This window comes from Camellia sinensis, chromosome 11 (genome assembly GCF_055761805.1).
Source record: "Camellia sinensis isolate YWXY chromosome 11, ASM5576180v1, whole genome shotgun sequence".
NCBI classification, from domain to species: domain Eukaryota; kingdom Viridiplantae; phylum Streptophyta; class Magnoliopsida; order Ericales; family Theaceae; genus Camellia; species Camellia sinensis.
In genome coordinates this window covers 106763320-106895909 of record NC_138971.1, presented here as the reverse complement: position 1 = coordinate 106895909, position 132590 = coordinate 106763320, and the positions used below count along the sequence as shown (strand labels likewise).

The following is a 132590-nucleotide window of genomic DNA, read 5'->3' as shown; positions in this document are numbered from 1 at the left end:
ATCAACATCATCTCCACTCAAATTGGTCACCAAAACTTGCGATTTTTCAAATTTCTCAACTTCTTTCGAGGGATCTTCTTCTGAAACTACAAGTTCGTCCGAATCGGTGACCTGCATTTGCTTAAAACACTATAAATAATAGATAAATAATTTGAGAAATTTGAAAGGAATTTGGAGATTTGGGTTAGGGTTTAGAAGTAGAGAAGATTGAGTGGAAGATCAATGGAGAAAAGAGAGACGACGAGAGAAAGAGAAGAATCGCAGCTGCAATGATGACACATACAAATACATATGAGTATATGTCTATGTATACATCCTAGAGAGCGAAAATCGAAAGGGACTATGAGGAGCGCAAGGGAGAAGAAGACATCAAAATAAATATCAAATTATCATGTTAAAATTTAATGGGACTTGAATGCTCAAAAAATCTTAGTTAGGACTTAATGGAGTATAAGTTCATACATTAGAACTTGTGTGTAAATGTCCCTTAAACAAATAGTGCATATACACAAAAATGTAATACTAAACATCTACATTATGACCTACTATTTAATTATAAATAATTAACCTCTCATTGTTACTTGTATTATATTGTTACAAAATATATCACATATTACTTTTGTTATATCTTATGTATGTCAATGTCTATATATATATATATATATAAATGTAAATTTATATATGTTACTGTATTCATACATTGTTAATCTATAATACTATATTACCATCGGATACTTTAATTTTGTCACCCCGATTTTTATTATTCGAATTCATTACCAAATCCATTTTAATAATTCCATTTAGTTGAGAATGTGAACAAGAATAAATAACAACATTCTCCTACAGCAACAATGATGGCATAAATAAAACATGGTACAATGTCCTTAAGCTTACATTGGATAACAATAAATAAAATAAAGGGATTCACCCTTATACAATACATGGCACACGACCAACAATTAAAAGGGCCTCGTGACCAACAATTTAAAAGACTTTAAGTCACACGATTCCTTTATCCTTGTACCTGAAAAAGGTTATCAACACTTGGGATGAGTACTAAGCCCAATAGAGACCCCAAAGATACTAACAAATCACAACATATAGATAAAAATGATCATGAATGCATCAAGACATACCATATAAGTAGTGTGACATTTAATATCCAAAATATATACATATAACTGTATTTTTCTCAAAAGTTCCTCTTGACACAATTCGGTATAAAAATCATTTCTTCTCTTTCACATTCCCATCATTACTTCCAAAAGAAAATGTTTTCAAATTTCATTCTTTCTTTGATAAAACTTCTTACATTAACATAAAAAAAATCTCACTTGAATCACCGTTCTAAAAATATAACCTCACATGCAAATCATAATCCCCATCCTACCTTTCAATACACCATAAGTATTTATATCCCAATATATATATCTACTACCTTTCCTGACCATAGGCCCACGGGTTTAAAAAGGAGATTGGTATGTAACCATTAACATATATATACATTCAAATGAGATAACAAAAGCAATACATACTACCAATCTCATCTCTACAATATGAAAACCGACAACACGTATATAAATCCAAAACGAGATAACTGAAGTAATACATACTATCAATCTCATCTCCACCAACCTATAGCACAGATGACAGATCCAACGATACCAATGACACATAACACTTTACTGGCCTCACCTGGAATGAGGTGCTCCTCAGGTCATACTTTACCGGGCACAAATCGGAAGGGAACGAAGTACCTATCACAATGTGCCACGCTTTGCCGGTTAAGATACAACGGGAAACAGAGCCCTTTTTCACACTTTACAGGGTGCAAACCGGAAGGGACGAGGAAACCTTTGTCAAAGCGCCACGTTTTGCCGACTCAACACGGCAGGTAACAAACCCCCAAACATCATCACAATACAATACAATCACGCTAACCAACATCAATAACATACGGTGTAATACACACACCTAATCTGATCACTACCATAACAATCACTATCAATTAATTACATTAATTCATTTCTTTTAAAAATATACTCTGCGAACCACCGTTCCACACGGGTTTTCCTTTATTTCAAACATTCCCAAAACACATCATGGGGTACTACACCTCAAAAGTCATAACTATTCAACAACAGTCTCATAATAGAAACAACATTTATAAACATTCCAATTACTTTTTTAACAACATAATTCATAACTCAACAATGGAGTTGTCTATTAACAATGTTCACTTATAACCAACAATATATCATCTCATCTCACATAGTCCATCATACAATAGTACACATGGAATATATCTAACAACAATCAATACCATTCTCCACCGATGCCTAATGACAAAATTCTAGACGCCAACTACATAATCCGAGATAATAGATACGCCCTTAAGTAATTCCACATTTATGTTAATCGCAAACTCTCAAGTTTTATAAAAAGGGTAATTAGTTCCATTTTGTTTTGAAAACAAAACCTTACTACTCCAAATCCTAACAAACACCACAGTGGCCACGTCCACCACGTTAAACCAAAACCCTGATTATTCATAAACAACCACATTATAATCCCATTTCTATTCAACATTAAACTTCTCTTTTATATTCCAAATTGATAAACGAAACACCCAATCTTTCCAATTTATATTCTAAACATGATTTATAACTCACAACCAATTATACACAGCCAACGAACTCACCAAATAAACCCAAAGCCACCCATATGCTTTTTAACAAAAACCAATAATAAACTATGTTTTTAAATGTCATAAAAGTTACCACAAGTCTATCTATAGTGAGGTATTAAAAAGAAGCTCAAGAATCCTTACCTCTTGGAGCGAAGGGGTAGAGAAGCCGAAAATCCACCGGCGACGAAAACACAATTCGCTCAGATTAAATCGAAGCCCTTGTGACCCTCTACGTTTTGATCTATAGGACTAAGGGGTAAAAAATGGGTGCAACTAGATGAAACCTAAGCTTTTAGGTCCAAGAAACCCTAAAATGGCGAAAATGAGAGAGAGAGAAGAGAGAGAAAAGCAAAAAATGACTTTTTCAGCGCACTACAGCCTTATATAAACGTGCAGTCCGCTCGGGCGCAAGAAGTGACACTCAAGTATCAAAACACAAAAAGTGTGACCGCTCGAGCACAAGAAATGCCGCTCGAGCATAAAATACAAACTCTTAAAAGTTTTGCAAACAAGTGACCACCGCTCGAACACAAGAAGTACTGTTCAAGCGAACACCGCTCGTGCACAAGAATGGCCACTCAAGCAAAGAATGACAACTCCCAGTATCTCTGCAGACCTGCAAAAGTGCTGGAAGTTCACAATGACCGCTCGAGTGCAGGAAGTGCCACTCGAGCGCAGAAGAAAAATTCTGGGCAACAACAGCTTGAGAAACAAGTCACCAACTTGTTTCCAACGCAACTAAGACACTCCGAAAACCAAACCTAATGAAAAAAAGTAGAAGCAAGACATGAGCAACCTAAGAAAGCAATGAAACCCAGATCCAAAACATCCACAAGTCAGATTTAAACCAGGGTCGCTAACCTCCCCCCTTAAGGAATTTTGTCCTCGAAATTAGAGAGGATAATAAAACACAAGGTACCCAATGGTGAAAAGAAAAACCCCCTAAAACCAAAGTTAGATCCATAGACAGGGATACTTTTATCGGATCTCGATCCAACGCCTTGGTGCCCCAAAGACCCTCAAGCAATACCCAACAAGAAAGAAGCTACAACTGACTCTCTAACCCACATACCCGATGGGATCCAAGAGACTAAACCAAATAACCATGCGACTCGCACCCCAAATGCCAACTACGTTCCAACCGCACCCAATCACACCTATCACACCCATAGTGATTCCACAATTCAATATACATATTTCTGTAATAACAATGAATAGAAATAAATACAGTACCAAGAGAGATAATACAACGCAAATAGCTTCCTAAATCCTGGAGGTTTCAAACCAACACAACACCAGTAATATCAATCAACATAATTCAATGGCGTAAAAGTGCTTGCAAAATTACACATTAACACGTTACCTCAACTCAATATGTTCTACACACCCACACAAACCAAACAACACCCATAAGTGAGGCTCCACGCCCCCAAGTACAACCAGAAATACTCCTTAACCTTGCAACCATTAGCTCAAACCGAAAACTATTTCTGAGGTGACTATGTGTCAACCAACTTCGAATACCATACAACCAAACCACCAATCCTCTATTCCCACAATTCAAAGTCCAAAACAAAACATTATTACTATACCAAGCACAATACAAAAGACACCTCTACCACTCAACAAGGCATACGAGACCAACCTAAGACATCACAAGCCAACATGCTTCCCCAAGACATCAATGTGGCATAATAAAACTAGGATTTCCAATTCTTACAACATCTTTCAACTCATTACAAATGAATACAAAGTTAATTACATAGCCACACCATTTGGGTTTACAATCACATACACATACGCATAAACAACATCCGTAGGCATACAACCTTACATAAGATAACACCATACGACATTACAAAGCATCAAAACTCCCTCACACTTTCAACCTCACTACTGTCACCGCTTGGACTATTAAAACTGGCTCTGCTCCCGCAGTGGGCAATGACGCCAAACATGGCTTGTCTAACCACATCTAGAACACTAAGGTGGTCCCCTATTCTGAGACTAACTCGAGGACACCTGAGTCTAATTAGACCCTCCATAGGACGAGTCTGAAGAAACAAAAGTAGTTTGAGGCGTCAACTACGCAAGTGCCTGAGATCTTGCCTGTCTCCAATTCTTACTAGGTCTACTACCTCTCCAAACAGTCGGACTTGTCAATATGGACTCCTCTTCCTCATCCTGACCAACACTATCGATAACAGTTTCCACATGAGTCGCTGCCTCTACCAAACCATGATAATCTCTATGCATTGCCCCGACAACCTTCCTTCAAGTATCCTCACACAACTTCCCTTCGAACTCAAGACAACGTCGCTCTTCTGTTGTAACCAACTCTTGAGCAAATCTCAACAAACTAGCGAATCTCGCCTCAAACTATGCCAAAGAAGTATCCTCTTGGCGCAACTCAATAAACTGGTTCCTCAATATTACCTAAGCAGAAAGAGGAAAATACTTAGCCAAAATGGCTTCAGTGAAAGCACCCCAAGTAGTGCCCACAGAAACTCGCTCAGACTTCCACCAATAACCGGCGTCTCCCTTCAGTTGGAAACTAGCCAACACAACCCCCAACTTCTCATCTTCGACTCTGAGCATATCAAGATTCTTAGTAATCTGTTCTAACCAATCATCAGTCTCCAACAACTTAGGCTCCCCTAAAACACAGGTGGATTGGAGCGAAAAAACTCCTTAGTCAACTTAAGGTTATGCCCATGGCTCCCCTCCTTGCGAGCTACAACATCTCTCACCGATCTCACAATCTCGCGTGCAACTTCCTCACCCACTATCAACGTTGCAGGGAAAGGTATTAGCAGAACAGCTGTGCCTCTACCAACACTCCTCCTTTTCCCATGACCTCTACTCCCTCGAGAAGACATCCTATAAAATCAAAACCGAAACAAACTTAGTAACCAACACAATAGCCTTGCCCGAGGCACACACTAACCTTTGCTAAGTTACAAGACACACTTAGCCCCGAAACACATAATTCTATCACATAGAGACAATTAAACACCTAATCACATAATCGTATCAAGTCCACAAATTACTCGCCTCTGAACTCTCAAGGAATTCCCATCAGAAACCACGAACCTCAAAGTAAGTTCACCGGTGACAAGCATTATCTAGGAAACTTAACCCCATGCTCACACAAATGCAACGCATAAAGTCCTAACACATAAATCATCTATATGCAACGTCCTCGCCAAGCATAGCAAACCTACTATGGTAAAATCACTTCCCACAAGCCCAAAGTATTCGACCCAGCTCGCACTGATACCAAGTTGTCACACCCCGACTTTTATTATTCGAATCCATTACCAAATCCATTTTAATAATTCCATTTAGTTGAAAACATGAACAAGATTAAATAATAAAATTCTCTCACGACAACAATGATGACATAAACAAAACCTAGTACAATGCCCTTAGGCTTACATTGGATAACAATAAATAAAACAAATGGATTCACTCTTATACAATACATACACACGGCCAACAAGTAAAAGGCCCCGTGGACAACAATTAAAAGACTTCAAGTCAAACATGATTCCTCCAGCCTTGTAACTGAAAAAGGTTATCAACACCTGGGATGAGCACTAAGCCCAGTAGAGACCCCAAAGATCCTAACCAATCACAATATATAGATAAAAATGATCATGAATGCATCAAGACATACCATATAAGTAGTGTGACATTTAATATCCAAAATATATACATATAACTGTATTTTTCTCAAAAGTTCCTCTTGACACAATTTGGTATAAAAATCATTCTTTCTCTTTTGCATTCCCATCATTACTTCCAAAAGAAAATGTTTCCAAACCTCATTCTTTTTTCGATAAAACTTCTTACATTAACATAAAAGAATCTCACTTGAACCACCGTTATGAAAATATAACCCCACATGCAAATCATAATCCACATCCTCCCTCTCAATACACCAAAAGCATTTACATCCCAACATATATATTTACTACCTTCCTTGACCATAGGCCCAAGGGTTTAAAAAGGTGACCGGTATGAACTCGTTAACACATGCATACATTCAAACAAGATAATAGAAGTAATACATACTACTAATCTCATCTCCACAATATGAAAATCGACAACACGTATATATATATCCAAAACGAGATAACTGAAGTAATGCATACTACCAATCTCATCTCCACCGGCTTATAGCATGGATAATAGATCCAACAATACCAATAACACATAACTCTTTACCGACCTCACTAGGAAGGCGGTGCTCCTCAGGTCATACTTCACCGGACGCAAACCAAAAGGGAACGAAGAACCTATCACAATGTGCCACGCTTTGTCGGCTAAGATATGGCGGGAAACAGACCGCCTTTTCACACTTTACCGAGCGCAAATCGGAAGGGACAAAGAAACCTCTGTCAAGGCGGCAAGATTTGCCAGCTCAACATGGCGGGTAACAGACCCCCAAACATCATCACAATAAAATACAATCATGCTAGCCAACATCAATAACACACGGTGAAATACATACACCTAGTCTGATCACCACCATAACAATCACTATCAATTAATTATGATGTGTATAAGCCCATAAAGGCCATGAACCACCCATGGCCCATCACTTGAAGCACAGTGCATAACCCAGCTAACGAGGTCCAGGACAGCTGAAGTGTAACATGACATAAAGAGCCAATGACATTCAGACACACGGCAACAGAAGGATGAACCACATTAGCAAACAAAGATCTACAAAGTTATTGACACTGCACATCACCATTAATGCAGCCCGTCACAGCATTTATTACGACAACACCTCTCCGTCGGAACAGGCCCCCCTTACCTTGAGCAAGGCGAGCTACAGCATAGGCTTTCGGCAAGGAGAGCAGGTCGGAAGGGACAACGAAATGATTGCCAAAGGATATAAGCGAACGTTGCAGACAAGGAAAAAGGTTAAGTTCTCTATCTCAAATCCTCTCCCATATACTCTGCTTCTCTTCCTAACTTGTTCGTCGGAGAGTTCGCTGGGGGACTATCCCGTTCCCCGTTGAACCTGTCTGCAGGATATTCGGTGGGCTCGATCTTCTGGACTTGGCCTTGGGGAGCTTGGACCAGTCTGATCCATCCACCGGGACGAACGGTATCAACAGTTGGCGCCGTCTGTGGGAACGCTTTGCTCTGCACGCCGGTTGTGATCACTGTCGCCGGAGGCCCTGTTCCAACAAACTCTCTCTCCTACCCGTCAAAGTGTATGGTCACGACTAGATCCATGGCTTCTCACAATAATGATACCGACTATCAAAACGATCCCCCCAATCCAAACAACCCACCACAGTACTTTATCGAGCTTACCAACAGCATCAACCGCATGGCCGAACAAAACCAGGCCTTGATAAATGCCTCACTCCAAAGGAACCTTCTGATTCCTCCTCCACTACCTCCAGATATTCCCTCAAACCGAGAAAGAACCCCAAGCCATACTGCCCCCCAACCCCATCCACCCAACCTGGAAGGTTTGTAACCTCCCCACCCACACATAAATTCACCACCGCCACCCCCACACCCGTCGGTCGTAGCACCAGCCCCTGAAGGGGAGGCCAGCAGCGTCCAACCTCTACTGACTGACCAGGGAGACCACGTTCCACTCTGGGACGCCGAGCTCCGAGCAATGAAGCTCCAACTCCAAGGAGTCATCCAGAACATTCAGAATAAACCCTCTACCATGGCAAATTCACCATTTGTTGCCTCCATTCGGGACAAACCTTTGCCCGCCAAATTCAAGATGCCCACCATTGACTCCTTTGATGGTACGATAGATCCAGTCGACCATCTGGAGACCTATCGTACACTCATGATCCTTCATGCCTTCCCCGACGAGATCATGTGTCGGGCTTTCCCTGTGACACTGAAGGGGTTAGCCCGACTGTGGTTCAGTCAGTTACCGGCGGACTTTGTCTCCACTTTCCAGCATCTTACCGACTTCTTCCTCAGCCATTTCATCGGAGCCCAACGCCAACGCCGTCCTGTAACCCAACTCCTCAACATCCGTCAAACCGAGGGGGAGTCACTACGTAGCTTCATTACCCGCTTCAACACCGAAGCCCTACAAGTAGCGGAGAATGACGATAAGGTCATCCTTACGGCTTTCATGGCCGGGCTGCGATCGTCTGATTTCCTCTTCTCCCTCTCCAAAAACCCCCCGACCTCTATGGCAGCCCTATTATCCAAAGCTCAGAAATATATGAATGCCGAAGATTCACTGGCCGCTCGCCAAGATCCAATATCCAAAAACCCGCCCCCTAGAGAAAAAAGAAAAGACTCGGAACCAAGAAACACCCAGTCTAACAGCCAAATGCCCCAATATCCCGACCGACCTCCTCGCACTGACCGGCCAGCACCAGCCCGACCCCCCGGTCGGTTTGAGCGGTACACACCCCTCAATTCTCTTATGGAACAAGTTCTCCACCAAATCCAACGGGATTACCCCCTCAAATGGCCCCTGCCTTCACGAACCCCTTCCAACCGGAAAGACCAGTCCAAATACTGTCGTTTTCACCAGGACCACGGCCACAACACTGATGATTGCATCAACCTCAAGAATCAAGTCGAGACCCTCATTCGTCAAGGGCGTCTCAGCCGATTCACGGACACCCGCCCGCAACAGAGGCAACGAACCGAGCCCCTCAGAAACAACCGCCGACGTATCCCACCTCGGCAGCCAGCCCAACCTGCCCAAGGCCATGACCGCCTCCCACAACAGCCTCGGCCCCCAGGTAACCCCCCTCTACCATTTGGTGACATCTGAGTCATTTCTAATGGCCTTGCTTGCGGCGGACCGTCCCGCTCCGCTCAAAAAGCAGAGCTCAGGAAAATAAGGCAAGGTTCGGACAAATCAGTGGACACGGTAGACCGACCTTCCAAGCAGCCCAAGAAGTGGACAGAGCCCATCACCTTCACGGACGCCGATTGTACAGGCATCCGTTATCCTCATGATGACCCCCTCGTCATTTCTGCCCTTCTCTCCAACTATAAGGTCAGGCGGGTTCTCATCGACAACGGTAGTTCGTCTGACATCATATTCCTCAGTTGCTTCCGCCAGCTAAAAATTAGGAAGGAAAGCCTGTCCCCTCTCCAAACCCCCTTGGTCGGTTTCACTGGCGACCGAGTGACCTCCATCGGCTCCGTTGACCTCCCCATCACTATTGGCAAATACCCACGGCAGACTACCAAGTTACTCACCTTCCTTGTGGTCGACTATCCCTCTGCCTACAACATCATCCTCGGTCGTACCGCCCTCAACGCTTTCCAAGCTATCACTTCAACCTATCACCTCACCATAAAGTTCCCCACCGACCAGGGGGTCGGGACAGTACGGGGAGAGCAGACCATCGCCAGGGAATGTTATGTCGCCTCACTCAAAGAAGTCAAGTTGAAGGAGGCCATGATCATTGAAGGACTTGACGCCCGAGATGAAGATGAACTGGTCAGGGGCGAACCGGTGGAGGAGCTCGTTGAGATTCCCATCGATCCCACCAACCCAATGAAAACTACTAAGATCGGCAGCCAGCTATCCCCCAAGCCAAGGCCGACCTTATTGCACTTCTGACCGAGCACAATGATGTATTCGCTTGGACTCATTCAGATATGCCAGGCATCGACCCTTCTTTTATAACTCATCGCCTCAGCGTTGAACCTCATTTCTGACCGTACCGCCAAAAGCAGCGCATCTTTCATTCGGAGCGCAATACTCTTATAGCCGCAGAGGTCGACAAACTCCTTGAGGCCCAATTCATCAAAAATGTCGACTACCCTAAATGGCTGTCAAACGTGGTCCTCGTCCGCAAGAACAATGGCAAATGGTGACTTTGTGTCGATTTGCCCCAAAGACAGCTATCCTCTGCCCCGCATAGATCTGCTGGTCGATGCCACGGCCGGTCATCAAATGCTCAGCTTCATGGATGCTTTCTCCGGCTACAACCAAATTCTCATGCACCCGTCCGACCGGGAACATACATCCTTCATCACCGACCGAGGTACCTACCATTACCAAGTAATGCCATTCGGATTGAAAAACGCTGGGGCCACCTACCAACGGTTGGTTAATGCCGTCTTCCATCACCAAATAGGTCGGAATATGGAAGTATACGTCGACGACATGCTAGTCAAGAGCAAACTCTCCACCGATCACCTGATAGACCCGCGGGAGACCTTCGCCACGCTACGCAAGTACCAAATAAAGCTCAACCCAGAGAAGTGCGCCTTCGGCGTCGGATCTGGGAAGTTTCTGGGTTTTATGGTCAGCCAGCGGGGCATTGAAGCTAACCCTGAAAAAATCAAGGCCCTGGTTGAGATGCAGTCTCCTAGGACGGTCAAGGAGGTTCAAAGACTCACTAGCCGAGTTGCCGCCCTCAACCATTTCATTTCCCACGCAACAGATAAGTGCCTACCATTCTTCAAAGTTCTTCGGCAAACTTTTGAATGGACAACTGAATCTGAAGAGGCTTTTCAGCAGTTAAAGCAGTGCATGGCCAATCCACCTCTCCTTTCACAAGCAATTACGGGCGAGTCCCTCTTCCTCTACTTAGCCGTCTCAAGCACCGCAGTCAGTGCAGCTCTTATCAGGGAAGACGACTCTGTCCAACGACCGGTCTACTACATCAGTCGGGCTCTCAGGGGAGCAGAGCAGAATTACCCCCTGTTAGAAAAATTATCCTTGGCCTTGGCCACCGCCTCTAGACGACTCTGTCCTTACTTCTAAGCCCATTCCATAGTGGTCCTTACCGACCAACCCTTGAAGAAGGTCATGCAGCAACCAGAACTTTCCGGCAGACTTATGCAGTGGTCAGTGGAACTCATCCAGTTTGACATCTCTTACCGACCTCGAACAGCAATTAAGGGACAGACTATCGCCGACTTCATCTTGGAATTCACTAATCCTACCCCAACCACTACCCCTCCACCCCTCCATCGAGCCAGAAGACCCTTACTCTTGGACTCTCAACGTCGACGGATCATCCCGTAGGCAAGGTAGTGAGGCTAGCCTCATTCTCACCAGCCCTAAGGGTGGGTATTTCAAATGTGCGCTCCGCTTCTTGTTTGAAGCCAGTAACAATGAGGCCGAATATGAGGCACTAATAGCAGGCCTTCGCCTAGCCAGGGACATTGGTGTCAGCCACATCCGAGTGCTCAGCGATTCTCAGCTCATCGTCGGACAGATCACGGGCAAATTCGACGCCAAGGAGGGCACGATGCGAACTTACAGGGATCTCGCACTCCCCCTTGTTCGCCTCTTCAATACCTTTCACATCAAGCACATTCCTAGGGCAGAGAACTTTAAGGCAGATAAGATGGCCCAGCTGGCTTCCGCAGACCAGTCTGCCCTCAGCAGGGGTGTCTGTCTCGAATACCTGTCCCACCCCGCCATTTCCCCCGACCAGCATGAAGTACAATTCTTCCAAATTGAGCCCATCCCTTGGGCATCGGATATCTTTCGATTTCTGATAGCAGGGGAACTCCCAGATGACCACCAGCAAGCTGCCAAAATCAGGGTATGATCCTCCAATTACATCCTTGTCGATGGCATCTTGTACAAACGTGGTTTCTCATGCCCCTATCTGCGGTGCCTCAATCCGACTCAAGCAACTTATGTGATGCAAGAAATTCATGAGGGTATCTACGGCAATCACTCGGGCGGCAGGTCCCTGGCCCACAAGATACTTCGCACAGGATATTTCTGGCCTACTCTCAACCAAGACACGGCTGATTTCGTGCTCAAATGTGACAAATGTCAGCGCTTTGCCAACATCCCCCATGCTCCTCCTACAGAGTTGATCACGCTTTGCAGCCCCTACCCATTCGCCAAATGGGGAATCGACCTGGTCGGTCCACTTCCCACCGGCCGAGGTCAGACCAAGTTCGCAATCGTCGCCATTGATTACTTCACCAAGTGGGTAGAGGCAGAACCCCTCGCCACCATTACCGAACAGAACACGACCAAGTTTATCTGGCAATCAATCGTTTGCAGGTTTGGCATCCCCCAGGCCATCGTCTCCGACAACGGTAAACAATTCGACAACGCCAAATACAGAAAGTTCTGTTCGAACCTGTAGATTCAGCCCTGTTTCTCTTCCCCCGATCATCCCCAAGCCAATGGCCAAGTTGAGGTCACCAACTGTTCCCTTTTGAAGATCATCAAAACCAAGCTAGAAGCTGCTAAGGGACTTTGGGCTAAGGAGCTTCCAAATGTACTATGGGCTTATCGAACTACAGCTCGGACTCCCACTGGGGAAACCCCTTTCCGCTTAACATACGGCGCTGAGGCGGTTATCCCAGTCGAAGTCGGTCTGCCTACCCCCAGGGTTTTACATTCGGATCCAGCACTAACTGAAGAACTCCGTCGGGCAGACCTGGACCTAATTGAAGAACTCAGAGACACCACTGCTGTCCGACTGGCCTCATACCAACAGAAAATGAGAACACACTACATCTGCAAGGTCCGACCAAGGGAGTTCACTGTAGGGGATCTTGTCCTGAGAGAAACAACCCTTGCTACCAGAAATCCGACCGAGAGTAAATTAGCAGCCAAATGGGAGGGACCTTACATTGTGAAAGCTCGACCCCGACCAGGCATCTACCAACTTCAGGACATGGAAGGCCGAGACCTCCCCCACCCATGGAACGCCGAACATCTTAAACGTTATTTTCAATAAAGCTCCTATTTTTGTATTGCTCAGTCACTATATTTTCTTTTCGGGAAATTCACATATTCTTGATATTCCCCCACGCAATGTAACTTCTTGATTATATATCTCAGCTATCTATATGTTGTCTCAGTAACATTCTTATTTGCAGCATTAAAAGCCTCCGTATTAAAAGCCTCAGCCAGACTGAGCACTAAAAGCCTCAGCCAGACTGAGCACTCAAAGCCTCAGCCAGACTGAGCACTCAAAGCCTCAGCCAGACTGAGCACTCAAAGCCTCAACCAGACTGAGCACTAAGAGCTTCAGCCAGACTGAGCACTAAAAGCCTCAGCCAAACTGAACACTAAGAGCTTTAGCCAGACTGAGCACTCAAAGCCTCAGCCAGACTGAGCATTAAAAGTCTCAGCCAGACTGAGCACTAAAAGCCTCAGCCGGACTGAGCACTACAAGCCTCAGCCAGACTGAGCACTTAACGCCTCAGCCAGACCGAGCACTAAACGCCTCAGCCAGACTGAGCAAGAGCCGCCTCGGACAGTCCGACCGTTAACACACTCAACCAAACCGAGCGCTTAAGACCCCATCCGGACTGAGCGTGAAGCACTCGGCCAGGCCTAACATATTGGGCTCGGTCAAAACCACCCCTGCAAAACTTCACACGTGTGGAATTAATAGTCACACTTAGTCATAATTCCAGGTCCAAGTCTTCACAACACTCTTTACTTAGTCAAATTCCAAAGACGTTCTTATCACATTTTCTAAATTCCAGGTCCAAGTTCACAGGCTTATCATTTTAAGTCTCACTTTGCTTTGTGGCATTCTCAACTTTAGTCTGCATTCAGTCTTTATTACAAGTTTAAATTTCACAGGCTTATCATTTTAAGTCTCACTTTGCTTTGTGGCATTCTCAACTTTAGTCTGCACTCAGTCTTTATTACAAGTTTAAATTTCACTCTTATTAACCAGGAGTTCTATGCACACTATGCCCACGCTCCATTCATCTCAGACACACAAACAGAAACAATCAAATGACAATCCAACGAAATTTTATTCATTCACAACTTTGTGTAAAAGTTCATTACAGCAGTTCATATACAAATATTCATTACAAAAAAAAAATAAAAACAAACAAAAACAACAAACCAATAAACTATCTTTTTCTCCTGCCGCCCCAGTTACTCCTCCTCACTAGAGAGGAGGTATTCTTCTTCAATGCCTTCATCCAGGGGGGTTTGTGCCACATCGTCTTCGCCGATTGTTACACTACTAAGGTCCAAGTCTGGGAACAGATCTTCAGCTCTACGTTTGAACATCTTCCAGCCACTGTCCCAATACTCAGCCATTTTGTGCTTATAAAAGTCTGACTGCTGGAAGCTCTTAATAACTTCTGCTTTAGTTCTGCCTCCAGCAGTCGTCCTCGATGGGCCCACCCCCCCAGATTCCTGCCTAGCCAGGCTACTCGCAACCACGACATCAACTGCCGTCTGAAATTCGGCCGACCCTTTGAATTGCTCCACCGCTGCGACGCATAGATTGGGATAAGCCGCCGTTTCAGAGGCTGCCTTTACCCTTTCTTCGTCCAGCTCTTTCTGCAGGGCCGACCTCTCTGACGCAGCCTTTGCCCATTCTGCCTCCAACTCCTTCCGCAGGCTCTCCTTCTTTGTCGTCGCCTGCACTCTCTCTACTTCTAACTCCTTCTGAAGCCTCTCCTTCTCCTCCACTGCCTTGGCGTGCTCTCCCTCCAGCTCCTTCTGGAGATCGCCCACCTTGCCATCGGCCTCATCTTTTTACCTGACCAGCTCTTCGTTACTACTCATGGCCTCTTTATGTCGCTCGACCGCGACGGCGCAAGCTCTTTGGGCCTCCTCCACCTTCTTCTGCTCTCTAGCAAGCTGGAACTCGAGCGACACAACCTAGCAGCGTGTGTCCTCCAGCTCCGCCTTAATCGTTTGCAGCTCAGTGTAGGCACTCTCCCAACTTGTACTCTTCTCCTTTAACTTTGCAAGCTGGGCCTTGGCCTCATCTGCCTTGAGTTTGGCAGCCCCCGCCTTCCTCAGCAGGGCCCCTGCTAAGGTGGTTACCTCCATTTGAGCGGAGTATAACCCCTTAGCAGCTCAGCCTCGTTGAATCTGGAGGCCGAGCGCAGGGCTGCCTCTTCTACAATCCTTATAAGGCGATCTGCCCCTGCTCTGGCTGGGCCTTCCTCTCCCTCCAGCCGCCCCGCCACCGCACGAGCATGGTAGATGCCCGTGGTCCCACCGATTCCTCCTTTTTGAGGTACAAGACCCCCCTGGGGCTGTCCCTCCCTCCTTGGCCCAAGGCCAACAGCCTCACCCTCCACTTGCCTTTCGGGGACGACCTTTATGACCTCTGAGGCAACATCCACCACTTCTGGGCCACCTACCCTTCCTGGGGCCCCCTCCACTTCTCCCCCTTCAGACCCCATGGCCGCACTGGTTTCTTTCACACTCTTCTCCCTCCTTCTCTTCTGGGCAGGCACTTCCTCACTCTGACTCACTCTCTTCTTCTTCTTTCCCACGCCCAATGCCTCCATCTCCTTCAACGACCTCTCCTTCAAAGGGTCTACTGGGGGCGGCAGCGGCACAAAATCGCCCAAGTTTTTCTCTCCCAAGGGTTTGGGGCGAGGTCGAATCCGCTCCCTCGCAACAAGTTTGGGTGGCCGGTCGGCCTGGGACTCTTTGAATTGTTAGGCCTTGGCAAGAATGGCCTGATCCTCTGCCTCTTGCACCCTTCTCCTCGCCTCCAACTCCGCTCGGTCGAGATCCCCACTACTTGGCTTTGGCCCCAACCCCGCCTCAAACAATGCCAACGGTTGAACGAGCTCGTCCCATTTGGCCTTTTCTCTCTCCCTCCACTCCTTCACCCTCCTCACCCTCCCCTCCACTGCTGCCCCCAGTTTCAACTCCACGGACCTGATGGGCACTTTTCACACGGTGCGCGCTCTAAGCCCCCCATTGGCAGACACATAAAACCATCGCGGCCGCCATTCCTTGATTGACGACGGTAGACCCGCCACCAATCCCTTCCCCACTGCAGCCTGCAGGGTGACCCTCGTCTCCTGCTGCCCCGACGCCTTATAACACGCAAAGAATTTGTCGACTGTCATGGCCTCCCCTCCATTTGCCTTCGGCCATGCACTGGCACAGGCCAGCAGGATCTTCCATGCGTTAGGCATTAGCTGCCCCGATGCTACCTCCAGACGGTTAAGCACATCCACCACCGCTTGCGGCAGTGGTAACCTCAGTCCACCCTTCAAAGCTTCCTCATAAAGGGAAAACTCCCCTGGCCTGATGTCAGACGGCCTTTCCGTTGCTGTCGGTAGCAACAACTCCACATCCCCGGGGATTTGGTATTTTTCGCGGATAGCCTCCAACTCTGCCTCAGCAATCGTGGATTTGTCAGCCTTCGTGTGCCAATGATCTGGTTCCGCCTGGCTGATTGGTTTTGGAGCCGCTATCATGGTGGAACCGTGGGATCGTACCACCGGCTCCCCCACCCTCTCTGTCTTATACTACGCCGCTAGCTCCACAGCATCGTCATCTCCAAGCGGGTCCACCCTGACAATCGCACTCCCTTCTCCGGCCATTTCTGTGGTATGTTTGCGAATCGCTTCGGCAGCAGGAACAAGGAAGTTGAAAAAGTGTTGCAAAGGTGTATTGTGAGCAACAAAGGAATTCACACTTGGAATATTTTGATTTTTCGTACACAGGTAGGTGAACCGAATAATGCCAAAAGTCCACGGTTTGCCCGTATTCCAAGGGTTCCAATTAATTTTCGCCAGTTTGAAAACTTTTCAAGATCATCCGCCAAAACTGTCTCTTCAACAACCATAATGACTTACCGTTTCATTTATGATCCAACACCTAATCTTCCCCCCTACGGGATGTGGCCACGTGTACGTCCACGATCCACTGTCCCCCCCTTTACCTTGGCTTTTCCACTTCAACTCACCACGTGGCCCGCCGCGTCTCGAGCCCCACGCCCCTCCACCTCACCCTCCCCACGGTCGGCCTTCCCCGCGGTCAGCCTTCCCGCTCGGCCAACACCGCGGTCGGCCCTCCCCTCGGTCAGCCCTCCCCTCGGTCAGCCCTCGCGGTCGGCCCTCTTCGCGGTCGGCCCTCCCGGCGGTCAGCCTTCCCGCTCGGCCAAAACCGCGGTCGGCCCTCCCCTCGGTCAGCCCTCCTCGTGGTCGGCCCTGGAAAGATCATATGTTGACAAGCCAAATTGACAGCAATGGAAAGATCAGGACGGGTAAGAGTAAGGTATTGAAGAGCGCCCACAATACTTCGATAGAGAGAAGGGTTATGAAAAGTCAAGGAGGCATCAGATGAAGAAAAGGGAGGTTTGAGAGACAAATGAGAGGAGGAAGGCTTGCATTCAGCAAGACCGGCTTTGACTAAAATATCAGAGGCATATTTTTGTTGAGACAAAAACAAACCAGTAGAAGTGTGATGAACTGCAATACCCAGAAAGTAATTAACCAGACCAAGATCCTTGAGAGCAAAAACTGAATGCATATGAGAAATGAGAGATTGAATATGAGAGGAGGAGTTGCCAGTGATTAAAATGTCATCAACATAGACAAGAAGATAGGCAATGGAGAAAGAAGTTTTTTGAATGAACAAAGAATGATCACATTGACTACGCACAAAACCTGTGGAAAGAAGATAGGAAGAAAAAGCTGTATACCAGGCCCTAGGAGCCTGTTTAAGCCCATAGAGGGACTTGTTGAGTTTACAAACAAAAGAGGGTTGATTAGGACAAACAAAACCAGGTGGCTGATGCATAAAAACATCTTCATCAAGAGTACCATGCAAGAAGGCATTTGAAATGTCTAACTGCCTAATAGACCAGTTAAAGTGAAGTACTAAACAAAATAGAATCCGGACAGTAGGCTGTTTAGCAACAGGAGAAAAAGTGTCATGAAAATCCACACCTTCTTCTTGTAAGTAACCTTTAGCAACCAACCTGGCTTTGTACCTAGCAATGGTACCATCAGAATGTTTCTTAATGCGAAACACCCATTTACAACCAATAATATGCTGGGCAGTAGAGGGTGGAACAAGAGTCCAGGTATGCTGATTTTGGAGAGCTTGAAATTCAGTTTGCATAGCTGCCAACCAATGTGAAGATTGAAGAGCTTCTTTGTAGGAGGTAGGTTCAGCAAGAGAGGGAGAAAGAGAAGCTGATAAACATAGTGAAGAAGCAGCTTTGGACCTAGTAATCATAGGATGAGTATTAGAAGAAGAAGGAGGAGGATGAGGAAGGATATGTATGGTTAAGTGAATACCAGGATGAGCAGCCAAGGAAGGATATGAAGATGAGGAAGAAGTTGAGGGAGAAGAAGACTGTGCAGAGGAGATAGGTAAAGTAGAAAGAGAAGAAGAATCAGAAGAAGAAATAGAAGCAACAGTTGGAGAAGGCCAAAAGAAGGACTGAAGAGTAGACAAAGAAGGAGAAGATAAGGAAGAAGAGACTGTAGCAAAGGGAAACTTAGTCTCATCAAAAATGACATGCCGAGAGACATAAACTCTACCAGTAGCAGGATCCAAACATCTATACCCCTTCATGGAGGAATGATAACCAATAAAGACACAGGGAAGAGAACGAGGCTCAATTTTGTGGGAAGTATATGGACGAAGCCAGGGATAACAACAACAGCCAAACACTCTAAGAAAAGCATAATCAGGTTGGGTACCAAACAAAACCTGAAAAGGACTAAGACAAGGAGATTGAGACCTAGGCAATCTATTAATGAGATATGCAGCAGTAGAGACTGCCTCAAACCGGAACTTGAGAGGCAAAGAGGAATGATGCAAGAGAGTTATAGCTGTCTCAATAATATGACGATGTTTTCGTTCTGCCAATCCATTTTGAGATGGAGTATGAGGGCAAGAGAACTGATGAACAAGACCATTCTCAGTAAAAAAAATTTGAAATTTATGAGTAGAATATTCACCACCAGTTTTTTCTTCCATATTGCATCTGCAGCATAGTCGTGAAGTGTGGCGGGCTTTAGAAAAGAGGTTTACTGCTTTATCACGTTCGCATATTCATCAACTCAAGAACAAACTTCAATCACTTTCAAAGAAATCTCAACCTATGGAGGCCTATCTGCAACAATTCAAGGACATTTCAGATCAAATTGCATTGGTCACTACACCTATTGATGATGAAGATCTTATTCTTCTTGTTTTGAATGGTCTTCCTGATGAGTGTAACTCATTCAAAACAGCTATTCGAGCCAGATCTGGTGCTGTAACCATGGAAGAGGTGTCCTCTTTGTTGTGTTCTGAGGAAATTCATATTGAGAAGATCAATCTACACTCTTCTCCCAATGTTGCTTTTTCTGCAGTTCAAGGAACGTCTTCTGCCCCTCAAACTCTATCTTCACCATATCCTTCTACTCAAGGTTTACAACATTTTCAATCAGGCCCAAACCGATACAATTTTTCTACTTATAGAGGAAATCATTCCAATTCTCGGGGCAGAGGTCGCTATACAAATTTTTCTCACTATAGAGGTTGTCGTGGTTCAGGTCTTGTTTGCCAAATCTGTGGCAAAAATAATCACACAGCTCTTGAATGTCGTAACCGTATGAATCCAACTTATACACCAGCCATGAATCCAGTTTATATACCAGCTTATCCACCTTCATATGGTTCTGTTTCTGGTTCACCAACTCAAGGAAACAACTCTATGTCTTCTTTCTATCCTGGTGTTTCTTCTCCATCTACTACAGCTCCTCGAGCCTTTTCTGCTGCAGGTCCTAGTTCTTCTGCTTCGTCTGATGCTTCTCCTTGGTATCTTGATTCAGCTGCTACCACTCACATTACTAATGACTTGCAACATATGCAGCTGTATCAACCTTATCAAGGTCCTGATCAGGTTGTGGTAGGAAATGGAGACTCTCTTTTTATTCACCATAGTGGAGCTGGTATTCTTCTTTCTCCTACTTTTCGTTTTCAGTTGAATAACTTACTTCATGTTCCACAAATTTCTTCCAATCTTACTTCTGTTCATCAACTCACTCAGGATAATAACTGTACCATCACTTTTGATCAAAATTCCTTTGTTGTTCAGGACAAAACTTCGAAGGTAGTGCTTTCTCGAGGTTTTCACTCTAATGGTCTTTATCAGTTTTCCTCTCCTCCACAGGCTTATGTTACTCAAAGCATCCCTTCTACTTTGTGGCATAAGAGATTAGGTCATCCATCAACTGCTAAGTTCAATACTATAGCTACGTCTGTTCCTATTGTTTGTAATAAGGATAATAATGGACTTTGTTCTCACTGTTGTGTAGCTAAAAGTCATCGTTTACCTTTTACCTTTTCTTCTTCTGTTGTTAATCAACCTCTTGCCCTCATTCATAGTGATGTTTGGGGCCCTTTTACTCAAGATCAATCTCAATATAGATATTATGTTCTTTTTGTTGATGATTTGACAAGGTTGCAGTTAAACAGCTCAGAAGATGTGCATCAACAATCTTCCATTTGCTGAATTCTGGATTGGCTACTGAAATGTTCTGTGCATCCAGAATTGTAGAAGAAGGACAATCAACTGATCCATCAAGATAGCCAAAGAATTCTGTAGCTCTAAACAGATTCTGAACTTGGCTTTTCCAAATTAGATAATTGGATGAGTCAAGTTTGACAGTGACTAATGAATTGAGATTGGAAAGAAGAAGAGAAAGATTTGGCATTGAAGATGATGCCATTGTTGAATGCTCGTTAGAGCTCTAGATGCTCTGATACCATGAAAGAAGACTGAATTCTTATTATTTTACTCAACTTACTATTACATTATATACAATTCACTTCAGTTATAAGTTGTAACAAACTAACTACAAAACTAACTAATAACAAACTAACTAATATAATAACAAACTAACTAATAACAAACTAACCAATCTTGTAACAAACTAACTGCATACAATTTGATATAACTAACTAATTGTGGACTGCTGCGTGTACTTTGTGATGAGTTGAACTCTGCTTTTGGACTGCTTGGACTGCTGTAAGGTGCATTGAACTCTTCATCAAAGAGAACCGTGGCTGCCACGAGTGCGAGAATGAGAGGAAGAACCATGTTGAACAAGGTTAGCAATGGGAATAGTGGAAACAGTGGCAACAACAAGTCGAGAAGGGGCAGTCACCGCCAGAATGAGGGAATTGTTGTTAATGAACTCATGGCTAAGAAGAAGACTATGAAGTTTAGCAAAGAGAACGGGGTATGGCCGAGCAGCAATGGTGGTAACAAGATCTTTGAATTTAGGACGTAATCCTTTGAATACATAGATGTTAAAATCTGCAAGGGCAAGAGGACGACTCACATCAGTAAGTTCATCAGAAATAGCCTTTGCACGATGAAGATAAGAGGAAACTGATGCATCCTCTTGGCACAGTTGTTAGAGAGTCATATGGAGGGAAAGGATACGGGTATTAGAGGACAAAGCTAATGAAGCTTGAAGGGTGGACCACATAGCATGAGAGGAAGACAAACCCACAACCAGGAGGAGAATATCTTCTGATAACGAGGCAATAAGAAGACTCATTAACATGTGATCTTGATGAAACCAAGAATGGTGAGCAGGATTTGATTGAGGAGAGGAGGATCCATTAGTAGATATGGTGGATGGAGGACAAGGAAAAGTTCCATCAACATACCCAATAAGCTCGTGACCAAGCAAAAATGGAGTGAGCTGTGTTTTCCAGTACAAGTAATTGGTGGAGGTGAGCTTTAGAGATAGAAAATGATGGGCACTGGATAAGGGCATAAGAGAGGGTGAGGAACATGATGCAAAGGATGAAGCAGAGGATGAGGTGGGGTTAGAAACAGTAGTGGCCATGGTAAGCTCAGATACCATATCAGAAACGTAATTGATCAAATATAATTTACTAACATTAACCTTGTTGAGCTTATGTTTATTCATATATATATATAGCATCAATTTACATGATTATAAATAAGTACAGAAAGGTAATAACCACTACCAAGATTGTAACAAAATGTAACAAATATAAAATACATCTTTATCAGATTATGGAAGTATATCCAATAACGAGGTACAAGGTTGACTTTATTCTTTTAGCTAGATTCTTGAAATTTATACCAGTTGAATTAGTCCAAATCTTAAATATTCATTATTCACTTCTTCCAGCTTTTGGAGGCAAAGGTTATTATGGTATGAAGGTGCATCAAGCAATCATTGCTTGAAGAGCAAGGTATGTTCAATTTTGTTTCCTCTTTTTAGCTTTCTTGACTTTTATTAAGTTGGTTACTCTAGAAAAAACCTGTAATGTTGACATATTCATCTTAGTGCTTTCGATACCATTAGCTTATTAGTTCATTGTGTTAGATTGGCAACATCTTTTCTTCATCATTACTACAATTTTAAGCTTTGCTAAACCAGGCTAGTAAGCATTTCTAAGCAATACATTGTTACTGGTGTCATAGAGATGCAAAGCAGCGTAAGCCTCTTAATAATTAGCATTTAGTAGAGAAGCAATCTGGATATGAAAAGTCAAGCTGAAGATCAAGGTTTCTAGCAAGCTTAGCTTGGTCAAAAATACGTTGAACTTGTTGAATTTGATGTGTACGCTTGGTTGAGCTTGTACACCAGCCCAATGCAAATTCATTATTGCAAAAATGTCAAAATTCACTCAGTTCATCATAGCTCATTAGCTTTATTAATTAAGAAATTGTCTTAATGGAACATGTTTGATCTTTCCCCATCCTACTCAAACTGGTGTGCACAACAAGTGCCCAACAAAATCTATCTTTTCAAATGTATCGTTTTAAACAATTGAGGTCATACTTGAACTTCAGCTTGACATCTTTGAGTAGGTGAAAATTCCCAAGAAGCTTCTTAACAAGTCTGCACCAAAATTGCCTAAGGAAAGATCGGTTGATTTGCAGTTCTAGTTTTAATTGTGATTGGCTGTTCTTTTGAGGTTGTGAGTTTTCTTACAATGAATGGGGGCAATGCAATGATGGATGAGAGCTTTGATAACTTGATAATAAAAATTTTCCTTGAAATTTGGGGTCATGAAAGCATAAGGGATCAAATTTTGTCGGTTTGTTCCATGTGCTTCAAATTATTTGATCATCTTGAAGACCCCTTTAGGTCTGTTTTAAAATAAACTTGTGGATTTTAGAAACATGATCTCATTTACCTTGTTTTTTTGCCTCTTTTATCTTCTTTACTTTTGCCTTCATCCAACTACTAAATTCATCTTTCTTTTAGCCGTCTGCTTATGTTTCCATTCTGATTACAGCTTGTGTGCAATTTCTCACATCATTTAATTTTGGGTCTCTCAGATACTCGGGTCCTACAATTCATTTTGTTGATGAGAATTACGACACATGACGTATCCTTGCTCAAAGAGTTAGTTGCAAGGGTTCTTGAGAAGGTCTTGAGTTGTTATTTCTCATGTTTCCTCTTTAGTTTTCCTATACATGGCCATTGTCTGCAATTATTGTTGAAAAATAATGGTTTTTTAATGACTTTAATGCAATATGAAAGTGGGTGCCAATCCTCAATTAAGGTGGATTAAAGTGGGTTAATTAGATTCTTTGTAGTGACATCTTTACACCACAAAAAGTTGAAAAATAATGGGTTTTTGGTGATTTTAATGCAATATTAAAGTGGATGCCAATCCTCAATTGAGGTGGATTAAAGTGAGTTTAGATTCTTTATATTGAAATCTTTACACAACAAAAAGAATGACCAAAAACCATTAAGATTTGAATAAGAAATTGACTCATTAAGTTGGCCTCATGAAAAAGATATTGGGAAATGTGTAAAATCTTCTATCCCATATTGATTATAGAGGAAAGCATTAATGGGTATTTAAATTCCATTTTTTGCCTTAGGGTGTGAGCTATTTAGGGCAATCAAATTTTCCGAATGAAGGAAGTTATGGATGCTTAGAAAATGGGCTTGGGCCAAAACTATGGTCCAAGTTGATTATGCAAAAATTACTACACGCACGCGCGAAGCCTGCCCGCCCGAACGGGACCGGGCTTGGTCCATGGTCCGTGATCCGTAGGTCATGGATTGTGGGTCGTAGATCTTAGGCTTGAGGCTTATTGGATTGAGTGTGGGGGTTGGGCTTGGACAAACCAAATCTGTGGGCTGTAGGAATATATACACAAAACACATGTGTATAATAGAGCTAGTAACTCCTCTATTCATGATGGACTTTAATCCATCAGTTTTGCAGGTTAATACATAATTGATTTCTACATTTGTGATGGGCCATGATGGCAGGAGCCTTTTCCTCTCTCCCTCCATGTGTATAAAAGACCCTTCTCCTTCATTCTTACACACCAGAAAATTTGTGTTCTAGAATTTTTTTTGTTTCCTCTAGCTTTTCTATTTTTCTAAGTGAGAGAGTGCTACCTAAGTTCTGTTCGCTGAAGCTACACCGTAGGTGCATAGCTATAGCTGGTCTAACCATCATATCTTGGGAGACAGACGTCGAAGAACCTCCAGTACCCAACCTGTGAGGCAACAAATCTGTTTTAAGGACACTATTTAGTGCAGGCTTCAGTTTGGTTTATTTTCTTGTGTATCTTTGCAATTTCCAACATGTTTATTAATTTGAAATCAAAATTGTTAATCATGGATTTTTTTTTGTCACATATGAATCCATTTGTCCAATCGAAATGGCAATTGTCATCGATGCTATTGTCATTGTTACTACTAATGTTGGTGAGGATCAAAATCCCGGGACAACTGGCTTGCCAACCCTTACTATTGTGACCTCTATGGTTAACCCTGTTACTGCTCCTACTGTTTTGGGAGGCCTGCTCTACCATCATGAGTTCCCCGGAGAAGTTTACAGGAGTGAATTTCAAGAGGTGGCAGCAAAAGATGCTGTTCTACCTGACTACTCTAAGCCTTGAGAGGTTTTTAAGTGAAGATCCACCAGCCGTGGAAGAGAATGAGCAAGACAAGCATAAGCTCATGTCTCTAGATGCTTGGAAGCAGTCAGACTTCCTTTGTTAGAACTATGTTCTGAATAGCTTGGCAGACCCACTATTCAACATGTTTTATACCAAGAAGTCGACAAAGAAGATGCGGGATGCTTTGGACAAGAAGTACAAAACTGAAGATGCTGGGGTAAAGAAATTTGTCATTGGCCAGTTTCTGGACTTCAAAATGGTGGACTCAAAAACCATTATTAGTTAAGTCCAAGACTTCCAAGTGATTCTGCATGAGATACATGCAGAGGGAATGTTTCTAAGTGAATCATTCCAAGCAGCTGCTTTGATTGAGAAGCTGCCTAGTGGCTGGAAAGACTTCAAAAACTACTTGAAGCACAGGCGAAAGGCAATGACAGTCGAAGAGCTAGTTGTTAGGCTCCGTATTGAGGAAGACAACATGAAGAAATGAGGAAGTACCTCCACCATGGCAAGTCCTCAGGGGTGAAGAAAATGCCATCAACATACAAAAGCTCAAAGTTAGGGGCTAGAGACGGAGTCTCCAAGAGGCCGATCTATAAGTTGAAGGAACCTACTTTTAGGTTTAATGGAAAGTGCTTCAATTGTGGAAATGATGGGCATCGGGTAGCTGATTGCCGAAAGAAGAATAAGCCCTACAAGAAATACCCTCCACAGAACAAGAGTCGTGCCCACATGGCTGAAATGAAGGATCTGTCACATGATGTGGACGACATGAATCCGTCAGCTATCATCTCGGAAGTGAACATGATGGGGTCTAACCCAAAGGACTGGTGGGTGGACACTAAGGCCACTCGCCACATCTGTGCTGAAAAGAAGATGTTCATAACTTTTGAACTAGTTTCAAAAGGTGAGAAGTTGTTCATGGGAAATTCTGCAACCTCAACTATTGAAGATAAAGGCAAGGTGGTCTTGAAGATGACTTTAGGGAAAAAGCTGACTTTGAACGATGTCCTATTTGTGTCGGACATTCGTAAGAACCTTGTCTTGGGGTCGATCTTAAGTAAGCATGGCTTCCGTATGGTATTTGAGGCTGATAAGGTCATGTTAACCAGGCGGTATGTTTAAGCTCAATATAATGACTCTTCTCCCTAAAATTAATGAGAAAGATTCTTCTTTTGCTTATATTCTTGAGTCCCCTAATTTATGGCATAGTAGACTGGGTTATGTAAATTTTGACTCTTTGCGTAAATTAATCAAATTAGATCATACCATCTTTCAAGATTAATCCAAATCATAAGTGTGAAACTTGTGTAGAAACAAAATTGACAAGGACTTTGTTTTATTCTATTGAAAGAAGTACCAAGCCTTTAGATTTAGTGCATAGTGATGTATGTAACTTCAGAGTTGTACAATCACGTGGTGACAACAAGTACTTCATCACTTTTGTTGATGATTATACTAAATACTGTTATGTATATTTGCTTTTATTATTTTCAAGAATGAAATTGAGAACCAATTAAGCCATAAGATCAAGGCTTTAAGAAGTAATTGTAGTAGTGAGTATGAATTTTCGTTTGTCGAGATTTGTGCTCAATTTAGGATTATTCACCAAACCACAGCGCCTTAATCCCCTCAGTCAAATGATGTTGCTGAGCAAAAAAATAGGACGCTAAAAAAAATGATGAATGCAATGTTAATAAGTTTTGGGTTGCCACAGAACTTGTGGAGGGAAGCAATTCTCTCCGCAAATTACATTCTTAATAGAATACCTCGAGAGAAAGTAGACAAGACACCATATAAGTTATGGAAAGGCCACAAGCCCTTATATAAATACGTACGAATGCGGGGGTGTCTTGCAAAAGTGGCGGTGCCTACACCCAAGCGGGTTCGGATAGGTCCGAAGTTAGTGAATTGTATATTCATTGGTTATGCACAAAATAAAAGTGCGTATCGATTTCTTGTGTATAAGTCTGCTATTCCAGACATACACAAGAATACTATCATAGAATCAAGAAATGCATCTTTCTTTGAAGATTTATTTCCTTGTCGTCCCAAGAAGGGATTCCGAGTTTCATGAAAGAAGTGGAAAATATTGAAAATGATAATGATCACGTAGATGATCACATAGATGATCAAGTTGATGATCAAGCTAAAGAAATAGATGAGCCAAGAAGGAGTAAAAGGGGTAGGACATCAAAGTCCTTTAGTCCAGACTTCTTGACTTATTTGTTAAAGGGAGAATCTCGAACTTTCCATGAAGCCGTGACTTCACCTGAAAGTCCTTTGTGGAAAGAAGCAATTAAAAGTGAGATTGACTCCATCTTACAGAACCATACTTGAGAGTTGATTGATCTACCCCCAGGCAGTAAGGCCTTAAGGAGGAAGTGGATCTTTAGAAAGAAAATGAAAACAGATGGATCAATTGATAAGTATAAAGCTAGACTAGTTATCAAAGGATATAAGCAGTGTACGTATTCACCTGTGACAAGGATTACATCCATTCGCATAGTGATTGCGATAACAACTTTACATGGTCTGGAGATACATGAGATAGATCTAAAGATAGCTTTCTTAAATGGAGATTTATATGAAAAAATCTGCATGGAGCAACCCAAGGGGTTTTCAACTCCAGGACAAAATAAGAAAGTCTATAAGCTTATTAAATCATTGTATGGTTTGAAGCAAGCTTCTAAAAAATGGCATGAGAAGTTTGACAACGCTTTGTTGTCAAATGGGTTCAAAATCAATAAGTGTGACAAATGCATATATGTCAAAGACACTAACAGAGGCTATGTTTTTTTGTGTCTACACATTGATGACATACTCATTGTTGGTAGTAACAGTGAGATGATTAGAACTACCAAGAGATTATTAAACTCTAAGTTTGACATGAAAGATATGGGCCTTACAGATGTAATTCTAGGTGTTAAGATTACCAGAACATCTGATGGTATTGTACTTTCTCAATCTCATTATGTTGAGAAAATACTTAAGAAATTTGGTAAATCGGATACAAGTGTGTCTAGAACACCGATAGACTTAAGTCTACACTTGACCAAGAATAATGGTAAAAGTGTCTCTTAGCTAGAATATTCTCGGGTCATTGGGAGTTTGATGTATTTGATGAGTTGTACAAGGCCGGATATAGCCTACTCTGTTAGTAGGCTTAGTAGATACACGAGCAATTCTGATGTCACTCACTGGAAGGGTATCATTCGGGTGTTAAGGTATCTCCCTTTCACCCAGGATTATGGGCTGCATTACACCAGATATCCAGCAGTAATAGAAGGCTATAGCAATGCAAATTGGATATCTGATGTTAGGGATTCGAAATCCACTAGTGGTTATATGTTCACCCTTGAAGGTGCAACCTTGTCTTGGAAATCTTCTAAGCAAATGTGTATCTCACGATCAACGATGGAATCAAAATTTATAGTGTTAGATAAAGCAACAGAAGAGATGGAATGGCTTCGCCAATTCTTTGAAGATATTCCATGTTGGTCGAAACCTATGCCAGCCATTTGTATTCATTATGATAGCCAATCGGCGATTGGACGGGCACAAAGTAATATGTATAATGGAAAGTGTAGACATATCCGTCGTAGACATAATTCCATACGACAACTACTCTCGAGCGGAGTTGTAACTTTATACTATGTAAAGTCTAAGGACAATATTGCGGATATGCTAACGAAAGGGTAAAATCGAGTATTAGTAGAGAAGTCGTCAGAAGGAATGGGTTAAAGGCCTTTAGTGTAAAGTGTTATCGAAAAGGAAACCCAATCTAGTTGATTGGAGATCCCAAGATCTAGGTTCAATGGGGCAACCTAATTTCATGTAACGGTGATATGTCACTGAGAAGGTTAAGCCTCCAACCATTCCTTTTATCAGTGACACCTGCAAGTGTAGAGGTTAAACTAAGCTTTTAATGACTCTAGTGTGTTGAGCTGTTGAGCTGAGTATAGCAGGATACTCAAGTAGAACCACCTATGTGAGCGTGAAGTGGAGCCATTTCTATAAGAATTTACAGGGCCTAATTCTTTAAACCACTCATTGAACCAGGCTAGTGTTCCAAAGCCAAATCGGACACAACAATGAGAACAAAACGATGGTTGGAGTAATACCTATGTGAGGTCTGTTCTCTTGGTTTTCAAAAACAGTAACACAGCTCAAGACTTTGTGTTCACTGGGCAGCCAGTAAATCCGATAGACTTCACTAGGAAGGGTTCAAAGCCAAAATTTACATTTTCCAATGCAGGAGTTGTTCCGTTGCACTCTCTCTTTAAGTCTTTGTTGTTGAGCGTTGTTTGTTTGCTGTTATTTAATCAATTTTTATTCATGTGGGGAATTGTTAGAAAATAATGATTTTTTGGTGACTTTAATGCAATATTAAAGTAGGTGCCAATCCTTAATTAAGGTGGATTAAAGTGAGTTTAGATTCTTTGAGCGAAATCTTTTCACCTAAAAAAGAATGACAAAAGTTATTAAGATTTGAATGAGAAATTGACTCATCAAGTTGGCCTCATGAAAGAGCTGTTGGGAAAAGTATAAAACCTTCTATCTCACATTGATTGTAGAGGAGAGCATTAATGGGTATTTAAATCCCATATTTTGTCTTAGGGTGTGAGTTGTTTGGGGCATCCAAATTTTCCGAAGAAAGGGAGTTAAGGATGCTTCAAGGATGGGTTTGGGCCAAAACTATGGTCCAAGTTGGTTATGCAAAAATTGTCACACGTGCACGCCCGCCTGGACAGGACCAAACCGGGCTAGGTCCGGGTCTGTAGATCGTGGATCTTGGGCTTGGGCTTGAGGCTTGCTGGATTGAGTGTGGGAATTGGGCTTAGTCCACTCATCTTAATCTTTTTGGGCCAAGGCAGATTTGTGGGCTGCAAGAATATATACACAAAACACATGTGTATAATAGAGCTAGTAACTCCTCTATTCATGATAGACTTTAATCCATCAATTTTGCAGGTAAATACAGAATCGATTTTTGCATTTGTGATGGGCCTTGATGGCAGGAGCCTTTTTCTCTCTCATTCCATGTGTATAAAAAGAGACCCTTTTCCTTCATTCTTAAAGACCAGAAAATTTGTGTTCCTGAGTTGTTTTTGTTTCCTCCAACTTTTCTATTCTTCTGAGTGAGAGTGTTGTCTGAGTTCTGTTTGCCGAAACTACACCGTAGGTGCTTGGCTACAGCTGGTCTAACCGTCGCATCCTGAGACACATATGTCAAAGAACCTCCAACACCCAACCGGTAAGGCGATGAATTTGTTTTAAGAATACTGTTTAGTGCAGGTTTCGGTTTGCTTTATTTTCTTGTGTATCTTTGCAATTTCCAACATGTTTATTAATTCTAAAATCAAAATTGTTAATCATTGATTATTTTTTTATGTGTCACATATGAATCTATTTGTGTTATTTAGTTACACAATTTTTATTACAATTATACTGAACTTGTTTCAATCCTTGTTACGTTTTTAAAAGAAAAGCATTGGTAGTTGAGACAACACTTGCTATCCAGTTTAACTTCATTGTAATGACAAAACCAATATCTGGCTACAGTGACAAATGGTTGTATATTAACCCTAAATATTTGGTCCCCTCCCATTAGGGGTGTTCGTAGTTCGGTTGTGGTCAGGCAACCTCCAATCTGTCATTTGTCTGCCAGATTGGTAGATAAGAAAAAAATCAATCCTCATCCGTCCGCTGAATTGGTAGATGCGGATTGAGCGAATTGGCGGGTGGATGTGAATCGATTTGGTTGTTTAAACTTTTACAAATTTTGAACATAATACAACTTGTCAACATTTTTTTTTTTGGGATAATAATCAAACTCAACATAATCAAAAGATTATCAAATAAATTGTCAAATACTAATAATAAATACATATAAGAAAACAATGCATTATCAAAACTATTTTATTACTGTTTTTTTATTCAAAAACTATTTAATTTGATTTTTTAAGAAAATGACAAAACGAAGCCTTATATTTTCCACACAAAAATATCAAATATCAACACTAGCCATTTGATAAAAAGATTTCTAAATTGAAAACAAATTGAAAACATAACAGAATATCTAAACTCTTTTTCAATTGAAAACACAAATATAATATCTAAGCAAATTAAAAACACAAAGTCTTATGAATTATTAGGGGTGCTCGCAATTTGGCGGTTCGGTTGCAGCCAAAGGAACCTCAAATCCGCAATCTGTCCAAAATTAGGCGGATTGAAAAAAATCAATCCGCAACTATCCGTTCGTTGTCATGCATCTGTCCAAAATGCAGCGAATCGGTTCGGTTCGATCGGTTTGGATGGATCGAAATATCCACTGAACACTCCTACCTCCTACCAATTCCCAATCTGTTTTTTTTTTTTTGATCGAAGAAAAAGGATGCTTTGAAATGTCATCACGACATCCGTGGGCCCAGGCCCCTGGATAGTCGGTTGTCAGCCTGATTTAACCCAACCCATAGGAAATGACCCACTACTAAGGCACCAGAAGAGCTCAACCATACGGCACAGACGAGCTCTGATTTTGATCGGAGTACAGAGCGAGGTCACCGAAGTGGCCACTGGAAGGACCAGCATACTTGTGAAAAAGGATGGTTTCTCCACTAGGCCACCACCCCGGGTGGTCACCAATACCCAATCCAAAACACTCTCTTTTGGTTGAATGTTGCATTTTAAATACTCTCACTCTTTCATGTTATAATGTACTATAGTTGTTGATGAGCCTTTTATGGTTTTTTGAAAAATAATTAGATCATCTATAATGTTAAAATAGTATAATTTAATCATGTTGCTAAAATGATGCAAACGCAATTTAATTTAATTTAATTTTTTAAAGATACTATATGTGGACTCCATCATTAGAGTGAATTTGCCGATTTGATTTCCCAAAATGCTTTCATCAATGTGCTCTGGTATAATGTTAGGCTTGCAATGCAAGATCAATTTATCATTATTTGGACAGTGTAGGGCGAAGTAAGAAAATAAAAAAAACCGTAAACTGGTCCGATGTAGACTAACTTGCATGGTTTGATTTAGCTTCTCAATGTACAATTTGGTCTTGATCTTGAAATACACAAACCATACTCAGGGCCGGCCTTGAGTTATTAGGGGTCTAAGGCGAATTTTTTAAATTTGGTCCTTCTTGTATCATTACCTTAAAAAAAAAATTGTTTGGATAAAACAAAAAGGATAAAAATTTATTTCTATTGCATTACAATTTAACAAAATTTAGATAACAAATATACATATATATATATATATATATAAAATAGTTGAACTTCAATTAGTTGAATCAAATCTTTATTTTTTAGCTAATCAATGCTATAAGAAATAAAATTAATTGGGGGTAAGGATGAGAATTTTCGACACAACTCAAGCAATATATAAAATTAGTAAGTTAGGGTTGACTATTTTTCAATATGAATCTAAGTATGGCACGACTCAATAATATGAATTATTAGTTATATATTTTAATGTTCACTAAGAGATGCCATTATATTTTTTAAATCTTTTATTTAACTCTATGTAACTGAATAAAAAAGTATGTAAAATAATAATTAAGGCTAATATCTTTTTTTCATTTAAGATATGTATTTTTTTGTTACCTATTTTAGAGTCAATCTAATAAAAAATATATAGTAATAAGGTACAATTTTTTTAATTAGAAAAATGCAATTGAATTAAAATCAAACATTCTATGAATAATTTCATTTAATAGAAATAAATTTTATAAAATTCAACTTATGGGAAAAATTTTAATTTCTTCATACACTTGCTAAATTATTTTTAACTAAAAGTAAAAGTTTTCACATTAAATATCAATTGGACACGAATGAAAATAACACCACACAACATGAAAATAAATGAATTGAACTAATATTAAAATAATTATGAAATAACATGACATGATACACTCCCCTAATTGGGAGCCCTAAATTTTGTTCAAAATTGAGGGCCCGAGGCAACTGCCTTAATAGCCTCACCTCAGGGCCGGCCCTAACCATACTTAATGGGTTGATCCGTGATTTTATAGTTATAGAATCCTATAAAATTGAACCTGACCGTTTAGATATACATATATATATATATATATATATATAAAATTTATTACTTGCTGTAACCACTCAAGTATCTAATTGGTATCCCATTTTTATACATAAATTGTCAATTCCCAATTATTGCAAGCTTGTTCTTGTATAGTAATAGAATTAACTCCAAACTATTATTGTTGATAAAATAATGACATTGCTTGATAATTGAGCAGGTGGTGAAAAATATTTTTTAATCATGTTAAATGACAATGTTCCACAATATCATGATTCCAAATCGAACCGAACCGCGTTTTACTAGTTCAGTTTGGTTTTATTCCAATATTTTCACGATTTGGTTTGGTTTCAAATTTTTTGGAATTGTAGGTGATAATTTGGTCTTGGTTTGGTCATTTTTCTTTTTCTTTTATTCTTTTTTTTTTAATAAAAAATATTAGTAAATCCATATTCAGGGTAACATTAGGCATCAGGTCTACGGATAATTTTATTTGGTAAAAATGACATGCGTTAAAAATTCGCCAAAAAAGCCATAGGAAAATTGGTCAAAAAAGTCAACAAAAGTCACCGGCGACCAATGGCAAAGAGTTGAACATACAAGGTATATTGAACAGATGGCAAAGAGTTGAACATACAAGGTATATTGAACAGATAGGTAAATAAATAAATGACACGTATATAGATAGTGCGCCATTTGAACAAGTAGTTGTATAGATAGGTGACACGTATACACATTTGAATAGATAATTGGATAAATAGATAACACGTGTACATATAAGTGAATTTATGCAGATATGTAATATTTGAATGGATAGACAAATAATTAAATTTTTGAACGGATAGTTAAGCTTTCTTGGCCTAAAAAGAATTAAGCTTAGACCTATTGATCCAACAGTTTCATAAATGAACCTCCAACCCAAGTGCTTTATTTTTTTTTCACCTTAGCTGAAACATTAAAAAATAAATAATAAAAATAAAATTTACTAAAATTATTTCAACAAGTTTTACACACAAAATATTATAAATCATCCTTGCAGTGGTCAACCACCTCACAATATGAGAAATGCTCTCACAATCGTTCTAAATAACTCTTCATCGTAAAAATGAACCCTAAATTGCAGTTAATACATCACAAAGAAGAAATAGAGAAATAAAATATATTAGCTTTATTTTAATTTGTATTTTTGTTATACACTTACCTTTCAATTCATTTTTTCAACAATTTTCTTGTAAAAAAGCTTGAAAACTAAACACAATTCTAGAGAGGAGATGAATCCTTACCCCCAACCATTTGAGCTTTCGTTTAAGCATTATGCGTAGAGTAAACAAGTCAATCCAATCCTCGATTTAATTTTTTAATTTTTTTTAAATTTCATTTACTTTGTACAGATTGAAAATCAGTTTCATATATTTGATATCTGGAAACCAGATTATTTTGCAGTCATATAATGCCTGCCATTCAAAACCATAAATTAGTAGCCAGCTAAAGAAAATTCGGATCATGTTCTCTTCTCTATGACCAAAAACTACAAAACTGGCCTTGCTTCATTGAGTATACTTTCCTCGGCCAGGAAATTTTTTTAAAAAGAATGTTGCACTGGCTGGCTGTCTTATTATTTTGACTGAGATTGTAGCCAGAGTTCTTCACAAGCTCTAACATTACTTTAAAACTGAGAGTTGAAGACGTGACCTGTAGGCAAAAATAAATGACCTTAAAAATGGCCAGCCTAATCCACGCATGGATCAACAACACAATCTTCGATTTAAGAATTGTGTTTTCCTATGCACCAAAAGTACTCGGAACCACTTTTTCTTCTTTCTAATGCTTCTTTCCGCTCAAATATCTATTTCTTCGGGAACCCTGGCCTTCCCTGAGTAGACACACTGCATCTCCTCTTTCCATGTCTGCAAAACCTCAATATTATTAGTCTGAAAAGTATTCACAAATATACAAGTCCCCACAAACAAGATTAGAACCACAATAAAATTTCTTTGGAGATGGACTAGTTAAGCTATTGCCCATCCTTAGACCCGGGACCTTGTGCTTGGTGATTCACCCCTTCAGTTTGATTGTTTGGATTTGATATATGGGATTGAGCAGGATATGCAATATTTAGGGATATAGAATGAGATATAATATCTTTAGGATATTACATGAATTATATATACTGTGGGATCTTTTTTAATATATTTGGTTAGGGTAGGATATTAGCATGGAACAAGAGAGGAGAGATTATTTTTTACTGTTACATGAAGAATAAACCAATATCTGGAGGTGGAGGATATGCAATATCATTGGGGGGCAGGGGTGGTATTTGTTAAAATCCACCTACTCTCCACCTACTTCACCCACTTAAACCTACTCCACTAAACCTAGCCCACTACTTCACCCACTCTCCACCTACTTCACCTACTTAAACCTACTCCACTAAACCTAACCCACTACACCACTACCACCTCACCTACTCCACTAAACCTAACCCACTACACCACTACCACCTCCACTTCACCTACTCCTTACCTACTACACACTCACCCTCTTCTATATATAGGAATCATGAATCATTGTAATAGATATCAATATAAATCAATCAATAATACAATTCTCTATTTCTCTTTATACATTAAATTTCTACATGGTATCAGAGCAAGGTTAAGCACTTAGTATTTTTCGTTTCACCGGCGGGCGGCAACCTCGCCTTGGCCGCCCGCCGGACCTCAACCTATTCCGCTTATTTTCTACACATACCTTCCCATCACTGCCTAAATCCTCTCTCTTGAGGCCAATGTGAATTCCTCTTCTTCATAATCTGCACTAACTGTGGCATCTTTTCCTGGGGCAAACTCTGCAACCCAACACTCAATCTATGCTTCTCCTCCATGCTCATTTGCCTCTTGTTAGGATCCTTCGCCTTCGGCTTTGGTTTGGGCTTCGCCACAGCCTTGAGCTTCACTGCAGCTTTCAACTTCACGGCAGTCTTCGGTTTCACAGCAGCTTTTGGCTTCGCAGCTGGCTTGGCCTTTGCCGCTGGCTTGGGCTTCACAGCGGCTTTAGCTTTTGGCGCAGCAGCTTTTGTCTTAGCCGGAGCCTTCTTTTCCTTTTTCGCTTTTACAGCCTTCGGCTTTGCTTCCCTCTGGTGGCTCCCCAGGTTCCACCTGAGCTGCATGATTCATTTATAGCTGCAATTGATAAGGGAAGTATTAGAACAATGCCCAATAGAAGTATGCCAGCTGCTCCTTACCCTACTCCTGGAGCACTATTAATAGGTGATGCTTTCAACATGCGTCATCCTTTAACTGGTGGAGGAATGACTGGAGCCCTGTATAAGGTGTTTTGTGCATCTCCTGATCAAGCAAGGAAGGAAATGCGTGAAGCATGTTTTGATTATTTGAGCCTTGGAGGTGTGTGTTCAACAGGACAAGTGGCTTTACTCTCTGGTCTAAATCCTAGCCCATTGAGCTTGATACTCCATTTCTTTGCTATAGCCATATATAGTGTTGGCCGTCTCTTGCTACCATTTCCTTCCCCTAAGCGCCTGTGGATAGCAGCTAGATTATTTTTGGGTGCATCGGCTATCATTTTTCCCCTCTTTCTCTCACATGGGCTTGTCCCCTCTCTCTCCTCCGTTTGATTTCAAAATCCATTATTTTTATTTATTTTCTCCAAACCACTTTCCTTATTTCCCCCATCTTTCATTTTGATTTCAAATATATTTTTATTATTTCTTTCTTTATTTTTCTTTCACATTATTTTTTAATCTTTTTTCAAATTCCATTCATACCATATAGCTTTGCACACCAAACCATCTTTTATTCATCTCAGGGATCAACCCCGATCACAATTTTAACAAAAAAAAAAAAAAAAAAAAAACCACAACAACACAAACCACAACACCACAAGATTTGTTTTCTTTTCTGCAGACGGCCACCCACCGACCTCACTTTTTCGCCTATTCCGCCGGTCTTTTCTTCTTGCCTCCGTCCTGGGCGGCCCTTGACGGTGTTGCCGTATTTCCCACTCCACTGGGCACGATCACTCCACCCTGCTCCTCCACTACAGCATATGGCGGACCTCCAAATCGGAACATAACGGTGGCCTTCCGCTTCAGCTCCTTATTTTCCGCCTTTAGCACACTTATCTCTGCTCGCGCATCCTTATACATGCGTTGGAGCAGAGCCAGTTAGGCGTTTAACTGCTGCACCTCATTTGTCCTACTCTGCAGCCGGTGCGACAAGTTTGTGACCGCAGTCATAGTTTCAACACAGGACTTCAATGTATACTGATTAGCTTCAATATCCGTTTGCACTGCCATTTTTTACTCCACCGACCGCATCGGAAAGTTCAACGGAGCAAAACCAGAGGTGTTTGGTTGAGGTTCACAGGCCACCGCACCAGTTATCTCTCTTGTTGACTCGTTGAGGTCGGGAAAGAGAGTGAGCAGACCACGGGAAGAAGAGGCTATGTTCTGGGTAGCTGAACGGGAAGAAGAAGCCATGTTTTTGGGTTGCTGAGTGTTTCAGAGAAGGGTTGGTTACAGAATGTTACAGAGAACGAAGAGGTTTCAACTGGTTTGTTATGCTTCCAAGCCTCAGACTTCGCTTTGGTTTATAAAGACAGAGACGACGAGGCCGACACGCGCTCTGTCAATCACGTGCATCGCCGCGTGTCAGGCGCCCCTTTTGATGGCTCGACGCTTTCTGTCGGGCACGTCTTTTGATGAAGTGGGCGCGCCTTTTGATGGCACGCCTTTTTATGGATTGGGCACGCCTTTTGATGGCACGCCTTTTGATAGATTGGGCACACCTTTTGAGGGTGCGACTCTTTAAGGGTCCAACAAGACTCTGTAAACTGTCCCGACATTGATTCCGGTTAGCTCCTTTATGGGTCCGACAAGACTCTGTAAACTGTCCCGACATTAATTTCGGTTAGCTCCTTTATGGGTCCGACAAGACTCTGTAAACTGTCCCGACATTGATTCCGGTTAGCTCCTTCATGGGTCCGACAAGACTCTGTAAACTGTCCCGACACTGATTCCGGTTAGTTTCTACAAGGGTCCAGCAAGACTCCGTAAACTGTCACAACAACTGTCACAACATTGTCTGCTACAACGGTCCGACATGACCCCATAAACTGTCTTCTACATTGGTCTGACACAATCATCCAGTGTCTTCTACACCGTTATGACACCACCATACAGTGTCCTCTACATGGTTATGACAGTGTCCTCTACAACGTTATGACACCACCATCCAGTGTCTTCACCAATGGTCTAACATGACCATACAGTGTCTCTTATCCTCTTTTATTTTTATGTATTTTCTTGTTTTGTTACTCTCTCCAAACTCAAGTTGGTTAGTTCCTATCCCCCTTGAGTTTGCGGGGGGCTGTTAAAATCCACCTACTCTCCACCTACTTCACCCACTTAAACCTACTCCACTAAACCTAACCCACTACTTCACCCACTCTCCACCTACTTCACCCACTTAAACCTAACCCACTACACCAGTACCACCTCACCTACTCCACTAAACCTAACCCACTACACCACTACCACCTCCACTTCACCTACTCCTTACCTACTACACACTCACCCTCTTCTATATATAGGAATCATGAATCATTGTAATAGATATCAATATAAATCAATCAATAATACAATTCTCTATTTCTCTTTATACATTAAATTTCTACAGTATTGTATATCCCAACCTTTTGGGGATATGATATTGGAACCCCTTATATTCAAAGCAACCAAACATGGGATATAAGGAGACAAAAAAAAAACATGTAGACGCTGCTAGATTTTATATCCAGTCAAAACCCATATCCCCCCTCTATATACCCCAAACAAACAGGGGTCCCAGCATAAATTAGATGAAGTTATTACCTCATGTCGGAAGTAAATCCTCATATCTGGTACATTTGTCTTGTGAATATCGTTTCCTTCAGGACCTCTCTTGAAATATTTGCTACCGTGCCAATGCGACTAAAGAAGAAAATATTAACAAATAAAATTACTTGATAAGATGATGTCAATGCTTGGTATAGTCTGAATACTGAATTAATTCAAACTGGACATCAAATGTTTGACAAGCTGCAACAAGCATGGGAAATGAGCTTCTTAAAGATACAAATATATATTCAGGAGAACATTGTATAAACGTTAACTTCATAACCGCTTAAGAAAACTACCCTCCATTCATGCAAAGAGAAATACCTCAAAAGAAAAAATCAATAATGGAACTTGATAATGCATGACAGGTTAAAGATACTTGCGTCTCTGGTGTGTCAAACTATAACGAATGCTGAATTTGTTACTTCAGAAAAGTAAATCAGAAAATGGGTTGCAACAATCTCTTCCTACTTGTTTTGTTTTTATCATTTTAGGAATTGAAGAATTTGTTGCAAGGCTTCATTTTGTCTGGTGGATAACAAAATCAGAAAGACAACCAGATATAATTGAAGAAAATGGTGAGAAATGAAATACATACACCGGTACTAAAACTTTGATAAAACCATATATCTACCATCCTATCTTATTCTCCAATATCATGAAACATAACTATTAAAACGCTATCGATAGCATACGTTGAATATAAAAATTGCTCTCCTTGAGGCTGTGGGTTTCAAACACATATTTGAAACCAGAGGTCAAGGGTTCAAGCCTAGTGGGGGGAGAGAGACAGAGAATGGAAAGTTTAAAAATAAATAAAAGACAGTGCTTTGGTCATGGTTAAGAAAATTTAAATATGTATACCTAATTAAGTTTATTACTTCAATTGAATCAGAACAATTCAAATAGAAGGACTGATTGTGAGCAATAGACAATATTGACTAAAATAGGTCTCAAACTTCAAAATTCTTGGGGCAGAACTGATGAGAAGAGTGACTCCATTGATGGAATACACAACTAAGCATGCAGTCTCATTTGACAAGGATTAATATTGAGGTGATCACAGCTTTCACATATTCTACATTACCTAACGTACATTGCATGGAACATGAAACTAGATGGTGAGATGCATGTTAGCTGCACAAGGACTGGTTTCAGCTTTGTAAAGCACTGCTGGTTCCTCATCTGACATGCATCCTTTGGAGTTTTTTGATGTTTTCAAGGGCTATTACCCTTTTCATCTATGTTGCATACACTAAGGCACGGGTATTTTTCAAGTGTCATATTCATCTAATTCTCATTCCAATAACACCAAGACATTGCTAAAGTTGTTATTTTTTAAATATATATTATTTATTCAGGGTAAAATAGTGTTTACAAACTAATAAAGAGGCCTTTTTTTTTTTAGTCCTATGCATAGTTTCACTTAAACATATTTGTTAGATGCATGTCCAACTACACATGTCCGACACATTCCATACCCCGTAAGAACCATGGACACGGACGCGTGACATGATGAAATTTTTTTAAAAAATGTAAGACACGACACATGGGAATACGTGCAAAATATGTATTTTTATATATTTATTATATGTCATATACAAGGATAAATAATTATTATACGGCAAGATAATTTTTTAAAACGGAAGGACGAGAATAGATATAAATTTATACTATTTTTTTAAATCATTGATTCCAAGATATTTTATTCAAATTTGTAATGTCTTTCATGTATCTAAGTATTAGGAAGTGTCCGACGAGTGTTGTGTTGTGTTAGTGTTGTACACGACATTTACTTTCCCAGAAGTGTCCATGCTTTTTAACATACCGCAACCCAAACGTCTAGTGTAGACGTGTGTATTTCATAAATTTATAAGAGCCCATGTAACATAGCCCTTCATCGGCAACAACATTTGCTCTCAGCCAACTGAGCCCTCATCTTAGCTTAGTTGTTGGGCTGGCTTAATTACCCCGCTATGTTGGAATGGTTATCTATTTTTCATGAATATTGCAATATGATTCAATTGACCACGATTCTATTGCTAATACTCAAAGTTTAAACTCAATTGTTGGACCATGGGTTTGTAGTTTAACTTGTCTTTTAAGCATTTTGTTTGACAAGGGAAACATATTATGATGCAAGTCATTGTTGCCTTACTAAAGAGTCGCATAATATGAGATGGATAGAGCATGTGTAGCCAACATATATCATGGAAACAATAACTCACATCCTTCTTTTATCCATCATTATTGGGAACACTACCCAATAGTGGGATTTGGAGAAAGAAATTACATGCCAGGCGGAACCTATTTGCAATTACAGCAGCAGTAGCATGTCTGCAAGTTATTATCAAGACAGGGTTTTGAAAATTTTGAAGGTTCTCTTCTCACCTTGGCTGCATGCGAGAATCCAGATTGATATACCGAATTTCTTGCTATCTCACAAAGGTCACAGGAAGTGAGCTTCCACACCTGAAATATAAAGATTCTGTAAGATACAAACCATGATTACCACCAATGACAAAGATTGAGAATAAATGAACCTTTGCTGCAACGCTATATTCTTCCACAAGAGGTTCTTTTGTTAAATGGATTTGCAGCGGATCATCAGTTGAAAGTGAAACATTTAAGCCACGCTGGAAGAACATCAGAAATGGGTTGCGGTGATAATCCAGAAAAAGGGAATTATTGCTCAGTGGTGACATGGCCAATCCAATCTGAAAAATGAGGTTCGTCATCATTTATATTCGAGGAAACTTATACGAGAAGATACGAGGACAAATGTAAGAGAATAAAAAAGTACATACACACTTAATAGGAGAAGAAAGAGGCACTGGATAAATTATCCATCAACCTTGTAATTGGAACAGAACTGGTCACCCAAAAGAAATCCCATACCAAAATCGACATATAGATTAACATAACTATATTCCAATGGAACATTATTTATTGTAGTAGCCTAACTTATGACGTGTCTTATGAAAAGTAAGAGAACAGAGAATACAATGTGTAAAAATTTATGTATTATTGATTGATGTTTATTGATTTATTACAATGATTCATGATTCCTATATATAGAAGAGGGTGAGTGTGTAGTAGGTAAGGAGTAGGTGAAGTGGAGGTGGTAGTGGTGTAGTGGGTTAGGTTTAGTGGGGTAGGTGAGGTGGTAGTGGTGTAGTGGGTTAGGTTTAGTGGAGTAGGTTTAAGTAGGTGAAGTAGGTGATAGGTTTTAACAGCCCCCCGCAAACTCAAGGGGGATAGGAACTAGCCAACTTGAGTTTGGAGAGAGTTACAAAACAAGAAAATACATAAAAATAAAAGAGGATAGGTGACACTGTATGGTCGTGTCAGACCATTGGTGAAGACACTGGATGGTGGTGTCATAACGTTGTAGAAGACACGGTATGGGGGTGTCATAACGTTGTAGAGGACACTGTATGGGGGTGTCATAACGTTGTAGAGGACACTGTATGGTGGTGTCAGACCGATGTAGAAGACAGTTTATGGGGTCATGTCGGACCGTTGTAGCAGACAATGTTGTGACAGTTGTTGTGACAGTTTACAGCTAACCGGAATCAATGTCGGGACAGTTTACAGAGTCTTGTCGGACCCATGAAGGAGCTAACCGGAATCAATGTCGGGACAGTTTACAGAGTCTTGTCGGACCCTTGAAGGAGCTAACCGGAATCAATGTCGGGACAGTTTACAGAGTCTTGTCGGACCCTTGAAGGAGCTAACCGGAATCAATGTCGGGACAGTTTACAGAGTCTTGTCGGACCCCTAAAAAGTCGCACCCTCAAAAGGTGTGCCCAATCTTTCAAAAGGCGTGCCATCAAAAGGCGTGCCCAATCCATAAAAAGACGTGCCATCAAAAGGCGAGCCCAAGTCATAAAAAGATGTGCCGGACATGATGGCGAGGCACGTGAGTGCCTTGGCTGGCGCGCCCGTTTGTCGTCTGGCGTCAAGTGGCGCGCGATACGCGTGGCTGCCCCGTCTATTTAACCAAGGTTGATGCTGAGGCTGAGGCAGACAAAAAACTTCTGAAAATCCTCTGAAAAAAACTCTTCCTTTACTGAGAGAGAAACTCTGTAATACTCTGTAACCAACCCGTCTCTGAAACACTCAGCAACATGGCCTCTTCTTCCCGTCCAGCTACCCAGAACATGGCCTCCTCTTCCCGTGGTCTGCTCACGCTCTTTCCAGAATTGAACGAGTCTACAAGAGAAATAACTGGTGCGGTGGCCAGTGAACCTCAACCAAACACCTCTGGTTTTGCTCCGTTGAACTTTCCGATACGGTCGGTGGAGCAAAAAATGGCGGTGCAAACTGATATTGAGGCCAATCAGTATACTCTGAAGTCATGTGTGGAAACCATGACTGCGGTCACAAACCTGTCGCACCGGCTGCAGAGCAGGACAAATGAGGTGCAACAGTTAAACTCCCAGCTGGCTCTGCTCCAACGCATGTATAAGGATGCGCGAGCAGAGATAAGTGTGCTAAAGACAGAAAACAAGGAGCTGAAGCGGAAGGCACCGTGATGTTCCGATTTGGAGGTCCACCATATGCTGTAGTGGAGGAGCAGGGAGGAGGCAACTTACTTGGTGGTCTAGGAAGCACGGAGGCAACACCGGCAAGGACCACCCAGGACGGAGGCAAGAAGAAAAGACCGGCGGCTGAGTAGAGAAGAAAAATCCCACTGTGGGTGTGGTAGTTTTGTTTTTGTTTGTGTGGGATTTTTTTTTTTTTTTTTTTTTGATGTAAAAGTGTGATCGGGGTTGATCCCCTGATAGGAATAAAATGACAAGGTTGTGGAATGTTGTTGGTGTTATTTTGTGGTGTTGTTTTGTTTAATAAGAAAAATAAAATAAAAGAAAATAATGGATAAAGAAAATAGAGAAAAATATTTGTGGATGGGTGATAAGAAAAACAGCAGTGTGATTATTTATTTATTTATTTATTTATTTTTGGAATATAAAATAAATAATAATAAGAGAATGGAAAACGGGTGATGCTTACTAACAAGGGATAGGGAAAATATATTATAATAAAAAATATATATATATATTAAAATAAAAGAAAAGGGTGAAAGAACATGGATGAAATAAATTAAGAGAAAGGAGAGATATGATTAAAGTGGGTTTGAAAGTGGGAAAAGATGAGAGAGAGAGGGAGATAGAGTGGGTGCATGATGATGATGTTGGGTCCATGGAGAGAGAGAGAGAGAGGGATGTCCAAGAAGCTTGTGCTTTTGACAGTTACACATTACCCAAGCTGTATGTGAAGATGCATGTTACTGTCTTATACTTCTGCAGGCTTGGTATTCTTTGTGGGGCACTTGCAACACGTGACATTGAAAATTGTATTCGAAAATGATGACATCTCCAACATGAAACGTCTTGGAAGCAGCCCAGGCCTTGTAATCAATATTCCCAATGATGGTTCAACCAGCGGAGTCCCCAACCTTGTACACTGCTGCCATTGAAACCTTCAAGCCAGCAAACATGGCTACCAACAACAGAGCCACAGCTCTACACCCCACACCCAAATCCATGGCTAAGAGAGAGAGAGCAAATCGGGAAAAAAACAGCAGTGACGAGCAGAAAAGCAGCGCCAGAAACGCCAACGACGACGACGAGTAAGAGTACAACCACGGATATGTGAGAGGCGAGGTGAACGGCGATAGAGGCTAGACGATGATGCGGGTGCCGCCGCCGACATAGCGGAGGAGGGGTGTAAGAAAATGTTGAAGAAGTCAAGGTATGTGTAGAAAATAAGCGGAATAGGTTGAGGTCCGGCGGGCGGCCAAGGCGAGGTTGCCGCCCGCCGGTGAAGCGAGAAATACTAAGGTCTTAACCTTGCTCTGGTACCATGTAAAAATTTATGTATTATTGATTGATGTTTATTGATTTATTACAATGATTCATGATTCCTATATATAGAAGAGGGTGAGTGTGTAGTAGGTAAGGAGTAGGTGAAGTGGAGGTGGTAGTGGTGTAGTGGGTTAGGTTTAGTGGGGTAGGTGAGGTGGTAGTGGTGTAGTGGGTTAGGTTTCGTGGAGTAGATTTAAGTGGGTGAAGTAGGTGATAGGTTTTAACACAATGATTGGTCACACTAGCAAATGCATGGAAACATTACTGATTTGCTGTGCATTTGTTCTTTTATAGCTATAGAATATAGCTGTACGAGAATGCTCCAGAGTTGTCTCTACAATATTATATGTATTTGACAAATAAATATTGGAAAAATGGTGAATTGTTTCATATAAAATTATTTACACAATCCATGAATTGCTAATTTTTTTTTCAAAAAAAAAAAAAAGTTGTGGTTTTCATGCATAAACAAGGATAGTTGAGTTTAATTAAAGCACAATTAAATTGATTTTCAGCAATATTACATTTATTTGACATATACATATTAACATTAAGGGTAAATTACACTTTGTACCAAATCTCACTGTGGTCCCTACACATGAAATCTTTCCAATCAACCCCCTGTACTTTTGGTCAAATCTCACTTTGGTCCCTACACATAAAATCATGACAGTCAACCTCTTGCACTTTTGGTCAAGTGCCAATTTTTTCCTTATGTTACTCCATTATTTAAGTTTTTAATAGAATCCAATCATGTAACAAACTTGTGACTACGAAATGAAAAGAGAGAAATTATTCTCACTTCCCATCAATATATACTTTGTCCCACGTAATAAGCATGTGAGAGTAATATAACACAATATATATGTTTCTGTGTGTGTGTGTGTGCGTGCTGAAAATTAGGACGAAGATGTAAGAAAATAGAGTTTTTGAAATAAATAAAAAAACCCAGCAGAGAAATCGAAGACTCTGTTACTGTGGAAAACAAAGTTTTATTATTCCAATTTTTGCAAAACCCTAGTTTATCTCCTTAATCGTTCACAATTTGCGTTTTACTTTAACTGAATAAAATCAAAATTTTACGTAAATTTTAGGACGAAATATGTATAGACAGGAAATTTGAGTGATTTTCTTCTTTTACCCTCATTTTATAGTCACATGTTTGTCACATTACTGACTTTTGTTAAAGACTTATTCGATGGAATAACAAAATGAAGACATTGATACTTGACTAAAAGTGAAGGGAGTTGATTGTCACGATTTCATAAGTGCAGGGAATTAACTGTCATGATTTCATATGTATGGACCATAGTGGGATCTGACTAGAAGTGTAAGGGGTTGACTGTCATGATTTCATGTTTAGGAACCAAAGTGAGATTTGGTGTAAAATGCAGGGGTGCAAAGTGTAATTTACCCTAACATTAGTTATTTGCAAAATCCACTAATTGCTACAAAAAAAAAAAAAAAAAAAAAAAAATTGTGGTTTTCGTGCATAAACAAGGATAGTTAAGTTTGCGAAAAACACAATCAAATTGATTTTACTAATTACAATTTCCTGCACTGATTATCAAATGATTACAATAAAATAGCTCTGGTAATTGCAAGATTGCGGCAAAGTATCTAGACAACTTATAGAGCTAAAACGGGGAGAAAACTATGCAAATAAAAGATAAAAAGCATTGGCTGGATTTGCACATATTTTGTTTGCAACTCAATTATTTAAAAGCAATTATTTTTTAAACTAAATCATCTGATTAAATGCTTCATTAATTTTTTGAAGTATCAAAAGAGAGTCGACCGAAGAAAAATCCAAGAACAAAAAAGAAATGAGGGCCATGCAAAATTCATAATTGCTTGCCACCGTATACCCTACAGGCTGAGGTGGACACTTCAGTAGTCTTCAACATGTCATATTATGAGCTACACAAATTAACAAAAATGATTCTATACAAGTCGTCTGGAATGTACTGGTCAAAAAGCCATTTTTCATCCAAAACTACTGAGAAAGAATGTAACAGGAGGAAGCATATGGAACAGCCTAGTATTTAGAGTGGAATGGAATTGGTGATCTGCTCCAATAAGTAAAACATCCCATTCAATCTGGCAAAGGGCTGTGGTTGTACAATATTCACATCGTACACAAGAAAGACTATACATTTCCTCTAGAATAATATGGCAAAGCCAGTCAAGGAACCTACCTGAGCAAGGTAATACAAATACTGCAACACAGGAGATTTCCGCAAATTGATCCCGTGAGAAATATTATGGCATAAAAGGAAAGCAGCGGCCAAATGGTCTATATCACCTGCCTGTGCAGAGTGTAAATATTTTAGACAAAAGTAAATACCATAAAAGAACTAAAGGCGAGACAAAGGCAGCTAAGACGAGAACCTCCCCACAGTGAGGCCGCAATCTGATTGTACGCATTCCTTTCGATTCGCGAAGCTGGTTAAAAAAAAAAAAAAAAGAGTAATCAACTTCATTATGTTGCAGCAGAATAGATTACATGACCCTATCATGGTAGTGGAGAGAGAGAGTTCTAAGTAATATGCAGCACAACAAGAAGCATATAATACAGCAATACTATTACTAATATCTGATACTGCTATTCCTGACTGCAGTCCCTTTTTTCCCGGTAAGTATGACTGTAGTGACCCAATTCCACAAGATATCAGCTTTCACTAATGAAATTTATCCTATGCCGTAATATTAGAACTTGGAAAATAGCATGCAGAAACCCAACAATTTCACTAATTCATTGCAGTTTAATAATCACATGATCAAGTGGTCATTGGATTAGGCTCGTGCATTACCTAAGCTGCCACCCGTTCATGGCAGTAAGCAACTAAACTATGCAAAGAGAAACTGAAATAAATTACCGATGCTGGAGGATGGAACTGTATGTTTGGATTGATTAACTTCAGAAAACAACCTAATTTAAAGTACAATAAAACCCATCTGTTATGCATACACAGTCTTAGTAAAGACAACCCAAGTTTAGGTAAACATGAAAGAATGATGAAGGATTTAGGAGAGGGAAAATGTTGAGTTTTATTTCCTTGAGTATGCATTGCTTGCTGCACATTGGGATGACAGAACCCAAAAGCTACAGGTAGATCAATCCATCAAGCAGTAAGTGTGCTTCTCAAAGCACACGGTCACAAAGATGACCATTAAAAAAATGACAGTCAAGGAGATAGTAACATTTCATATCACACTATTTTTACAGCAATTTATAGTTTAGTTTAAGAATTAGTTTAGATTTCAATAATATCTGAGGAATATAAATAAGCTTTTTTTATTTTCAGACTACACAAACCTGAAAATGTTTTATTGCAGACAAAACTGCAGAAGGTGGTCTTTTAGTTTTGGCCAGGGACAAGGTGGGGGTTTCAGCATAAAGGTATTTGCTCAAAAACTTAAAGCATCAACAAACGAATGTCCAGATCACAAACTAGAGTTAACAGCAGTCAAAGTTCCAACGACTACTCTGGTGAAAGTCAGCTAGCTGATAAAACTGCAAATTTATAACGGAATTTTTTTTCTCTAGTTCTTTATTTTCCTCATTGGTGCATACTGATCCTGCTTCATTTCCCGATTAAAAATTGAAATTCTTAAGAATGTGACTTTTATCAAATCATTGAGCCTCATAGAGACAGATAACATAAGAGACTTCACAAAGTGTTAATTGATTGGGATCAAATAGCAGGCAATCAAATGACAGCCTGATTCGAACCCAAACTGACAACAACAGACAGCAAGGACCATGTACCCAAAACAAAAGCAATCATTCAAAGCACCAAGCTGGTCACTCTAGTCATTACGGTTGTGTTTGGTTTGTGTTTGTAGAGTAGTTTTTGAGATAAAAAGTACGTAAACTTGTTTGATTTGTCTTTTTTCAGAAATGGTTTTGAAAAATTGTTTTGGGAGAGAGAGTTTTAAAAAAAGTGATTGATTTGATGTGTATGAGAGAGAGAGAGTGATTTTGGAAAGTAGGTAACCAAACAAAATTTTGAGATTTCTTTTAGAAAAATTTGTTTGGTTTGATTACTCTTGAAAATTTGTTTATAGAGAATTTTTCCCAAAAAATTTTCTGAAAAACAAACCAAACAAGGCCTACATCATTCAAAGTTTCACCAAGTATTTGCCAGGCCCAAATCTCAACAAGATACATTCAAACAGAAGCCCAAGCCCAATGATTCTAAAGTTCTTTGGGGAATGAGTGAATCAAACAATACATCAGCCTTAATGCAAATTAATCCAACTATAGCGTCAAATTTAGGGTTCAAAATTGGTATTGTTCAGGAAAATATTGCAAATAATTTAGAAGAATAATATAAAACTTTTACTAAGAAAAGTGATACATATTCAGAAACTTCAAAAGACGTTCTAATTCGATGATAATACGATCTAATTGGAACATTTCAAGAAAAAATGTGGCAGTATTCGTACAAATTATTAAAATATTAGACATGACTATGAGATTTGTTCATTTAAGAACAAAATCAAGATAAATTGAGGAGATTTTGAAAAAATAGAGAATTCTGTCACTATGAATCCAACTACTCTGCGGTTGTGTTTGGTTGGAATTTTGATGCATTTCATGTTTGCATCATCAAATCAACACAATGCCATGAACATGTTAACACAAGTAAAGTTTCACTTTTTACCCAAAAAACATAATCACCTAACCAAAACTACTAACAATATTTCAGTGTCAATAAATTTTTCTACAAACCTTATTGAGGGTGTACAAGTTCGCATAGCAATAATAAGCATAATAAGAGTATGCAGGATTAAATTCATTTGTCCATTCAGCCGGCTTTGGCATGTGCTTAGTAGGGCGTCTTTCCGGTTTGCTTTCATCATCAACAAGGTCAAAGCCCACAACCTGTATTGCCATCCAGATAACCACATTAGCACCTGTCACGGACAGAAAACTCAAGCACAACTTTATTAGTGTGTAAATATGCAATATTGCCAAATAAGACTCAAGAGGCATGAAACTTGAAAGCCTTAACATGATGACACCAATGGAAGATACCAATGTAATACAGTCCAGTTGACAATATTTGAGCATTACTCCTGTGTTCTTAAATTCAGAAATGACCCCTAAAAGATGTAGGAATAAAAATGTTTGAATCAAAATATAAGTTGACTGACAGGACAGTTTTGAGCAAAAAGAGTTCCTTTTTTTCTTTTTTCTTTTTTTCAATTCTAATAAAAGCTGAAAAATTAAATCCTTATATTATCTGAAATTACAAGCTTTTCTTACATATAGAGAAGCATGTCTGATATATACTAAAGTTGAAACACAAGAAAAAATTTCCTATCTGTATTAAATCTCACGTCTCATGATTGTTGCACTTTGCCCTTAAAATCTATGATGGATTAGATTTCATTCTCATAATGGATAAACAGAAGAGAAGAGAAGATAAAATAAAACAAGAAATGTGTTTCCAACTGACCAATTACAGTGCTTGTTAAAACCTATCACCTACTTCACCCACTTAAACCTACTCCACTAAACCTAACCCACTACACCACTACCACCTCACCTACTCCACTAAACCTAACCCACTACACCACTACCACCTCCACTTCACCTACTCCTTACCTACTACACACTCACCCTCTTCTATATATAGAAATCATGAATCATTGTAATAAATATAACATTAAATCAATAATATACATCAATTTAAATTTACATGGTATCAGAGCTATAGGTTAAAGATCTTGGTGTTCTTCGCCTTCCGGCGGGCGGCAACCTTGCCTTGACCGCCCGCCGGACCTCAACCTATTCCGCTTATTTTCTACACAACACACACCTTCACTTTGAAACCAGAGAACATTTTGCTTTCAAGCCCTCACAGTGATGCAGTACTAAAGATTGCTGATTTTGGTCTCTCAAGAATTTTACATCCTAATGATCACGCAGAGACAGTTTGCGGGTCTCCACTGTATATGGCCCCAGAAATTCTGCAATTTCAGCAATATGATGCCAAGGTTGACATGTGGAGTGCTGGTGTGATTCTTTTTGAACTTCTTCATGGCTATCGGCCCTTTCATGGTAGAACTAATGTTCAGATTCTGCAGAATGTCCAGTCGTGTTCATGTCTTCCATTTTCCGAGCTCATCCCTTACGGTAATGCCAGGATTGGACCCAACGACACCCTCACTTGCCAGCATGGCCCATTGGAATGCTTGCTCAACACCGTCGAGGCCTGTGCAATCTGTATGTCTCAGCCGCCTCAAGCACCACCTATGGCGTCGAGAGAATTTCGTGATTTCATCAATTGTTGTTTGCAGAGAGATCCATCCAAGAGATGGACCATACCTGTGGCTACCTACCATATTCGGCAGAGCAGCAGCAGACAAGATGGGCTATATCTGCAACTTCCTCCACGCTTTTGCACAAACCCATTTTACTTTTCTTCTTTTATTTCTTTATTTTTTTCTTTTCATCCATTTTACACCACCAAACACTTTACACCCACTCTCTGTCCTCACTTTGCATCCACCGCCCAAACTTTTTTTTTTATTCTAAAGCTTAATTGGTGCACTCCTTGTTCCCCACTTTCTTTATTTTATATATATATATATATATATATATATATATATATATCTTTTTTTATTATATATTAAAAAAAAAAAAAAAAAAAAACATCATCATCTCTCCTCCGTTTGATTTCACACTCCATTATTTTTATTTATTTTCTCCAAACCACTTTCCTTATTTCCCCCATCTTTCATTTTTGATTTCAAATATATTTTTATTATTTCTTTCTTTATTTTTCTTTCACATTATTTTTAATCTTTTTCAAATTTCATTCATACCATCTAGCTTTGCACACCAAACCCTATTTTATTCATCGCCGGGGATCAACCCCAATCACAATTTTACACAAAAAAAAAAAAAAAAAACAAACAAACAACCAACCAAATCCACAACCACCACCCACAGGCGGAACTTTTTTTCTCCCTTCTCTACTCTGCCGCCGGTCTCTTCTTCTTGCCTCCGTCCTGGGCGGCCCTTGCCGGTATTGCCTCCGTGCTTCCTAGACCACCAAGCAAGTTGCCTCCTCCCTGCTCCTCCACTACAGCATATGGTGGACCTCCAAATCGGAACATCACGGTGGTCTTCCGCTTCAGCTCCTTGTTTTCTGTCTTTAGCACACTTATCTCTGCTCGCGCATCCTTATACATGCGTTGGAGCAGAGCCAGCTGGGAGTTTAACTGTTGCACCTCATTTGTCCTGCTCTGCAGCCGGTGCGATAGGTTTGTGACCGCAGTCATGGTTTCCACACATGACTTCAGAGTATACTGATTGGCCTCAATATCAGTTTGCACCGCCATTTTTTGCTCCACCGACCGCATCGGAAAGTTCAACGGAGCAAAACCAGAGGTGTTTGGTTGAGGTTCACTGGCCACCGCACCAGTTATTTCTCTTGTGGACTCGTTCAATTCTGGAAAGAGCGTAAGCAGACCACGGGAAGAGGAGGCCATGTTCTGGGTAGCTGGACGGGAAGAAGAGGCCATGTTGCTGAGTGTTTCAGAGACGGGTTGGTTACAGAGTATTACAGAGTTTCTCTCTCAGTAAAGGAAGAGTTTTTCCAGAGGATTTTCAAAAGTTTTTTGTCTGCCTCAGCCTCAGCATCAACCTTGGTTAAATAGACGGGGCAGCCACGCGTATCGCGCGCCACTTGACGCCAGACGACAAACGGGCGCGCCAGCCAAGGCACTAACGTGCCTCGCCATCATGTCCGGCACATCTTTTTATGACTTGGGCTCGCCTTTTGATGGCACGTCTTTTTATGGATTGAGCACGCATTTTGATGGCACGCCTTTTGAAAGATTGGGCACACCTTTTGAGGGTGCGACTTTTTAGGGGTCCGACAAGACTCTGTAAACTGTCCCGACATTGATTCCGGTTAGCTCCTTCATGGGTCCGACAAGACTCTGTAAACTGTCCCGACATTGATTCCGGTTAGCTCCTTTATGGGTCCGACAAAACTCTGTAAACTGTCCCGACATTGATTCCGGTTAGCTCCTTTATGGGTCCGACAAGACTCTGTAAACTGTCCCGACATTGATTCCGGTTAGTTTCTACAAGGGTCCAGCAAGACTCTGTAAACTGTCACAACAACTGTCACAACATTGTCTGCTACAACGGTCCGACATTACCCCATAAACTGTCTTCTACATCGGTCTGACACCACCATACAGTGTCCTCTACAACGCTATGACACCCCCATACAGTGTCCTCTACAACGTTATGACACCCCCATACCGTGTCCTCTACAACGTTATGACACCACCATCCAGTGTCTTCACCAATGGTCTGACACGACCATACAGTGTCACCTATCCTCTTTTATTTTTATGTATTTTCTTGTTTTGTAACTCTCTCCAAACTCAAGTTGGTTAGTTCCTATCCCCCTTGAGTTTGCGGGGGCTGTTAAAACCTATCACCTACTTCACCCACTTAAACCTACTCCACTAAACCTAACCCACTACACCACTACCACCTCACCTACTCCACTAAACCTAACCCACTACACCACTACCACCTCCACTTCACCTACTCCTTACCTACTACACACTCACCCTCTTCTATATATAGGAATCATGAATCATTGTAATAAATATAACATTAAATCAATAATATACATCAATTTAAATTTACAGTGCTCTAGAATAAAAATGGGCATCATTTCAAAACCCTGGACTTTGACCACAGGTTTGTAGGGCAACACCACAGTTACAGCTATGATGTTCATGTTAAGTTCATAACTATCATTAAAAATGAAATATGTGGAAGGAACATTTAATTTAGAACATAATCCATTTACATTTACCTTACAATTCCAATCTCGTGAATTAATTGTGCCTTTCTATCATTTTAGGTTGCATGCCCGAGGTCATGCTTCTAGATTGACATCGATTGTTCTTTGCTATCATGCCTCTTCCTTTTACCAGTTGATGCTGTGACATTGCCTAATACGACTTTGACCACGCCACACAAAACTTCAAGGTTTCTACTGATTTAATTAAAGAGGTCTCTGCCAATGAACTTGCTAACACTTCCCTTTACTAACCAAATCCCCAGCTATTAGTAATCATTACGTGAAATAGTAGATGATGAATAAGTATCCAACTAAGGCACAAGGTATCACACATGAGTTATGAGGTGATGACACCAACAACAATCTTGGCTAGGTGCACTCTAGGCATCCACCACAAAGATTAACGTCATATACAACTGAGTTTTGAACCAAAGGAAAAGGATACAAGAGCAGGTTATCTCTGTGCAAATCGAGATGCAGCCCAGTTAAAGGATGCTTATATCCCACAGATTCATATTCTTTGATTAAATACCTATTAGCAGAAGCAGTACTTTTGAGCCACTTGAGAGCTTTTAGTTGCAAATCCTCTAGATTTCTAAGACGGAGTTGGTCCCATGGTTGGTTGTATAGTGTCAGAGTCAGGTCGATTACCCAGGTAAAGAACCAACCCAATTTTTTATCCCACTGAGGAAGATCACTAAGCAGAGCCCTAGTTCACAAGCTTGCTCTGTAGCAAATGAGGATTCAACCATTCTGTGCTAAAAAACACAATTTAGGACAGACAAATCAATCACATTGGATAACTTGTTATAGTTTCAATGGAGAGCAAAGCTAGACGAGCAAGTTATAGAAAGGCAAAGTTGAAGGTACCAGCTCTTAGGTTTTGCTGGCATAGAGGCTACATTCCTTCCACTACACTCCTAAATGTGAAGTCACACCTTTGCTTACCCAGAATAAGTGACATTTGGAACTTTGATCACCAATATCATTAAGTCTAACCTTTTAAACCTTTGTTAACACATAAGTTGAGAACCAGTGTAGTTTTCATATTTTTTTTCCAACTCTTTCTTGTTCTCCATGGATATACATATATATATATACTCCTCCAATTGTGCTCAAGACAAAAAGTTTTTTCCAAAATCAAAACCTCATCAAACTTGACCATAGAATAGAGAAACAGCAGATATCAAACACTAATCATGAATAGAAACACCAGGAAAAAATTTTTTGTAAATGCAAGAATGTGAATTAGATCAAACAAAATCCTTTTCATGGACACATCCAAATGGGTCAGAAATAGTAACAGACAATACCATGCCAAAACAATAAAAATTACACCAATAAACCGTTTGAATCAATGAAAAGCTGAATAATTATCATATAGTCATAAATGAAATGCTTGCAAAAAACATCACAAGTTGATCAAACCTGCATCAGGAACACATGTAGCTGAGGATGAGAATTTGGGTCAACTGTCACTTCAAATAGTGGAATAAAAACGTTGTCTAAAATATTCTGAAAGGATGTAACGGTTCCCATGCTCTTGTACACATTGTATAGCCGTGGGAGCTGCAAGCAATTCAAAATGATAAAATTGAATCTACTCTGACAGTATAGAAATCACAGAAAAAAGAAAAATATTAAGAGAAAAAAAGGCATGGGTAGCCTTAGCCTAAAGAAAACTCTTATGCAAGCAAACTTCCAAGGAACAGGAAAATCTACCCCAATCAGAAGACAATAGATGGAGCAGGAGACAAACTCTGGATCATAACAGAGATCCCTATAATTGTTTTTGACATGAAAGGTCTCAATCCTTTGTTCTCTTGATAAGTAAAACTTCTTATCTAAATCTATAAAGATAAAATATCATAATATCTTTCAGAAAATAGAAACTAAAAGGCTCCAAATAGTGTGACTGTAGTGAAGACTTGTGCATTACTTCTTTCATTTTACTTCATAAACGGAAAGAGAACCTATTCAAACTCAGTTCATAAGTTCACCATCACAGCCAACTTTTAGGTTAAAACCACTGGTTGTTGGTACACTTATATGCAGTGAACAAAATATGGGGTTGGAGGCTATTAGATAGTTAGACCTATGAGTTTTTTGTGTGAGGTGGCTGCTGTAGGGCGACTTTCAGAAACTTGGGTTAATGTTGCCTATGATAGGTATTGTCGTGGGTTTTAGTTATAGAAAGCTTCAAGGGTTAGGGTTTTTTCAATGTAAATAAAATTTAAAAGGTTTCTAGGAGTAAAAGGCTAGTTTGGATTTGAATTTCAAAAGTTGCAAGTTGCAGGACTTCTGGAATTAGTCACAAGATTTTTCTAGGAGCAGCTATTTTACGGTATTTTAGTGTGGATTTAGTGGCCAAAGGGCAGAGGAAAAGATTGGTGACAAGTTGAATTTTGAATTGATTGGCTAGAATTATAGGTTGAAAAGGGGTTGTTCTTTGTTCTAAGTCTATGAAGTACCTGAGAATAGTAAGTTGCAAATGTGCACACAGAAGAAAACCAACAGCTTACCGTTGCAAGAGTTAAGCAAATCTCACACAAAAGAGAAATATGAGTTCTTTATAATATCAACTCCATTGAAACAATGACATTACACATATATTTACAAGCCAAAAGAATCTCCTACCCAAGGACTAAAACTCCAATTTAGAAACTAAGAATATTTGGTAACTAGACTTCTAGATCAACTAGAAATCCAAAGAAAAACCAAGTATTATAACTTGACTCAATTTATGACTTATGAACTATGACAGACTAAGAATTTTGAATTATCAAATTATCCCTAATTACTTAAACCTAATAAGATGACATAAAATTCATCTACTAACTTAATTAAAATAAACACAAATAAAGACTCAAATCATTCCAACACTTCACTCTATGATGCCCTAAATGTGGTCCATGTGAAATTCCAGATTTACTATTTCTCTTGTTGGGATTTTCCACAGTAGTGGGGGTTATAAGTATTGGCTATACAGTTGAAGGAGGTGGTCAACTCGATGGTGTCAAAATCATAAAATGCCTTTGAATAGGGAAGACAAGAGGTTCAAGAATGAGAAATAGGCCAGCAAGGTATTATGCAAATTAGACATTGAGAAGGCTTTTGATCATGTCAACTGGGAGTTTTTGCTATAGTTGTTGGAAAGAATTTTAAAAAAGATGAAGGAAATAGGTTTGTTTTTGCATCTCCATAGTGAGGCTCTTGTTCTTGGTGAATGGATCACCAACAGGCTTTTCTTTGACATCTTGGAGCCTTAGACAAGGAGATCCTTTATACCCTTTGCTTTTTATTTTGCTTTGGAGGCTTTGAACAAGATAATTAGGAAGGGGATCCTTTATACCCATTTATCTTTATTTTAGGCTTTCAGAAAGAGGATTAGGAAGACAGTGCCAGGTGTTTTATGGAGGAACCTTGAAAGATTCACCCATGGTGGTTTCCCATTTTTTATATGTCGATGACACATTTTTGTAGATCAAATCCAGAAAATCTTTTGTGGTTTAAGGTCATGTTGGGTTTAACTTTATACTTGGGGAAGTCAAAACTTATTCTGATTGGAGAGAGAGAGAGAGGGTAACATTTATCCTTCCCAATACGATGGGAGATTTCATTGTAACTAATTTGACCTTTGGTGTCCCATTCAGTTCTAAAACAGTCAAGATGGTGTGGTTAAAAGATTTCAAAATGGCATGATAGTATTTGTTGATATTGCTCACTTCATGTCCTTGTTCCTTATTCCCATCTTAGTGACTTACTCAATGAGATAGAGTGGAACCTGTTATTAGGAAATATATGGGGTAGTTCAAATATCATTTGGTGGCTTGTGATCCTATGTGTACACCTATTAGGAAAAGTTATTAGGGTATACATAAATTGTATATTTTCAAAGAAGCATTGTTTAAGAAAGTAGCTTTGGAGATTTGCTTATGAGCGAGAGATACTGGAGGAGGTTAGTATCAGGTCAATATGGAATTTCGTGGAGAGATTAGTTAGGTTGATATGTCATAGGAGAGAGGATTATCGCAAGAAATTTGGAAGTTGTGGACAGGAAGGGGTAAAATTTTGGCACTACCAATTGTGTCAGCATAATTTGTTGGAGATGACTTTCCCTGCCATTTTTCATTTGGTGAGAGATCAAGAGGCAATCGTGGCGAGGTATTTTCATAAAGAGGGGGATCATGTCTTTTAGGATATTTCTAAGATTGTAAGTTGGAGGAGTTGTGGGGACTTCTGCATACACTTTATGAGAAGAAGGATGTTGTTCGAGGCCAAGATTCTTTGCGTTAGCCATGGTTATCAGAATCTCAATCCAGATTGTAGGATCTTATGATCCTATCACTTTAGTTGGGCCAAACAATCTAAATCGCACTAGGATCTTAAATTTTGTAGGATCTTGAAATGACTATGATCCTAATCATAAAATCACATCGAATCGTATTACGATCCAAATTCTAATACAATCCCGATCCTACCAAAAGAAAATCTTATGATTTATTTCTTACATATGTATGTATATGTGTATATCTATTTTTTTTTTAAAATGACTATAAACTCCTTTATGTTAACATAGAAGATGCATCATATTAATTTATTATTTTTCTATAATGATTTTAAAATTATTTAACATACATTATCACTGATGATGATTTTTTGTTTTATTTTGCATTGAAAGGACAATTTTACGATTCTTGATCCGATTCTACAATCTGCTCCACGAGTCCATCCCAACGATTCCACCTACGATCCTGATTTTAATAACCTTGCCATCAGCCCATCTTTAAAACGTAGTAGTTTGAAGTTGCCTTTTAACAACGCTTGTGAAGGATAGAGGGTTACTTTTCCTTGGGAGGGGATTTGATGGTTTGGGCTCCTACAAAGTGTCCTTTTGTGTGCGACATGTAGCCCATGAAGAGAGCTTCACTATCGATAATTTGATTCGAAGGTGGCAAGTCATTGTTAATTGGTGTTGCATACGTAAACAACATGTGAAAGGAGGTGCTCATCTGGATTATTGCAGGGGAGGTGGAGGTGGGGAAGAGGAGGAAAGCATGAATTTTATCTCCTCTATAATTCATGTGAATTATTTGGGAGTGGAACTAAATGTTTAGAGGTGCGAGGTGCAAAGAAGCCTTTGTATAAATTGAAGAGTTCTTTTTTTTGGTTATTTTCTGTAGTTGGGTTTTTAGGGTGGAGGTAATACTAATACCTAGACTAGATCAATTTTTGGGTTTCGTTCAGTCCTTTGAGGCATAAAGAGTGTATAGAATTGTGAGTCTCTTTTGAGGCTATAGGTCATTACTCAGAAAATTTGTTCAACAAACATGGGCTGCATCCCCTTTTGATATGTTTTCCTTAAGAAGTCCTTACAATGAAAAACACGGGTGATGAAGATCATGGAAAGAAGAAGAAGAGCAAATATGGAATTTTATATGAAGCATGTTTAGGGCATCAAGAATTGAAGTTTTGGAATAATTTTGAGTCTTTATTTGTATTTATTATATTGTATTATGTTGCTACACATATTTATATCATTATAGTAGGTTTCAGTAATTAAGGGTGTTATGGTAAATACAATAATTGTTGGACATGATCAGCAGTCATAGTCCATGGATCGTGTAGTGGGTCAAGTAACGTTATTTGGTTTTTATTTGAAATCCTAGTTGGTCTAGAATAGTAGTAGTTACCAAATATTTGTAATTTTGAGCCATAGTCGTTACAGAAATAGAAGTCTTTACAAATATATATATAGATGTATAATCTCAACGATTCAAGGAATTCAAGTAATGTTGTGGGTGAAGCACCTCTTTCTCCCTCTTCTTCTACTTCTCTTTCTTGTTCTTTGCATACATACCCTAGTTACTATTCACAACCTTCCAAAAGCACACTTTTCATCCCCAAAACCTATCACCCCCAAATCAACCCTAATCCCTTCTCCTACCTATTATTAGCCTTTAATTTAACCATTAAAACCCTAAATTACCCACTGCTTGGGCCTTTAAATAGCCTCTCTTCAAAAAATCCAACAAGTTGTCCTACATCAAAGGGTGCTCAGGGGACCTAACCACATGAAGCATCTTTGCTTGAATCTGCACAATTGCAAGGCCAGCTCCAGGAACAAAAACTTAAATCATGCTAATCTCAAAGAAAAGTAGAATGACTAATTAGTTTGTACCATATTAAATTTCTAACATTTCATTTTAAAATTTCTTCAACGTACTTTCAATCACGGGAAAACAATTAGCCACATTTGAATCCCTATTTTAAACGACCACTACAATATAACAATCACTGGAGTTACAGTGACCACTGATCTGGGCCGTCCATTGTTGTACTTATGGACACCTGTATAGTTGGGGTTAAAAGGAAGTCACACCCGGGCTCAGATGTGAGTGGTGTGAATACTTTTGATTCCTTTGCGGATAGTGCGATACATGTGTCGTGTTTTTGGTGGTTTGCATGGTTGTAAAGTACAGATTCTTGACGAAAACCCTCACCTTCATACCATGGTTCAATGCACGAAGAAGATCTAAACATCCAACCCGAGATTTTTCGATCTCACTAGAACCAACGGGAGGATCTATCATCCAAATATAGTATATACAGAAAGGGGGCGACTTCGTAGATTGGGGAGAATTTTCATCGAAGGGGAAAAGTCCCTCGAAGAACAAAGACGATTCCCCCTTTTGTGCACCCAATGCCAATAGGTTGGTCAGAGTAAGACAGGAGGTTAGATGGTAATAACAGTTTGCAGGCATACTTTGTTTTCCCCATGGATTGCCAATGCGAATTAATGTATTATGGGAATGATTATTGTTCAATTAACGAAATGTGTTCTGGTACCAAATAAATAGCAAAACTGCCCCTTGATTAAGTAAGAAGATTCCCCATTCAAAATAATTCAAACACATTTATGGCTGGGGTTAAAAGGAAGTCACACCAGGGCCCAGGTGTGAGTGGTGTGAGCACTTTTGATTCCCTTGCCGGATAGTGCGATACACGTGTCACGTTTGTGGTGGTTTGCGAGCTATGTCAAAATTGTTGTTTCTCTGTTTACAGTGAAGACAACAACATTAGATTAGGGATACACAAGAATAACATACACGATTTATATACTGACGAACAATTCTCCTCATCCTCTGATAACAGGATTTGGAACAGCGGTCCATCCACCCAATCTCCCTCTACCTCAAAGGACCCTCAAGAACAGGCAAAACCACCAGGGCCAGAAGTCTCAAATGACACAATTACTTCTCCAGCAGAATAAGCTTCAAGGACTACAATCAAGACGCCGTCTACAACGTCATAGACGACATGAAATACTCAACAGTCCCTACCGAACTAATGAAGAATTTAGTAGGTTGCCAGAGAGACTTCCATGTATTTGTTAAATTTCAACCAGATCTCACTATTAGAGGAAGAATTTCATGTATTATATTAACTAATGGGGATAGTAGTTGGTTAGATGTAATGTCCTCAAAAATGAGAGAATGGTTTAATGTTAATGTAACCACTGTCATGATTAATGAAAATTTTATTAATTTTATTTATGAAACCACACAAACTTTTATTTACTTACTACATTTCCCTTTATCATCAACTATTACATCTTGAGTCACATCATTATTTTTTACACTAATGATTACATTTTGCAAAATATTAGAAAATTCTAAGAGGTCCATAACAACTGATCATCTACGATCAACTTCCTTTTTGCTAACACCAACCTCCGAAATCGACGAACCAAGATCAACATCACTAGTGTCATCACCACCTCTGCATACATCAATCTCAGACAAACTCAGATGACCTCTGCGTTCATGAATAACTGAACCACTTTCTCCAAAACCTCCTAACAACAAATCTCTTTGCCTATCCGGTAAACCCACAGACTTAGTCCGTGTCAGAATTGGAATGGCCTTCGTTGGAGGACAATGCCAAACATCAACATTTTCATTAGTATATTTTTTAGATAACACAACAATAGATAGGGCCCTCATTTGCGTATCTTTTGGCATGTCAATCGTAGAATATTTCAGATACCCCTTCATTTTACAATACTTAATCTCCCTTTTAATATTCGAATTTTTAAATCGATATTTCACCATCCATGGCACCTGTTTGTCGTTAATTAAACAATAACCATTCCAATGTTTGTCGTTAATTAAACAATAACCATTCCCATAATAGACTAACTCGCATTGACAATCCACAGGGAAAAGAAACCACACCTGCAGACTATCATTATCATCTAACCTCTGATCATAAACATTTACTCTGACTAACCCACTGGCATTGGGTGCGCGAAGGGAGAATATTTTATCAATATTTTATCAACCTTAATACTCTTTTGTTTGTATCTTAACCTCAATTAAGAAAATAAATTACGCAACGCAAGTTCAATAGAACTGAAATCACTTTTTGGAACACCTTCAACAACATCAGTTTTTATATCGCTCACCTCCATTCAAAACCTGAACATTACAAATAAAAATACATAAATTATAATTCTAAACAGTCTTAAAGTATATTTGATTCCTTAACGTAATTTTGTATTCTTTTCCACTAACAGTAACAGCCACTAAATATATGGCACCCTTCTGAATACTTCCAACATTTCCCAACAGCGTATCTTTATAGTCTGTCCAAACATCAACTGGGAAGAACCGGTCCACAACTTCTATCCTGTGACGAATGTACTCTTTGTCCTTGCCACCAACGAGCTTGAATCTCATTTTCTTTAGCATCCGAAACCAGTTGGACTAGTCAAGATCAACAATCCAGGTCTCAAGATTACTCTCACCAACTCCAATAAATATTTTGTCAGGTGTGGGGACGGAATCTGATGGACTATTATCACTTATGACGAAAAACAAAACGTGGTGGACCACAACCTCGCCTTTAGCGTCTTGTCCCAATTGAACATTCCCAATTAATTTTATACCCTTAACCACGATCTTGTCTGATTGGCGGTCACATCTCTTATTACCCAACTCAATACCATTAAGCAATCTCATCACACCTTTATTATCAAATTTAGCGTCCCTTAATTGTTCATCGTACAGCTGCAACTTCCTTACTCTTCTCTTAGTCTTCTTAATATATCGAGGAATATTCTGAACGTACCGTCGACGAACATACATCACCTTAAAAGGTGTATGACCACGATAACTACACTTATATCCACTGGTCGCCAGTGTCCTTGACCGGCGGTACGCAAAGGGAGTCCGATACTGGCTGCTCATTATTCCTTCCATTTTTTATAAAACACTCCAAATCTTTTATCCTACAAATTCTGCAGATTTCCTTACCTCTACTAACCCTTCTGTTCAGACACCTTAGCTTTGATATTTTTGCCCTCTGCTCCTCATACACCGGAACAAACTTCGTCGGAGCTGACCACCGGCTCTCTTCCCATAGTCCTATTTGCCACGTCAAAAAGCGATCTACACACATTTGAGTGAACTGCCCATAATTCTCGGGATACTCTTCTAAGGAGTACAACATTGTATACCAAATGTTAAAATCCACCTACTCTCCACCTACTTCACCCACTTAAACCTACTCCACTAAACCTAACCCACTACACCACTACCACCTCACCTACTCCACTAAACCTAACCCACTACACCACTACCACCTCACCTACTCCACTAAACCTAACCCACTACACCACTACCACCTCCACTTCACCTACTCCTTACCTACTACACACTCACCCTCTTCTATATATAGGAATCATGAATCCACCTACTCTCCACCTACTTCACCCACTTAAACCTACTCCACTAAACCTAACCCACTACACCACTACCACCTCACCTACTCCACTAAACCTAACCCACTACACCACTACCACCTCACCTACTCCACTAAACCTAACCCACTACACCACTACCACCTCCACTTCACCTACTCCTTACCTACTACACACTCACCCTCTTCTATATATAGGAATCATGAATCATTGTAATAGAAATCAATATATCAATCAATAATAATACATACAATTTATTCTCTCTCTTTCTCTATACATTCTTTCTTACATGGTATCAAAGCTGGTTTAAAACCTAGTATTTTCGCTTCCCCGGCGGGCGGCAACCTCACCTTAGCCGCCCGCCGGACCTCAACCTATTCCGCTGATAAAATCAACAAAGATTTGTGCAACTGTAGTCATGTGTGAGGCTGATGGAGAAGAATTCTTCACCTCATATGACGAGACAGTCTGGAACTGGAAACACTGCAACATTCTGCTCTGGAATTCTGCAGCAGCTAGATTATAGCTTGGTTGAGTGCCAAGCTTTGGTTCTTCCACCCACTCTTGAACTTGCCCAGCAAAGTGTGAAGGTTCATGCTTGTGTTGGAGGGACTAGTGTGCGCGAAGATCAGCGCATTCTCTCCAGTGGGGTTCATGTTGTTGTTGGTACTCCTGGTCGTGTGTTTGACATGTTGCGGAGACAATCACTTCGCCCTGTTTACATCAAAATGTTTGTCTTGGATGAAGCTGATGAAATGCTGTCACGAGGTTTTTAAAAATCAGATCTATGATATTTTCCAGTTGCTACCACCCAAAATCCAGGTTGGGGTGTTCTCAGTTGCTGCCACCCAAAATCCAGGTTGGGGTGTTCTCTGCCACAATGCCACCAGAGGCTCTTGAAATCACCAGGAAATTCATGAATAAGCCTGGAAAGAGAAAAAGCTCATGCTAGGATTTGCGAAGTGATTCGCTGCAGGAATTTTGGCTTTGGATGAAACCCTTACCATACTCCACTCATTCTCTCCAACTGTTCTAACTTTTTATTTTTATTATTATTATTATTATATCAAATAATCAATGCACTCATGTTCCCCACTAACAGTGTCCACTTTTGACCCAAACCATTTTCAATCCATCATTTCTCCTTCACCTTTTGCACCCCACTCACCGACTCTCTCTCCACTTTATCACATGGGTTTGTCCCTCTCTCTCCTCCATTTGATTTCAAAAATCACTTATTTTTATTTATTTTTTCCAAGTCACTTTTCCTCTTTTTTAAATACCCCACTTTATTTTGAAACAATCGCACTGATGTTTTTCATATAATCCATCTATAAATATTTTTTATCTATTTTCTTTCTCCCTTGTTTTCTTTCATTTTATTTTTATTTTTTCAACAAAACACTCCCCAAAAAAAAAAAAAAATAAAAAAAAAATAAAAAAAAAAAAACACAAAACAAAACAAAACACAACCAACACAAATCGGAACAGTGGAATTTTTCTTCTCGCCTATTCTGCCGGTCTTTTCTTCTTGCCACCGTCTTGGGCGGCCCTTGCCGGTGTTGCCTCCGTGTTTCCCACTCCACTGGGCATGATCACTACTCCCTGCTCCTCCACTGCAGCATATGGCGGCCCTCCAAATCGGAACATAAAACTGGCCTTCCGCTTCAGCTCCTTGTTTTCTGCCTTTAGCACACTTATCTCTGCTCGCGCATCCTTATACATGCGTTGGAGCAGAGCCAGTTGGGCGTTTAACTGCTGCACCTCATTTGTCCTACTCTGCAGCCGGTTCGACAAATTTGTAACCACAGTCATGGTTTCCACACATGACTTCAAGGTATACTGATTGGCCTCCACATCCGACTGCACCGCCATTTTTTGCTCCACCGACCGCATCGGAAAGTTCAACGGAGCAAAACCAGAGGTGTTTGGTTGAGGTTCACTGGCCACCGCACCAGTTATTTCTCTTGTGGACTCGCTCAGTTCTGGAAAGAGCGTGAGCAGACCACGGGAAGAGGAGGCCATGTTCTGGGTAGCTGAACGGGAAGAAGAGGCCATGTTTTTTGGGTTGCTGAGTGTTTCCGAGAAGGGTTGGATACAGAATATTTACAGATTGTTTCAGAATGACAAGTTCAGAGGTTTCAGTCCTGTTTGGTTTCCTCCGCCTCCGCATTGGTTTATATTGACACTGACGACGCGGCCGACACGCCGCTCTGTCGCTCACGTGCCTCGCCGTGTCTCCGGCTCACCTTTTGATGGCTCGACGCTTTCTGTCGGGCACGACTTTTGATGAAGTGGGCGCGCCTTTTGAGGGCGCAACTTTTGATAGCACGTCTTTTCATGGATTGGGCACGCCTTTTGATGGCACGCCTTTTTTGAAAAATTGGGCACACCTTTTGAGGGTGCGACTTTTTAAGGGTCCGACAAGACTCTGTAAACTGTCCCGACATTGATTCCGGTTAGCTCCTTCATGGGTCCGACAAGACTCTGTAAACTGTCCCGACATTGATTCCAGTTAGTTTCTACAAGGGTCCAGCAAGACTCCGTAAACTGTCACAACAACTGTTACAGCATTGTCTGCTACAACGGTCCGACATGACCTCCATAAACTGTCTTCTACATCGGTCTGACACCGCCATCCAGTGTCCTCTACACCGTTATGACACCACCATACAGTGTCCTCTACAACGTTATGACACCCCCATACAGTGTCCTCTACAACGTTATGACACCACCATCCAGTGTCTTCACCAATGGTCTGACACGACCATACAGTGTCACCTATCCTCTTTTATTTTTATGTATTTTCTTGTTTTGTTACTCTCTCCAAACTCAAGTTGGTTAGTTCCTATCCCCCTTGAGTTTGCGGGGGGCTGTTAAAATCCACCTACTCTCCACCTACTTCACCCACTTAAACCTACTCCACTAAACCTAACCCACTACACCACTACCACCTCACCTACTCCACTAAACCTAACCCACTACACCACTACCACCTCACCTACTCCACTAAACCTAACCCACTACACCACTACCACCTCCACTTCACCTACTCCTTACCTACTACACACTCACCCTCTTCTATATATAGGAATCATGAATCCACCTACTCTCCACCTACTTCACCCACTTAAACCTACTCCACTAAACCTAACCCACTACACCACTACCACCTCACCTACTCCACTAAACCTAACCCACTACACCACTACCACCTCACCTACTCCACTAAACCTAACCCACTACACCACTACCACCTCCACTTCACCTACTCCTTACCTACTACACACTCACCCTCTTCTATATATAGGAATCATGAATCATTGTAATAGAAATCAATATATCAATCAATAATAATACATACAATTTATTCTCTCTCTTTCTCTATACATTCTTTCTTACACCAAACAAATCAACAAAAAAAGACAAAGAAAAGGAGGGACGAAACAAGATATTAGAAAACAACGTCACCACAATAGCTATCCCACTGCAAAAGCATATTCCTCTCTGCCATTAAATGTTTTCTAGTACCAAATATATAGCAAAATTGGCCCGCGTGTAAGAACGAAGATTCCCCATTCAAAATAATTCAAACACATTTATTTTCCCGCCTTTGTTTTATGTCAGTCATTTTGACAACATCTTACCTTTACAACCACGCAAACCACCAGAAAAGCGACACGTGTATAGCACTAACTGGCAAAGGAATCAAAAGTACTCACACTTGGGCCCGGGTGTGACTTCTTTTTAACCCCATCCATACACGTGTCCTAAAGTACAACAATGGACGGCCCAGATCAGCGCTGGGGAGGGGGGCCGGGGCGCTAGTAATATTAATGCAGCGCCCCCCCGGTCACACCACTCACACTAGGTTTTTTAACTAATAGGGAGGCCTTGTACAGCTGGTGTGAGTTCACTGTTTACTACTACAAAATGCCTTGCCAAGCCTCTTTCCGTTTCTATGCCAAGAATGTTTTCCTCACCTACCCACAATGCCCATGCCCAAAAGAACAACTCTTGGAACTCCTCCAATCCCTTCTCCAACTAGTCTGTCAGCCATACTACATACTTGTCGCAAGGGAGCTCCACGAAGATAAAAACCCTCACCGTCATGCCATGGTTTAATGCACGAAAAAGATCCAAACATCCAACCCGAGATTTTTCGATCTCACTGGAACCAATAAGAGGATCTATCATCCAAATATAGAAAAACTTCATGCTCCAACAGCAAGTAGATAGCATATACAGAAAGGGGGCGACTTCGTAGATTAGGGAGAATTTTCATCGAAGGGGAAAAGTGCCTCGAAGAACAGAGATGAACTCTGGCGGGAAATACTTGCAGAAGCAGAAATGGAGGAACAATTCTTTACACTATGCAAAGAAAGATGTCCTTCCGATTATGTCACAAAATACCCTCAATTGAAAACATTTTCGAGGGATATACGAGAGAAGCCCCATTTACTAGCCCCTTTAATTCATTTCCTTTTGTAAATAAAGAAGTAAAAAAATGGACAAAAAATAATATTTTGTTTATAAGTCAAAATTTTGTAAAATACGAACTATGTCAAAATTGTTGTTTCTCTGTTTACAGTGAAGACAACAACATTAGATTAGGGATACACACGAATAACATACACGATTTATATACTGACGAAGAGCTCTCCTCCTCCTCTGATAACAGGATTCGGAACAGCGGCCCATCCGCCCAATCTCCCTCTACCTCGAAGGACCCTCAAGAACAGGCAAAACCGCCTGGGCTAGAAGTCTCGGACGACACAATTACTTCCCGGCAGAATAAGCTTCAAGGACTACGATCAAAACGCCGTCTACAACGTCATAGACGACATCAAATACTCGACAGTCCCTATCGAACTAATGAAGAATTTAGTAGGTTGCCAGAGAGACTTCCATGTATTTGTTAAATTTCAACCAGATCTCACTATTAGAGGAGGAATTCCATATATTATATTAACTAATGGGGACAGTAGCTGGTTAGATGCAATGTCCCCAAAAATAGGAGAATAGATTAATGTTAATGTAACAACTGTCATGATTAATGAAAATTTTTATTAATTTTATTTTTGAAACCATACAAACTTTTATTTACTTACTACATTTCCCTTTATCATCAACTATTACATCTTGAGTCACATCACTGTTTTTTACATTAATGATTACATTTTATAAAATATTAGAAAATTCTGCAGGGTCCATAACAACTGATCCTCGACGATCAACTTCCTCTTTGCCAACACCAACCTCCGAAATCGACAGACCAGGATCAACATCACTAATGTCATCACCACCTCTGCGTACATCAATCTCAGACAAACTCAGACGACCTCTGCGTTCATGAATAACTGAACCACTTTCCCCAAAACCTCCTAACAACAAATCTCTTCACCTCTCTAATAAAACCACAGACTTAGTCCGTGTCAGAATTGGAATGGCCTTCATTGGAAGACAATGCCAAACATCAACATTTTCATTAGTATATTTTTTAGATAACACAACAATAGATGGGGCCCTCATTTGCGCATCTTTTGGCATGTCACTCATAGAATACTTCAGATATTCCATTTTACAATACGTAATCCCCCTTTTAATATTCGAATTTTTAAGTCGATACTTCACCATCTATGGCACCTGTTTGTCGTTAATTGAACAGTAACCATTCCTATAATAGGCTAACTCGCATTAACAATCCACAGTGAAAAGAAACCATACCTGCAGACTGTCATTACCATCTAACCTCCGATCACAAACATTTACCCTGACCAACCCATTGGCATTGCGTGCGCAAAGGGAGAAATATTTTATCAACCTTAATACTCTTTTGTTTGTATCTTAACCTCAACTGAGAAAATAAATTAGACAACGCAAGATCAATACAACTGAAATCACTTGCTAAAACACCTTCAACAACACCGGTTTTTATATCGTCCACCTCCATTCAAAACCTGAGCATTACAAATAAAAATACATAAATTATAATTCTAAACAGTCTTAAAGTATATTTGACTCCTTAGCGTAATTTTGCATTCTTTTCCACTAACTGTAGCAGCCACTAAATATATAGCACCTTTCTGAATACTTCCAACACACTATAGGCAATTGTTGTGGAAAGGTCCACAACCGGTTATGTAGCCTTGTGACCAGTAATTAAGAGCCTGTTGAATCTGTGGTGGCCTGACAACCTACTACAGCCTGACACTGGCAAACCAAATGGAAAACCTCCTTTTGGAAACTTTTTTAAAACTATTGTCAATTTTCTTCTCCAAATCCTTTTAAGTTTGTTTTATGCATATCATATTAAGGTTTTTTATTTTATTTTATTTTTATATTATGCCATTTGTGGAAGGGTGGGGTTGGTTCAAATGACATTTTAACTTTTATTATAGAGTATAGCCTAAAACATTATCTGCAACAATTTAAATTATGATCGAGCAGGTTTAGCGCACACTAAAGGCTATTGCAGAATAGCATGTGTCAACTCTGCTTCATAGAACTCTAATTGGGACCTAAATCTCAAGAGAAAGTGTCCTTTTAAAGTGAAAGTGTTTGTTTAGTCCTTGGCTTATAATAAGTTCAATACTAATGACTTGATATAGAGAAGAAGACTTATTTGCATTTTTCTGTCAGTGGTAGATTTTGTCTAGGAAAGATGAAGAGTAATGACAATCTATTTTTGCATAGGCTCATGGATTTAGGCACAAACTTTTTCATATGATAGATACGAACTTGGTGTCTCCAGCCTCTTGTATTCAAATGTTACAAATTGACTATAGGGTCCTTGGTACCAATAAGGAAGCATGAGTCCTTTGGGTTGTATCATTTTTGCCATCTTTTGAAAGATTTGGTTAGAAACACACGCAAAAGTTTTTGAAGATAAGTTTGTTGATCCAGATGGGTTATGGGATAAGGTATGTTATTTGTCTTCTATTTTGGGCTTCAATTTCTTCACGGGTTCCATTGTTTTTTATTAGTCGAGATTGAAGTGTATTGATATGTAACTTTTTGTTGATAAATGTCTCCCTGGCAGACTTCTTGTCTTTCATTTTTCTTTGTAATTGTTTCTATTTTTTCTTTTTTATTAATAATTTTTGGGTGAATTACTCTAACAGTCCTTGTAGTTTGGGGTTTGTGTCACTTTGGTCCTTGGCTTTTCAATTGTGATGCAATTAACCCTAAATTTTTACATTTGACCATGAATTTTAAATCTTATTTCAAATAAGGACAATCAAAGATGTTTCCATTGCAAAAAGTCCATTTCAAAGGCAAAGTCGTCATACAACCTATTCACCCAAAAAACTTGTATGTTGTTTGAAATATAATAGTCTTTTTTTTAATAAATAATGTTGGAACTTTCTTAGTTATAAAGTTATGTTTGGTTTGATTTGGTTTTCAGAATCTATTTTAAGAAATTGTTTCTAAGAAACTAAAATTAAATTGGTGGAAAAAAAAAAATTAAAAACACATCTTTATATAATTTTATTTTTTAAGAGGATAGAAATAATTTTTTTAAAAATTTATTTTCATTAAATTAGTTTTTATTTTTTCAAAAGTCAAACATGGCGACAAATTTGATATCATTATTAAACTAATCCATTAAATAAAAAAAATTCCAAAACTAAAAATATTTTATATATTAAACATATCGATTACACATTAAAAGCCTAATAATCATCCATCACATGATAACTATCCAAAAATATCTATTAACAACAAATACAACCATCTATTACATGATAACCATTCAAAAACAATCACCCATTACATGATCATATCCAAACACATACTAAAAATTAATTTGGTAAAAAATAAAAATGTAAAAGACTTATCATTTTTATATAATTTTATGTTTGGTGTGTACAAATAATTTTTAAAAATTCAAAGATAATTTTTTTGACATTTATTTTTGTTGAAGAGTAGACCTGGCGTAGCGGTAAAGCTACCCCTTGGTAACCTGATGGTCACAGGTTCGAGTCGCCGAAACAGCCTCTCCGTTTGCGGAGGTAAGGCAACATACATCAACCCTTCCCCAAACCCCGCTTAAGCGGGAGCTTCGTGCACTGGGTACACCCTTTATTTTTGTTAAACTAGTTTATATTTTCTCAAATTGATGACTTTACCCTTGAAATAGAGCAACAGTGTCTTCAATTATCCTTATTTAGAACGAGATTCAAAATTCATAGTCAAATGTATCACAACCTATGTTACATGGACTCGGCACTTTGGGGGGAAGTACCCGTGTCGACACGACACGACATGACACGGGTGCGGGTGTGGGATCTGTGTCGGATTCGCCTCTTCTCTCTCGAACACGGCTAAGCAAAAAGGAAGAAGAAGGTTGAGACACTTACATTGATGTATGGGTTCAAGATCTTGATCGTATCTTTCAATCTTCTCCGTCTTGATCTCCTTTTCTCTCTCTATCACTATCTCCTTCTCTCCCTCCATATCTCTCTCGATCGTTTTGTGCGTGTGTGAGAGAAGAGAAGAGAAAAGACAGACCCATTGTGTTGCTGTGCGTGTGAGAGAGAAGCGAAGAGGAGAAGGGCAAACTCATCGTGTTGCTATTGCTGCTTTTGTTTGTATCAAACCCTAATGGGTTGGACCAAATAAATAAATAAAAAGCTTGCTACTATAGATCTTAATGGGCTAGACCCAAACAAATAAATAGAAAGTTTGGGCACTGGTTTGTATCATAATAATTAATACTATAAATTATAATGGGCTAGACCCAAAAAAATAACAAAAAAAATTGGACCTATTGGCTGGCTTGTATCATAATAAACCCTAATGAGTTGGATCCAAATAAATAAATAAATAAAATATGTGGGCCTATTTATAAACTCTATTCAATAATAACATGGGTTATTCTATGACTTATCCACATGTTTGATCCTATTTATAAAAAAAATTGTTGGGTCAACTTTTTTTAACTCATCTTCATATAATAAATATATTTTAAAAATAACTATTTAACGTATTCCCGTACCCGTATCTACATTTGGATCCATATCCACGTATCCTCAATTTTTAATTTTAAAGTGTCCGACCTTCAGATACGCATCCGCACCCGATACCCACACCCGAGTCTGTGTAACATAGATCACAATTGAAAGGTCGGGAACTAAAATAACACAAGTCCCAAATTACAGGAACCATTAGTGTAATTCGCCCATAATTTCTTCTTGTTGATTAAAAAAAAAAAAAAAAAATTGGGGGCTACTTGCAATTTACCCCATTAAACTATCATCCTGTATCACTTTATCCCCTTGATCTAAACAACCACACATTTTAACCCCTTGATGTATTGAAAATCAAAATGGCACTAACTTGTGTGAATGGGGATGTGTTAAATTACATTTATAACCTCAATATTCAGTCACTACAGAGACATTGCTAACTACTAAGCTTTTTTTCCTTGGCTTGAGATACTGTTATCTTCTTCATGAAGCCATCATTTATTTTCCTCATCTCATCATTTCTCTTGGACAACTCATGCACCTGAGAAATCACTCTTCCATTGCTTCTTTTCAGCTCGCTATTTTGTGATTGAACTACCATGTATTTCTTTAAAAGTACTTTCCCAAGCTCCATGCTCTAATAAAAGTGAGAGGATCGAACCAAGCAAAATACCCACAACCTATCTCTGCAACCATAAAATTCACATAAGAGGACCAAATAAAGAGGGGCACTTTCATGTAACTGTGCACAAAATGGTTTGGGCTTGAATCGCTTGATTGGTGGCTGTTGCAACTACAGCTACTATTGGTTGACATCTTAATGCCACCGCAAAGAGCCTTGTTTCCAGAGAGGGGGAAATGGTGAAGTGAAAGAGACAATAAGATAGGGAGAGATAGAGATATGAAGAGAGTAAGGTAGAGAGATGGTCTTAGAGAGCACTTCAAATTCCTCTTTGGGTGAGGAAATCTGTGCAATGAGATGCATATATATATATACCATATCTTTGGGCATTCTGATTTTAAAATTGCTTTTTTTTTTTTCAATACAAGCTATTTTAGGGATATCACAATATTTATTGACCATGTGCAACTCACATGTAATTTGACTTCCAAAAGTGTGAAGGCCGAGTAACAGAAGGATTTAAATGATACAAATTTACACATCAGGGGGGTAAAGGGTAATTTTTTTCAAGTCAAGGGAGTAAAGTGATAACAAATGATAGTTTAAGGGGGTAAACTGTAATTAACCCAGAAAAAAAATGGTTGCTCAGCTTTTGGGGCTGTGAAATCTTTACTATCCCCAACAAAATAACCTTTGTTAACACACAACCAGTCCTTCTGATCCAGTTACATTAGGAAGCAACCCTCAGAAGTAAAATATTTAAATAGAAATGATAAGCACATGCTTTTAGCAGTTTAGCACAAGTGGTATCCGGACAAAACTCTCATGCTTGAGGTGTGGAGGTGGGGTCCCATCATAATAGGCGATATCCCATATCTATCTTCTTATCTATACTATACAATAACAACTATGACAAAGATGACCAAATGATGCAATAACAACAATAATAAATGATATCACAGACCGATGTTTGTAAAGAAACAATAAGAACAATAATAAACATGACCAGATGGGACAGTTAAAAGAAGCTCATATAAAATAAAATAAATACAAGTATCAGATACCAACATTTTTAATGGGCAGTTAGACGCATGTGTACTGCAGCTACACTAACAAACACAAAGATTACAAGTTACCTGGATTAACCAAACAGCATTTTCACTATATAGTGCATTGTTAATGAACCAGCTTGCCAGCTGATCCCATTCACTTTGCTTCCTTCCATATATGGACACCCTGTACTCCGCCAACTGCAAATCAGAGCACGGCAGATGTTAGACTCTCCAAGAAAAAATCATCTCTTCTTTAAAATAATAATTAGGAAACATGACACACTATAACTAAAGCAGGTAAATCACCTCTGCTATCAATAATTCTAGTTCAACAATACTTAATTTTGGGGAAGTAGTAGCGATTTAACAAAGGCCAATCAGCATGATTATAACATCATGCTGGGCATACACTTTTAAATTCAATTGGTCTTGTGAGTAGTGGTTGTGAGATGAGCTGTTGGAATATGTCTCAAATTCGCTTGAAGTTGGGTTTAGTATTTCTTTCCAGTCTTTCTGAAAGATATTATTATTCCTCATCTAGCAAAAAAGTCAACTAGAACTCTATAAATAGGTAACCAGGAATTGGCTTGAGACTTAACAGAGACATGGGTTTAAGACAGAGCTGAGTTAAGGCTGCAATAGCACCTGCAAGAATTATGGCAAATAGCAACCATGGCTTGTGAAGGGATCAAAGTTCTAAATATCTGAGATCAAAGCTTTAAATATCTGCCACAAACTGTTACATAACGGTTTTGGTAATTATCGAGGTTTCAAGTAACAGTGGTTGCACTGACACAATTACTGAGTGTAATGACTGTAGTGTAACGCAGGCGGCAACTGGAGCCATGAATTTTTTATTTCTCCGCACAACTTCAGGACTACTTACTGATACACATGTTTTGCTTAAGAATAACATTTAATGGAGTTCAAAATGTTTTTTGATGGGTTTTGTGTAGTTTTAAACATAATCCAATATATGTACTAATCTTAACACTAGTCTTAAGTCACCATAGAAATTTTTCATTTCGTTCAATATATTTATTTTTCTTTACTTTCCCAATTGTACTTTGTGGATAACTTCTAGCTTGTAATGAAAACAAATCCATCAAGCATGTTTAATCTTAAAAATGATTGTCTCATAAACATAAGCTCATAATACAAAATGCCAACATACTTTTTTTTGTTGATAAATAAATGTCAACATACTAATATAAAAGTACATAACATGATTTCCAAGATTTGTTCAACAAATTTAACGTAAAACTAAATAGATATAAGTTAATAATCAAAGAATCAGCTCACAAAATTTTATGTAATTGTACCCACTATTTAAATAAATAAACATTATGCAACAGAGCAGAGTAGGAAAAAAATATCCTAATAGACGCGTCCCAATCAACGGGAGATTTCAATTATAATTATCCATCCCATAATTTGTCTCCCCTGTAAGGGCAACCAAAGTTAGTTCTGTTGGTCTGTAAAGTGCATTGCAGACCTAGAGTAAGCACTGACCTTCGGCCCTTTAAGCACCTCAATTAAGTATTTCATAGGCCTACCTAGTCATCTAGGGTTCTTGATGAGGAGGTCCAGATTCTTCAGTTTCAGTAGCGAACAACAGATTAAAATTAAAATTTTCAGTATATATAAGGAAAGATTTCCAATAAAAGAAACTGAGAGAAGACAAGAAGAATTCATAATTTTAAAGACAAAAGATGGTTACACCTGAAATTTGCTTGCTTCAAGATCTGATAAAACCTGCTTTGTCACCTCTGCTATGAAACGACCTGAAATATTAACATCAACAATCCAAATCAACCAGTAATATTTGTGAATAATTCAAATAAATAAAATCTTTATATGACCTCAGTTCCTATAAGTGTCACTAATTACGAATGTGAAAATAAACCTTTGCTGGACAAGTAACAAAAGTAAAGAAAGGTTGAAGAATAGAAAACAAGAGGTGTGACCAGGATACAAAAAGCTGAATAAATAGATGGGTTTGAATAGCAAATAATCATAGCCTAAAAGACTTTCTAAGCATCATTTCCTCGGTAGTTAAAAAATGGCAATCAATTGATCGAAACGGAAATGAAAATGAAAATTAGGTGGTGTTGAATTTTTCATGTAAGGAGTAGGCTTAAGAACTGCAAAAGTACAAAATTTCTATCATGCACTAGTACTATGTATAAAAAGTACACAAATTGATCAGCTGGCTGTTTAATTTTCTTGTACTAGCTTCACTGTTATAATATGAAATCAGTAGTCAGATACAAAACCAACACTTCATTTCATCATAATCTTCTTTTGCTTTATGCACGTACGAAAAAATGGTCACACAAATGGCTTCACAGGGAGATCCTAAATATTTAATTAATTTGCCCATTCCAGTGCAAACTTTGCTATAAATCAGGAGCTGAGGAACTATTGTTGATTTGTATAAAGCAAGACTAGGGACATAGATTCCATCTAAAATGTACTGAGGAAACAAATAAAGTTAAAAATAATTAAAAATAATAATAATAGAAAACAGAAATGAATCATTTTCTGTTACCCATGCCAAAGCTGGATAATGTAATGACTGTATAGAATAAGAGAATGTGATCTCATCTCAAACATCAAAAAAATAAAGAAGCGTCAATATTTCTCATCCACCCAAAACAGTTGACCATGTATAGGGGTAAAAAGCATCAAGATTTTCAAGTCTTCATATGTTAATGATAAACATCAATCTGGTATCCTAATTTTGATAAAGTTAGATATCAAATTGGCAGCTTTGTGAATTGTGTGCCGAAACAATTCCACCTTGAACACATATGAAGTCATGAACTCTATCATTTCAGGGAGCACCATTTCCTTCCTTCAACTTCACTAGAAGTAGGATGCACACGAAAGATTTGTAATCTTAAAATCTTTGAATGGAAAAAATATACTGGCACCTTTTGCTGCAATCTTCAAGTTCCTCTTCCATATTTTAAGAACTGATGAACACTGGCTTCTACGAAGTTGTCAAGCTTTTTAATTTCATTTTTTAATGTACCAAACTGACAAGCCATTCATACTGAATTATGAATATGCAATTGAAAAACAAATTTTGAGATGATAGCTGAAATAAAACATAAATCAAAGTGACAATACTATGAAACCCCTTCGGAAAACCAAACTGAAAATATTTTTTTTTACAGAAAATATGATAGCCAGAATACTTCAAAAAAATGTGCAGGGTACACAATATGATTCTCTGGAAACATTTCTAAACCTTATAAATTAATTTTCGTTATTGAACATTTTGTGTCATTAAAAGACCTACATGAAGAGTACCCTATATGCTTCACATAATTTTTCATAAATTTCTAAATTATTGACAGTTTCTGATAAATTTTTATGTACAAGTTATTCTGTATCACGTTTTCGATTCCAGTTCCTGCATTGGTCTACATTCCCATTTTCAGAGGAAAGACCTATGGTAAAAAGACTAAGTCATGTAGTTCAGGAACTTCTAAACTAAACAAATAAATAGTAAAAGGATTCCTCACATACATATGTATGTTGGAGAATTTGATATGTATTATTTCTCAACAACTTAAACTTTTGGGACCATTGATGATCCATCATGGTATCAGAGTCAATGATTGATGATCTACGGAGAGTAAAAAAAATCCATGGGTAACTCTCAATGGATGAGAACAAATCTAGGTATACGTGGCTGACGGGCCCGTGGCATGATGGCGCTCAATGGAGTGTCTACGTTAACTCAAGTTGGCACATCGTTGAAGAGTAATGAATCAGAATTAAGGGGAAGAGTGTATCATCTATGGTTGCATGGAGATACTTGATGGAGTAGGAAAAAAAATCCATGGGTAACTCTCGATAGGGCAAGGAAAAAAAAATCTATGTGCACCTGAGATTGTTCAATAATTTCGAAGATAGAATCCCACATTGAATAAAAATAAAATGTAAATATAAATTGAATGGACTCAGCACTTCCAGACTTGAAGCTTTTAAATGGGTATTTCCAACATTGTATGTTGAACCATAATGTTGCACAAGTGGACTCCTCAGAGAGGTCTTCGGTTCAAGTCTCTCAACTTGCATTATGTTTCTCTACATGTTTGGATGTTGGCATCTCCATGTGCAAGACGGGTTTGCACATGACGGCAAGTGTTGGAGAGCTTGATATGTATTGTTCGGTTCATTTCCTAACAATTTAAGTTTTTTGGATAATTGGTGATCCTACAATATACACGTACGTTGTGAAGCAAATTCCATTTCATTGTTTTAGATATAGTTATTCTCCACTAGGTTATTAAGACCATCAAATCTAGACCAGCAATTAAAGCCAAATTCCTTTCTTTATGGCCCATACCTTGGATGAGATTGTCCTGTTTCAGAAAGATCTCTCTGAGTCTGCTCTGACCACAAGGATTATATTTGAGATTGAATTTGTCAAATCGATGAAAGGTACTTTTATCAGCATGCACATCCAGTAGATCAACATTAAGATCATGACTGCAATGCAATTGTTAACAATCAGAGAGAGGCAGGAAGGGGGGTTTCCACTTCTAAAAGCAAAAACAAATATCAACAGAACAATAAGCATGCCAACCCTGTTAACTGCAGACTCTCAAAGACTTCCTTAAGTGTAAGATATATTCCATCACGAAAAATGACAACCTGCACAATGGAACACAAAAGCATAACTAAGGAGCATTGACTAGAAGTAATTACATAGTTCTTGGAAACAAAAACCAAAGCAGGAGTACTTTTATCTCCATTTATCCAAATTATCATGAAATTAAGCAACAGGCTGAAAGAATTCAAAAAGATGAAATAAAATAATAAAAATTATACCTCATCTGGTTCTTTTCTTAATTTTGACTTAATGAAGCGCAGAAGATGCTTCTGGTTCATGCAAGCAGAATGGTGCACGTGAGTATCAACTTTTCTGATATTGTAGAAATCACGATGGGGTGCACTTTTCTGGGCTAAAAACTCCCGATCTGCATTCACTAACAGATGAAGACGGAATTTCTGTGTGGTGATCAAGTTAAAGATATAAGCACAGATCACAACAAATCACAAAAAGCAAAAGTCCCAAAATCTGAAGGATATCACCTCCTCAAGAAATCGTAATCGATGATGGCATGCAGACCGAACATTTCCAATGGAAGTAACTTTTAGGAGGTGATGCATATCAGTGAAAAACGTTGTTGAACTTGCAACCGGGAAAAGATCTGTGGAGTCTGAGAGAGGGAGAGAGAGAGAACCTGCTTGAAGATACTCATACTTGGGAAATTAAAGAATGATAACCAATCATTGAGGTCTACATTAATGGATAATTCCATCTAGTGCATCATGTGTTGTTTGTGAAGCTTACCGTTTTCACTTGCATAAACGTGTACAACTCCGTCTTCCATCCTAAAGTGGTGCTGCTTGCAAATTAAAGAATAGCTTTTGACATAAGGCATAAGAGAGAAAAAGCATTGCTTCACTTCTTTGCTTTTTGCAAAGCAAACACAGGAAGCTAAACTTCACATCATTTTATATATATCAGTTAAGCAAATGGCAACTCACAGCAGTGGCTTCAACAGGGACAAAGCAAAGTGGATCATTCTTTGTTCCAGATGCACAAGATTCTCCCACAGTTGCCTTTATCCATGGGGCAACTTCCCTGTAGACATACTTCTCCCGCAAATCCAAACAATCACGAATCATCTTCCATACTTCCTCCTCTTCCTTGTTCATTGACTCTATTATCAGTTATTTGACGGGAAGATGAAAACCAATCAAATTAACACGAAAGAATTGGAAGAAGCACAAGTCATTTAGGTTGACAAATCGTAAATCTAATCAAGAACAAAATCTCATTGATTTCCCCAAAATACCAGATGATATTAACATAAATAATTAAGCAGATAATACATCACTACCACCTACATGCCAGCCAACCAATGATTTAATCAGGAAATTCAATGTGAAAAAGGCTTGAAAGCAATGTGAGTGAATAGACAAAAATTCCAGTGAAATCCCAGGACCAGGAAGTTTACAATACATACCATGCACTGTAGCTGTCAGAGGTAAAAAAATGTTGGTTAAACTAGGATCATTCCCCATGATGTGCATTGAGGTTGTATCTGCCTTTCCATCACCATATTGATCTACATTTTCCTTTGCTTCATTTGCAATTGCTCTATTTTTCTGTTCTAGAATACAGCTCCTGTTGTCATCATTGAATGGAGGAGCAGATAAATTTTGAATGTTTGAACTGTTATCCTGCAAAACATCAACATATGGCATACTTTACATGATATCCTTCAAATATAATTCCTTTCACCGCTTCAAAATCAAAAACAATAGCTAAAGAACTTTTCAAGCATAACTTGCAGCTTAAAAAAAACAGATCATTCATGGTATACCAGTGAAAACAATCAATACTCATTCAATGGTAAAATAAATCACTCAACATCACATGTTTCAAATAAGAAGATAACTACACATACATTTAAATTTATACATTCAGCTGAAGAGTCAATGTTCTCATAAGTGTAGAGGTCCTCTCCAGTAGCAAGCTCTGTTCCTTCATCGTCAGAATCTCCTGCACTTCCAAATGCATAGCCACCTGAGGATCTAGGAGTCATTAGCCTACCACCTGATCCCACCCACATAGATTGATCCTGTCCTGAACAAAGAAAAACGGAATAAAAACTGATGCAAGATGTCAGAAATGTAATTCCAAAAACAGGGAAAACAAGGACTAGGGAACAAAAAAATTAAATTAAATTACAATAATAAATAAATAAGTGCACATATTTTGCTTTAACCTAACCAATTTCTGACAAAATGCAGGACAGTTTTGTTATGTGCAACAACTGCTGATGACTTCACTAGACTAAAATCTAAATAGCTCATTGGAATCTCAAATTCTTGGAGATTTAAAAGTTAGGACAAAGAATTTAAAAAAAAATAAAGGCAAGCCCAGAACATTATAAAATTTAATCATTTTCATGTGTAACGTTCCTGGCTGACATGGAATCTTATTTATGTTACTAGTAACAAGATTCCAATTTCTCAGTGGGATTCCTGGTAATGGGATTCCAATCCCATGTCTTTAATTTCGACCATCAAAAATTTGCCTTAAGCTCTTCATCTCACTCAAAGATACATGCATACACCCACATATCTCAATAAAAATAACAAGGCTTTTACAGTTCATTTGGATTGAGTGATTTGGAGAGAAAAGAAAAGAAATCAATTTCCCTTGGTCCTAGTCCCATGCTTGGATTACTAAAGAGGAAAGAAATGAGGATAAATGGAGAGAAAATGATTTATCTTACAACCTACTTTGTTAACTCTCCAAAATTGGACAGGTTGGGAAAGAAAAAAAAAATGAGATAATTATAACCTGTAAGAGTTTCTTTTCTTTTCTATTATATAGTCTATCCAAACAAGATTGGAGAGGAATCACTATCTTTTCTTTTCTTTTCTCTCCAGCTTAACAAATCAAAGGCGAGAGAAAACACAATCTTTTCCTTTTCTTTTCTTTTTTCTCTAAATTAAAAGAAATCATTTCTTTTCTTCTCTTCTAGATTCTTAAACATAGAGTTATTCCATGCCATCTAGTTTGTTTGTAAGGCAAACATAAAGTATTTCTAACATCCAGAATTGCTTTTTGCTATCAACTAAACAATAATGTAACAGTGTTAGTGTGTTACAGCTTCATTATCAATATCATTAATCAGAATTACTTTCTTCCAAAATACCACAGTCCAAACTCATTGATCTTACAGATAATCTCGCTACAAATAACTTTATATCCAGGTGAATAATTAAAATAAATGTCCTTTTCGCCCAAATAATTTTGATAGACACAGAGTAGAATAATAACAAAATAAAAATACCATCTTTAGGCGGTAGACTAGAAGGAATCAAATTGGACTTATCCCAAGAATTTGACAAAGCTTGATTTCCAGATCGCATTAACTGATAACATTTGGCCTCATCATCATCGAACCACTGGTTCGATAAACCTACATTCGGCATTGAAGACGAAACTCTGTAGCTACTAAGCAGCACGTTCTCATCCAAAGACCTAGCAGTGTTCCTATCAATCTCAATCTCTCCATCGGAGACGAAATAGCTTCCGCCGCCGTCGTCTTCGGAAGCGAGCAACTGATCATCGGCGGCGACGGCGGTGGCGGAGGAAGGGCATCGGCGGCGGAGCTTGATGAGGCGGTCGAGGACTTGGTCGACGGTGCGCTTGTGGATGTAAAAGGCGGAGATCGCCATTACTGAAGCTCCGAACAACGCAGCCAATGCCAAGTGCATGGACGACGAGGCGGCTTGTGAGGAAGAAGAAGATGAAGATGAGGAGGAGGAGTCCATTTTCGGGTCTGTTTGGTCGTTGTGCTGCGTTACGAGTTTTAGGGGTTTATGATCAGTAGTAGAGATTGATGCAGCCCTTGTTTTTTTTTAACTTTGTATGAGACGTGTGTTGTTGGGTTTTTTTGTTTGTTGTGGACAGCAGTGGCGGTTTAGGCGACTGTGTACCGCCGAGAGGAGTGAAGTGTCGTTTGAAGTTTGTGTCAAATGGGACCCTCTTGTCAAATTTTCGACCCCACCTCCCTAAACCAAAAAAAAAATATATTATTTATTTTTATTTCAGTTTTCTTAATTTAATTTTGGAGATTTTTTTTTAAGATCTTTGATATTAAGATTTTATAACATAAAGGACATTCCATATTTTTATAATGTTTGAGGTCCTTCAAATCAAATCTAAGAAAATTCAATCCAAAAAGATTCTCTGGTCCAAGCCAAAAAAAAATTCAATTCAGAAAAAATTTCTGGTCCAAAACCAGAAAAAATTCTCTGAATTGAATTTTCATAATGTCTGGGAAATTTCTCTGGTCCAAACTAGAAAAAATTCAATTCAAATTAGAGAAATTCTCTTTGATTTACTTATAATTTCCTCTTATTTGTTTACCATTTTATTTGCCTTCAACAACAACCACCATCTAGGTTTGAATTTTTCAGGTCTAAACCAAAGAAATTCTTTCTAAACCAAGGAAATTCTCTATGATTTACTTATCATTTTCTCTTATTTGTTTTACCATTTTCTCTGCCTTCAACAACAACCATTTGAATAAATCAACCTCAACTGTGGATTAAACAACAGATTTAAGAACATACATTAATGAGACGAATGAGATCTAGGGTTTACAGATGAGGGGAAGGAAGAAGACCACGCCTCCATCTCCTTCTCCTACTACCTCGACGCTGTAGAACTGAAGTTCGAGCTTGCCATTCTTCGGTACCGGAATCTCTCCAGTACCGACGACTCCACGTAGCCCTTGTTGTGTCACTACTGTTAAAGACTGAATTGTTGAAATCTAGCGAAGTCAAAGGCTTCATCATTGGCATAAAGACCATGCGAGTTCCGAGAGTAAAGCCTGAACCAACCCTATTTCCAAGCAAAACTTGAGCTGCTTTGAGAGATTTCAAAGCTATCTTTGAAAACACAGAAGAGAGAAGAGAGAAGAGAAAACAGAGAGAGAGAATGAGAGATTGTTATATATGGGCGTGGATGAGGGATCTTAGACTACCAAAAAAAAATTATTGTGAATCTCTCCCATTACTAAAAGTTGGAGAGGGATGTTAGACTAATTTTCCCTTCAATTTTTTAGAAATTGAGCTTTTTATTTTTTATATTTTTTTGTCTTTACTGAATATTTTTAAAATTTGAAGCAATTTTTTAATTTTTTTTAGATGCACCTTACTTAAATGTATCCAAATAGTAAAATATTTGTAAACAAATATTTTAGAAAATTAATAAATATACAAAAATATGAAGAATGTACTGAATTTTATTTTTATTTTTTTTGTATTTTTGGTATTTAGTGAATTTTTTAAAGATTTTTTTTTTTTTTTGCAAAAATTGCACTTTTTAAGTGTATTATGTTAGGTATGTCTAAAAAAAAATTTAAAAAAATGCTTAAATTATTAAAAAAATTTAGTGAAAACAAAAAAATACGAAAAATTAAAAAAAATATAATTTTTTGAAAAGTGAATTCTGAAAACTGAAACCAAACAAAGTGATTAAAATTTTATTCCAACAGAAAATTGCGACCGTGTTTGGTTTGCCTTTGGAATCATGATTTTAAAGGCAAAATTTTCAAATCACTTTTTAAAATTCATAACCAAATACACAACTCAAAACTCAATTCAAAAATTAATTTCAAAACTCATAACCAAACACACAACTCAAAACTCAATTCAAATTTTTTTTCAAAACTCAAAACTAAAATCTTTTCAAAACTCTATTTTAAAAGACAAAATTCAAAAAAATATATATTTTTTTAAATTATTTTTAGAATCATGATTTGAGAATGTAGTCGTATTTTGAGTTATGAGTTTTGAAAATAGAAAATTTGTTTGGTTATGAGTTTTGAGTTGTATTTTAAAATTTTTTGGATTTATTTTTTTCAAATATTTAAAAAAATTCTTAATTTTATTTTTTAGGATAAATATTTTATATTTTAAATATTTATTTATTTATTTTAATGTGTACTATATTTCATACATTTATGTGTTGTATTTTTTTAATATTAAAAAAATTTAAAATTATTTTTTATTTTAAATATATATTTTTTGTTTTAAATATTTTATTTTATTTTATAAATATATTTTTAAATATTTTATTTTTTTTGTTATGTGTTGATTATAATTTGAGTGCAGAGTTTTGAAAGTAATGTGAAATTTTGAGTTATGTGTTTGGTTAGGAGTTTTGAAAATAATTTTTCAATTGAGTTTTGAGTTATATGTCTGGTTACGATTTGAGTGTAAAATTGTGTTTTAAGTTTAAAATATTAAAATTAAAAATTAAAATATTTACAAAATAAAATAAAATGTTTAAAATAAAAAAAATTAAATAAAAATTATATATTTAAATTTAAAAAATAAAATTTTCTTAAACATTTTTTAATATTTAAAAAAAATCCAAAAAATTCAAAATACAACTCAAAATTCAGAAACTCAATAAAACTCAAAATACAACTCAAAACTCTTTTCGAAAATTAAAAATTTAAAAACTCCTGTCAAAACTCATAATCAAATAAATTTTCTCTTTTCAAAACTCAACTCACAATTTCACACTCAAATCACAACTCCAGAAAAAGAATCACAATTCCAAAACTAAACCAAACACTACCTACTTCTTTACCCAATTTCCACCCTCACCCCTGTTGAAAAAATAATGATTTTTTGTTGACTTTAATGTAATATTAAAGTGGGTGTCAATCCTCAATTGAGGTGGAGTTAAGTGAGTTTAGATTCTTTGTAGTGAGATCTTTACACCGCAAAAAGAATGACAAAAAATCATTAAGGCTTGAATGAGAAATTAACTCATTAAGTTGGCCTCATGAAAGAAGTGTTGGACAATGTGTAAAACCTTGTATCCGACATTGATTGTAGAGGAGAACATTGATAGGTATTTAAAAGCCATTTTTTGCATAAGGGTGTAAGCCCATTGGGGCATCCAAATTTTCCGAAGGAAAGGAATTATGAATGCTTCAAGGATGGACTTGGGCCAAGACTATGGTTTAAGTTGGTTGTTGTAGTAATCCCGGTTTCGACCCTTTTTTCATGTTTTACCACTTCAACTGGGCAGGTCGGGGATCGAGCTACCTGGTCAACTCGCGAGGGTCTAAGGGGCAGCGCCGCTTTGGCGGGTCCTATGGCAGCGCCCTGGCGAGGTTGAGGGGCAGCTCCCCCGAAGTAAAAATGCAAAATGCATTCGAAGTTGTAGAGTGCATCTCAGAATTCTTGTCCTTGTTTATTTCGTTGTTAAGTTTCACATGTCTCGGAGGGTGCGAGATCGGGTCCGAGGTGTCGGGAGTTGAACCGAGGAACTTTCCAGACTGAGGACCAGGGCCGCACGTGCGGGAAAAAGGTTGCATGTGCGGGGGATGAGGCCGCACGTACGGGAAATAGGGGAGGAGTGTGAAGCACACTGCTAAAAAGGCAGGTGTAAGAGTGAGGTGCAGGGGAAAAGGCCGCACGTGCGGGGGTGAGTGTCGCACATGCAGGAGCACACGCCGCACGTGCGGGAGGAGGCTCCGCACGTGCGGAGGTTAGGTGAGATCCGAGCTTTCTCTCTTTCTTCTCTCTTTGGGCTGATTGTGTATCACTTTTTGTGTATCTTTCTCTCTCTAAAAACATTTCCTCTCCCTTCTCTCTACATTTCCCTACGCCAAATTGGATCAAAACCTTGATTTCTCAAGATCCATTAGAGTTCTACCATAGATTCTTCATCAAAGTTGGTTAACTTCTCGAGGGCTTCATTGTGTGCAGTGAAGATCGAGTTTAGACACCATTGATTTTGGGGGTTTCATCTCATTTCTTCTTATTTTTGCAAGATCTAGATGATTTTCAAAATCATCATTCGATAGCTTTGAAAATTGATTGTTAATTCAAGAAGTTGAGCGATTTTGAAAGTGGGTTTGTCTCTTGTTCTTTTAAAATGATCTTATGGGTTTTGATCTTCGTTGATTAAAGAAAAGATGATTTTGGAAAGTTTTCTTTCAAAAGATTTGAGTTGTATAGTTTTAGTGAGAAATCCTAGAATTTGGGAATTTTTTTTAAAGAGACTGAAAATCCATGAATGATATTGTCATATTTATTTTGTGTGTCAAAATAAATGGATGTTTGAAAAATTTCTTATTTATATTTATATAAATGATGAATTTCAGAGAATATGAGAATTGTTGTTCATTTTGAAAATTATTGTTCAAAACGTTAAAATAGTCTTGAAATGACTAATTGTTGAGGATACTTGAGAAGAGGGAATTGTGTTATTCCTTGGATGATGAATTAGAATAAAAGTATTTATATTCATCTTGTGTTATTGGCATATCAATTCATTTGATTACATTAAACTTTGAAAGTTGATTTGGAAACTTGCATTGAGAAAAGAATGTTGAGAAACAAGTTTCCATGAATTGATTTTGGGATAAATACGGTGGTAAGTCTTGACAAGTGGTGTACATGAAATTGAATAGGTGCCGAGCCTTCCGGTTAATACTGGTAAAAATGAGAGCTTATAGGTGTCGAGCCTTCCAGTCAATGTTGGCAAAAGTGACAAATTGGTAGTACTTGTATAGTCTACTTGCTGACACTAACCTAGGGATTTCCAGAGTCGTATGTACTGCTCTTGAAATGAATTGTTAAGGTTTGAAGAATTAAAATTGCATAACATCATTGAGTATGATGGTTTTCAAAGATGAAGATGTGATTTTTTTTCAAAAAGGCATAGCATGGCATGTGCATTTCATCTCTTGAGACTTGTATAAAATATATATACTTTGTTAAGAATTTCCTACTGGGCTTTATGCTCACCCTACGGGATTTTTGTGCAGGAAACGATATGGTGATGCCGCCTAACTAGAGGCGAGGAAATGTGTGTTGGGAGTACGAGACTCTCATTTTGCTGTGACTCTGTGTGTAAGCCAAGGGCTATATGTGTGAGGGTTTGAATAATCGTTTTGTGTAACCAAGCTCAAGCCTTGGAAACATGTAAATCCCTTAAGGGTATTTATTTGTTTATTTACTTGTTGTTAGATTAATGTATTGTTGTATGAAGAACTATTGTATCATGTAATGTAAGTTTGGAGATTAATATTCGGTTTCCTTGAAAAAGCCATGATTGTTGTATTATCGTTTGGGCTAGAAATTTTGGGCATTACAGTTATGCAAAAATTGCCACACGTGCGCATGCCCAGACTGGACCGGACCGGACCAGATCGGGTCGAGGTCGGGGTCGGGGTCGGGGTCGGGGTCGGGGTCTGGGGTCTGTGGATCTTAGGTCTTGGTCTTGGGCTTGGGCTTGCTGGAATGGATTGAGTGTGGTGGTTGGGCTTGGACCATTCATCTTAATCTTTTTCAGCCAAGTTAGATGTGTAAGCTGCAGGCAAACCCTAGTTTTTTCTATTGATGATGGAATTAAACCCATTAGTTTTGCCAAATTAATTCTGGTTAATGCAGAATTAATTCTTGCATTTGTTGAAGGGGAGTCTCTTCCTCTCTCCCTCCATGTGTATAAAAGGAGGCCTTCTCCTTTAGCATTCTATACCAGAAATTGTTGTTATTCTAGTCTTTCAAAAGTTTTCCAGTTTTGTGTTTTTCTTCTTGTGAGAGAGTGCTGCAAAATTCTTTTCGCCGAAGCTATTTAGTCGGTGCATTGCGTAGCTGGTTCAACCGTCGTATCCTGGGAGACAGACATCGAACAACCTCCAGCACCCAACCGATGAGGCGACGAATTTGTTTTAAGGACACTGTCTAGTGCATGCTTCGGTTTGCTTCATTTTGCTAGTTTATTTTATTATGAATTTCTGTAAATTAAAGCATGTTCTTGTTCTTAAATTCTATTTGTTTATTCAATATGAATCTATTTCTTTTATGTTATCATACAATTTGTACAACAAGCTTAAAACAAATTAATATATTTTTTGCATGAAATAAAACGAATAGAATTGTGTATGCTGTTGACTATAGAAATAGGCTTTCTGTTGGTTTGTAGAAAATAGATAAGCCCACTGTTTTCATGATTAGTTTTGTTTTGGTCTATTTTTATAAACCACATGTTTCTCTGTGTTAGAATAAAAAGGAAAAAAAAACACCTTGGCTAGAGTTTTGTTTTGGTGTCAGTGTATTAGAAGATGTACAAGGTTTGTCCACTATTTGCATTTGAATTCATTTTCCTTCACCCTTTTTTCGAGGCATGCCTACAATATATATATTTTTTTTATAAAAAAGAAGAAGAAGAAGAAGAAGAAGAAGAATTACATACTACTAGTTATTGTTGCATATATGATCTCCTGGTCTTTAAACTCATGTGTAATTTAATAAATTCATATATGACATGGTGGGTTTATTGAATTCATAATTGTACTGGAATGGTTGAATTTAATCAGAATTATTTTTCTCTCTTGCATAATTTGTATGCTTATTTCGTGTCTAGTATAATTTTATTTTATGAGCATGGTTCTATAATTTACCACCATGCTTTGCATGTCTTTTTATTTTATAATTTTATAATATAATCTGCATGTTCATAAGTGTTTAAATTTTAGTTGACATGCTCATTAGTTTCTAGTATAAACATCATGTTCAATATGGTTACATACTAGATTAATTCACATAGTTTTATTTTCTAGATTTAAATCAATTTTACATGCTTCTTATTCTAGAATTATTTACATTTTAATTACTATAGACTTATTTGCATGTTAATTGCTAGAATAATTTACAAGTTTATTACATGTTTATTGTGGTTTAAACTCTAGCCTATTAAAGTTGTAATTTAATTTTGGAGTTACAAATTTTATTTTAAAGTTGTAATTTGATTTTGGAGTTACAAATTTTATTTTAAAGTTGTAATTTAATTTTGGAGTTACAATTTTTTTTTTAAAGTTATAATTTAATTTTGGAGTTAAAAATATTATTTTAAAGTTTTAATTTAATTGTGAAGTTATAAGTTGTATTTTGTTTTGGTAACTTATCTAGCATTTTAATTCATTGGTTAATTTTATTGGCTAGATGGTTTCAATTATTTCTTATATTTACTTTTTGCTTAGATTATTTGTTTGTATTTTGTTGTGATTTTCTGCTAACCTTGTTTTACAGAAATACCTATGCGAAAGGGAATGGGAAAAAAAAAAAAAAAAAAAACAAAACCAAATGAATAGATTGGGTTGCACAAACGAAATTTATGGATTATGTAATTTAAGCATTTTTTGCTTGAGATTTAGTAGTGGTTACTTGCCAATTTTAAAGCAAGGTTGTTTGCTTGGCATATTAAAGCATTTTATATTCTTGTATTGTTGTAGCAATTTTTATATTGCTTGTAAATTTGGAACTGGTTTGTTTTAACCTAGTTCATCCCTAGAAAATTTAATTCTAAAAATTGTTTCTCACAAACTAGGAGTCAACATGCTCTTGAAAGTTTTTTCAAAAGGTTAACTAGGTTTTAAGTGGGATCGATGTGACCCCTCCAGTCTTCCTGGGAACATTCTTGACCATGTTCGATTCTAGGTTAAGTGGTTAGACTAGTTTTGAATTAAATTTTCAATTGTAGGATTTTCTAAGGGTTAAGTTTAATTTCTAGAAACACAAAAATTGATGTTCTGTTGTATTTTTCAGAAATGGCAATTGTCACCAATGATGCTGCTACTGCTAATGTTAGTGGGGATCTAAATCCCAAGGCAACTGACTTGGCAACCCCAACTGTGACCTCTGTGGTCAACCCTGGTGTTACTCCGGCGATTCTAGGAGGACCGCTCAATCACTATGAGCGCCCATAGAAATTTGCTGGGGGTGAACTTCAAGAGATGACAGCAAAAAATGTTGTTCTACTTGACCACGCTGAACCTTGCAAAGGTTTTGAGTGAAGATCCTCTAGCCGTGACAGAGAATGAGCCAGATAGGCAGAAAGTCGTGGCACTTGACACATGGAAGTAGACAGACTATCTTTGCCAGAACTATGTGTTCAACAGCTTGGCAGACTCACTCCACAATGTGTTTTGTGCCAAGAGCTCAGCAAAGAAGTTATGGGAATCTCTGGACAAGAAATACAGGACTAAGGATGCCGGGGCAAAGAATTTTGTTGTGGGCCGGTTCCTGGACTTTAAAATGGTAGATTCAAAAACTATGATAAGCTAAGTCCAGGAGTTCCAAGTAATCTTGCATGAAATTCGTGCTAAGGAGATGCCGTTGAACGAGTCATTCCAAGTTGCTGTGATCATTGAGAAATTTCCCAATGGTTGGAGGGACTTCAAGAACTACTTAAAGCACAAGCGCAAGGAAATGTCAGTTGCAGAATTGGTTGTCCGACCCCAAATTGAGGAGCATAATAGAAAGAAATGAGGGAGTACCTCCTCTATGAAGGCCAATGTCATTGAGCATGGCAAGTCTTTTGGGGTGAGGAAGAAGCCTCCTGTGAACAAGGGCTGAAAGCTAGGGCCAAGGGGTGGTGTTGCAAAAAAGTCGGCATACAAGCCGCAGGAACCTGGTTATCGGTTCTTAGGAAAGTGCTACAATTGTGGTAACGAGATTCATCGGGCTAATGACTGCCGCAAGCAGAAAAAGTCATACAAGACCCAACTTCGTGCTCATATGGCAGATATACAAGAGCACTCCTATAATGAGGATGACATGCTCTTGTCTGCCGTTGTCTCTAAAGTGAATATGGTGGGTTCAAACCCAAAAGAATAGTGGATTGATATTGGGGCAACATGCCATATTTGCTCTAAAAAGAAGCTGTTTACAACTTTCAAACTGGCTACAAATGGTGAGAAGTTGTCTATAGGAAACTCTGCTACCTCAATTGTTGAGGGGAAAGGAAAGGTGGTCCTGAAATTGACCTCAGGAAATGAGCTGACCTTGAACGAAGTCCTGTATGTTCCGAACATTCGTAAGAATCTTGTCTCAGGGTCTCTTCTCAGCAAACATGGTTTTCGCATGGTCTTTGAGTCCGATAAGGTCGTTCTGACCAAGAGTAGAGTGTATGTGGGTAGGGGTTATATGTTAGGGGGGTATGTTTAAACTCAATGTAATGACTGTTATCCCAAAGATGAATAAAGATGCATATTCTTCTGCTTACATGCTTGAGTCTTCCAATTTGTGGCATGGTAGACTAGGACATGTGAACTTTGAATCTTTATGTAGATTAATCAAATTAGATCACATACCATATTTTAAAATTAATCCAAAACACAAGTGTGAAACTTGCGTTGAAGCGAAATTGACAAGATCTTTATTTCATTCTATTGAAAGAAGTTCAGAGCCGTTGGACTTAGTGCATAGTGATATGTGTGACTTAAAGTTTTGTAACGCCCCGTATTTTATTACTCGAATAACCTTACCAATATTCATTAATTAAGTCCATTTACAAATAACATTTCATCCTTAGATGAAATGATGAATAACTAAATACACATATTCCCTCTTGTTAAACAACAATGACATTTACATACAAATAAAAGAAATGCCCTAAGGCTTACAATAAAATAGAGGACACTACTCTTTACAAAAAATAGCACTCAGCCAAACAACAAATGAAGTAATACAATCCATCACTACATTACACTTATGAAATGGTAAAACCCATTGTTTGATCTTCAAATCAAAAAACATTCCCTGTACACATGTACAGGTAAGGGGTGAGCAATCACTAGCTCACCAAGCAATCTCATATTAAAACATTAGAAGTTATACGTGTACCAAAATACTCATACATATACGCGAAATCATATCATGTCAAAAGCATATGATTTTATTACATAATCTCTTAAATCCAATTTATTTAATTAACCACAACAAGTTAACTTAAATAAATAAACATGCTTCAATAGCAACATGACATCCTTTTCAATTCATTCAATTATCTCAATATCAATTGAATCAAATAACTAAACAATTCATCAAATCCATTTTGTATGGTCTTATGAGATGAATGCATATGCCATGTCATGCTCAAAATATTTTTCTCATCTTTTGAAAATCTTATGCACAATGCCATTTTGAAAACACATTAATCCAACAATTTCAATAAAATTCCAAGATGTAAATGTGACTCAGGTAATCCCTAGGATGGTGTCTGCAAGTAGACTATACAAGTACTACCAATTTGTCATTTTTATCAGTATTAACTGGAAGGCTCGACACTTGTAATTTGTCATTTTTACCAGTATTAACTAGAAGGCTCGACACCTATCATCTACACCACCTTTCAAGACTTATGTTAGGTTTTTATTCTTGGCAACCCCGTTTGACAAAACTCCTTTCAGATGTATTTATTTTCGCACTTTTATTTCAGTGAGGCTATGAGTTTATTAGATGCGAATCCAAACCCGAATCGAACCATGCAGAGAAGTTTGTGATGTTAATGCTTTCAAGATTGCCACTTCGCTGATTATTACGGGGGTCGAGCTGCCCGGTCAGCTCGCGGCCAAAGCAAAATGCAAAATTGCATTCAAAATTGCATGTCCGTCGTTGCTCGCTCGAGCCAAGGAATTCTCGCTCGAGCTAGGGCTTGCTCGCTCGAGCCAAGGAATGCGCGCTCGAGCCAAGGATTGCGTCCATACAAAAACCTGAAAGAGTGTATTCCTCGCTCGAGCCAAGGATCCGTCGCTCGAGCCAAGGCACTAGTAGAAATCATGAAAAATACACTCCTCGCTCGAGCCAGCAAATCTTCGCTCGAGCGAGCCTCAGAATCCGGATTTTTCAAGGAGTTTGTTTTCTTCCCAATCTAGGATTACTTTTGGTTCTCTATAAATACTTGGTTTTCTCCCAAAACTAAGGGATTGATTGAAGTCCTCCAGATCTTCTTTTTAGTTCTTAAGGTTTATATCTGGGGATATTTTGTTTGTTTTCTTTGATGTTTTTATTGAGTCTTCAACTCATGATTTAAAGAGAGTACATCAAAGATTTGTTTGTTATACACAAAAGAGAGAGTTATTCTTCAGTTGTAGATTCTGAAGAATTCGAGCCTGAAGCTTTGGTGGAATCCGGAGTGGCTCATCAGAAAGACAATTCCGTGGTGAAGATGGGGTTGGAAGAGGCACATAGAGGTTGGTTCAATTAGGCGTTGTGGATTCGCTAGGTAATTGAGAGTATACCTGTGTAATTCCTTTAAATCTTCTTAGTGGATTGTTTTGTGGCTGTTGCCCGTGGTTTTTTTTATCACAGTTGGAGGTGTCCAATTGTGGTTTTTTCCACGTTAAATCGTTGTGTCTCTTTGTCTTGATTGTTTGATTGGGATTGTTATATTCTGCTTAAAATTGATACATAATCACAAATCAACATCTAGGGGATTTCTAGATTTTTCAACTTACCACCGTATTTATCCCAAAATCATTTCATGAAAACTTGTTTCTCAACATTCCTTTCTCAATGCAAAGTTTTCAACTCAAATTTCAAAGCTCATCATTATCAAATGAATTGATATGCCAATGCAATGATTAATAATACAATACAATATTTCCTCCACTTTCAATACTTCCACACAATATTTCCATTGTGATCAAAATTCTTGTTTCTCATTTCAATATAATTTCTCAAGATGAATATAAATACTTTTATTCCAATTCATCCATGGGACAACATAATTCTCACACTTAGTGTAATTTTAACTATTTTGTCACTTCAAGACTATATCAACATTTTGAACAACAATTTCCAAAACTTCAACAATTCTCATATTCCATGAAAACCATCATTTATATGTAAACAAATAAACAAATTTTCAAACATCATTTATTTTGGCACACAAAATAAATATAACAACATCTTCAAAGATTGTCAACATCTTTCTTAAAAACTCTCAATTTCTAGGTTTTCTCACCAAAACCACTCATCTTCATTTATTGAAAGAAAGTTACCAAAAAATCTCTCTTCAATTCTCATAGTTCAAAACCCTCAATTTCTATTTTTAAAAGGAACAAGAAAGTAAAGCCACTTTCAAAAAAATTCTCTCATCTTTTTGAATCAACAATCAATTTTCAAAATAAATCAAAGGATAATTTTGAAAATCATCTAGATCTTGCAAAAACATATATATAACTCAAAAGAAATCCCTACTTATTAAATATTACCATTTCCATCCTATTATGTCAAAAGTTATGGTATAATCTTAATAACACATTTTTAACTATAACGAATATAACCTTTTAACCAAAACTAATTTAATCCACTAAATTAGTAAGTTTATTATATTAAAAAATTTTCAAATTAATAATACCAAACCTAACTTCACATGCCTTATCTCTCAAACATAACTATATTTCAACATAACCATTTTTCATGCCAAGTTATTTAAAGAGGTAATATTTTTACCAAATTCTCTACCAATAATAATTTCACAACTTTTTCTAAATTTATGTAACCAACATGATATTTACATAAAAAATTATAAAATATACCCAATAGTAACATTTTTGAGGTTATAAGTTTGAAAGTCCACATTTTACATTTTTATTTTCATAAAAATGAACACAACTTAATCGTCAACATGTCATCTTTTATAAAATATCATGAATATAACACTTTTAGAGTTTTTAATCCCAAAGTAACTCTATAATTTCTACTTAAGCATGTACTCCATATTCTTCAACATTAATTTATTTTTCTCAAAACAAAAATTCCAAATCAAAGATAAAAAAATTTAACTTTATATCTCAAAATAAATCATCTAATCATAATATGATGTAGAGACAATCCATACAACTATTAAATTTTATTTTCGAATTTCTTTGTAAAATTATCAACACAAAATGATTTTTCCAAATCAATCTCAAAATGCCAACATTCTTAACATTTCAACATAATTTTTATTCCAAAAATTACCAAACAAAAATCTATATATATATATGCAATACCTCTTATAATAATATATTTTCTCAAAATAACCCTAACATAACTTTAATGTAAAAATATGAAGAAAGTCTCTACCTTAAATAATGAAGAAGAGAAGATTTGAAAGGCACATCTTGCCCGATCATGAATTCGAGACTATCATTGCGAAGATCATGACGAGCTCTCCGACTTTCATTTACAAAGTTTTGCAAAATCTTACTCTAAGGATTCCCATTTGAAACTCAAAACTTAAGCAAAAATAGAAAAAAGAGAAAGGGACAGAGAGACGGACAGAGAGTGAGAGAGAGGCAGAGGATCTGCCGAACCAAGCCAAACAATCAAATGAAATGGAAATGAAGAAAAAATGATGGCAATGAGACAAAAAGGGAGGCCACCCACATGGGTTTGTCTCCCAAATATATATATATATATATATGTATATATATAATTTTTGTAATAATGTCTCAGAATTTATAATATAAATTATAAAATGATATAATTTTTCTCACCACAAAATCTAATATTTTTTTACACCACAAAATCTAATATTTTGCTCACCACGAAATATATACACATTTTATTAACTACAAAAATATATAATTTTTTTCACCATATGGTACACACCATAAAATCAACTGACAAATATTTATTATTATTCTATATAATAAATAATAACAACTCCCAAGGTGGTTACTACCAATCATATAATAGAAAAGGACCAAACAGTTAAATATGAGTAATTAAACAAACTCAAATTAAATTAAATCTAAATCATGGGTGTTGAATTAAATTTTCACCCATAAGCCAAACATCGCCCAATTACATATCAAAGTAGACCCAACAAATCTATCGAAATCATGATCTAAACATTAAAAATTAAATAACAAAATTCTGCTATAGATTAAATTGAACACCAATCAGTTCGTGAATTTTCATAAAATAACTACTCCTCATTTAATTCTGAAATTTTTATCCAACGTGCTAGACTTATATGGGAACAACATATAAAAATTTCATAATTTTCTAAGATCGGAAACTATTTTTAAAAAATACAAAACCGAACTGTTTTCGCACAGAATTTATACAACACTTAAATTCAAAATTTTGCTCAATTAAATTTATGCACTGGTTATTTAAAAAAAAAATTGGGTCAGTACAAGTTTATACAATCACGTGGTGGCAATAAGTACTTCATCAATTTTGTTGATGATTGCACTAAATATTGTTATGTCTATTTGCTTAAAAGCAAAGATGAGACTATTGACAAATTTTTTTCTTTATAAGAATGAAGTTAAGAATCAATTAGGCCACAAGATTAAGGCTTTAAGAAGTGATCGTGGTGGTGAGTATGAATCACCGTTTATTGAGATTTGTGTTTAATCTGGGATTATCCACCAAACCACGGTGCCTTGTTCTTCTCAGTCAAATGGGATTGCTGAGCGGAAGAATAGGACGCTAAAAGAGATGATGAATGCAATGTTGCTAAGTTCTAGATTGCCATAGAACATGTGGGGGGAAGCAATTCTCTCTGCAAATTACATTCTGAATAAAGTACCCCGGAAGAAGGTGGACAAGACCTCGTATGAGTTATGGAAAGGTATTAAGTCTTCTTATAAATTCTTACGAATGTGGAGGTGTCTTGCAAAAGTGGCAGTGCCTACACCCAAGAGAGTTCGAATATGACCGAAGTCAGTAGATTGTGTATTCATTGGATATGCACATAATAGCAGTGCATATCAATTTCTTGTGTATAGGTCTGTGATTCTAGATATACACAACAATACTATCATGGAATCAAGAAATGCGTCTTTCTTTGAAACTGTATTTTCGTGTCATTTCCAAGAAGGGATTTAGAGTTCCATGGAAGAGGTTGAAGGTGACAATGATCACATAGCTGATCAAACATATAATCACTTGGATAATTAAGCTGAAGATGTAGACGAGCCAAAAAGGAGTAAGAGGGCTAGGACTGCAAAGTCCTTTGGTCCGGACTTCTTGACTTATATGTTAGAGGGAGAACCTCGAACTTTCCATGAAGCTATGACTACACTTAAAAGTCCTTTGTGGAAAGAAGCAATTAAGAGTGAGATTGACTCCATCTTGCAGAACCATACTTGGGATTTGGTTGATCTACCTCCAAGCAGTAAGGCCTTGGGGGGTAAGTGGATATTTAAAAGAAAGATGAAAGCTGATGGATCAATTGATAAATTTAAAACTAGACTAGTTATCAAAGGATACAGGCAGCGCGAAGGCCTGAATTATTTTGATACGTATTCACCTGTGACAATCCATTCGCATGGTGATTGCGATAGCAGCTTTACAAGGTCTGGAGATACATCAAATGGATGTAAAGATAACTTTCTTAAATGGAGATTTAGATGAAGAAATCTACATGGAGCAACCCGAGGGATTCTCAGCTCCAGGACAAAATAAGAAAGTCTGTAAGCTTGTCAAATCATTGTATGATTTGAAGCAAGCTCCCAAGCAATGGCATGAGAAGTTGGACAACGCTATATTGTCAAATGAGTTCAAAATCAATGAGTGTGACAAATGCGTATCTGTCAAAGACACTAACGGAAGTTATGTTATTTTGTGTCTATACGTAGATGACATACTCATTGTTGGTAGTAATGATGAAATGATTCGATCTACCAAGTGCTTGGTAAACTCTAAGTTTGACATGAAAGATATGGGCCTTGTAGATGTAATTTTGGGTATTAAGATTACCAGAATATCTGATGGTATTGTACTTTCTCAATCTCACTATATTGAAAAGATACTTGAGAAATTTGGCAAATCAAATACAAGTGTGTCTAGGACACTGGTAAATGTGAGTCTACATTTGACCAAGAATAATGGTGAGAGTGTTTCTCAGCTAAAATATTCTCTAGTCATTGGAAGTTTGATGTATCTGATGAGCTGTACAAGACCAGATATAGCCTACTCTGTTAGCAGGCTTAGTAGATACATGAATAATTCGAATGCTATTCATTGGAGGGGCATTATGCGAGTGTTAGGTTATCTACGCTACACCCAGGGTTATGGACTCCAATATACTAGATACACAGCGGTACTAGAAAGGTATAGTGACGCTAATTGGATATCTGATCTAAAATTCTCCAAATCCATGAGTGGTTTTATGTTTACCCACGGAGGGGCAATTGTCTCTTGAAAATCTTCCAAGCAAACGTGTATATAGAGATCAACGATGGAAGCTGAGTTTATTGCTTTGGATAAAGCAACTGAAGAAGTTGAATGACTTCGCCAGTTTGTTGAGGATATTCCACGTTGGTCGAGACCTATGCCAGCAATCTATATACATTGTGATAGCCAATCGGCGATTGGACGGGCACAGAGTAATATGTATAATGGAAAGTCTAGATATATTCGCCGTAGACATAATTCCATATGGAAACTACTCTCGAACGGAGTTGTCACTTTAGACTATGTGAAGTCTCCGGACAACATTGCGGATCTGCTAACCAAAGGGTTAAATCAAGTGTTAGTAGAGAAGTCGTTAGAAGGAATGGGGTTAAGGCCTTTAGTGTAAGGTGTTACCGTAATGGAAACCCAACCTAGTTGACTGGAGATCCAAGATCTAGGTTCAATGGGATAACCTAATTGCGTGTAACAGTGGTATGTCACCGAGAAGGTTAAACTTCCAACCATTCCTTTTATCAGTGATACTTGTAAGTGTAGAGGTTAAGCTGAGCTTTTAATGACTCTAGTGTGTTAAATTGTTGAGCTGAGTATAGTAGCATATTCAAGTAGAGTCACCTATGTGAGTGTGAAGTGGGGCCGCTTCTATAACAATTAACATGGCCTAATTCTTTAAGCCACTCACTGAACCATGCTAGTGTTCTAGGGCCAAACCGGACACAATAATGATAACAGAACGATGGTTAGAGTAATTCCTGTGTGAGGTCAGTTGTCTTGGTTTACATAAATGGCAGAACAGTTCAAGACTTCGTGTTCACTGGACAACCAGTAAATTCGATAGACTTCACTAAGAGGGATTCAAAGCCAAAAGCTATATTTTTCGATGCCGGGGTTATTCCGTTGCACTCTCTTCGAGTCTTTGTTGTTAAGCGTTGTCCGTTTAATGTTATTCGGTCAATTTTTATTCATATGGGGGATTATTGGAAAAATAATAGTTTTTTAGTGACTTTAATGCAATATTAAAGTGGGTGTCAATCCTCAATTGAGGTGGAGTTAAGTGGGTTTAGATTCTTTGTAGTGAGATTTTTATACCACAAAAACAATGACAAAAAATCATTAAGGCTTGAATGAGAAATTGACTCATTAAGTTGGCCTTATGAAAGAGGTATTGGGAAAGGTGTAAAATCTTGTATCTCACATTGATTGTAGAGGATAACATTGATGGGTATTTAAAACCTATTTTTTGCATAAGGATGTAACCCCTTTGGGACATTCAAATTTTTTGAAGGAAATGAGTTATGGATGCTTCAAGAATGGACTTCGGCCAAGACTATGGTCCAAGTTGATTGCCACATGCGCGCACGTCGCCCACCCGGATCGGACAGGGCTGGGTCCAGGTCCGTGATTCGTGGATCGTGGATAATGGATCTTGGGTCTTGGGACTTAGGCTTGGGCTTGCTGGACTGAATTGAGTGTGGGGGTTGGGCTTGGCCCATCCATCTTAATCTTTTTGGGCCAAGTCAGATATGTGGGTTGTAGGCAAACCCTAGTCTTCTCTATTGATGTTGGAATTAAACCCATCAGTTTTGCCGAATTAATTCTAGTTAATGCAAAATTAATTCTTGCATTTGTTGCAGGGGAGTCTCTTCCTCTCTCTCTCTCTCTCCATGTATATAAAAGGAGGCCTTATTCTTCAACATTCTACACCAGAAATTGCTATTATTACAGTCTTTCAGAAGTTTTCTAGTTTTGCATTTTTCTTCCTATGAGAGAGTGCTGTAAAGTTCTGTTTACCGAAGCTATTAAGTCGGTGTATTGTGTAGCTGGTTCAACCGTCGTATCTTGGGAGATAGACGTCGAACAACCTCTAGCACCCAACTGATGAGGCGGCGAATCTGTTTTAAGGACACTGTCTAGTGCAGGCTTCGGTTTGCTTCCTTTTGCTAGTTTTATTTTATTATGAATTTCTATAAATTAAAGCATGTTCTTGTTCTGAAATTCTATTTGTTTATTCAATATGAATCTATTTGCTTTATGTTATTATACAATTTGTACAACAACCCCATCTCCACCTAGCTGCTATTGCCGACTTTTTCGTCATTTCCAGCTTCCAACTCTGACAACTCCATTTTTTCTCACATTCGCTCGTTTTTTTAGTTTCTTTCTCTCTCAATCATTATATCTTTCTTGTTTCTTGTCAATCTTTCTCAAATACTGCCTCTTAGTTAGAGGTGAGACTATCAAAGTGAGGGGGGTTGTAGGAGTCGTAGAGTAGGGATCACGACAATTGGTGTTACTAGAGTGGCAATAGCAAAGCGTAGGGGTAAGAGGCAACAAGAATGGGGCCATGGTTGAAATTGAAAGGGGGTTGCTGGATGGAAGGGTAAAAGATGGAGGTTGTTGTCACTAGAAGGGATGATGAAGAAGAGTATTGCAATGGAGAGGGGTTACCGAGGGGGGTAGCGACAACCGAAAGTGAAGGTCGAGGCTAGGGTTAGAGTTCAGAGATTTGGAGAATTACAAATAAGGTGTAAGTCCAAAAAGTTAAAGAATTAAAAAAAATTAATTTTTAGTAAAAATCCAAGAAAATATCGATAAATAAATATATATAAAAAAGTTGATAGAGACAAATAACAACACTCAAGCAAACAATACAAACACACGAGTAACTATTTTATTTCTTGTTCATCACTATGCTATTCATTACTGCTCCTCTTGTCTCCATTATCAGCTTACCACTAAGGAAATTTTCAGATCTTTACTTAAATCTAATTTTTGACCAAGATTCGATGCTGCTAAATGCGCTTTTATACGCTAAGCGACAACCTCAAATCCAGAATATTTTATTTTGTAATATAGATGTAACGGCTCAGGTCAAGACCCTACCCTTATTCATTTTCGTATAAAGTTGGTTGTCACGCCCCGTATTTATAAGGTCCGGCCCACATGAATAAATCCATAACCGATAATAAAAGACGACAATAAGATAAAATAAAATAACATCTCTCATGCAAATGGATACAATAAAGTCACATAATACACGTGTTTATTCGAATTCATACACCCTACATTTACATCTAAATGGAATGGATGATCTTTATTTAAAACATACAAAGATGTTATATATATACAAGATGCTCAATGCATTTTCAAAACTCGTTCGATTTTTCCACAAGATCCTTTCTTTCCAATCATCAAAATCTTTCATTTATTCAAAACATTTTTCCAAATCAAAAACATCTATTTGATAAAATCCATTTCCAAAAATAAGTCTGTATATCCCCATGCCAACTAGCAAATACATTGTTAAACCAAAACCAAATACATCGCTGAATAAAAGCAAATACATTGCTAAACATTTTCCAAATTAATTTTTTCAAAATCAAAACGATTATAAATAAAATGGGTAAATATCTAGGGCTAATGTTCATAATAGTAACTATACAAGTCACTATGCCATTTTACTTGGATTATTCGAATGGAATCGGCACCTACTGTGCGGGTTTTCTATCTTACACCGTGGACATATAGGCCAACTTAATTCTGTTTTAAAAACCCCTTACAAGTTTACCATTTTATTCATCCTTTTTAATTCCAATACATGCATTCCAAAAAATAACATTTTCAAAACGATACAAATGTTTTTAAAACATAATATGAAAATTCTCAAAACAGCCTTTCCAAAACTTAGAGTTTTGAGTTTCCAAAATCCATGACATGCATCAGGATATGAATGATTTCAGAAATATTCCAATTTACCTAGTCTACATGCAATTTCTAACACACAGCAATATTATCCTCTACTAATAGCTAAAACAGTTATCTCTAATGCGATAATTAAAAAATAACGATACGGATATAAAATCTAATAACTTTAAAATCACATTCCTACATCTTATATATATCCCAACAACCCACGATTTCCAAAAGAGTAACAATACTCGTTATTTTCAAAATCTCACAACATTTTCTTTCCAACCAAAACCTTTTTTGAAAATTCAACCAACTCTCAAAAACAATATCATTTAAGGTTTTTCACAAATTGGGGCTTTCCAACTTTTAGAAACCCACATGCAATTTTATATACAAAAAAAAAAATTTAATAACAAAATCGTAGTTAAACAACCCCATTTGGAATAAACCCTTAATCCACAACTCATAAATTTCAAAATCAACCCAGCAACAACAAAATCTACTAATCAAAATATACAACAAATACACTACGGAACTCATATCAGGTTAAAGAAATAGACCCTACCTCTTGAAGCGAATAGGAGACTACCCGAAATAACTGTCGGTGATGAAAAGACGATCCACTCAGATTAAATGAAAACCCTCGTCGAGCTCTACATTTTGGTATATGGAACTAGGGGTCAAAAATGGGTAAATATAGATGAAACCCAAGCTTGAAAGCTTAAAAGGGTTGAAAATGGTGAAAGGGAGAGAGATGAAGAAGATTGGATCAAGAAAAAATAGATATTTTCAGCTTTGGGAGACTTTTATAAGCAGACAAACCGTGGGCGCAAGGGCCACACCATGGTCGTGATAAAGACAACAAACCTAGTTGCGGACGTGACCAAGAACACCACGGACGTGAGCCTGCAGATACATAGGCCGCGAGCGCAACTAATAAGCTTGCGGGCACGAGCAAGCCGTTTGCGGTCTGCACTGCGGCCCCCATCACGGGCAATGCATTTTCTCTCCAGCCAACAGACCTGAAGGTCACATTTGGTCGCGGCTTAGTTGCAGCCCCTTGCAAGCTTGACCTCCACCCCACACATCGCGGGCATGACCTATATGGTCACGCGCGCAACTAGCCAAAACATAAAACCTTTATGCTTCTACCCAGCAGCCAACCTGAGTCATGCCAAAGGTTAAAACTACCCAGAACAGTCCAAGTCACTAGGGACAACCCCATGTCCAATAAAGAAATAAAATAAGTCAGGTAAAACTGACCAAGACCACTACAATGGTTGTATAAAAAAATATTTTTGTCGAAAATTGGACTTAACTTGAAAATTTCTAAGTATGAAAATTAGGTTTTTCAAAACTTACGATTTTGAAAATAATTTTTGGCGATAATTGTTCCTTATATATTAAATGGTCTATTTTGATTTTATAAGATTTTTCTACGAAGTATTAACCCCTTTATTTCAACATCAAACTTAGAAATTTCAATTGAAAATTATTTTTGTACTAAAACTGAGGGAACCACTTTTTGATTTAATTGAATTTTGATTTTTTTGTATTTTTCTTTGAATTCAAATAGGGGGTATTTCTTTATTTACTTTGCAAATTTAAGTAAATGAAATATAAATGTTTCATTTAACCTCTTACATTTACATTTAGCCTCTTACATTACATTTATATTTCATTTACTTAAATGGTTACAAATGGAAATAAAATTGATGTGTAAAGAGTGCCTTAGGAACTATAACACTCCAAAATAATTAACAATAGATAATCCCACAAGTAAGCTAAATGTAAGGAAATCCCATAATGTTTCATTCTTTCATTAAATTCTCTTACAAGGGTTACAAAAGATGCCATATGCATTTATACATTCATAAATCTTAGATCCTGAATCTATGGCATGTGACATATATCAATGCAAGGAATAAAAAGGAATACATATAGGTTCATGCTTTAGTGGCTACATATTTCTAAGTCGATGATTGGTTACAACAAAAATGGGTCAAGCCCAAAACAAGTAAAAATCTCAAGGCTTGTACAATGCATATTTACAACAAAAGAAAAGAAAATGAGCCTTCAGTTCCATGATCCTCCCAAGCTAAGTTCTTGGCGAAGGCATTCCATCAACACCTAAAAGTTGGTTTCCACATAAGGTGAGCTAAAGCCCAGTAGAAAAAACTTGAACACACTGTATGATATTTAACAAAGTCATATGGTGAATGCATATGCATGCCATTTACCAAAACCTTACACTTTCTCTTTCAAAGCAATGCAATGCCATGATTATAGTTCAATTCCTAAAACAAAACTTTTAAACTAGAAAACAAGGCAGTGGATACATAACGCTGGGAATCTCTAGGTATGTGTCTGCTGTAGACTATACAAGCACCGCCAAAGCCATTTTACCGGTACTAATTAGAATGATCGGCCCCTAACTGTGTGGATTTTTGGACTTTCGTCAAGGACACTAGGGTATTCACCTTTTTTTTGTCTTCTTAAAACGATACATTTTCAATGTATAAATATGAAACAAAGTTCAATGCAAGATGTATGAGTAGTTGGTTTTAATTAATCTAATCCTCATGCAATTACTATAACAATCAACGCTATCCTTTATCGATAGCCCAAAATAGATGTCTCTAGACAAAAGATAAATTTCCAACAACACTTATAATTTCATAAATTTCAAAATGAGAGTGATAATACATATTCAACTCTACTATCATCATCAACAAATATATTTATTTTACCTTTTCAAAACTCAACATCTTTCCCTTTCATTCATTGGTCAAAAACTAAGGATTTTTAATAAAATATACTTTACTCTAAAAAATACATTTAAAGGAGAAATTTCCAATATTTCAATACAACTCAACAATATACTCATTCCCACAACCTTTCTCAAGAACTCATTTGAAAACCATTCTTTTACATTTCAAAAACCAAATCCTAAATCAAACCCCAACCCCCAAATCACAATACTTTACAAGGAACACATAACAAAGCTAAGAATCATACAAGGAGGTTAAAGAAATCTCTACCTCAAGAGTAGAATAAGAAGAAAGCAAGACCCAACTTTAGATTGACTTAAAAATGGAAACTTCACCGATTGAAACATTTACCTCTACGAGTGCTACGCTTTTCTCCAAAGCACTAGGGTGGCGAGATTAACGGATTTGGGTGTATTTAAGGTTTTTAGACAAGAAGTAGAGAGAATGAAGAAATTAGGTTTAGGGATGTTTTAGAGAGAGAGAGAGAGAAAAAGAGAGAGAGAGACTAAAAAGTGACTAAAAAGATCTTTTTCCTGTACTGATATACGCACAGACTACTCAAGCGACCAAAATACCACTCAGCGTCAAACACTAAAAACTCACCGCTCGAGCGACCAAAACACGGCTCGAGTGCACAATGACCCCCTCCCAGAAGTTCAGACCTACAAGAAATTGCTCGAGCGAAGAAATGACTGCTCGAGTGAAGATCACCCTACTCTCAATAGTTTTGTAGACCTGCAAAATTATTGGAAGGATCCAAAGACCTCTCGAATGAAGGAAATACCACTCGAGAGAACTTGAAGAAAAAGAAACATGAACTGTTTTGAAAAATGAACTCCCAACCTATTCATAACAATAACTCTAAACAACCAAACCACACTATAACAAGGTAACAAGGAGTATAACAATAATCGTGATCACCAGATTTCGATCCAAGAACACAAAAAGGTCGGGTACCTGAGTCACTATAGGAACTAAAAGTCTTTGAGCCTGTGTCTGTCCAACAAATCTTAGTTCGTTCAGGCACAAGAGTTAGTGCTCGAGCGATCTACTCCTCACGCTTAAGATTTTGGGAGCCCTCATTCTTCACTCGAGCAGTCTATTTGGAATCAGCCACTTAAATTTGATCTTTTGCTCCACTTTTCTCACTTTTTCTTTCTCTTTCTTCTTGTCCAAAAAACCCTAACCATAAATCCTTGATTTCATCCATTTTCATCAAGAGATCATCTAAGATCTTGTCCTAAAGATGAAGATGAAGTGAAGATCAACGTTTCTATCGATTGAATCGCATTATCTTCAAAGTTCTCCTTAGATTTTTATCTTCTTGTCTCCATATTCGAGGTAGAGGTACTTTTAACTTAGTATATTTATGATTTCAGAAGTATATGTGGTAATTTTTTAGTTATACTTATATACGAGATGAATGTGTTAGATTAAATAGATGTTGATGCATAAAAAAAAGGGTTTTTGCTCAAGCTTTTGAAAGGTTTTGAATAACTATTGATGGTAAAGGTTGTTGATGATGAATTTTTGTTATTAAAATGAAAATGGGGGAAAAGCCCCAAATTTTGTTTAACCCTAGTTTTGATTTTGCTTTGAAGAATAAGTTTTGTTCAATTAGACCTTGATTAATGAAATTGGGTTGATGTTTAGTGGAATTGTTTATGAATAATGATTTTGAGGTGTTATAGAATTTTATATTGTGATGAAGGAAATTGGGTATTGTTGGGAATGTGGAAATTGGAAACTTCTTAACTATGACCTATGTTAAGATTTATATGATTGCCAATGAATGAATCATAAGTAATTGAAATGTTTACAAATTCATGCATTGCATTGTATTAATTTCATCTCTTGATTTGGTACAATCTCTTGGATATTTGAAATATTGAAAGGGGGTAAATGGCACATGAGTCCGGGTAGTAGAGTTGAGTTTTGGAAAAGAGTAGTGTATTATATTCGTACCCGCGTGGAGAGTCACGGTGCCCAATTACCCTGTCTTGAGCTTATTGCCAGACGAATGTGGGAAAAGGTTTTGGGTGTCCATGAGCCCGTCGTTTCAAGAGTAGGCAAATATGGAAAGGAAAGTTGTCCAGCCATTTTTAGAGTTGGCGAATGTGGGAATATTTTCAGTATACAAATCTATATATGTATGTATGGTGTTGCGGCTCTTGCTTGAGATAATATTGTGTATTTACCGCCCTATTGCTGATAATGAGATTTTAAATGGAAATTGAGCATTGAATATCATTGTTTTTAAAAGAGAAAAATATGAATCTTATTATGGCATGTGCATAACATGATCATATGAATTTCAATCATTTTACATACTCTGTTAATATTATTCTTACGGGACATTAGTTCATCCCTATCATAACAAACATTTCAGGTGGTGATGATGTGCCTCCACTTAGCTAGGAATTTGTGGAGATCTTAATGGAGCACGGGAGCTCACATTGGATGGTTTATGTGATTGCAGCCACCGAGCTTATGTGTTTGGAATAGAATTTCACTTATGTGCGTAATCAAAGCCCTAGCCTTGAAAGGTGTAAGCCCTCTTTGGGTATTTTGTTATATTTTTTTCATTTCTTGAACTGTAATATATTATTATTTTGAATACCAATGTTGTAAAGTGAAATGTAACTTCTATGAAAAACCTAATGAGAAGAGATAAACATTGGACTTGTGAAATAGATTTACTTTAATTAATTTTCTTAAACTCTTTCTTCACATTTTGAAATTGGAGATTAATAAAAGATCAGTAATTATAAAACGGGTTAAAATATCGGGGCATTATAGTAGAGTCGGGGAAGAGTCTTCTTTGGGAGTTGGACCGTGTAATGGGCTGAGATAAGGGCTGGTGTAGCTCAGTCTTAGGCCAAGAAGACATCTTATATTTTGGGTTTGGGCCGAACTATGGACCGAGGTATCGATAGAAAGAGGACCGAGCTAAACGATAGTTCTACAGGACGTCATCTCGAAGTCAAGACTGATAGTAGTGCTTAAAGTATCACAGAGCCGAAGTAACTTGGCTGACCGCAATGTTAGCCGAGGTAAAGTTGTCAGCCGAAATAAGTGAGCCTGGTGGTTAGCTGAGGTATTGGTGAGAAAGGATGTCGGGCATGGTATAGCTCGGCCGGTCTTGGTATAACTCGGCCGGGCGCCATCTACATCATTACTTAAGCGTGTGACCGAGGTAACTTAGCTCGGTGTGGTTGTAGCAGCTTATTAAAAGGAGGTAGCATCAATGGCGAGGGCCGAGCTGTGTATAGCTCGGCAGGGTGGCATCCGTTAGATCGACTTTCGATCACACGGTCCGAAGGGCAAGGGACCGAGATAAATCAGTTCGGACAGGAATGTATAACCGAGGTAAAAGGTTCAGCCATCTCACTTGGCTTGCAGTGATGAGACTCCTAGTAAGACTCTGCTAAGGAGAGTTAGAGTCCTACTGGGATTATGTAAACCATCTCACTTGGTTGGTAGTGAGTAGGAGTATGACTCCTAGGAGGACTCTATTAAGGAGAGTAGAGTCCCACTAGGATTGTGCAAAACCATCTCACTTGGTTGGTAGTGAGTAGGGTGTGTGATTCCTAGGAGGACTCTCAAAGGGAGAGTTGGAATCCTACTAGGATTGTGCCAAAGTAAAGTCTATAAAAGCTCATGACCAGACCTATGGACAGGTATCCCAATTCTTACTCTAGAATACACAGAGCTTATTGTCAATTGTCTAGTTGCTGACTTAGGCATCAAAGGGGTTTCCGGCACACACCCGCCGGTTAGCTCAAGTTTGTGTTTTCAGGTGGCTAAGCAACATTGTTTGGAGGAGGCAAACTTGATCAACAGGATCATACGAGAAGAATTATTTTTTCCCATACAGATAAACATTGGACTTGTGAAATAGTTTTACTTTAATTAATTTTCTTAAACTCTTTCTTCACATTTTGAAATTGGAGATTAATAAAAGATCAGTAATTATAAAACGGGTTAAAATATCGGGGCATTATAGTAGAGACGGGGATTAAGGTACAACAACTACTAGTAATGACGATAAACGGATTATGAAGGTGACTTGTAATGCTTGTTTTGTTGGGGGGTTTTTTTTTTTCTCCAAATAATATCTTTATATGTAAAGGTTTTCTCCTCCTTCCATGAAGTTTTTCTCCTCCTTGCTTGGAGGTTTATTTTTCTCCCTATGTGGAGACTTTTCTCCTCTGTGCGTGGAGGTTCTCTTTATCTCTTTTAGAATCTATTTTATACTCTGATATACTTAAATTGATGACTTATTGTCAGATGTGCAATATATTACGTATTGTGCTTTTCCATAAATAAAAAAACAAAACAATGGGGCTAAGATTGGGGTTTAGAGAATGGGGAACAAGGAATAAGGTTGGGGTTTAAAAAATCAAAAAGAAATTTCAAAATTTGAAATTGAAAGTCCAAAAATGTTAGGGGTTAAAAAATTTTTGTGAAGACAAATAGCAGCACTCAAATAAACATTACAAACATGTAAGGAACCATTAACTCATCCAATGACCCCTAAAATTGTTCCTATGTTCTTAAATTTTCTTCTACTGTTTTTTTTTTTAAAATTTTGAAATACCCAAATTTTTTTAAATTATGTGAAAATTCTGACGTATGAGAATTTAAGATATATTTTTACAATTGTGAGTGTTTTGATACAAGAAAATTAGAGTAGAGAGGATATTGGGCCCCTAAAATTATGAGTTTGTTTTACTTTATATAATGTTAAACCGTGTTTATATATGAAGATAGAAAAAGATGTTATAAAAGAAAAAGTGAAAAACTATCAACAAATACAAAATTTGAACACAATTTTTTTTTAAAAAAAAAAGAAAAAAGAAAAAACACAATACCTTTATCGTTTAATTTTTAAATTTATGTCAATTTAATTTAGTCGGTAGAAATATTACAATTTTGAACAAAAAATTAATTATATATGTTTAAGCATACCAGTTTTCAAAGACAAAGAGCATGTTTGGTACGATGAAATGAAATGAAATGAAGTGAAATGAAAATGGAATGAGAGTGAGAATGAAATAAAAGGAAGGTTAAATGGAATAGAATGTTTATTCTCATTTCACTGTTTGGGTGTTTACATGGAATGAGGTAAGAATAAAATGACAATTCTCATTTTTACGTTTGATTATACTTATTAAATTAATGAAACAAAATAATATTTTTCATTTATTTATTTATTTATTAAACTAGTAACAATTAATTTAAAATTGTCCAAATCATGATAGTTTTGGTAATTGTGAAAGTGGTAGTGTGAGTGGTGATGATAATGGTGATGGCAACAGTAGTTGCGGTTGTAATTTGATATGGTGTAGTGGTGGTGGTAAAATGGATATGGCAATAATAGTATGATGGTAGGGTTGTGGTTGTGGTTGTAGTGACACTGGTAAGGTGGTGGTAGTTGTCACACCCTATATTTCCAAGATTCGACACATGTAGGGGTGTTTGTGGTTTGGTTGTGGTTAGGGAATCTCCAATCCTCCATCAGTTCGCCGGATTGGCAGATTGGATAAAATCAATCCGCATCCATATGCCGGATTGGCAGATGCGAATTGAGCAGATTGGCAGATGGATGCAAACTTTTACAAATTTTGAACATAATAAAACAATTTATCAACATTTGTTTTTGGATAACAATCCAATTCAATATAACCAAAAGATTATCAAGTAAATTGTCAAATACCAATAATAAATATATATAAGAAAACCATGCATTATCAAAACTATTTCATTACTTTTTGTTATTTAAAAACTATTTACAACCCTGTTTTGTAGCTTGAAATGTCGTGGCTTGAAAGGCCCAATTTTTATTTTTTTTTTCTCCTTCCTTGCCTTCTACTAACACAGTTTCCTCTATCTCTCTCTCAAACATGACTGAGTAAAGTTTCAACCTTCTGATCTGTGTATACAAACAAACCCACAAACAAAATCAAAATCCACAAACAAATCAAAACTAATCAACAAACAAAAAAATAAACCAACAAACAAAATCAAATCAAAATCCACAAACAAAACCAAAATCAACAACTGATCACAAACGAACCCACAAACAAACCTGTAGACGTCCCCGAATGTCTCGGGGGAAAATCCCCCCCTCCCCCGTTTTGTTCATTTGGGCTCACTACAGTTCAGGACTCAATGTCACGGTCTTGTATCTAATTTCACAGAGTGCAATGCAAGACCGATGAAATCATTATAGAGTCCAAATCTGGCAAATCGTTTTTGAAAACAGATTTTTTGAAAGAAGTGCCAAACATGGACTGCTTTGCCAGATACAGAGTTGCCACCTAAATATTTATTTTGGCAGAATTTAGGAAACCCTGACTCGTTGCCTAAGGCTACGTGTCCGTCATCACCAAAGTTGCCTCGGCTCGGGAACTTGGGTACGATTGGGGAAGGTCACTTCGTGAGCACCCCCGCTCGCCCGATCAAAGATCGGCCTATACTAACCATGATATCTAGTTTTGAAAACATTATATGATCTTATTCCGGTTATTAGCCTAGACTTACTACGTGATGCGCACAGCAAACAAATATAGACCGGATCGCCTGAATTGGAACAAAACATCTCATGTTTGTTTATTTTGAAAATGGTTTGATAGTGCTACCCGCAAGTAGGCTAAGACGTGGATTTTGCCACCCTCGGGTGGGCTTAGAAAACATGATTATGCCATTCTCAAGTGGGCTTAAAACTCTCATTCAATGCATTGTTCCAATCTAAATAACCCAACATTCACCTACAGGCATTCAGACAGTTATATCACATAAGCACGTAGCCTCATGGCAAGCATGCTATCATGGCAGTCACTCACACGCATGCAAGGATGCTAAAGCATAAGTGCTTACCGAGTACTCCAAGCCAAAACAGAAGCTATGTTAGAAATCCATGCATGATCCTAAATATACAGAAATGCCTAATGCAACACATGCGAAATGCAACTATAGTAGGCTCGGCTATTCTAAGGATGGCATGTGAAATGCTACAACTAACAAGTATTCAACTCGGATTTGAAATACAAATGCAGTTAGTATGATGCGCCGAGCCCGGTGCTAGCAAAACAGATGAATGAATGCAAACCTGCTATCATGTTGTATGTTAATTGAAACATGCCCTAATCTAACCATCATAAGCTGGTAAATAAAAGGGAGAAAGACGTGGGGTTGGAAGACATACATCACATGCACGCACACTTATTACAGTTGTGCCCTCGCTCGGAGGGTCCGAATAGATAATATACAGTCTGAATAAATAGTACAGTCCGAATAAATAGAAAATCCTAATTAATTAACAAATTAATCTAGGAAAGCAGGTAAACTAGCACGTAAATCCATGGACCGCCTCAGCTCTGTTCCAAATGATGAATGATGCATGCTTGAGTTGCCTTGCGCAGAAATCCATTACGATGCCCCAGTTTGCCTCTGTTTGCAATTGTTCTTGGAATATTGCGCAACGCTCCAGGAGGCCGCTGATCTCTGATTTACTGCAACAGAGAGCAACAAAGGGGCATGGCAAAGTATTTTCACATATGTATGCATGACTACTCTTCAGGGAGTGTAGTCCTCGATCCTCGTGCCACCAATCACGCATATCGATGCATGATGGCCGAGGAGTCGAATTGCACGACTTAATATGAAATGAATGCACTTGAAAACACAACAAGACCTAAACTCCATCATGGATAATCCGGAGTGTCGGCGATAGGGAATTGAGACACGTTTCGTCACTCGGAGTACGAAACGTCCCTCGTTTCCCGTGCTTGGGCTAACTCCTATCCCAAACACAATGCAAATGAGATGGCATACACAATGCAACTAACATACAACCTAGCATACGCAATGCTATGAATTAGCATACACAATGCTCGATGTAACATGGTATACATAATGCTCTAACATGCAACCTAACATATGCAATGCTATGGACCGAAATGACATACACAATGCACGATGGACTTACACCAACATGAATGGACCTCAGCCACACTCACATCAGTGGCCATGAGATAGAAAAAGAGACAACCGAAATGCGTGCACACGTGCACGCATACCGAGGACCGAACCTAAGGCATAAAATGCCACTCTACCAAAGCATGGCAAGGGATGAAAGGTGGCATATAAACATGTAATTTTCAGCACTGAAACATGATGCTAAATGGTCCCGAAACATGGAAATATGGCACCCGATACATGAAATAAGCCCCGAAACTCAAAGCTAGGCACATGTATTGAATTATAACTATGCAAAGCAAGCATTATTTGGCCATGAAGTACAAAGACAGAGCCAAGGCAGTCCCAAAACATGCACATTTCTAATTTAAAGCATGGCCAAAAAGTGCTAACATGATGGACTAAAATAGCATGCAAATTTGGCTAGCAAGCATGGTTTACATGACATGTATATGATGCATATGAGAACTCATCAAACCAGCCAAAAACAGTGAATAAAACATGACAAAACATGCCCAAATAACCACTGAAAAGCATCCAATGCATGCAAAATTTGGGAGCTTCTTTGGAGGGCCATGCAAGGGGTTACTCAACACATATGACAAGGACACTTAGCATGGCAAAACCAACTCTGGAAATCAAATATGACAAGCCTAAAACTCACCAAATTGGCCCTAAAATGGGTCAATGAAGCATACAATGAAAGGCCCCCTCAAAAGGCCTTAAATGGAATTGTTTTACACATGCATGAGGGACATAAAACATGGCCAAAAGGGCCTTGGACAGAGATAAGGTAGACCTCAAAACCCTCAGAATGAGGCCTGAAATATGACTTCAAAGCATGCAAAAAGGGGTCCCTTTGGAAGGCCAACAAAGCTAGTAAAGAGAATGAGGGGTGAGAGGGTCACCCCTCTATGATTTTGAAGCTCAAAGGCACATCTAAGCCACTGAAAATCCGCTGGATTTCAGTAGCTAAAAGGCCAAATCAAGGCCAATGCAAGTGCTCACATGCATAGCTCAAAACATGAGAAAATAAGGCATGAAAGGGGGTAGATGACCCCAAACAGAGAAAGTATCTTAAACAAACATGTTTATAAGCTCAAAAGAAAACTTTTTCTAGTTTATGACAAATCTCGAAAATGCTCACAAATAGGACTAAGACATGATGCAAAATAGGCCTACAAAGAGGGATAAAGCATACAAGGATGCAGGAGACCTCAAACAGAAAAGTGTCCTTAATCAATATTCAAGAGGGGCTCAAAATATGACACTTTTTAGTTTATGAAAAAGTCCAAAAATATTTTCAAGTAAGGCTAATCAATGGAGCAAAAAAATGCAAGTTTTAAGGGAAATAGGTGCTTACCCTTGAAGCTCAAGAAGACAGCAACAAAAGGGGTCCAAACTCTGAGCTAAAACCAGATTTTGGAGCTCAAAATGATCCTCAAAGAACCTCAGCCCAATGGTAGTTGAGTTTGATCAAGGGTGCCTAGGCAAAGGAGAGGTATATCTCCAAGTATAGCTCTTGTTATGCACACAAGGGCAAGAGAATGAGAGAGAGGCAGAGGTTTTAGGTCTGGAAGTTGTAGAGAGAGAGAGACTTTTTTAGAGTGAGAAGCTCCCAAGCTTCTCCAAGAAGTTCCTCTTTGAAAAATGGGAGATATATCATCATATATAGCAAAAAGGAGAGTTGGCTCGAAAATATCTAATTATAGGACAGCTGGAGGTTGTGAAAGACAGCTGGAGGGAAAATATCTATCAATTTTGAGCTTTCAGGGCATAAGTGGTCGGCCTGCTACTTTTCCTGGTTTTTTAGGACAAAAAATTGGTCTTCCAGAAAGAAAGGTGGTCGGCCAGTGATTGGGAAGTCCAAAAGTGGTCGACCAGGTGTCCAATTGAAGCCCTAGAAGTTAGTTTTCCAATGGCACAAACCTTGCATCAAAATTCCTCCTATGCAAAAAGTTATGCCTGTTTTGGTGAAGCCGCGCAGATTCGGTCCAACCGGAGTGATGCCCTACTTCAACCAATCATATCTCCCCCGTCCGGAATTGGCTTTAGGAGATTCTTGAGTGCAAAATGAAGCCCTGGAAGTAAGCTTTCCAACGGTGATGGCCTCATAGCTAGAATCCAAGTATGAAAATGAATATGCCCGATTCAGCGAGGGCTGCTTGACTCTCTCCTACCCGGATTCATGCCGAACTTCTCCCAAACTAGTTTCTTCCCTCTTCTCTTCTTTTCTTCAACTCCAAACCCCTAAGTAAGGTGTTTTGAAAGATTTTTCAAAGATTTCATCTCTCTTTCATTCATTTCCACTTTGTCCTTGCTCGGTTTATCGAAAAGCGCGACATTTAACAAAATGTGAGCCTCGAAACATTGTAGGAATTTTATTTCAAAAATGTTTTGAAAGAGAGGGTTTTAAGGTCTAAAAACCATTCAAAATAGCTTTGGTCCAAAATGGGGTATAAGGTTGGGACTTGACTCTCCTCTTACCGAAGAAATTGAACCTCTGCCCTGCACACCTTGCTCCACCATGTAAACCATCAGTCGCGTCCAAGTCTTAAGGGCGGTCAAAAATGGGGTGTCTACAGTTGCCCCTCTTTGACAGAACTCGGAAGTCAAGAAGTAAGGGGAGTGAGTGTCAAAGCCCAGAGACGACCCATTTTTGACAAGGCCGAAGACTTGGACAAACAAACAAAATATAGATAAATAAATGGTTGTGCCCGCAGGCTGCCTACGTATCCCTTTGCAAGGAATCAAACCAGCGCAGTTCAGGGGCAGGATGCAAAATGATATGCGGAAAGATTTTGATAATTGGACTTATACGCTACGCGAAGCCGGTTTGAAAATTGGACTTATACGCTACGCGAAGCCGGTTTGAAAGTTGGACTTATACGGTACGCGAAGCCGGTTTTGAAAATTGGACTTATACGGTACGTGAAGCCGGTTTTGAAAATTGGACTTATAGGCTACGCGAAGCCAGTTTGAAAATTCAGGATTTATGCAATGCACTGTAATGACTAAAATGCAATGTGATAGCTAGGAAAAAGGGAGGTACCTTACAGGGGCAATTGGCAATGACTTACCTCGACAATGTCCTACCTCAAGCTGATGTGGGAATCTTCCTCTTCTTCTCAGTTGAACCACAGTAATACTTTTCTCATTGGATATGGTTGCAGCTTTCCCTATTCTCCAACAGGGTGACATACTAGGTTGGCTCAGTATCCAGAATTGAGGCGCATACACATGCTATCTCAACCTATGGGGTTGTCATACAGATTTCAAGTCGAGGATACACCCCTGGGTATTTAAACCAGACTTTAGTCTCGGAAATTCCGAACCTTTGCGTTCTAGGCATGATCCATTCGAACTCTAGTCTCCACCGTCTCAGTTGGTCTCCTAGGAACTCATCGCTAACACAGGCAGGTGGCTATACCAGACCATTGGAAGTCGTTCGGGCACGACAAACACCAAAGGAATTGCACCTTTAGAGGATTTAAGGTCTCTTAGACCAGAGAGTGCACAAGAGAATGCGAATGAAGATGCGAGATTTAAGGTCTCCTAGACCAGACGATAAAACAGATATGATGCAATGGATGTAACAGATGTGATGCAATAGATAATAGATGCGATGCAACAGAGAGTACAATAGGAGTCGTGAGTGGAGGCAGAACAAAGAAAATCAAACAGGAGCGCGTTCCACGTAACCTAAGATAAATTCCAAACACGCTGAAAATTGTGTGAGGAAATGGATGCTCCAATCACGCTGAAATCATGAGAGGAGGTCCAAAAACAACCCGCCCAGCGCGTCTACAACGCAACCTGGGATAAATTGCAAACACGCTGAAATCGTGTGAGGAAAAGAACACTCTAACCACATTGAAATCGTGAGAAGAGGTCTGAAAACAACCGCTCAAGTGCGCGCACAACGCAACCTGGGATAAATTCCAAACACGTTGAAATCGTGTGAGAAAAAGAACACTCTAACTACGCTGAAATTGTGAGAAGAGGTCCGAAAATAACCGCTCAAGTGCGCGCACAACGCAACCTGGGATAAATTCCAAACACGCTAAAATCGTGTGAGGAAAAGAACACTCTAACCATGCTGAAATCGTGAGAAGAGGTCCGAAAACAACCGCTCAAGTGCGCACAACGCAACCTGAGATAAAATCCAAACACGCTGAAATCGTGTGAGGAAAAGAACACTCTAACCACGCTGAAATCGTGAGAAGAGGTCCGAAAACAACCTCTCAAGTGCGCGCACAACGCAACCTGAGATAAAATCCAAACACGCTGAAATCGTGTGAGGAAAAGAACACTCTAACCACGCAGAAATCGTGAGAAGAGGTCCGAAAACAATCGCTCAAGTGCGCGCACAACGCAACTTGAGAAAGTCCCGGAGGACAACAATCTTAAACGCTGCTCAGCGTAAAAGGATAAACGATAGATAACACAAGATGCAAAAAAATGCCCTTAAAGGTGTTCACAACAATACAACGAGTGGAAGAGTGCATAACAATGCGGGTGGAAGGGTGCATAACTTTGAAGCAGGCTTGATCTTGCACTTGAGGTAGAGGCACACTCATACTTCGGAGCATTGACAAGGCCTGAAAAGGTGCATCCGGAGCACAATCATGGAATTTGCTGAAGATGAAACACACTCAGATGCTTCCATTTTCCCTCTTTTCTTTTGCTTTGCAATCCGAAACCCATGTAGCTTCGGATAGGTCCTGGTTTTACTATTCTCACGTGACCTGGGTTGAACCCTGCGGTTTTTGAAAGAACAAAATCTTGTTTTGCACAAATGTGGAGAACGACATGGCACTCCTAAGCACAAAATGATTCATTTTGAAATTGAGAAACGAATTCTTAACTGGGTATTGAGCCTACGACTGAACACAGCGAAAAAGACTGAACAACGGAAAACAAAAGGTAAACAACCTAAACACATCGAGACACACTCGGAATGACTCAAAGCAAGCATCGAGACAAACAAAACAAAAGACACGACACACAGACGTGTTATAAAGACGAGAGACCTCTCAGTTCGCGAGGAGCCAGTTTCTCCGGGTATTGTTTCCCACCCTTTCTCATTTGTGATTCTCACATCACTCGGCCCTCAGGCTCTGTTTTTCTCACAAAACCCTTTTCCTCACTTTTTCTCTCAGCGCACATCTCTCTATTCTTTAATCTCTCATTTTTTATCTCTTCCCTGGGTGGTTGATGGATAAATAAGAAATTGCGGGCTCATGCCCCTAGCATTCTGCTAGATTCTCTTTCTTCTGCGCACAGCTAGTGAATTCCTCCCAAAGAGGAATTGCGCTACAACTGGGTGTGTAGCAAATCTGCAGCTGACATCGGTTGACGATGCTCTGCTGGTGAGTTTGGACGTGATCAGATCTGTCCAGATGAGGGAGTGTAATATCTTGCCCTATTCCAGCTCGTGCTTCGCACTTGGCTTGATACCTTGTTGCTTGGAGGATGTGAGAGCTTTCTGCCCTTTTGTGGTCAGCTTCAGTGGTGCCCATTTCTGGCAGGTAGAATGCCCTTTCTGGAAGATAAAGTGCCCTTTTTAGCAAGTGTGTTGACAATGGGGAAAAGACAGAACACCTGACTCAATTGTGCCCCTAGTTCATCATTTTGACCATTTTTTTGTTTTTAGCTTTCCATTAAAACAATTTTGATCGAAATGAGAGTTAGATTAACATGCTTGTTTAATTTTCTGATTTAAAATCATGCAAGTCAGGCTATGAGCACTAAAAATTTTCCTTTTTTGGGTTCAAGAAATGGTCCAGTTTTAGAAGAATGGAATAATTTTCGAAAGAATTAGTCAACCTCATTAAAAAATTCTCAAAAACTATTTTTGCAAATGGTCACTGCTCAACGAGCACAGAACCTACTCTTGAGATGCATAACTTCAGATCCGAAGGAAAATTGGCCTTGCTTGAAGAGAGCTGCATGGCAACGAAAAGTTGCCCCTTGTTTGAACGGCACCGCGGCGCATTGAATGGCAACAGAAAGTTGCCCCTTGTTTGAATGGCACCGCAGTGCATTGTAGTCAGTCCTCAGAGTGACGAACACAACCAAATTCTCAGATACAAAGAAGGCGAAGATGATCAAAACCATTACATGGGCACAATCAATTTGAAGTGTTTTACGGCTGGATTTTAGGATGAAGTTGCCTACGTATCCCAAAGATGGGAATCAAGCCTCGTAGTTCGGGGTTAAGGTACACTCGGGTATTAACCTCTCCTTTTGCGCTCTAACTTTTGCCAAGGCCGCCCTTCTGGGTTTTCAACCTTGCGAGCTCTGTTTTTCTTCTTTTCAATTCTTTTCTTCTTTTTTCTTTGTCCAGAATTTTTTCTTTTTCTTTTTTTTTCTTTTTTCTTTTTTGTTTGTGTTCTTTTTCTTTTTCTTTTTTCTTGCTCTAACTTTTGCCTGGGTCGCCCTTCCGGGTTTTTGACCCAGCGAGCCTCTCAAGAGTAAAAGTGTAACTTTGTCCATGTCAAATGGTTTTGAGATCCTGAAGTCATCTGAATCCAGGAGAATGGCTGTTGTTCGCTGACGATGTAGGAGTCCATCTGATGGAGGGTTGAATTTGCTCCTAGTGTTGTGGATAGGAACTCAGCTGTCCTTCAACAGTATTTTCTTCTTTCCTCCCTTCTGGGATTTGGCATTCTTATCGATGTTCATTGATTTGCGGAATGATCCATCTTTAGCTCTTCGAGCACAATCGGACATTTTTTCGCCTCTAGGTCGAGGAATGCTTCGAATCTGGCCACACAGGCCTCACATTGCAGTTGACCGTTGAACATTCTGAGCTAAGGCTCAAGGTCGGGAAGTAAAAGAGGGGGTCGAGTCTCAAGGCTGTGAGCGATCCTAAACTGCACAATCTTAAGAGTGATTCCACACAGGTCTTCGCAGGACTGCGCAAAACATTTTTTTTTTTGAAATCTTTTAAGAACGCGACTAATCGCTCACGCGGAAGACAATGTAGAACCAATTTGGATCAAGCCAGGATCCTTCTCAGTACTCACATTAACAAACATGATTTCATTCATTAAGGGCTAAGCATGTCTCTCTTCCTCTCAGTTGATCAAATTTTGCAAAACCCGAGGAATTATTCTCTCTTTGTTTTCACCGCAGTGTTCAAAAAGTTTTGAAAAACTTAGGTCAATGCAATAATTTCAGGGCACAAGAGAGCAGGTGGAATGTACTATCGTTTCATTTAAAACCCGGCACAACTAGCTCACGACAGAAGCAAACACAAGAGTGGGAAAATTACTGTTGTTTCATTCAGATCTGTTGGCACAACTGGCTCCTCGGCAGAAATTGACTCAAAATAAAACGAAAAGACAAACACAAATCAAGCAAGTGATGTCCGAGGTAACACCCCCAAAATCACCAGACTCCAACAAAACAGGACTGACTCGGTACAACAAGACAGACCCAACTGACTCAGTAATAAAAGACTGACTCTATACAAAACAACAAGACTGACTCAATACCCAAGTCAGAAAGCACAAAAACTGATGTTTGCATATTGCTCAGAACAGTGCGTGCCATTCCTACGTCTGGAGTTAATCGAGCGCCATCCGCAGCTGGTTCATCCCCCGATCACATGGTCACATTATCCCCCAAGTTCACCGATCCAGTGCCGATAGACTTTGCAGGACCTGACGCGGAGATGACCTTTTTATCAATCAGATCTTGTATTTCATGGTGAAGACGAAGACACATGTTAGTGTCATGGCTAGCTTGTTGATGAAAGACACAGTACTTCGCCGAGTTGTGGGAGAGAGGAAGCTTATTCGGTAATGGCCGCGGCTCTAGGGGCTTCAGATGTCCCTTTTTGATCAGGACCCTCAGGGCCATTGACAGAGACATGTCCAGTGGGGTGAACACCCTCTGGCCCCGAGGTGGGTATTTGGCAGGTTGTGAGCTGGTTGTGCTGGATGTACCGGCGAAAGGGTCGGTAGGTGCTGACTTTTGATGATCTCTTCCGAGTGTAGGATTGGAGCTGAAAGGGGTGTTTCTGGTACAACATCTCTTGTCTTGGTTTGCCCCTTGATTTAGACTGCCCCTAACTTGAGTGGCAAAAGTATCATCCACAGTTTTTGCAACCACTGCAAGCACTTGCTGTTTGTTTAGTCCTTCGACCTTCAAAGCCTCAATAGCCCGTTGAAGGTGTTCATGGGGACCAATGTTTGCCCCTACCTTGTTCTTACCACCTGCTTCCCTTTTGCCAAGGGTTTGGCTTTCTTCAACTGCAGCCAGTCCCAAGATCGGGGAGCCTTTTGTCATGAAATTCCTGGTATATAGTGTGGTCGATGACCGAGCCAATGTCCCGGAGGCCAGATCTGTCACAGTTCCCTGAAGATCTTCGATCATTCTCTTCAGCTCAGAAGTAGTGGGCTCACGGGTTTGTGATGATTGGGGTCCAGGTGCATCCATCATGCATAAGTCCATGCTTTCTGGAATGAACACCTCAAGCTTGGGTAGATGGGCTGGGGTGATGTATATGCTGGGGTCGAAGGTGGATGGTAGTGTATGGATGAGGTTGAGGTGGGGAGGTGATGAGTCAGTACTAACCTGAGGTCCTTTGGGTGGAGCTAGGGTCCCTTCGTCAATAAGATCCTGAATCTTATGATGGAGGCGGATGCAACGGTTCGTATCATAACCGTGTTGTTGATGATAGGCACAATATTTAGCTGGGTCATACCTTGGTGGAAGAGGATTTGGAAGGGGTTGGGGTTCTAGGAGTTCTAGGTGCCCTTCTTCTTGCAGCTTCTTCAAAGCTTGGGAGAGACTCATATAAAGATGATTGAACTTTCGGGCTTGGGGCCGATTTAAGGTGGTTGGTTTTTGGCCATTGAGGGAAGTGGTGATAGTGTCTACTTCTAAGCATTTCACAACTGTGTTACCTTTAGTAGTAGCATTGGAATTGTGAACAACATTTCTCTTCAACGGCTCATTATCTTCTGCAAAGATTCCTTGTCGGATGGCATCCTCGATCTGAACCCCCATTCCATGAAGGTCTGGAAAGGTAAACAGTTGTAGAACGATCATTTTTTGCAGCAACATGCCATGTAGATTTCGAACAATCATCCTGATCTGATCTTTGTCGGAAGGCCTTGTAGTCATCATTGAGGCTTTTGCTCTCCATCTCGTCATGAATTCCGAGAAACCCTTCTTAGGTTCTTAGCGGGTGATTTTGAGATCACGAGTTATGACCTCGATCTGTGTGTTGTAGGAGTATTGAGCAATAAAGGCCTCAGCCAGTTCTTCCTAGTTCCGTTTCACGGAGTCCTCCAATTTCGCATACCAAATTGCGGCTATCCCAGACATGGTTCGGCCAAAGAGAGACAACTTCTGAGTTGTGGTCAAACCCATTGGCCTCAAGATATCAAAAAAACAGGTGGAGGTGCACCCTTGGGTCTCCAGAGCCGTCGAAGCAGTCGATATGCGGCATTTTGAATCTGTCTGGCAGAGTCACGGCCGAATCGGTATACCCATCCTCAATGTCCGGAATAGACTTCATACCTTGAGATTTCTTGAATAACTTTTCAAGCTTGCTTACTTTTAGTGCCGTGGGGTCCACCTCGAAATCAAAGGGAGAATCCGGTGGGTTGCTTTGTGCCTTGGATAGCTGAGGTGGGATCAGGGGCGGAGCTGGCCCTGTTGGAATGTCCGTATCTTCCTAGACATTTGCTGTCTCCTCGGGTGCTGGAACTCCTGGTGGGGGAGGGGCTTGGTGCGAAGCAGATGCTCCGGTTTGCTGTTGCAGCCTGGCAATTAACTCTGCCTGTTGGGCCACTACTTCTGCTTGACGTACAGCCACTTCTGCCTAGCGGGCAGCATCCTGTTACATAGCCTGCATGGTTTCTTGGAGCTGACGCATCATGTCCTCCATATTAACTGAAAACTGCGGATTTTACTGGACAGGCTTGTATTCTCTCTCTGAAGTGGAAGTAGATATCTCAGCCTCAACTGCGCACAGGTGAGGTGGATAATGATCGCTGAGCTGGACACTGTTGAACTGGTGATCTGTGCCTGACTGGCCTTTTTACCCTGCTTCTGGCGAAAGAACACTGATTTGCCCTTGAACTGAATCTCTGACCTGACAAAGTCTATCAATACAAGTCCGGTGTACCCGGGGGATATTGGAACCTTCTGAAGCTATGATTCTAGGACTACCTAGCAAAAAAGAAAACAGGCAGCATCTCAGCCCATTTTTGCCAAAACAGATATGAGCGTAGTTGAATGACCGTGCTCTCTACCAAATTCTGCTCAAAAGTCCGCCTGTAAACTGATACCCTCAGGTAAAACTGATTCTCCACATACTGATGCCCGCAGGCCTGATGCCTAGACTTGCAAACTGATACATGCATTCCTGTAGAGACACACTCTAACAGCACATAACAAGCAAGTGAGAGCCAATACACCCCTATGTTGGGGTAGGGTTTCCCTGTCCTATTTTGTCAGGAGCTAGGGTTTCACTACGCACGCAGCGGTTTCAAACAACCTAAAATCGGTTAAGCAACCTGTCTTAGTTTGGAATGGTCACTACGGATTTCGATATGCACTAGACTGAATGGTCAAAAGGGGGGGCCCCGGTAAAAATCGGGGTTTGTGTTCCCGTCGTGGCAGAGCCCGCAACCGGTCAACCTTATGGCACGCTTCTCAAAGCGAGCCTTTGGCAAACCGTTCAGGAATAACATACGGCAAATACGGTGTCCTAGGTGCACCAATGCAAATGCAATGCAAAGAAACACATAAGTGTAGTCAAAACAAGATATCATGAGTTCAAGTCAAATTCTCTAAATCCCCAGCAGAGTCGCCAGAAACTGTAGACGCGCCCTTGGGCCTCACTACAGTTCGGACTCAATTTGTGTCACGGTCCTGTATCTAATCTCGCAGAGTGCAATGCAAGACCGATGAATCACCAAAGAGTCCAAATCCGGCAAATCGTTTTTTAAAATAGATTTTTTTGAAAGAAGTGCCAAACATGGATTGCTTTGCCAGATATAGAGTCGCCACCTAAATATTTTATTTTGGGGAATTTAGGAAACCCTGACTCGTTGCCTAAGGCCACGTGTCCGTCATCACCAAAGTTACCTCGGCTCGGGAACTTGGGTACGATTGGGGAAGGTCACTTCGTGAGTACCCCTGCTCGCCCGATCAAAGATCGGCCTCTACTAACCATGATATTTAGTTTTGAAAACATTATGCGTTCTTATTCCGGTTATTAGCCTAGATTTACTATGTGATGCGCACATCATACAAGTATAGACTGGGTCGCCTGAATTGGAACAAAACATTTCATGTTTGTTTATTTTGAAAATGGTTTGATGGTGCTACCCGCAAGTAGGCTAAAACGTGGATTTTGCCACCCTCGGGTGGGCTTAGAAAAACATGATTTTGCCACTATCTAGTGGGCTTAAAACTCTCATTCAATGCATTGTTCCAATTCAAATAACCCAACCTTCACCCACAGGCATTCAGGCAGGTATATCACATAAAACAGTTAGCCTCATGGTAAACATGCTATCATGGCAGTCACTCACATACATGCAAGGATGCTAAAGCATAAACACTTACCGAGTACTCCAAGCTAAAACAAAAGCTATGTTAGAAATCCATGCATGATCCTAACTATACAGAAATGCCTAATGCAACACATGCAAAAATGCAACTACAGTAGGCTCGGCTATTCTAAACATGGCATATGAAATACAACGGATAACATGTATTCAACTCGGCATTGAAATACAAATGCAGTTAGTATGATGCGCCGAGCCCGGTGTATGCAAGACAGATGAATGAATGCAAACATGCTATCATATTGTATGCTAATTGAAACATGCCCTAATCTAACCATCATAAACTGGTAAATAAAAGAGAGAAAGACGTGGGGTTGGAAGACATACATCACACACACGCACACTTATTACAATTGTGCCCTCGCTCGGAGGGTCCGAATAAATAATACAGTTCGAAATGAATAACGAATTACAACTAATTATTACATATCCACTAACTAACTAACAAATTAGCTAAGTAAGCTATAAACTGGCATGCAAATGGACTGCCCTGGCTCTGTTTTGGATGACGAAACGCCCCTCGTTTCCCGTGCTTGGAATAAACCCTATTCCAAGCACCATGCAAATGGAATGGCATGCACAATGCGACTAACATGCAACCTAGCATACGCAATGCTCTGTACTAAAATGGCATACACAATGCGCGTGATGTAACATGGCATACACAATGCTCTAAGATGCAACCAAGCATACGCAATGCTATGGATTGAAATGGCATACACAATGCACGATGGACTTACACCAATATGAGTGGACCTCAGCCACACTCACATCAGTGGCCATTAGATGAAAATGAGACGACCGAAATGCGTGCACACATGCACGCATATCGAGGACCGAACATAAGGCATCAAATGCCACTCTACCAAAGCATGGCAAGGGATAAAAGATGGCCTATGAACATGTAATTTCCAGCACTAAAACATGATGCTAAATGGTCCCGAAATATGGAAATATGGCACCCGATGCATGAAATAAGCCCCGAAACTCAAAACTAGGCACATGTATTGAACTACAAGTATACAAAGCAAGCATTATTTGATCATGAAGTCAAAAGATAGAGCCAAGGAAGTCCCAAAACATGCACATTTCTAGTTTAGAACATGGCCAAAAGATGCTAACATGATGGACTAAAATAGCATGCAACATTGGCTAGCAAGCATGGTTTACATGGCATGTATATGAAGTGTATGAGAACTCATCAAACTAGCCAAAAAACAGTGAATAAAACATGCCAAAATATGCCTAAATAATCACTGAAATGCAGCCAATGCATGCAAAAATGAGGGGCTTCTTTGGAAGTCCATTCAAGGGCTTGTTAAGCACATATAAGATAGACACTTAGCATGACCAAACCAACTCTGGAAATAAGTTATGACAGCCCTAAAACTCACAAAATTGGCCCTGAAATCAGTCAAGGAAGCATGCAAAGAAAGGCCCCTTTGAAAGGCCTTGGATGGGATTGCTCTACACATGCATTGTAGACATAAAATATGATCAAAAGGGTCCCGGACAGACTTAAGGTAGACCTTAAAACCCACAAAATTGGGCCCAAAAAGTGACTCAAATGCATGCAAAATAGAGTCCCTTTGGAAAGCCAATGATGCTAGTAAAGAAAATGAGGGGTGGAGGGTCACCCCTCTATGATCTCAAAGCTCAAAATCTCATCAAAGCCTCTGGAAATCCCCTGGATTTCAGTGGCTAAGAGGCCAAAATAAGTCCAATGCAAATGCTCTAATGCATAGCCCTAATCATGAAGAGATGAAGCATGCAAGGAAGGAGATGACTCCAAACAGAAAAGTGACCTCAAGAAAAATTAAAGAGGAGGTCAAAACAAGGCTTTTTACAGTTTATAACAAATCTCGAAAATGTTCACAAGTAAAGCTAAAGTATGATGCAAAAACAACCCTAAAAGAGAGATAGAGGGTAAGGGGAAGTAGATGACCTCAAACAGCAAAGTGCCCTTAAACAAAGTTGAACAGGAGCTCAAAATATGACACTTTCTAGTTTATCACAAAGCCCAGAAATGCTTACAAGTGAAGCTAAGTAATGAAGCAAAAAAATGCAAGTTTAAGAGAAATAGACACTTACCCTTGAAGAGCCGACCTCCAGCAGCTTTTGGACCAAGTTGGTGAGCTTTCAACCTCTGCAAATGACTTCCAAGGTGCTGGAATGGATGATGGAGGTGTGGTGCTAAGGGTTGTAGTGCAAATGGACCAAGAAAATTAGGGTTTTGGAGCTTGGAATAGTGACAATGGAGGAGGGAGGTTATATGCCTTAGTAAATTTTGTTCAACCCTTAGATATGGAGCCAAGCCTCTCCTTTATAGAGGAGAGGTTCCAAAATATCCAAAAAGGTCCCCAAGTATTCTCTATACACGTGTATGGAGGATGTACCAAATGGCCTCCAGCTGGCGCAGCTGGATTACACTCAGAGAGAGCAAAAGCAAGAAGCAGGCCGGCCAGTTAAAGTGGCTGGCAGGCCACCCCCCCTGGTCGGCCGACCAGAGGTCAAAAGGGTCAACAAAATTTTCTGGCCGGCCACCCCAGAAAGGTGGCCTCCCGATGAGTGCAACATAACTATGTAGAGAAAAACCAGAAAATGTGACCCAAGAGAGAGAAAAGCTAGCTTTTAGAGGGGGTTCAAAAGGGTCAAGATGAATTTCTGGCCGGCCTACCCATATTGGTGGCCTCCCAGATGAGCACAACACAATGGTGGTATGAAAAGCCAGAAAATGTGGCTCAAAAGTGAGAAAAACCAGCTTTCTGCTAGAAAAATCGGCTTTTGGAGAGAGAAAATGAGAAAACTGGTTTTTCATGGGAAAAGGTGGCCGGCCACCACACTACCCCCTCCCTAATAGTGAAAATAGGGTCCCCACCAAAAACGGGCCAAAACGGATGCAAAACGAAGGTTCGGGGGCCAAAACGCGCGGTTCGGGGCCCCGAAAACAGGCTGTTAGGCACCGAAAGTGGCGTATGACCACGAAGGTGGTCTCCCGGGCCACAATGTCCCTCTAAAGGGAGGAAATAAGGTGTGTGCCAAAAACTGGAGCAAACAGAGGTAGTTAAGTCGTCCCGAACCGAGGCACACGGCCGACAGCTCCGAAAATCGGAAACTGGGCTCCAAACGAGAAAAATGGCCTACGACCACGAAACGTAGCCTACGTCCACTGAGAGATGGTCTACGAGACCTCTTCCTCCCTTTGGGAAGAGAAACAGAGAAAACAGGACCCGGTTCGCAAATCGAGGCAAGGCACAAAAAGAGCCCCGAAGTCCGGAGGCAAGGCTCGCAGCCGAGACTCTGAAACCTCAGAACGAGCACAAAATGCAACATCACCGAGCGCTCAACTGGTGACATCTAAGTCTTAAGGTCGGTCAAAAATGGGGTGTCTACACCAGCCTGATGACTTCCTTTGCGTATGTGACATCCTCTCATCTCGGGCTGCAAACTCTCCTATAGTCTGATTTACTATAAGTTGAGAATCACAAAAAATTATTACCTCATCTGCTTCTGCTGCCACGGCCAGCTTTAGTCCTGTAATTAATGCTTCATATTCTGCCTCATTGTTCGAGGCCTTGAACCCTAATCGAATGGACTGTTCCCCATCTGGAGATATTAACACTACTCTTGCCCCCGCTCCTTGCCGGTTTGAGCTCCCATCGACAAACAAGCGAAAGGAGTTGCCGATGTAAATGCTGCAGGGTCTGAGTTTTTCTTTTCTTTGTTCTTTTGCCTTTGGTAGGGCTTCTCCTTGTTTGCTTGGACATCATTCATCTTGGCTCAACGAAGCCTGATGTTCGATGGGTTCTGGCGTGAATTCGGCCAAAACTTGGCCCTTTATTGCTGTTCTCGGCCTGAACTCCAGGTCGTACTGGCCCAAGGCCACTGCCCATCTTGCTATTCTTCCAGTTAAGTCTCCTTGTTGTAATAAGGATTTCAGTGGGTGCTCTGTTAGCACTATAATCTTGTGTGCTTGAAAGTAATGGTTCAGCTTCTTTGAAGCTATTATTAAGGCCAGCATTAATTTCTCTAGTGGTAGGTACCTTGTTTCTGCATCGGCCAAGGTTTTGCTTACATAATAAACAGCCTTTTGCTCTCCTTTTTCCTCTCGGATTAGTACTGCACTTACCACGTGTTCTGAAACTGCTAAATACAAAAACAGTTCTTCCCCAGGTTCAGGTGTTGAGAGGACTGGAGCCGTGGTCAAATATTTCTTTAGGTCGGCCAAAGTGGCCTCGCATTCCTCAGTCCATAGGAAGTCCGTGGCTTTCTTCACCAGGTTGAAGAAAGGTTTACATTTGTCTGAGCTTCGGCTTATGAACCTGTTTAGGGCCGCAGCCTTTCCAGTAAGCATTTGAACCTGTTTTGCCGACGTCGAGCTTTTTAGCTCTAGGATGGCCTTGATTTGATCTGGGCTCGCTTCAATGCCCTTTCTTGTTACCAGGTACCCCAAAAACTTACCTGATCCAACTCCAAACGTGCACTTTGATGCATTGAGTCGGAGCCGGTATGTTTTGAGTATATCAAAGACCTCTTTCAGATCGGCGAGATGACCCTCAGGTTCCTTGGTCTTCACGACCATGTCATCGATGTAGACCTCTACTGTTTGGCCAATCAGGTGTTTGAACATCTTGGTTACCAACCTTTGGTAAGTTGCTCCTGCGTTTTTCAATCCGAAAGGCATTACTCTGTAACAGTACAGGCCTTTTGGGGGTGATGAATGCGATTTTTTCTTCGTCTGGGGGGTACATGGCGATCTGGTGGTACCCCCTGTAGGCGTCTAGAAAACTCATTCTTCCATGCCCTAAAGTGGCATCTACTAGCTGGTCAATTTTGGGCAGGGAAAAGCTGTCTTTGGGACAGGCTTTGTTGAGGCTGGTAAAGTCTACACAGACCCTCCATTTACCGTTCTTCTTCCTTACCACCACTATATTGGATAGCCATGTTGGGTAGTGCACTTCTCTAATGGCCCTGGCCTCCAGAAGTCTGTCTACTTCTTCTTCCACTGCTTCGACGTGTATCAACGTCGGTCTTCTAGCTCGCTGAATTACAGGTTTGGCCGAACTGTCGACATTCAGTTTGTGGCAAGTGACCTCGGGGTCAATGCCAGGCATTTCGTAAGGTGTCCAAGTGAACACCTCAATATTTGCTTGCAGAAAAGTTTCCAGTTCTCTTTCTTCTTCTTCGGTTAATCCCGAGCCGACAAGAAAGAATCGTTCTTCATCATCCTCCTGGACGAGGATTTTCTTCAGTGCTTCTTCACTTTTCTCGGCTGGCTCTTTGCCGACATCATCTAGGACCTTCATGTCCTCGTCTTCAATCTCTGCCTTTTCTGGCTCTCGAATGTTGCAGGTGGATTTCATTGCTTCCATGGAGCAATTCTTTGCTTGCAGTTGATCTCCTTTGACTTCTTCAATCCCATGCTCTGTTGGGAACCGTAGTAGTTGATGCAACGTTGAGGAAACTGCCCCATTGCATGCAACCATGGCCTTCCCAAGATGATGTTGTATGGCGAAGGCATGTCAATCACCATGAATTCTGTCCTGATCTTCTTAGTGCCGGCTTGTACTTCCAAGCTTGTTGCGCCCAGTGGCCACGTCGGCGTTCCATTGAAGCCGACCATCGGGCCATTGGATTGCTCCAAGTCATCAGGATGAAGGCCCAGCTCTTTGTAATATCTAACACACATGATGTCGCAAGAGCTGCCTTGATCAATCAGGATGCGTTTCACTTGGCACTCCCCAACCTGGAGGGATACTACCAAGGCATCATTATGTGGATGCTGGACCATCTCTAGGTCGGCTTCAGTAAAGGCTATCGTCAGTCCCTGGTATTCTTCAGGCTGAGGTCTTTTATGTCCGACCTGGTTCATGTGCTGTAGGTGCTTTACCTTCTGGGTCTCCCCTCGTATGTCGTTTTTGTTCACTTTTGAGTTAATTACATTAACCACCCGTGGTCCTCCTTCCTGTGGTTGCTGTGCTGGGGGAGGCGGAGCTGCTGGTGCTTGAGGCAATCTTGCCTATTTTTCTCTTGTCCTGGCTTCATCGACAAGGTCCCTTAGATGGCCTTGCCTCACCAAGTCTTCTAAGTGTGCTTTTAGGGCTCTGCAACCCTGAGTTGGGTGCCCTTCTTCATTGTGGTAAGCACAACGCCTACCGACGTTTCTTCCCATAAATTCCCCTGGTGTTCTTGTCGGTCCTCTAAAATAGGGTTGGTTTCGTATTTGATCCAAGACTTTGTGGATCGGGACTCGGAATATAGTCGTTACTGCCTGTTTAGCCCTTAATTCCGTTTCTTGTTTGGTTGGTCCATTGTTGCCTCGGCTTCGCTTCGGCGAGCCGTTCCCTTTCTCTTGCTTTGTCTCTTTGTTTCCTGACGCATCCTCCTCAACTCTGGCGTACTTCTCGATTCTCGCCATGAGTTCTTCCATGCTTTTTGGCAATGTCTTTGCCAAAGACTTCCGTAGTGGGCAGTCATCTTTCAGGCCGTTCTTGAAAGAGACGACCACCACCTCTTGGTTGCATTTGGGTATTCGATTGAACACCTCGTAGTACCTTTTTGCGTAGGCCCTAAGGCCTTCATCCTTTGTGATTTTTAAAGCCATCAGTGCGTCGACCCTCAAGAGCTGTAGTTTGTTCGTCACAAACCTGGCCACAAACATCTCGGCCAGGCCTTCCCAAGTCTTCATGCTTCCCTTCGGTAGTTTATGGAACCAATCTGATGCAATTTTTCCGAAGAATGAGGGGAATACTTTGCAGAGCAACGGCTCGTTCCCACTATATAGTGCCATTGAATTCAGGTATAGTTCAACGTGAAAGTTGGGATCTGACTTACCATCATATATTTGGAATCTCGGCATACTGAATCTCTTTGGTGCTTCAAATTTGTCCAGTTCCACCGAGAATGGTGTCCTTGGCTTAACTGGGGAAGTTACCTCGGCTTCAGCATTCTGTTGCTTCCTCTTGAGGTAATCTCTCAAGTCTTTTTTACTCCTCCCTGGAGCTCGGCTATCTTTGGACTTCAATCTTTTCGGCACACTACTTTCGGCCTCGTGGTGGGCCCGTTTTGATCTTTCTCCATGGGTTGTGTCAAAACAGAGCGCCTGCCCTTGAACATGCCGATGTTCTTTGGGCTCTGGGTCTTTCGTGTGGTGCGTCATTCGGGACTCCTCTCGTCTTGGCTCCTCTTGTCCGACTTCCCTAGAAGATCGGTGTGAGTGCCTTCCGCTCTTGGTGTGCTGAGGGGCGTCGGGGATTGTTTTCCTTCCTCCCTTCTGAGTATTAGTTGCTGGAATCGGCGTGTCGTGCAGCGGGTACGGTGGCTGCATGACATTGTTTTGCATCATGAAGTTGACGACCGACTGCAAGTCTGCCAACTTGTTTGCCAATTCTTTTACTTCTTCATCCCTCCGCAGGCACCTATCCCTCCATACTTGGAGGTTATCTTCGTTATAGTACTTGTTTTGGTTTGTCTTCTTCGAAGTGTCGCCCTCCTGGCCGGCGTCATTCTCTCCGTGGCCCTGGTTACAAGTTTCTGCATTTTTGTTGTCTCCTTCAATATCAAGGTTGATAGGTCTGCCACTCCCAGTAGGAGTGTCGTCCCCA

General features: G+C 39.2%; 1 protein-coding gene across 4 annotated transcripts; it reads right to left on the bottom strand.

Moving 5' to 3' along the window:
* Positions 1 to 34708: 34708 nt before the first annotated feature.
* Positions 34709 to 82953, bottom strand: LOC114294955 (AMP deaminase). Of its 4 annotated transcripts, none has more exons than XM_028239144.2 (19): positions 82280 to 82953; positions 80882 to 81060; positions 80438 to 80654; positions 79956 to 80131; positions 79759 to 79810; positions 79497 to 79624; positions 79233 to 79412; positions 78988 to 79055; positions 78748 to 78890; positions 76107 to 76168; positions 74469 to 74582; positions 55404 to 55544; positions 49865 to 50017; positions 47518 to 47571; positions 47325 to 47435; positions 41800 to 41973; positions 41648 to 41728; positions 39251 to 39349; positions 34709 to 35267 (listed from the first exon to the last, which is right to left on the bottom strand). In XM_028239144.2, the coding sequence occupies exons 1-19, from the start codon at positions 82761 to 82763 to the stop codon at positions 35199 to 35201; spliced, it is 2685 nt and encodes an 894-aa protein (XP_028094945.2). In that variant the 5' UTR covers positions 82764 to 82953; the 3' UTR covers positions 34709 to 35198. The 4 variants fall into 4 exon arrangements, with proteins under 4 accessions (XP_028094945.2, XP_028094944.2, XP_082750574.1 ...); XM_028239143.2 differs by having other exon boundaries at positions 79497 to 79648; positions 82280 to 82885; XM_082894448.1 differs by having other exon boundaries at positions 80882 to 81086; positions 82280 to 82862.
* Positions 82954 to 132590: the final 49637 nt, after the last annotated feature.

What these genes read in the sequence shown, in the direction of transcription:
- LOC114294955 (XM_028239143.2), bottom strand. Translation starts at nt 82,763, where the DNA reads ATGGACTCCTCCTCCTCATCTTCATCTTCTTCTTCCTCACAAGCCGCC. An exon ending in TTGAAGCAAGCAAATTTCAG is followed by an intron (nt 74,583 to 76,106) that starts GTGTAACCATCT and finishes TCTGATTTGCAG; the next exon opens with TTGGCGGAGTACAGGGTGTC. An exon ending in GATTCTCGCATGCAGCCAAG is followed by an intron (nt 39,350 to 41,647) that starts GTGAGAAGAGAA and finishes TTTCTTCTTTAG; the next exon opens with TCGCATTGGCACGGTAGCAA.